The sequence below is a fragment of the Ahaetulla prasina genome, chromosome 1 (assembly GCF_028640845.1).
Source record: "Ahaetulla prasina isolate Xishuangbanna chromosome 1, ASM2864084v1, whole genome shotgun sequence".
Classification (NCBI taxonomy): domain Eukaryota; kingdom Metazoa; phylum Chordata; class Lepidosauria; order Squamata; family Colubridae; genus Ahaetulla; species Ahaetulla prasina.
In genome coordinates this window covers 123,398,878-123,511,080 of record NC_080539.1, presented here as the reverse complement: position 1 = coordinate 123,511,080, position 112,203 = coordinate 123,398,878, and the positions used below count along the sequence as shown (strand labels likewise).

Genomic DNA, 112,203 nt, shown 5'->3' with positions numbered 1-112,203 from the left:
GGCTGCAAAAATTTGCACACCCACTGTTTAGCAAGCAAAGAGGCTGGTTTTTGTTACCATCTTCTGATTGTTAGGATTTTAGTAGCTCTAAGCACTTAAGAGTTGTGTAAATATTAGAGACTAGAGACTATTAATAGAAACTGGTGTCAAGATTTTAATATAATTTACAAATTCTGTGACAACAATTTAGAGACTCTAATTATCAACTGCAAACCTTACTATTCGCCTCGTGAATTTTCCTCATTTCTTCTAATTGCTGTTTATGTCCCACCACAAGCCTGTGTAAACAAGGCATTACGAACTCTAGCTGACCAAATCATGGAAGCCAAACACCCTGATTCACTGGCCATTGTTTTGGGAGATCTAAACAAGGCAAACTTAAGGAAAGAGCTACCAAAATACTTTCAGCATGTCAATTGTCCCACCAGAAGCAAGAATACTCTAGACCATTGCTGCACAACACTAAAAGATGCTTATCGGTCTTTACCACGTGCAGCTATAGGACACTCTGATCATTGCATTATTCACCTTGTACCTGCTTACAGGCAAAGACTTAAAGCCACAAAACCAATAATTAAATCAGTGAAGACCTGGACGGAGGAATCAGAATTAAAGCTGCAGGCATCTTTTGACTGCACTGATTGGAATATTTTTAAAGATACCTCTGCAGACCTGGATGAACTCACAGATACTGTAACATCATATGTCAGCTTCTGTGAAGACCTATGTGTACCTACAAGGAACTTGCGAATATACAGTAACAACAAACCTTGGTTCACACCTAAACTTAAGCAGCTACGACATTCCAAAGAGGAGGCCTACAGAAAAGGTGATAAAATGCTGTACAATCAGGCCAGAAATGCACTAACAAGGGAGATCAGAGCAGCAAAAAGAAGCTACTCTGAAAAGCTAAAGAATCAGTTTTCAGCAAATGAACCAGCAAACATGTGGAAAACTCTTAAAAATATCACCAGCTATGGAAAACCTCCTTCCCAGGCTGAAGGTAATCAACAACTGGCAGATGACCTGAATGAGTTTTACTGCAGGTTTGAAAGGAAACTACAGCCACCTATCTCCACAACCCCCATCTCAGACACACCAACAACAGCCAAGCCTCCTACAACTGACCCCATTTCATTGGGTTCACAACCCCTAGTGATCACAGAAAAGGAAGTGCAGGACCTATTTCACAGACAAAAGCCAGGAAAAGCTCCAGGCCCAGACAAGATAACTCCTTCTTGCTTAAAAGTCTGTGCTGACCAATTGGCCCCCATCTTCACCCATATTTTCAATAAATCACTAGAGATGTGTTATGTTCCTTCTTGCTTCAAACGCTCTACCATCATCCCAGTGCCGAAGAAGCCCACCATCAAGGAACTGAATGACTACAGACCAGTTGCTCTAACATCTGTAGTCATGAAAACCTTTGAAAGGCTAGTGCTTTCCTACTTGAAAACCATCACGGATCCGCTGTTAGACCCCTTGCAATTTGCATACCGAGCAAATAGATCAACAGATGATGCTGTTAATATGGCTCTGCACTACATCCTACAACATCTTGAGTCTCCAAAGACCTATGCAAGGGTCCTTTTTGTAGACTTTAGTTCAGCATTCAATACCATCATTCCAGACATTCTTCTAACTAAGCTAAACCAGCTACAGGTACCGGAACAGACTTGTAAGTGGATCACAAGCTTCCTAACAAACAGGAAGCAGCAGGTGAAGCTAAGCAAGATCACATCAAATACCTGTACAATTAGCACAGGGCCCCCCCAAGGCTGTGTGCTCTCCCCACTTCTCTTCTCTCTGTATACCAATGACTGCATCTCCAATGATCCATCTGTTAAGCTACTGAAATTCGCAGATGACACAACAGTGATTGGTCTCATTCGAGACAATGACGAATCCGCATATAGACAAGAGGTCGAACGACTAGCCTTGTGGTACAACCAAAACAATCTGGAACTGAACACACTCAAAACCGTAGAAATGGTGGTAGACTTTAGGAGAAACCCTTCCATACTTCCACCTCTCACAATACTTGACAACACAGTATCAACAGTAGAAACCTTCAAATTTCTAGGTTCTATCATATCGCAAGATCTCAAATGGACAGCTAACATCAAAAACATCATTAAAAAAGGACAACAAAGAATGTTCTTTCTGCGCCAACTCAGTAAGCTCAAACTGCCCAAGGAGCTGCTGATTCAGTTCTACAGAGGAATTATTGAGTCTGTCATTTGCACCTCTATAACTGTCTGGTTCGGTTCTGCAACCCAACAAGAAAAACACAGACTTCAGAGGATAATTAGAACTGCAGAAAAAATAATTGCTACCAACCTGCCTTCCATTGAGGACCTGTATACTGCACAAATCAAGAAGAGGGCCGTGAAAATATTTACAGACCCCTCGCATCCTGGACATAAACTGTTTCAACTCCTACCCTCAAAACGACGCTATAGAGCACTGCACACCAGAACAACTAGACACAAGAACAGTTTTTTCCCAAAGGCCATCACTCTGCTAAACAAATAATTCCATCAACACTGTCAAACTATTTACTGAATCTGCACTATTAATCTTCTCATAGTTCCCATCACCAATCTCTTTCCATTTATGACTGTATGACTATAACTTGTTGCTGGAAATCCTTATGATTTATATTGATATATTGACCATCAATTGTGTTGTAAATGTTGTACCTTGATGAACTTATCTTTTCTTTTATGTACACTGAGAGCATATGCACCAAGACAAATTCCTTGTGTGTCCAATCACACTTGGCCAATAAAAATTCTATTCTATTCTATTCTAGATGGGGTTTTTTTTAAAGACACAGCGAGGCTTAGCTTCCAAAAAAAAAACAAAAACCGCACATCGCGTGAAAATTAAAGTTTTCCTTTAATTAATACGCTTTTTCTCCTTGAGAAACGAGCTGTATACTTGAAACTTAGAATAACTTTATTTTCACGTTAAATGTAAAATAATCGGCATACATTAAAATTAAATTTCGTTGCATACAGCTCTCAAAAGGGTCATGCCCCCCAATATACGCTACATAAATATGACAAATAAATATGATTACCTACATATATACTATATGACACAGAAACAACAGTCTTAACATCCAAATAATCTATCTGACATAATTGTTTTTGGTCTATTTGCAGTAACGTTTTAGGATGCTTTAGCATTTAAAAAAGTAAAGACATGACAGTGGAATAATTTTGTGAACAACAGAATAATCCAACTCAAATGTTTCTCATGAGCGGATATTACCAAGGCAAGTTTCAGACAGCTCCCATCCATTTTAAGGCAAGGAGTATCCATTTTCTAAAGTAAACTTTTCTAACGGTTTAGAACTGTCCAATATGTATTTGTATTTAATGAAATACATTAGTCCCACAAAACCTATGCTATAACCATCCAGAGTCTATTGCCTCTGTACTGTATCCAGTTTGTAGTCATGAAAACCTTTGAAAGGCTAGTGCTGTCCCACTTGAAAACCATCACAGATCTGCTGTTAGACCCCTTGCAATTTGCATACCGAACAAATAGATCAACAGATGATGCTGTTAATAAGGCTCCGCACTACATCCTACAACATCTTGAATCTCCAAAGATCTATGCAAGGGTCCTCTTTGTAGACTTTAGCTCAGCATTTAACACCATCATTTCAGACACTCTTCTAACTAAGCTAAACCAGCTACAGGTACCTGAACAGACTTGTAAGTGGATCACAAGCTTCCTAACAAAGAGGAAGCAGCAGGTGAAGCCAAGCAGAATCACATCATATACCTGTAAAATTAGCACAGGGCCCCCCCAAGGCTATGTGGTCTCCCTATTTCTCTCTGTATACCAATGACTGCATCTCTAACGATCCAACTGTTAAACTACTGAAGTTCGCAGATGACACAACAGTGATTGGTCTCATTTTTTTATATTATTATTATTATTATTATTATTATTATTATTATTATTATTATTATTATTATTATTATTATTATTATTATTATTATTAAATTTTTATAACGCCCTTCTCCCGAAGGACTCAGGGCGGTTCACAGCCATGTAAAAACAACGAGTAAATACAATACAAATAAAATCAATAATTAAAAAACTTATTCAATATGGCCCCAATTTAAAATACATTTAAAACGATAAAACCCATTAAAATTTAAAACTCAATAATAAAAATTCTAAAAATTCTATGCCAGTCCTGCGCGAAAGAATAGATACGTCCTCAGCTCGTGGTGGAAGGTCCGAAGGTCAGGAAGTTGTCGAAGTCCTGGGGGAAGTTCGTTCCAGAGGGTGGGAGCCCCCACAGAGAAGGCCCTTCCCCTGGGGGCCGCCAGCCAACAATGCTTGGCTGACGGCACCCTGAGGAGTCCCTCTCTGTGAGAGCACACGGGTCGGTGGGAGGCAAACGGTGGCAGTAGGCGGTCCCGTAAGTAACCCGGTCCTAAGCCATGGAGTGCTTTAAAGGTGGTAACCAGCACCTTGAAGTGCACCCGGAAGACCACAGGCAGCCAGTGCAGCTTGCGCAGGAGTGGTGTTATATGGGAGCCACGAGTGGCTCCCTCTATCACCCGCGCAGCTGCATTCTGGACCAACTGGAGCCTTCGGGTGCTCTTCAAGGGGAGCCCCATGTAGAGAACATTGCAGTAGTCTAGGCGAGAGTAACATGAGCATGAGTGACTGTGCATAAGGAATCCCGGTCAAGAAAGGGGCGCAACTGGCGGATCAGGCGTACCTGATGAAAAGCTCTCCTGGAGACGGTCGTCAAATGTTCTTCAAAAGACAACCGCCTATCCAGGAGAACGCCTAAGTTGCGCACCCTCTCCATCGGGGCCAGTGACTCGCCCCCAACAGTCAGCCGTGGTTGTAGCTGACTGTACCGGGATGCCGGCATCCACAGCCACTCCGTCTTGGAGGGGTTGAGCTTGAGCCTGTTTCTCCCCATCCAGACCCATACGGCTTCCAGACACCAGGACAGCACTTCGACAGCTTCGTTGGGGTGGCCTGGGGTGGAAAATCATTTGAGAAAATGATGAATCCGCATACGGGGTGGAGGTGGGGATTGGTGTGAACGACTAGCCTCGTGGTGCGACTGGAACAATCTGGAACTGAACACACTCAAAACCCTAGAAATGGTGGTAGACTTTAGGACGAACCCTTCCATACTTCCACCTCTCACAATACTTGACAACACAGTATCAACAGTAGAGACCTTCAAATTTCTAGGTTCTACCATATTGCAAGATCTAAAATGGACAGCTAACATCAAAAACATCATCAAAAAAGCACAAAGAATGTTCTTTCTGTGCCAACTCAGAAAGCTCAAACTGCCCAAGGAGCTGCTGATTCAGTTCTACAGAGGAATTATTGAGTCTGTCATCTGCACCTCTATAACTGTCCGGTTTGGTTCTGCAACCCAACAAGACAGACACAGACTTCAGAGGATAATTAGAACTGCAGAAAAAATAATTGCTACCAACCTGCCTTCCATTGAGGACCTGTACACTGCACAAATCAAAAAGAGGGATACCTCACATCCTGGACATAAACTGTTTCAACTCCTACCCTCAAAACGACGCAATAAAACACTGCACAACAGAACAACTAGACACAAGAACAGTTTTTCCCCGAATGCCATCACTCTGCTAAACAAATAATTCCCTCAACACTGTCAAACTATTTACTAAATCTGCACTACTATTAATCTTCTCATCGTTCCCATCACCCATCTCCTCCCACTTATGACTGTAACCTTGTTGCTTGTATCCTTACTATTTATACTGTAATTGTTTCCTGATTGCTTAATTGTAGCCTATGACTATCATTAAGTGTTGTATCATTAAGTGTTAAATTTGTACCCTATGACTATCATTAAGTGTTGTAAGTGTTGCACTTTGATGAAGGTATATGTTATGTACAATGAGAGCATATGCACCAAGACAAATTCCTTGCGTGTCAAATCACACTTGGCCAATAAAAAATTCTATTCTATTGATCACTGTATTCACTATATACTGTATATTATATACATTGTATACTGTATAGACTTCTAGACAGTATAGACTTCTAGACAACATTACCCAAGGTATACCATCATGCAGGTAGTCTATACTTCATACTTCATCAGTAATTGCATGACCTCTAGATACCATACACTAAATAAATCCATAACTAACTAGAGGGCAGGTGCTAGATTCTTGGAGGTGGGGTGACTTACTCTGAATTCCTGCACTGAACAGGTGGTTGCATTCTGTGCCAGAAATGCCAGCTTTATTATATTATGGTTGATGCTGGGGAAAGAATTCTGAATATGGTGATCTGTTGAGCTGGATCCTCTTGACAGGATATCAAGAACATTTCTGGTTGGGTACATCACATACAGACAGCAAAACATAACAACTTTGTTGAAAAGGCATACTGATAACAGCAATGTATATGAAGGCAACTTTTTGTGGCCAAGAGATAAATTTAATATGGTGACCAAGGATGTTTATGAGTGGAGCAATTATGAAAAAAAAGTGTGGGGCATGATACAACAACAGGTGGAACTAGGAATTCTGCAGAGTGTGCAGGGAGAATTTTGGTATTTTGTTTTAAAATTTAATTTTGCTTATTGCTGTGTTTTAGGAGGTCAGAGGAGGCATAATGGCAAATGAGATAACACAAAAATTCCGATCTCATGAAGTACAGATATGAATGCCCATCTGTCAAATAGCACTTAAACCCGTATCATTCCAAGGTTTTCTTAATCTCCAGGATAAACTTCATTATGATATGTGGAAGACAAACAGGAAGGACTTTGACTCAGAGTACAGTAGAGATGCAAATTTCATCAGTCTGCAAGAGCAGACTGAAGTAATCTGCAGGTAACTTCAGATGAAGCAATAATCGAGATAGTTAACATTGTAAGATATCTGATAAAAAGAAGCTATGACATAGCTGATGCAGACAGTTGATGTTATAAATCTAGAAAAGATTATGGGAAAACTAGATTTTTATTGTTTCATTATTTAAAAATATTCTGGTAAATGAGGAAATGCAGTACTTTTCCCCCTTCCTATTAATAAAAAAAAACAGACATTTCACTATTTAATGTTTTGTAAATCTTCCTTTTGAGGATTTTAAACAATTTACAGTATATTAAATATACAGTAGACATTTCATTAACTTCATCTATATGAAGAAGTTGATTTGAACAACAATAAAGCAAAACTTAACACTAAATTTCCACAAAGTGTGTATTTTATTTTACCCAATCACATAAATGTAAACATACTTTCCTAAACACCTGATATTTGATCTTGAAAAAAATGTTTATTTTCTATTTGCATCCAAAATGGAATATATTTAGAAGTCATTTTCTTATTTTGCCTCAGTTTTAAATACATATTAAAACTTTCTATACATTACATGTAAAAATAGTGATACGGTACCTTTTAATGCATATACAAAGTAAATTCAGCTTGCATTTTTCTTTGCTATTATGTAACATTTATTGTCTGCCTATATACCATCATTTCAAATATAATCCCAGAATACTAGTGTTGAAATGCCATCATTTTTGTTAACGCAGTTAAAAGCCTTTTAGTATCCTGCTTCATCTTACCCATTTATCTATGGGATTTTACCTATCAATGTACAGATAACTAATAAACTGCTTATATGTTCTTGAACCTAAGAGCACCAAAACAATTCAGTATGAATGTGTTCCTATGGTACTGTTTTAGAAACTGACAACCAATGTGTTTAAAAGTAAAAGCCAAAATCAGCTAATACTTACTTTAAAAGAAAAAAAATTAAAAAGGGAATAATTTCTAGGCTGCTACTTAGTAGTAGTTAAACTCAAATATAGCAAAAATGACAAACTGGAGCATTTATGCACGAGTGTCTCTGTGTATAAAGCAACAACTGTACATAAAATAATGTCTAAATTTGGATCAGTTACACAAACAGTAATAATCTATTAGGAATCTTGACTAGATTTTGCCTCCTTCCTTCCTATTTCCCAAGAATATACAAACCCCATTTACAAAATATCTGTTCATAAAACAGTCTTAGTCATAGTTGTCAGTATTATTGTTCTGAAAGCCCAATTAACAAATAGAACATGTTTTCATTAAAATAAGATATACATTTCCAAGATCAAACCAAAAGATGGGCCTACCTCAGCTGGCAATGGTTTTATCAATTTCTGAGATGTTTTACATCTGGTGAGACAGACTCACCAATGGGTATGCAGGCTAAAAATGTCAGGGGTTAATGTTCCACAGATATGGGAAGTAGATATTTAAGATAAATCCACTCATTTGTGTCAATGTTTAATCTCCAGAGAAAGCAAGAATATACATTCATAAATAAAACAATATACATCTTATGGCTGTGTAATATAACTCAAACAGATCGAAAAGCAAGAATTATTTTTTTTATTTATTTATTCAATGCATATAGCTATCATGTGAACATAACAAGTAGAAGGATAGAACAAGAAGGGGAAGGAAAGAAATATAGTTCTTTCTTTTAAATTAAAGAAAAACACAGTAGGATAACTCCAACCAGAAGTGGCAGTAAATGTACTGATTTTTATAATATAAATAGAGAGAAATGACAAACGTTTCTTTTAGTACCAAGGGCCATGCTCCAGTCAAAATGTAGCATATTTAAATACTGTAGATCTCAGTGAGAAAATTGAAGAATTCATTTCTTCACTTTGCTTAAAAGTTCTTATTTATGGGACTAAACTTCAGATTGTATGAAAGATCTGAAATATATTGGGGGGAAAGTAATCTTTATTTTAGGATTTTAAATTATGTGTACATGATAATCTCTGATACAAATCAATCTATTCATCTATATTATTGTCATGCATACAAAGGTACTTGCATATATCAGAACTCCTGAAATAATAAATGTAAATCCCCCCTCCCCGTTTGAGATATAAAAGATGCCCAAGGATTCACTAGACTATACACATCCCCTGGATGCCACTAGGTGATGCTGTTTCATAGAACAGGCCCACAGCATGCTCCTCTGCCAGGATGAAGAGAAATAACTTGAAAAGAAGTTGTCCTGCAATAATTTAGCATTGTACTACAAGAGGATTTTTAAGTGGTAACCAGCACTTTGAATTACATAGATGTTTATAAGGTACTAGTAAAGTGCTGCTACAGAGATGCACCAAAGTGCTTCCAGAACTACTCACTAATTACTGTATTTCAGATCAATTGCAGCTTCTGCATGGTTTTTCAAGGTTAATCTAATATATGGTACTTTGCAATACTCCTGCCAGGAGTTGACTAGGCAATGCAGATGGGTGACTTCACCTGGAGATTTCATGTAGATATTCAATAGTTGAGAACGTGTAGAGGCCTGGGAAATCCCACAGAATGGATACTTGGGGCACAATTTCTCCTTTATCTACAAGCACTAACTGGAAATGCCCCGGAAGAAAGGAGAACCACTACAACACCATGCCTCCCATTCCTAATCTGTAGAAGTAGTCCAGAGGTATATAGTGATTGATTGTATCAAAGACGGATGAGAAATCAAGGAAGGATGGATTGTACCACCTCATCCCAATCCTACCACAGGCTTTCTATAACTATAATCAATGCTATCCAGATAATCTATTTTACCCTTAGCCTTCTGTAACTACAAGCCAATCACTTTCCCCCAAACTTCCACTTTATTGGGACGAACAGTTCTAAATTCATCCCTAGCTATCCCTGTCACCTCCAAGAGACACCCACAGTTGGTACATAGTGAATCTGAGTGATTTTATCCAACAGAAACCTAGGTTAGTTTTTATGGCAGCCCTGTAGATCTTCCTCCATTCTCTACTTCTCCAAGAGGGAGTGGGTTACTCTAATGTCTATCTCCAGATGCAATCAGAGTAGAAAAATTACATTCTGCTGTTCTATAACCATGAGGTACCTGTGTTAAACCTGATTCACTTATTTTCCGTCATGGCCCTGTGGGATCTACAGAGGTCACACAAGCACAATTTTATTCAAGTCCTTGGCTGCCCTTTCATTCCAGATAGCAACAGATGAACCCAATCCAAGCTTCTTTTAAACCTGTAGAGATTATCAGGGGCCTGAGACAGACCAATCTAATGGGCCTTTCTCCCTATGCCAAGGAGTGCTTGAACGGAACTCTAAGGTAAAATATCTGACCACCACAATGAATTGATAATATCATTTTCTAATTCCAGTTCATAGCACTGTGCCCCCAAACAGGTTTACATTAGAAGGGTTTCCTTGACTGACAGGTCCCTTGGTAAGCCTTTCCCAGATATTATTAGATGGTAGTTGTGTTACATGAATAAACCTATGTGTGTCAATGTGGGTTGCTGCATTCTGCACCAGCTGAAGCTTTGTCGTGGACTTTAAGGATAATTCCATGTGGAGTGCACTGTAGTGCTCTAGCTGCAAGATGACAAGGAATGAATGAATACAATTCTTAACTGCAACAGGTCCAGATAATCTGCATCTCCAGAATTTTTTGAAACTGCCGGTCTACTAAAGGGCCGGATAGCTCAGCCTGGTAAGGCCTGTTATTAAGAACACAGAAGCCTGCAATTACTGCAGGTTCAAGCCCGGCCCAAGGCTGACTCAGCCTTCCATCCTTTATAAGGTAGGTAAAATGAGGACCCAGATTGTTGGGGGGGCAATAAATTGACTTTGTAAAAATATACAAATAGAATGAGACTATTGCCTTATACACTGTAAGCCGCCCTGAGTCTTTGGAGAAGGGCGGGGTATAAATGTAAACAAAAAAAAAAAACCTATGTTTTTTTCAATAACCTTTCTAAAAATAGAAGGTTAGATACTGGATTAAAATTGTCCACACAGCTGGATCCGGCAATGACTTTTTCAAGGCAAACAGAATCACCATCTACAGGGAAGCATTTACCTCTACTTGAATCCAGCTACATATTACCTACCGGGAGCCCCTAACTAGCTAAGAGGGGCATGTATCTAATCTACAGCAAATTGGTGATATTTCATCCCATGCTGGTAATGATCTCCCCCACGGACATCATATGGCTGTTAAATAGTAATGGGGAGAGGAACAAGCTCTGGGACACTCTATAATGAAATGGGCAAGGGCTCCATCTCTTCCCCAACCACCACTGACTGAGTCTCCAGGAAGGAGATTCTCTGAGGAACAGTGCCCTTTATTCCCAATCCTTACACCAGGTTTAGTATAACATGGTCAGTGGTGGGATTCAAATAATTTAACAACCGGTTCTCTGCCCTAATGACCAGCTGGGTGGGCGTGGCCATGGTGGGTGTGGCCAGGGGGTGTGACAGGCAACACTCTGCCTCCTGCACCCCCTTTGGAACAAAAACGGGCAGCAGGGGGAGCAGCACCACTTTTGGGCCTAGGAGGCCGCCCTGCACTTACCTGGGAGCCAAAATGGGTTGCATGGGGACTCTTGGAAGGGGCAGGGCGGGACGGAGCAAGCCAGCAATTTAACTACTGGTTTGCCCGAACCAACCTGAACTGGCTGAATCCCACCACTGAACATGGTCAATGGTACTGAAGAACATTGAGAAATTCAACAGGGAAACACATAACATTTCTCCCCTTCATACTGCTTAAAAACAAACAGAAAATAAAACAGTTTTCTATAATAGTTATCTCTGATTCATAACACTGGAACTAGAGTTGATAAATGCAGATTTTTCTATTTTAGCAGCCATAAGTTCAACAAGCCTACTGCATTAAATATACAGGAATTTGAAAGCACCTTTTTTCCCCAAATAAGTAGAGACATATTCCATAGTCCCACTAGCAGAAGTTACCTCTACTCAATTTTTACTTTTTTCATCACTTTGTAAAATAATACTTCCTGTTCAACAGAGTCCTCTACTCTCAAAATAGGTTTTGGAGGATGATTCATAGCACTTAAACTTATATACCACTTCACAGTGCTTTACAGCCCTTTCTAAGCATATTGAGTCAGCATATTGCTCCCAACAATCTGGGTCCTCATTTTGCCGACCTCGGAAGGATGGAAGGCTGAGTCAATCTTGAGCCAGTCAGGATCGAACTCCTGGCAGTGAGCAGTGAGTTAGCTTGCAGTACTGCATTCTAACCACTGCGCCACCACGGCTCAGGTGACTGTCATCAATCCTCTTCAATATGGACTCAAACCTTCTTATGTCTGTATCAACTGGCATAGTTACAAAATGTATAAATAACCAAATTCTACACCATACAGGCATATTTTACACATTAAAAGCCACACTTAATGGGAAGCTAATTGTATAGTTAATATGTAAAAATAAAACAATGTATTGATATTCACAACAAAGACCTGAGAGCTAATTCTATTTAAGTCACCTTAAATCACATACATTTGGACACCTTAATATCTATTTTTAATAGAAAAACCACTCAAATATTATTAATGTACATAATGAAAAACACAAAATATAAAATATTTTAGGAAAATGTATTTTTCTTTAAAGATATGTAGCATTTAATTCAGGAGTCCTGTTTCTACCTACTTTTACCAGTCATTCTGTAACCCAGTTAAATGATGGTTTCTGGTAACACACAATCACCCTAACCAGGTCATAAATAACCATTTATAGAATACAGTATCCCATATAATTTCTCCAGGAAATATATAGTACATCAGGAGTTTTACCCAAATATCATTGTATCATTAGCCTCTTCCCCAGAAAATAGGCTGACTTGAACCATGCCACTAAACAGTATTTAGTACATACATTATGTGTGTTTGAGCCTTAAAAATTACTTCTGTTGTTGAGAAGGTTGCTTTTTTTTTCTTTGCTTTTTTTCTTTTGGTCTTTTTCTTCTCAAATATTAAGTAGATAAGTCAACTACCCATCTTTCTATATTCCTACAATGTGATTAGTAAAGTTAAATTAACTTTTCCTTGTTGGGGTTCCTAGTTTAATATTCTTCTTGACCTATTTAACGTTATTATAAAAACCGGGCCACAATAGCATGCATTAAATAGTAAAAACATATGTACAATACACAGACTTGTGCTTCTGAGATTTCTTCTGCATGACATTGTTTTTCAATGTTCAGAGAGGGTAATCTGTTCTCTCAAACACATACATTTATTTGTCAATAAATTTCTATGGAGAATATCCGATTGTTCTGAAAAGGTATGGCTTGCTCCAGCTTCACGGTGGGTTCAGAGGTGGTTTGGGGTTCACTAAATTTGAAAGCCAGCACATCACAGGAAGATGTATGTTTAGCTTGCTTTCTGATAAAGAGTTTTCACCTGTAACATCATCAGATTTCAAGGCATATTCAAATAAAGAAAAGCATCCCGGAGTAAAATCAGACCTGCACTCCCATATTCCCTTAGAACACACAATATAGTATCCTAGTTTTGTAGAATGAACCATTTTGGTTTCCATTTGTGGAACATGTTAAATTTATACGAATTATTCCTTTCAAGAAAAATCGAGTGCCAAATATTTTACAAAAACATGCTTTTTTTCTTCACTGAGAAAAAATCAGATTGCCAGTCCTATCAAGATTGTTCCTGCAATTTACTTTTGAAAAAGCACATGATTTTAACTAGCCCATTTTGAAACATTGTTATTTCATTTCAGAATGTATTATTTCACATTACAGCGTTCAAAAAGAGTTCAAAATCAATTTCTGCTTGGATTCAGAAATGCACATATACACCCACCTCCTTGCAATCACGTATGATTTTTTTTTATTAATTTCCATTTCAATGCAGTCTTTGCCCTCAGCTCTTCATAAAAGCATATGAAGCTATGGGTTCTTTTAAAGCAGCAACTAAACAAAAACATTAGCCAGTCTACTGTATTTTTGTATGCATGAAAAAAAAAGTGGGAGGGGAACAATGCATGCATAGTCTGTTCTGTATCCAATCCATAATTTACAGAGTCTGAAACCAGGGTATGTTTTCTATTGAAGAAGAACAGATAAAGGCACAATATTTATATATACTGTAATTTTCTGTGCACTTAAGCAAGTTAAATAACACTAATTGCTTCCCTGTTTTCCATACTGAACATGGCTACAGAATTCTTTCATAGAAAAGCAAATAGGCTTGTGAATTTAATACTCTTGATTCTGGGACTGCTTGTACATAGGTGTCACTGACATAAACCCACTGTCCTACAGCTGATCCTGGAGATTCTTTTAAACCTGCAATGCAAACACACAGCCAGGATTCATTAGCTGTAATCAACAGGTAACAATCAAGCTAAGCAAACAATTAGGATTCAGAAGCAAGTATTTCACTGTTAAAACAGGGCTGTCAAACTCGGGGCCCGCAGGCCAGATGTATCACACGCTGGCCATGCCCAGTTTAGCGAAGGGGGAAAAAGTTACAATACGTCATGTGGCGCTGCCGTGATGCCCTGAGGTTGACACCCTTGTTCTAAAACATTTACAAATTTGTTTTTAGGATCTTGGCTCTGTTCTTTTGGAAGCTTTACTGAAAGTTGTGAACGTTGCTTGAGAAAGACTCTGTGAAACAAGGAAACCACTTATGGTAGTAACACCCAAATTGTGGAGTGGAACAAACAAGAGTATTTGAAAGAGACTAAAGTGGTTCTTGTAATAATGAGGGTACGCTTTATATTCTTCTTATCATTCTCTGCTCGAGCAAGGAGGCAATAGCTTCAAGGCTGAGGAAAAACTGATACAGATACACCAAATCTAGACTATAAAACAAAGTATGTTTTTCTAGTATATGGGCCTCTTGAGAGTACCGGCCACACCTGATTGCCTAAATTCATGTCAACCTCATGCAAAAATTAAAATCATATTAACTGATATGATCCATGCAATGTAAAGGAAACAGTTTTCTGCAATTATTAGCATTTGTAACAATATTTTGGGGGGAAGCTATGCAAATGAAAATATAATAAAGATTACATACATACATACATACGTACATACATACATACATACCTGTATATACAGGTAATCCTTGACTTACAACCATTCATTTAGCAACTGAAATGGCACTGAAAATAATAAGCAGACACAATCCTTGCACGTATGACCGTAGCAGCATATGCTGGGCACATAATCAAAATTCAGGCACTTGGCAACCAGCATGCATTTATGTCGGTTGCCATGTCCTGAAGTCATGTGATAACCATTTCTAACTTTCCCAGATGGCTTCTTACAAGCAAAGTCAATGTAGGAAGTCAGATTCGCTTAATGACCATACAACTCACTTAACAGATGCAACGATTCACTTAACCGGAGCAAAATAGGTTGTAAAATTGGGTGCCACTCACTTAAAAACTGCCTTACTTAGCAATGGAAATTCTGATCCCAATTGTGGTTGTAAGTTGAGGACTATCTGTATACACAACACAGAAGGTATTTTTTTTAAATCTAATCACAGAGTTTTGATACCTACCTTGAACGTTTTTAATGCTAGAGTTGTGCTCCAAATGTTTTTTGGAGGATGATCGGATTTTTACATAAGCTGCATAATGACCTCCCCGCATAGAGCCATTATGCTCTACTATTCCATAAAGCGCATAGAGGACCTTCCCACCATCAGTCACATTCTAGGAAAGGAAGAAAGTAAGGAAGTGAGGGCCACGCAGTATGGACTTTGTAATAGTTTCAATGTGAATTTTGTAGTGCTGTTGCACTGGCTAATTAATGTGGTTTGCCTTATTTCTCTTTCTCCTTTAAATGCATTGTTGATAATTAGTCCTAACTCTAACCTAGCAGGAAGAGCATAAAAGCTTTTATTGTAGAAACGAGAACGATTGTTTGACACATGTTAAATAAATGCAATTTAATTAAAAGAATTAGAATACAGCCAGTGTATTCTAATTTCAGGTAGCAAAAGGTATTTTCAGCTATTGCTAAAGCTTGGTTTAACAGAATGATCTTGTATTGTACAAGAATCTGACTGAAATGTATGACTAAAAATGTTTGACATCTGTAAGAAGAAAGTCTTGTCAATTTTCAACTGAAACATTTCATGCTTTGAATGCAACCTGTCATTATGCTTTTATTAAGTCTTACCTTGCAAAAGGCAGAACAAAATGGAGCCAAGTCCAAAACAAGTGGGAAATCTACATGTCGATTTACTTTTCGTAGGCTCATTCCAGCCTTTAAAAGAAATTGAAAGTATTTGTCAAATTTGAATTTAATGCATAAAGATTTAAAATGTTACATTTTGAAATAAATAAATCAGTAGCTACTATGAGTGATTTACAAAACAAATGATCTTTTAGAGTTACAATATACAACCTAAAATATCATACTGTCTTGTATCACTCCAGTCCAGAAAAAAATTAAACATAGAGTATTTAGGAATCAAGAGCAAAACCTGAATCTGAATGCTATATTTGAAGCATGTTATTAAGTTAGGAGTCAAGCAGTGCTGAAACAAAACTTTTTTTTTCTTTTAATAGATATATTACTTTGCAAAAGTACTGGAAAGACAACGAACTGTATATCACACACACACACTGTATATATGACTACAACTCACAATGTCCCTCTTTCTAGCCTGGTACCTTAATCTCAAAATGTGCTGAGATAAGCAACAGATACTTAGAATAAGAAAAGGGGGTTTTGCAGATTAAAAAAAAATAGTATATTAGTTGCTCAGTGAAAACAGTAAAATGCCAATGTGCAACAAAGATCACTTTGTTTTTGCAAATCTTCCACCGCTCCTAGACAACTTCTGAAAATGAACCAAACAAATATTTAATGTAGCTCTAATAAAAATACCTGTCTATTAACTTTTAGGAAGGAAAAACCCCATCTTTTTCAGTGCATTACCTGATGAAATCTTTTCAGCTGGAGGATCAGAACAGCAGGAACCAAAGAAATCAGCAGCTGCTTCCTAGCATTGGTATAGACACTTTCTGTCTTCTTATCTATAAAAAATACATCATTTATAAGGAAAATGATCTGAAAATACATGAAAAAATATAAGGCAGAGCATAGAGATAAAGACAGATGGAGAGATAGAGATGATAGAGATGGAAACAGATGTTCTAATAATATATCCTGGCCAATAGTATCACAAGCCACTGAAAGAGCCAGTAGCATTAATAAGGGCTTTCCTTGCCTATACATACATACATACATACATACATACATACATACATACATACATACATACATATATATATCCGGCCAACCAACGTGCAACTCCATGTCTAAACTCAGACTCAGAATCATCAAGCTATCTATTCTGTTTTTTAAAAAAACTTTTAACGTGTAGTACCACTATTTCCCCATCAACTTAGCTGAGTGTGTAATACTGGATACAGTCATTAAAACTGACCAAACTATACCTCCTTAAGCAACAGCCCCTCTCTTTCCTTCTATCTGCAAGAAGGAAAAAAACATTCTGATCATTGGCAGGCTAGGTTGTGGTTGTTTTTTTTTACAGGGCCCTCAAAGCCAACTTGAGAAGAGATCCAATTGGCTCCAAGAGATTCAAGAATATTCCCTTATTGTTCAGGAGATAAATTACAAAGCTCTCTCTAAAAGGATGGTACTGGATGATTCAGCAGACACCCGTGGTTCAAAGTGACATCAAAGCCAGCAATGAACCTGAGCAATCTTACCTGCAAAGAATCAATGAACAATTAACCACTAGGTCAGGGGTCTCCAACCTTGGCCACTTTAAGACTTGTGGACTTCAACTCCCAGAGTTACTCAGCCAGCAAAGCTTGTGGACTTCAACTTGTCAGCAAAGCTTGTGGACTTCAAAGCTTGTGGACTTCAACTCCCAGAATTCAACTCCACAAGTCTTAAAGTTGCCAAGGTTGGAGAGCCCTGCTCTAGGTGAATTTACAAACGGCCTTTGAAATGGATCCCTCAATTCACTTTTAAAGCAGACAGTACAGAATATGAGAGGGGTGCTGTTTTCCGAAATGCATAAATACTACTCTTGAATGAGCATATCCTTGAATCTGAAAGATTTTTTTATTACCAGCTACCTGTGGAATTTGCTTTTTTCTGGCGTTTGTGCTTCTGATCTGTACAGTGTTCACACAGCAGCTTATTATTCCCCATTAGCAGCTCCACGGAGGTAAACTGATAGAGGCAGGATTGAACCGAACATTCCTTAGAACTTGTTACGTAACTCTGAGAAAGCGTCTGGAAAGCATTTTGAGGGTTTTGCACCTCTGTTGAAAAGGCAGTGTTCTTCGACAGGCTGGAAAGAGTGTTGAGAGGCCCTTCACTCTCGATGGCTGTGCTTCCAAAGTGAAATTTTGACAAGGCACTACTAAGTGCCTCCGTACTGCTATTGCTGGATTTGCTATATTGCGCTTTAGTATTTGGAGGTAAGTGTCTGTGTCCATCTGTGCATAAATCAGGTGAGGGACAAGCTTTATTGGCCGTCATTTGCTTAGACGCGCTTTCACTTTCAGAAGCCTCGCTATCAGCATCAATGCTACTTTCAGAACGGCTGACTTCTTTCTCACTGCCTTCAGTCTGACTTCCATTTCCTGGAGAGTCCAAAAAGGCACCGCTGTCTCTTGCGCATAAAGTATTGGCTCTGTCTTCTATTTTAGAGTTTCTGATTTTTCCGGGCAGAATAAAAGGACTTGTTTCTTCTTCACCAGATTTGTTGGCAAGTCGTCTTTCATGGTTTACCTGGTTCTGCCAGTTGCCATGTCATCATCAAAGTGTTAAAGGAAAAACGAAAAAATAAACAAAAAACACATTATTCAAATCCCATAGAAGCACTGCAACACACAATCTTACTTTCTTTATACATGCATAAATATGTAGGTATATGTACAAACTGGCCTTTCTATATGGTTAGATTTTGGAGTTCAGCCTGGTAGTCTAACCAAGTCTCAAAGGTCCAGGCCCGGACCAGAGAGGATCGAAGCAAACACACAGAAAACCGAGGAGCTCAGTAACCCTGACTTTAATCCCCAACAGTAGGCCGAAGCCTTGGTACATGATGGGTATAATACACAGTTCCCTGCAAAGTCAGCGCTGGGAGCTCTCGCCTCCCAGCACACTTTATAGTCCAGGGCCACGCCCTCTGGCTGGCCTGACACACCCTCTGGTTGCCCAGTATCCGGCTGCCTGTGGCTGACATCCGGTCGCAGTGGCATGGCCTGGCTGGCGACATTCTTCAGAGCCCTGAGAATCCTGTCCGGAGGCACATGCATACCACAGGGGTGATCGAGCTGGTGAGCGGCTGGGTGGCACTGCCACTGGCAGTCCCGTCACCGTCATTTCCTCCCTGCTTTTCATGCCGGGCACCTGCCCCATTGCTGGTTCCGCTTACATAGACCCAGCCAGGAGAACAGCCTGCTGACAATGATAGTATTTAAGAAATCGTTTTTCAGCAAGGTTTCCAAATCAAATGTGAATGTTTGCCTTCAGGTACAATATTTTAAATCTATCGTTTTAAGATATCTTCAGCCTCTTCATACTTATATACAATCTTATACATATTTCAGTCACAATAATTTCTTTTATATTAAAATCTTTCAATTAATCAATGCAGTACTAAGATTTTTGAAAAAAGTGATTAAAGTACATTCAAATACTTGTGACCTAAAATTGCAAGTTAAAAATATGCAATCCATGTTTTTTAAAAAAACGATGAAATTTATGTGAAGAACATCTGAATTCATGTCCAATTGTCCATACTGACGTATTCTTACCTTATCTTTTGTTAATGAACACTTTCTAGACAATTTTGATTGCTGATTAGTCAGAGCAGATATGGAAGAACAGCTGAATCGATCAGTATCTGCTTCTTGTATTTGTTTACCTTTGCTTGTCCTTCCAAAACAAACAGGTTTTGAGGTCTAGAAAAATCAACATGGGTTACTAGCAAATCATCTAAGACATTTAATTGGAATTGACTTTCATACATACCATGAATTAAAAATCATAATAGCTGAGTTTACACAGTAGTCTAAACCAAAACCAAACCAGATTTAAAGCAATATATGACACCAGCTATCATTTCTATGCGTGACAATATATTCTTCTTTCCTCCATCCTAAATTGGCTGAGTTCTTTATATCAATTGGCACGAAGAAGACTTCTGACAATTAAAATGAAGGCTTTATGGAATAAGAACTTTCTTACCCTTTCTTCTATTATAGGAAGTGAAAGATCAATGAAGGGTTCTTTTACTGTGGAAATCTTAGAACAGAAAAAAATGAAAATGGCAAGTGAATATACATATCTCCTGGATTCCACCATACATACAAAGTTATATAGTAAATGCAGGTACATTTTTATTAGGCATTGCAATACTTCCCAAAAATGGAAAAACTGGGATTTGGAGGTGAAGAAAATAATCCCCTTTGTACAGGTAGTACAGCAATGCAGTCATTAAGTGAGATATCACATGAACACAAATGGGCTTACAGCCATACTTGCACTATAGTCATTAAGCAAATCACATCTGGATATCACATGATCACAGCTTGCAATTTTACTGCCAGCTTCTCCATTGACTCGACTTGTTGGAAGCCAGCTGTGAGCCATGCAAATCACGTGACCGTAGGATACTGCAACAGATTCTACTCTGTGTGCTGTGCTGTTTAATAGCTGTATAAAAGGAATAACTCTTTATGTATGGAAGAACAGCTTTCCTATATCTTTCTACATTAAAATGCAGTGGTGGTATCACAAAATACTATCTTTCTATCTTTCCTCTATCTTTCTACATTAAAATGCAGTGGTGGTATCATAAAATACATTATTCTATTACAACAGAGAACAGAGATTCTTTTAGAATATTGTTGAATTGTACAAGCAGGAACATAAGTAGAATTTGACTACTATATAGATGGTTTCAGGATGTTGTCCACTCAAAGCAGAGAAAAACAACAAACTTTTATATATGTCTAATAATAGTATCAAACCTCTGACAACAATGCACAAGCAATGAAGCAAGATTCATATGGAATTCCATTAATCTGCTTTAATACCAGAAAAGGGGAGCAGGAGAGAGAATCTTGGAAACTGAATAAGCAATCCTCATTGCTTGTGAGTTCAGAAATGCAGACACATTAGAAAAGATCACATAATCATACATTACGTATATTATCACCAGTGAAAGCTACAGAAACTATTAAAAGATGATTCTTTGCAGGTATCGATAAACATATTTAAATCAGTGTTATTCATACAAAATACTTGTAAAGCATACTTAATCACCCTTCAGTCGCTTAGCTATATATCCAACTAACGTCTCTTGACGTCAGTTTTTGCTATCGGTTAGAAGTATGGGGGAGAGATTATTCTCTGTTATTTCCCCTCTTTCTGCTCTGATGGATTGGCAACCCTTTAAAAAAAAGGCTGTGGAAGGCAGCGAGGCCAAAGTGCAGTTATCAGAATTGTCATTCCTTCCTTAAGACATAAACTTCAACTGGATCACAGAATCTTCCTTCAGCAGAGACACCAATTAAATAGAAGCAAACTATGAAACAAGGCCAAGTGTACTGGCTGGTAGAATCAGGCACCAAGCAACTGAGTTGTCTGTCTCTCATCTTAGAAGCTAGAATGCCAACGTCTACACCATGGGTGAAATGTAAAATTTGTTACTACCGGTTCTGTGGGTGTGGCTTGGGGAAGGTAATGTGACTGGGTGGGCATAGCCAACTTTTTTTTTTAATTTTAAAAGAATTTTTTCTACAAGCTCTTCGGCCGAAGAGCATTGTAAAAAAATGCTTTGAAAGGGTTCAGACAATCACAGCTGAGTTGCCTGATCGCCAGAACCCTTTAAAAGCTTTTTTTAAACAGCCTCTTCAGCCAAAGAGCTTGTAGAAAAAATGCTTTGAAAGCATTTTCGGCTGAGCCGCACGATCATCAAGAGGCTTTTTTTTTTTTACTTTGAAAACCATTTTTTCGGCCAAAGAAAAAATACTTTTAAAAGTAAAAAAAAACCTCCGATGATCGCATGGCTCAGCTGGGCATGGGGGGGGGGGTGAAGGGGGGCAGGGATTTTTGCTACCAGTTCTCCGAACCACCCGCCACCATCGCTACTGGATCAGGCGACCCGGTCCAAACTGGGAGCATTTCATCTCACCCCTGGTCTACACCCTGGTAGGAGGCACACTACCAGGGTGTATACTTGTTGTGTAAAGTTGCTTTTCTTCATTATTACCATAATTTTTGTTCACTTGTTTTTTTCAAGCAATGAACAAGCAAACAAAAATAGATGTAATTTCTGCATATATTTTTTTTGCCTTTTCATATTCCCGTCAAACGAAGAAGATAGGATGGAGAAGCAGGTGAATGGACAGCAGCAACAATGGTGGGGAGAATAATTAACCAGGACCATTCTGAAGACCTTACAAGTCTCATGCCAGTACCTGAGACCAGCCTATTGACTTCTGTGGTTTGCCTCCTTCCCCTGCTCAAGCTGCAAGCTACAACTTAAGTGTTGGTCTGCATGCACTAATGAATATTTCAGGAGAAACAGTGGAATGAAATTATGGAATAAATGAAATATATGGAATAAGTGGAACAACTTGCCTGCAGAAGTTGTGAATGCTCCAACACTGGAAATTTTTAAGAAGATGTTGGATAACCATTTGTCTGAAGTGGTATACGGTTTCCTGCCTGGGCAGGGGGTTGGACTAGAAGACCTCCAAGGTCCTTTCCAATTCTGTTATTATTATTAAGAAAACAATTTTTATCTTTTTTTATCACGAGGTGGCTGGATGGAGTCACTGAAGCAGTAGGCATGAGTTTAAATGGACTCGAGAGGATGGTAGAGGACAGGAAGGCCTGGAGGAACGTTGTCCATGGGGTCGCGATGGGTCGGACATGACTTCGCAACTAACAACAACAATTAGTTATTTTTCATAACCGGTATTCTTATATCTATGTTGATTATAAGAAAAGCATTTCTTTCTTCTCCAAGTAAAGCTAATACTTGACAAATTGGAGAGCTGGAAACCAAGTTAAAGTTAATGAATTGACTTCCATGATATTTAAGCAGCCAGTCCACATTGTCATGACAATATCAGAAATTAGCCTACCATTATCCAAATAATTATTCAACACCCTTCTTACCAAATTCTGTAATACTTACGTTTTCACATTCCTCACACATGATAGTGCTGGTCAATTCACCCACAAAAATCCTGTCTATGAAATTCATCTTCACACCCTCTCTTCCATATGCTGGAAAAAAGAACTTCTTTAAAAATTGTGCATCTCTATTCTAAATTTAGCAGAAATAATTCTAGGATTTTAATTCAGAAAATATACATCCAAAGTAAGTTATAGTTTGCATCCATCAGCGGGGGAAAAAATATCATACCAAAGCTGCAAATACTTGGGTGGCCACCGGATGGCACTAAGAGGAAAGAGGTCACTGGATGTTTGCATCCAGATACAATTTGATTATAAAAATGAGTTATCTATAACTACATTCAATTTTGGTTTTTATTTCTGCTAATTAGATAAAGATATATTGTTTGTACTTCAGAAGGAATGTGGTAGATATTTTATTACGTTGCGTGATGCAGCAGTAAATTCCAGTAGATTTTACTTTTTCCCCTTAATATAATTTTGAAAACTATTCAAAGAATATGGGTTTCAGTATCTTTAACTAATTATGTGAACTTTACTCATCAAAAACAAGCTGAGAAGCACAAGTATTTGCCTTGAGATGATGATATAGATGGTGTTTCATAAGCAGAAAATAATGTTCCCAACTCCTTACACAGCATGATTTTTATAAGTTCTTTTTTATAAGTTTTATAAGTTTATAAGTTTATAAGGAGCTGCTGATCCAGTTCTACAGAGGAATTATTGAGTCTGTCATTTGCACCTCTATAACTGTCTGGTTCGGTTCTGCAACCCAACAAGAAAAACACAGACTTCAGAGGATAATTAGAACTGCAGAAAAAATAATTGCTACCAACTTGCCTTCCATTGAGGACCTGTATACTGCACGAATCAAGAAGAGAGCCGTGAAAATATTTGCAGATCCCTCGCATCCTGGACATAAACTGTTTCAACTCCTACCCTCAAAACGACGCTATAGAGCACTGCACACCAGAACAACTAGACACAAGAACAGTTTTTTCCCGAAGGCCATCACTCTGCTAAACAAATAATTCCCTCAACACTGTCAGACTATTTACTGAATCTGCACTACTATTAATCGTTTCATAGTTCCCATCACCAATCTCTTTCCACTTATGACTGTATGACTATAACTTGTTGCTGGCAATCCTTATGATTTATATTGATATATTGATCATCAATTGTGTTGTAAATGTTGTACCTTGATGAACGTATCTTTTCTTTTATGTACACTGAGAGCATATGCACCAAGACAAATTCCTTGTGTGTCCAATCACACTTGGCCAATAAAATTCTATTCTATTCTATTCTATTCTATTCTATTCTATTCTATTCTAAGTTCTAAATGTGCTCAAATGCTTCCAGGTTAATATGTTCAGGGCTATAGTCTTCTCTTTGTACTCTACATATCTGAAATCTTTTTTATGCACCCATCAAGTTGCCAACTTTTCAGCTTTTCTAGATAAAAGAAAAGTAGTGCCTGACACCTCACAGTACAATCCTAGTACCTTCTCAGAAATCAGTCTCCCTGAATTCAGTGAAACATTTTCCTAGATAAGTGTGCACAGGCTGCTGCAGTCTTCAGTTTGTGTACTCTTCTTTCCTTCTCAATTATTGATCAAGTACTTCGATATGCAGCTTAAATATATTGCCTCTGTTATACAACGCTCTCCCTTCTCCCCAAGTGAAAATGCTAGAATTGTCTTTTAGACAACATTATGAAGATAGCTCATTTGCACAATAAGGAAACTCTTGTGCAAATAATACAGGGAAGTGGTGCCAAAGGAAACCATACCTTTGACTTTTCGTTTGGTTTCTTCATCTGCTGTTTTACTTGTTGGATTATTAAATGCCGTTAAGATTGCAGCTTGTATGCGCTGTAACACATATATTTAGCATTTTTATTAAAGTTTGCAGTTTTAACTTTCTTTTAAAAAAATTAAACAGCCTATTAATCAGACTAGGGAATTACTTTTCTTTCAAACACATAGGTTCATATTAATGACAGAATTTGAAATACAGTCTCAGTCTTTCACAATAAGACCTCTACTTTTGTTTCCACATTCTTTTATTTAATTAATCTTAGTTATTGTTATACTTCCTTGCCCTTAAAGTCTAGTCAAAGGAGTTGCAAAATGAATGCAACGCTATGAGATATATAACATTAAGAAGAGCTATAATAAAATACCATTCTAAAACAAATTAAATATATATTATCAGCAGTAATTCAATCAGAAAACAACGGAATAATAAACTTTTCCCTTCTTATACAAAGAATATATGTGTGTCACAAGAAAATATACATAAGATTTTATCAAGTCTTTAAATACCTTGTTGCTGCTGCTTTTCTAACATAAAGACTAGCAATTTGCACATAATTAAAATTAACTATCTTTACAATAGTCATTTTTATTTGATGTATTTTAAGATGTATTTAAGGTAGAACCAGAAAGTATCCACTTCAAAACTCATTCAGCCTAAACATGAAATTAGAAAACCAGGTTTATCCTCGTCTACCACTCACCTTAAAGCAGCAGCTGTGGAAGGAACAAGGCAATCTGGCTTGCAATTTATGGAGATTTAATCCTTTATGCCTCTGCAGTCTTCATGAAAAATACCAATCCACCCAACTCAAGCTTCCATTCAGACGCAACCCAGTTTCCCCACAAATAAGACTGCAATTGCCATCAGTCTATGGCCATTAGAAAACATCTGGAAAGACCTAAACTGGAGAAAGTTTCCCTATTTTATTATAAAGCCTACTGTTGTCTGAAAACCCATTACTTCAATAATGTTGCAATTAGTGTATTTTTATAAAACGCATCACTTCTGGAATGGTTTAAAAGAGGATTGCTGCTTCCATCAAGGATACACAAAGGAAAACAAGAAAATATTGAAATCATCAGCAGAAGGAAAAAAGACCTCCACATGAAAGAAGAAAACTAAATTCAGTTCTACGGTAGTGAGAAAAGGAGGAAGAGGTTCCTTTCTCTGCAGGATAATATATATATATATCCCTATGAATTGGCTAACAGATGGCGTTAATGTTACAAAGACAAATAAACATAATAATTTACAAAAGATCAATTGAACTAAGTATACTTGCACTGGAACTGTGTCATTCCAATCTGGAAAAAAATGAAATTATGAAAAAAATGTAATCTTGGACTCTTTTACTTGAGCATTTGTTTTTCAAAAATATTAAAATATTAATATTAATGATATTTGGAGCTAAAATAAGTCCTAATATTGGGCAGGGAAAATACTGGGCAAGAACAAAAATTACACCTAGATATTTTTGGCATTAATATATATTAATCTAACATTCAGGGCGGACATCATTAAATGATCCATACAAAAAGTTTTAACATTAAAATGTATGTTACAACCAGGCTGTGATTATTGCATAGCCCTCTGTGCTTGTAATTAAATCATACATGACTGCATTTTAAAAATAGGCCTCTATAAAGTGATTTCTCATGTACATGAATAAAATCTGTCTCTATCACCATCAGAAAAAAAAGAAAAAATATAATTGTATTTATAATCAAGAAACAGATGAAGGGATACCTGCTTATATATTACTAGTTTAATGGTACAATGATGAATATATAGTAAAATGTATTAGAATTGCTCTATCAAATGAGTGTCTACTTCACAAATACTTGCCCTAGCTATTAATTCCCAATGCCTCAAAGACTTTTTCTTAAATCCAACAATATACGGTATTAAAAAGAATCCATCCATGAAACTAATTATCTCATCTAAATGATGTCATAAACAATTTTGCATGGAAAATTTTATTGACATGACTGCATTGGTTTATATCAAAAAGATAGTCTTTTAAGGGTTTGAGTAACTCAGACATTAATAAATTAACCAGCCTTGGTGTAAAGCACTGTTGTAAGGGGTAAGGGGACTGTATGCAACTTTGCCTGAATTACTGACTTTTTGAAAATTGGTTAACTGATAAGTGTTAATTTATCTAAACTCTACATTTATAATAATTTAGGAGAAAGCAATTACAAATACAAGCCCATCAACAGGACATATCAGTAAGAGAACTGTCTCACAGCTTCAAAACACAGATTAGGTAACCACAGATCCTGCTGTGGCTCTAAAATAAGAAAATTTAATTTTACCAAAGTGCTTATTATTTCTAATGGTTGTTTATTATTGGAAAAAAGTTCTTCATTTAAAAAAAACAAATCCACAAGTTTACAAAAAATCCTTTTTTACATTACTTGTGCAGAAATATAGATAACTCAAGAAAGATGGGATAATATAGAACCGCAAAGTAAACAAAAGCTGACCCAAAGTGAATCCTTATAGGAACCACATTTAAGAGAGACACGAGAACAGAGTGCTTAGTCGTTCTAATCAGTTTTAAAGGATTCTGGTGGCAGACAGACTGCTGGAGGCTTTCTTCAATAAAAAAAAAAAGTCACCATAGTGACACTCTAACAATAGCACGATTAACAGCTGTGGTATTCCCATGACAGACAATGTTGCTCAGGTTTGTTCAGGCTGGCACAACTGTCACTGCTCACAAGATGGTCCAGATTCTCAGATCTGACATTCTCCGGTTGCCATGATCATATAAAAACCTGAAAAGTGGAAAGGGAGGTGGGGTGGGGGACGCAACAGCTTTTAGTAGCAATGCCCCTTACTGTGAAGCCTGAGGTAATAAAATCCCCTGTTTGCTATATTGCTCCTTTACAAAATATGGGCTTAATTGTTGATTTAGGCTTCCCTAAAGGGAAAAAGGAAGAAGGGAGTGTGGTATTTTGGGCTATGAAGAAAAGGGGTGATACAATCGTTTTGATTATCTCTGCTTACAGTGCTCTTTTGGGAATTAACATTTTTCCTACCATATAATTTCACAACAGGATAAAATCAAGATAGTTCTCGCCCTCTTTCCAGACTCTCACCTTCATATATGATCTTGCAAATGAAATTATCGGCCCCAAACATATTTAAAACAGTGCTCATTGTAATGAGGAAAGTATACAGAATTTGAGGCTATAGAAAGTGGAATGGGGGTATTAACTTTCTGCTCAAATTAAATATGTAATTGATGAAGCTTCAAAAGTTTATAATTAAACTATATACACAAAACATTGATAAATAAGGCCCATCTTATATTTGACAATCCAGCTATTTTAACTGATGTATGACATAATAACAGAATGGGATATACATAATTGAACTGATAAAGGTAATTTAGATCACCAGATCTAGATTATTCAAGCAGGGTTAAGGACTATCTGTGATCTTTAATGGCATAAGGGAGGCATTCTAAATAGTATTCTACAAGTTGATGAGTATCTAATATAACTGGCACAAAAGTGATATCACTTCGTCAGATTGTCAGGCATCCATTAGCATTTCTGGCCAGATTTTTTTATTACTGATTGTGGAGTTTAGATGCTAGAGTCAAAAGCAGTCCAATGTAATGTATTATCATACTCATGATAATTAAAATTACAGTATGAAATTAAAGATAATAACTACAGTACTATATCCTAAATTAAGGAGTTCAATTATATGCAGTGGGTAGGATCCAGAGTTTTATTCTACCACTGAATGAAACTCTGCTAGAATTCTTCCACCAATGGATAGAAGAGGCATTTTGATGTAGTCCTCTCTCTTTCCAGATTCCTACACTGTTCTCCCCCTCAAAATATTTGGAAGACATGTTGAGGGGACATAAGGGGTGGGGTGAATAGCAACCTACCCCCATTCAACCAGTAAAAAAATTCCAGTGGTTCAATAGCCACTAATTGAATAAGACATACTTCTGTCCATATGCAGAGGGAAAAAAATCTCTATAGAGCAGTAACCAAAGCAACACTATTTAAGGGTTTGTACGGAAAGAGAATATCATAGATCAGGAGTAGGCAATTATTTTCCCAAAGGGCCACATGAGAAACTGGGACTGTTATGGAGGCCAAACCAATAGAGCTGTGAAGGTGCATAAGATGCATATATACACATATGTAAACTAAAAAAATAAAATAAATAAAAGTCATCTTCAAAATAAAAGCCACCCATGAAGGCCACACAGGAACAGCCAAAGGGCCGGATGTGGCCTGAGCTCTATCACAGATCATATACTGTAATATTCAGACAGCTTAGATCCAATGTATTATTTCAAATAAAAAGCAAAATAAATTCTCAGTTGGACTGCAGAACTAGATTAAAGATTTTTTTTTTCTGGTTGAAATTATTAATGCTTCTGTTTTAGAAGTTGCTGCTTTAAAGTCTCGAGTTTAAAAGATGAGATGGGAGGAGGACTGGGAAAATAGTGCAGAAAGGTACTCTGAAATTTTGCTAACAAGTTAGCGAAGCTGCTGTAGTCCTGCCTTATGAATTCCTATATTGAATAAATATTTTAAAATGTGATTGACAAATAGATACACTGCACAGGGACATTCATTCAGGAAATCAATCGGGCTGCTTATAATTCTTTTATAAGTATACTTTTGTTAGGACACTGAAGTTGGGGACATAATAGTTTGGAAATTACCTGCCATCAGTAAATGTTTTTATTATATTATTATAATATGTATTATATTATAATGTAAAAACAGCAATATAAAACAGAAGAACTTCTTTGAGTGAATCCCTGAACACAGTAAAATATAAGAGCAAATTTAGGTTTGATTTGCAAAACAAATTCATACAGCAATCAGACAGTACCCAATTAATAAGCTCCATTTAAAATTAATAAATGGATGAATTGACTATTATGCCAAAAGCTACATCATTAGTGCTTCACTGAAGACCTGCAATATATCTTGAAGATGTAGACCAAAGCAAATCATTTTCTTAATATATAGCATAAAGTTGTTTTTTAAAAAAAGAAAAGAAAAAGAAAGAAATAATTTCAGTCAAACTGGCTCTCTTTGCAAAAATAAACATGTCACCTTTGTTTCTTCTATTCTCATTGCATCCAACAAGTAGTGGAGTACCTCCTGGCTGTCCTGTTGTTGAAATCCTTTAAACCGAGGGGCCCTGCAGAGGGAAAAATGGACAGTCTCTGGAGAAGGAGTTATAAGGCTTAAAAGTAGAGGTTTAACATGTACATGTAAACATATGCTCAAGAACAATGATGCTGTGATGGGCCGAGGAAAAAAACAACATTCAGAAAGAGGGTGAGAAACACAGATCAAAGGATGAGAGAGATGGACAAAACATGGAAAGTACCTTTAGTTTCCAAAAAGACTGTAATGTGAAATCTGGCTGAAAGATGACCGGCCTTACCTACATTATCTTGGGATAATGTGTGACAAAAATGGCAGATTATTCTCTTCCCAGTTGGACCACCATGGATGTAAGCAACATAGAATAAGGTGTTCTACCAGCATAGAGAAGACCAGGTTCTAATCAATTCACAACCATGGAAAGTTACTTTGGCCCAGTCGCTCCCTTGTAGCCCAGTTTACCTCAGGGTTGTCATACCATAATTACGTATCAGGTTATAAACCAAAAGCATTTGCGATGTGATTGTGGTAATTTTTGAAGAATCTCCTCCCCTTACATGGGTGGCCCACCAGCTACCTGTTAAGCCCCATGCTTCAGGGCATAAACCACAAAGCAAAACCACTCAACTGTGAAGCTTTAATACAGGTAGTTCTCCACTTACAACAGTTCACTTAGTGACCATTCGAAGTTACAACAGCACTGAAAAAAGTGATTTGTGACTATTTTTTCACACTTACAACCATTTCAGCATCCCCATGATCATGTGATTTACATTCAGATGCTTGACAACTGACTCACATTTATGATGGTTGCAATGTCCCGGGGTCATGGGATCCCTTTTTGCAACCTTCTGATAAGCAAAGTCAATGAGGAAACCAGATTCACTGAGCAACATAAATTTTGGGCTCAATTGTGACGCTAAATTGAGGACTACCTGTACAAGAATTAGGGGTAAGGTACAGAATGGAACTTGCAATAATGGAAATGGAAATTGTAATAGGAACTTCCAGCTTTCTTTTACTAAGGATTTCATCAAGGCGGAGTCTCTGCATGTTCTGAATCTTATCTTCTGGGCTTTCAAGCTGCCATCTATTAACAAATTTCTTTCCCATTTATTATCTTGATTTAAGTTCCCATCCTCCTCAAAATTTCTCACATTGCCCAAACAACTTGCCAAAAAGTTACAGAGTATTTTAACATATATTGTAAGGTGATAAGTTCTAATAAAACTACTACCATGCTATGAATGTGTGGTTTTTATTTTCATTTTGTTCTTGTGAATCAACAGAATCGCTCTGATTTTTTAAGACAGGCATTGACTCAAATTATCATCAACCATTCTGATGACTGGGAAGCAGTGCATCAAAGAGCCCAACTGTTTAATTTAGAGACAGCTTTTTATAAGTTTTATAACTATTGGGAGATTAATATGGAAGAGTATTCAGCATACACTGTTTTAAGCTAAGCTGCTAGCCCAATCATTGCATTTCTATAAACAAAACTGCAAGATGAAAATATGATACTTATCATTTCACCTAGGCACATGTGATAAAGCATGCTTCAAGGTGATCAGGCAAGAAAGTTGAGATTTTTTTTTAGATCTATGAAGGTATATATGGGGGAGGTGCTAGTAAAGCTTTTTAGCTTAGCTGCGAAACTGAAAAGATCAATCACATTTTAATATGACAATAACACCATCCTAAATGCAACACAGTTTTTTAAACTCTCCCTGAAAAACTGGGCTGCTTTCTTATTGGAAGAATGGGTTTTGCTATTTATTTAATCAATTTTTATAACCATCCAACTCACAAACTGTGACTCTGGAAGACTAAGGAACTCTCTGGATCCATATACAGTTTTTTTAGATACAACTAATCTAACACCCTTATTCCAGGCAATGACACCCCAAATTTCCTGTGAAACCCCAAGATCACACAAAGGGGGGGGGGAATTACAGGTAAAAGAAAAATAGAAAAAGAAAAAGGATAAAAAGGAGTTTCTGATCTTCTTTACAGCACTTGTAAGAATAATTATAATTTTACCTCTTACTCTACGGTTACAAAATAATTGTCTGTTTTCTAGAAGCTATTCTGTGTAATCACCAAAACCATAAATCAGAAACTTGTTTTTTTTCTGTTCCGTTCAAAATGTCTATAAGGGGGCACTTTAACAAATCTCATTCCCTGTGGTGAGGAGCAGGTACAGGGAACTCAAAATGATCTGATAAAGGATTAATAGCAGCGTTGACTTCAGATCACACTGCTACTTCCCCAAATAAAAACCTGATCTAATTCTAGGTCAGGTCTAGGTCTGGTGTACGGTAGCAATTCATTCCCCTGCCTTGCACCTAAAGAGAGCAGGATTAAGTTCTCCAAAACTGCAAGCAGCCAAGTAGGAAAATGTCACGCAGCACAAAGGCTGGTGCAGTAGCCGCACTCCCATCTAATCAGCAGGGTCTCATGTCTGCTTATGTGGGGAAACATTGCAAAAGCCACCAGAAACTCAAGAATGACAACAGCCATTCTACCACCCTTGTCCTTGGGTCCAGGGGTTACACACCCAACTGGGCACATTTCCAAGAGGTTTTCCCCCCCATACTAAGCCAAGTCTTAGCAAGGTATGTCAGGTCAGCTCTAGACCTCCAAGGCCCCTTCCAACTCTGTTCAGGGGTGGGCTACAGGAATTCGGGAGAACCTCTAGCTAAGATTCTGTGCAGTTCGCAGAACCCCCAAATCCCACTCCTGGCTGGCCCCGCCTGCCCTGCCCCTTCCAGGAGTCCCCACGTGGCCTGTTTTGGATGCAAGTAAGTGCAGGGCGCATGGGGAGGCTCGGGGAGGGTGAAAAACTAAAAGCTCATACTGGATCTTGGGGTCTGAGTCCAGGAGCCCGGAACAGGAAACCGATACATACACATCAACACCACTTTCTCTATGAGTGACCCATCCCTGCCTCCCACCATTTCTCCTCTTGCCCATCACCAGCAAATTTCCAAGTTGCCCTTTCTTTGCACTGACTAGTGGAGCATGGCATATGCACATAACTGTTGTCTGTCCTTTTCTATATTTGGTGTAGGCTACAACTGACAGAACAGAGCTTACGGTGCTTTCTAAAAAAACTAGACTATGAGAAGAAAGAAAGATATTGCTAGCTTAGTGGACTTTCCAATAAAATTTCAGGGAGGCCAATTTTTATTTGCTGCCTAAGGAAAGATGTTCTGAACAGTAGTTTTAATGTATGTCAGCAACTTGTCCTATATGCAATAATTGCATTTGTCATTTGCCCTGAGAGGACCCTTTCAATGAAGACCTTAGGTAGCTTCACATATTAATAACTATAAGAGAGAAAATAATATATACAAAAGAATCTGGAGAAGAAAATGGGGCAGTTTCCAAGCATGGCTTAAAAACTTCAGAAATCAAAGGAGGTCGTATGCTGCAGAAGAAATAGCTCTCACATTTCCTCAAGTTTTGTAAAAGTTCTAGTGCATCCTTGACAATCACTAGAGACATTGCTTTTAGGAACGGTTGAGGCCAGGAGTATTAACTTGCAGTCTCAGTGTAAATTTCATGTAGCCTTTGGCCTGATTTTCAAAAATATTTTGCAAGCCCTTTGTTCAGCAGCTTTTGTCCTATGAAAAACAATTCTAAAAACAACTGAGCAAACAGGGAAAGAAAGAAAGAAAGAAAGAAAGAAAGAAAGAAAGAAAGAAAGAAAGAAAGAAAGAAAGAAAGAAAGAAAGAAAGAAAGAAAGAAAGAAGAGAGGGGAAAGTGACTCTCCCTCTCACTGGCTTCAGTTTTCTGTATCTGTATTCTGCTCCAATAAATTTCATTATGTGCCATCAAGTCATTTTCAACTCACAATAAATACATACAGTAATTAGGTTTTCTGCACAACAATCTATTTCTAACCTGGTCTTAATAAATAAATAAATAAATTTCATTATGTGCCATCAAGTCATTTTCAACTCACAATAAATACATACAGTAATTAGGTTTTCTGCACAACAATCTATTTCTAACCTGGTCTTTCAGGTCTTCCAACATCACCACTCTAAGTCCATCTATCTTGCTACAGGCCATCCTTTTCTTTTCTTTTCTTTTTTTCCTCTTCTGTCTTTCCCAGTATTAAAGCCTGAGAGCCATATCTTCCAACAATGTATCCAAAGTAGGATTTTGAGCCTGGTCATTTATACCTCAAGTAAGAACCCTGATTTGTTCAATGATCCATTTGTTTATTTTCTTGGCTGTCTACAATATTCTCAGGACTCTTGATGGACGATGATTTGTCAATGTAGATGGTGTACAAGTGGTGCTCCAGTTGTTTTGGGATTGCACTCTCAAAGTGCCTATTAAGTTTAATTTTCCTTTCTTTTGCCATCATCATTAGTGTAATAGGCCTATCATCATAGACAAGCCACAGTGGTGCAGTGGTTAGAGTGCAGTAGTGCAGGCTACTTCTGCTGATCACCGGCTGCCAGCAGTTTGGCAGATCAAATCTCACCAGGATCAAGGCTGACTCAGCCTTCCATCCGTCTAAGGTTGGTAAAATGAAGACCCTGATTGTTGGAGGCAATAGGCTGACTCTGTAAACCGCTTAGAGAGGGCTGGAAAGCACTATGAAGCGGTATATAAGTCTTATTGCTAGTGCTAGTGCTATCATTTTACTTCTACTTGAAGTCTTTGTATTTCATGATCTTTCTCCAGTTCTTTCCCTCCTATTATGCTGTCTCCTGTACTGCAACATCTACTATCCAGACTTTGTCTTTATTATCAACAATTGTTAAGTCTGGAGTGTTACATGGAAGATATGTTATTGTACATTATTATTATCATAATCTCCAGTACAATTTAAATAAGTTTTAGGTAAAATGAAATGGATTTTTAAAAAACCTTAAGAGAAAACTAAAATAAGATAGGAAACATGCGGAGCCGGAGAACAGAAGCTGTAGTCCATGTTGATATTCATGGATTTGACAACTATAAGATGTGCATTCCTCTCCCCTTGAAAATATGCTTCCAGCAAAATCTCTGGCAAAAATGGAGGACTCTGGAATGGTTGATTGAACTGACCACTCCCAGACGACTTGACATATGGAAGCCAGTGCCAACATGCTACAACCTGTTGTATGGCGTTAGAGAATAAATGACTGAACAGGTTGAATTGCTGTTAATGGCCATAAGCAGTGAAGGATGGTTAGGATAGCTATGCCACACTTATTCATGTTTATCATCTTAATACTCAACTTCATGAAAAATACAATTATCTGAATATGATCATTCTATTATATATTGATAAAAAAATGTCTACTCGTTTTAAATCAAGTAGATTATTAGATAAGCTGTCTGTTGCATAGTAATGCCATGATTCAATTTGCTTTTTAAATATGCAGTATGTGCTGTGTAAACATGAACTATAAATAAAATTAAATGCAAAAATTCATTTCTACTTCTTCCACTACAAAGATTAAGATCTACATTTTTTAGTATGGCTAAGAGATAAACAAATTACAAATTCAGTATAAAGTGATATTGTAGGACATTGAAAAGAATGAGAAGTCTTTATTAAACTATAGATTATTTCTCGTTACTGAAAAAAATCCTGTTTAATCTTTTGATTTTATAGTAACACATCATCTACTGTAGCTTAAAATCTACAGTTGTAACTCAGGTCCAAATTTCAATTATTAAAAAAAAAAGAATCCTACTAATTACTTAGTCAGAGGCTGAATTGATTAATCTATCATTAATAGACAGTCTATTCCATGGTACATATATAGTTCCAATGGAATATTGAAAAGCCTGGCCTATGTGCTTTAGAACATACCTGCTTGAAAAATAATTTTGTTATTTTCAGAAAAACTGCTTTTAGGAGTTTTTTATTTAACTCTGCACAATCCAGAAAACATAATTTGAAAATAACTGCATTTGAGTTTTTCTCATATGCAGAACCTGATCTTAGCTATTTCAGCAGTTCTAGTTTAGCAATTGATCTTAATAAGATCATTTTGTTTGCCAGTGGAAGGATATCAAAGGAGGTCCAAAGTGGATCTTGATTGGCAGGGAATTACAGATCAAAAAATAATTATCAAGGTTGCTAAACATGCTTTTGATAATGATGGAACTGAGGTAGCAATAGCACTTAGATTTAAATATTGCTCCATAGTGCTTTACAGCACTCTGTGAGCAAATTACAAGGTCAGTATATTGTTCCCAACAATCTAGGTCCTCATTTAACCGACCTCAGAAGGATGGAAGGCTGAATCTCTCTAAGCCTTATCTCATAAGGGATGAATGTCTCTTGGGCAGAAACATGGGTTTCAAATCATTTGGTGGAGTCTTTCCTAATTAGTTGCTTCTAAATGTGAGTACTTCAACTCACAGAATTCCTAGCAATGGTCATGGTTGGGAAAATCTTGGGAGCTGAAATTCACATATCTGGATGGCGCTACAACTGATGATACAGTATTGAGAATATAGTGTAGACCTAAGTTTTTATCCTCCCTCTCTAATGATCTAGAACACGGGTGTCAAACTCATGGCGTCACGTTGACATCAGGGGACGATTTTCACGGAGCTGGGATGGGCATGGTCTGTGCATGACGCATCCACCCCTCGGGCCACCAGTTTGATACCCCTGATCTAGAAAGAATAATATTGGAAAAGTTCTACTTGTTCTATTCTCTTTTTTGGAACTACTATATTGTCAATTCTCAGTTCCAGGTTCATGAAGAAAGAAGTCAGAGATCCAGGACTTGAAAGATTCACTACCAATGGATCCTTTGGGTTAAAAATAAATAACATATTTTAATACCAGAATAATCATTAAATAATCACCTAATGATTATTCATTTTCTAAGGAAACTCTTACTTAGCAATATTAAAGCAGTAAAATTATAACAATGATGAAAAGTAACCCATTCGATTTCTGTGAACATTTCACATAATTTAGAAATCTATACAATCAGGAGTATGATCACTATAGTACCCAACTTCAGAATTTCTGTCAGCCGCAACAAGTAAAAGAATACTTTATTTAGAAGTATATAAATGTTTGATGAGCCGCTAAGTCTCTAGATAAGTCAAAAGTCTGCATCCCTAATATTCAGAATAGTGGAAACAAACAGAAGGGAGCCTGTAGTTATGCACACAATCTGTCTTCGCAAAATGTCTGACAGCTGCAACACTAACAAAATTAACAGTGGATGAATTAGTACCAGACACTAAACAGTTGCTATGGAAAAAGAAATTATCAATTTCTTGCTTTTTGTTTAAAACTTATTGTTGGTTATTAATATCTAGAAAGAGGTACTCATACCAAAAATGCAAATGCTTGCTGTTTTATTTTTAAACAGCACAATGCATTTCTGCTGATTGAACTATCGTAAGACATATTAAATAAATCACTTTAAATTTATATAGGTAGATACTTTCCACATGAAAGTTACTACTGACACAAGGATTATCCTTACTTCTGGCATAGCTGGTTGAACAAAATTTTAGGAGAAAGAGGACCTTTCCCAGCATCTTTCATGCTATGAAGGAACAGGAGCATGGCTGAAGTCAGAGATCCAGGATTTGAAAGATTCACCACCAATGGATCCTTTGGATTAAAAATAAATAACATATTTTAATACAAATAGTAACCCCCAGCATGTATGTTTAAACAAACATTTCATGCAATTCAATATTATATGAAAATACTTCTATTCAGATAGTAGGAGTTCAGCTAGCTCTCCTCCAGCCTGCCCCTCCCGGCATGTTTTCCAGATCTATTCTAAAGGGTCCCGCAAACCTGAAATGGAAGAAGAATCTTCTCCAGAACTTTTGATTAAACTTATGATTTCAACTTTAAAACAGACTGATTTTTTGTTGTTGTAATTGGGCAACGATTTTGACAGAGGGAACATTAGGGCGAAGCAAAATTTAACTCATAATATACAATATACGATATACTTCAACTCCCAGAGTTGAAGTCCACAAGTCTTAAAATTGCTAAAGTTGGAGACCCCTCATTTAGTGCAACCAGGTAAGTCAGAATAAGAGGTGCCATCCTCTGTTTAAAAAAGACTTTCTATCTGCAGAACAGATGGTGATGTACTACAGTCTTGCTTGGAGAAAAGGAAGGAAGGAAATTATTTTTGTCATCCACATTTCTCCTGAATCCTTTGGTGCCACACCTTTCCAGATGGTCCCCCAAACCCACAATCCAAAGGGGAGAAATGGGAAAACCCATCTTTCCTCAGCTACAATACTCCTTGAGCATAATTCTGCTGATTCAAACTCTAGTGCCAACTACAAAATGATATGGCTCAATGTGCACTAGAAAAATGATTATATTAAGAGCAGTGATGGAATTCAATTTTTTTTACTACCGGTTCTGTAGGCGTGGCTTGGTGGGCATGGTGTGGCTTGGTGGACGTGGTTTGGTGGACATGGCAGGGGGCGGATACTGCAAAATCTCCATTCCATCCCCACTCCTGGGGGAAGGATATTGCAAAATCTCCATTCCCACTCCACTCTGGGACTAGCCAGAGGTGGTATTTGCTGGTTCTCCAGACTACTCAAAATTTCCGCTACTGATTCTCCAGAACCTGTCAGAACCTGCTGAATAGCACCCCTGCTTAAGAGTGCTCCTTATCGTTCTTAGTGTCCACACAATGTAATGCTCGGAGATTGATTCAAGAGAATGCTTACCAGTTGAGATGCTGGGCTTTGAGCTATTTTTAGCTTTGTCCCCTTTTCTTTCATTTCGCACATTAGCTCACTTAACATGTGTGTCTGTGCCAAGTTCTAAAACCAAATAGGAAAAAAAAGCTATAGATAATGAGTGACTGGACTAATAAAGTTATTTTTTTTTAAATTGAGTTACTTCAAGCTACAGACTGTATACAGGTAGTTCTCAACTTAACAATAATTCGTTAAATGATCTTTCAAAGTTACAATGGCACCGAAAAAAGTTATGACCATTTTTCACACGTTTTACTATCATTGCAGCATCCCCAGGGTCACGTAATCAAAATTCAGACACTTGTCAACGGACTCATTTTTATGACAGTTGCTGTGACCCAGAGTCATGGGATGTGATGTGACCACCTGACAAGCAAAGTCAATGGGGAAACCAGATTCACTTAATAACTGTGTCACTAATTTCACAGCTGCAGCGATTCACTTAACAACCGCGGTAGGAAAAGTGATAAAATGGGAAAAAATTCACTTAATAAATGTCTCAATAGCAACAAAAATGTGGGGCTCAATTGTGGTCTTAAATTGAGGACTAAGTTGGTCTTAAGTTGAGGACTACTGGTAAATGGTCTTCCATGGCAGTTGCTTGGCTGGATTATGGTACTTGTAAATATTGAACAAGACTTTTGATACTTTAATTAATATGTAACTGCCTTTATCTCGTACTAAATATCTTTTCAAAGGCAAGAAAATGACAATTAACGCAAAGTCTCTGGTCTCTGCTTGAAAATTTTCTTCTTGGATTAGTTTATACTAGGCATTTCTATAAATACATTTAAATATTAGACATTTCTTGAAAACGAAAGAGCAATATTAGATGTAAACTAGATATCCAGTTATACAATTTTGCACAACTTGTGCTGAAAAGAGAATGAACTATCCATATAACATATCATAGTTTGATCTGCTTATTGTCATAGTCACTCTTACTTCTTTTTTGTGTGATAGTTATAGATTTCTGAGCAGTTTTACCTGCATAACAGCATTAAAGAAGCACGTGTTTCCTAAGTTATTAATGCCTTTAACAGGAACAGATGCCCAGCTGGAACTGAGGCCTTTTCCTCTTAATATGTCATTTGCTTCATTGTTTTCTTCATGTAACCATATAATTTTTGACGATGAACCTTTAACGAGAAAAGATAAGAATCAAATCTTGTACACAAGTTTCTACATGCTGACCTTTTAAAAAAACCTAAAATATCAAAAGCAACATAAACATCCAGTTTGGATTAATACTACATTCTTAAGAGATTCATTCAAAGAGTTTAGAAACAACTACTAACTAAAGTCAATCAGTTCTCAGTTTCTGATTGGCAACTCTTCCTATGTTGGGAAGACACTGCAGTTGCTATTTATTCTGTATAAATTATGTTTATGCTCACCTGTAATATAGAAATGATATGCATAACCAAATCGACTCAAAAATCAAGAGAATGGCATATAGTTTTTCTTTAACAGCAAAGATTAGATCCACTTTCATAAATAAGTTGTAAAATGGGATGGATCAACAAGAACACAAGACTTTTTGGGTTAATACTAGTACCTTGAATAGTCTTTGGCCCTCTGGTTTCAAAACTAAGATATAGAAAGTGCTAGAGTGCGCAAAGTTAATTTGAACCACACATTTTCCAATTTCCTGTGCTATTCTAGATTTCAGGATTCCTCAGGATAAGCAAGTTTTAAGCCTGCAGCTCTTGAAAAAATGAAAAATCTGCCACAGAATGAGGTACAGAATAGTCTGTACTTTTAATTGAGTCTATTACATCATGTTCTTTATACCCAGTTTTTAAGGCACATAAAAGAATTAGTATCTAACACCTTGCCTCCAAATATAACTTGTGATCAAAAAATATTTCCTGGAAATTTCATCTAATTTTGCATATTAAAAAAAGACTAAAAATCCCAAGTCCAGTTTGCAATTTCTTTAATTCTACAAGGACTTTTTTGGGTTGGTTTAAGAAATTAATACAATCTTCAGAAAATAGTTTTACTTTCTAAGATATTCTAAAATATTCTGGATTGCTTTCAGACCAAGGTAAATGTTCTTAATCTCCACTGGAATTTATAAGAAGAATTAATAAATAACTGAAACATTATTGCTTTCAATGGAACTACATTCAAATAATTAGCTGGGATCCAACTTCTAAATATTTCTTAACAAACCAAGAGATTCAGATTCCTGTTTTTCAACTATTACACAATATAATAGGAGATACGTATAGTAAACCAAATAGCTTTACATGAAATTTGTACCATTCTGAGTATATTCCAGGTTCTAAACAATTATTTTATGAAAACAGCATGTCAGCATTAACTGGAAATGAGAATTATGAAGCAGAAGCTTAAGCACCCTAGTTGAAATCATTAAGTCAAACTTACTCCAAGATAAGTAACACTGCAGCTTCACATTTTTAAATCACATTTAGTAAATCAGCAACAAATAATTACTTTAAGCAATTGGCTAGATATCGTATTGTCCATGTGACACAATTCTGTGACTCCTTAATCTAGATCAGGGGTGTCAAACTCAAGGCCAGGGGCCGGATCCAGCCCACGGGGTGCTTACATCTGGCCCACGGGGCCACCCTTGAAACAGTGAAGGACTGGCCTGCAGTGCCTCTGCAGCGAAAACAGAGCTCGGGAGGGCTGCACACAGCCCTCCCGAGCTCCATTTTCACTGGCAGAGGGTTGAAGAATGCCATCACAGCCAAAAACAGAGCTCGGGAGTCTGTTTTTTCTGGCAGAGTGCTCAGGCCACCACAGAAACCCCCGACCCCGACACAAATGACACTGAGCTGGCCACACTTACCCTGGCCACTTCTCCCCCCCTCCCAAGGTCAAACACAACCTTGATGTGTTCATTGACCCTCAATGAAATCGAGTTTGTCATCCCTGATCTAGATACTTGCTACCATCAGTGAAATTAGAAACAAGTAATACAGAGGTAATGAGTAATATAGAGGTAATGAGAAATCCTGAAATATGCTATTCAGCCTAGACTTCAACTTGCAACTTTCATATTGTCTCATGGATCCTGAACTAAATATGAAAATTACTGTCATATATAATATTTCAAGTACTTTCCAGCAATTCATGCTGATGGTAACTAGTAATGGGCTTAATGGATGTCAGATTCCTTTTCTGACACCTACACAGAATAAGCAGCAGATATTTTTCTCTTTGCGCCCTAATAGAAAAACATCTATCATTGCCTAGGATTGAACTCTCAACCTTCCAAGTGCAAGGCGTGCATCTTCACCTCTAGGCCACCATCCCTGTGACTCATAGGTAAATGCTGCCAAAGGTAGGGCTACATTCTCCCCCTATTTCAAAATTATCTTTATACAATAGCAGTGCATTCCTTGTGGACTGGTCCCTAAAGAAATAGTCAGCAATAAGATCAACAAACTAAAATATGTATTTCACTGTGCATAATTTAGGTCTGCAACATGCCTCAGAACAAGGAGAAAAACTAAAATAATATTATTTTATTTTATTTTTTTTAATTTTAATTTTAATTTTATTTTTATACCGCCCTTCTCCCAAAGGACTCAGGGCGGTGTACAGCCATATAAAAAATCCACAATATACACATTAAAACAAGATTAAAACAAAACATATTACAAGGTGGCCGGAATATAAAAGCAATTTAACAAACCTTAAAATATAAATTACCCCAATTAAAATTTAATAAAACTTTTAGGCCAGTCCCGCTTGAATAAATAGGTGCATTTTCAGCTCACGGCGAAAAGTCCGAAGATCAGGCACTTGACGTAAACCAGGGGGAAGTTCGTTCCAGAGCATAGGAGCTCCAACAGAGAAGGCCCTGCCCCTGGGGGCCGCCAGCCGACATTGTTTGGCGGACGGCACCCTGAGAAGGCCCTCTCTGTGTGAGCGTACGGGTCGGTGGGAGGCATGAGGTAACAGCAGGCAGTCCCGTAAGTACCCGGGCCCTAAGCCATGGAGCGCTTTAAAGGTGGTAACCAAAATCTTAAAGCGCACCCGAAAGACCACAGGAAGCCAGTGCAGACTGCGCAGGAGTGGTGTTACATGGGAGCAATGAGTGGCTCCACTATTACCCGCAGCCGCATTCTGGACTAGCTGCAGCCTCCGGGTGCACTTCAAGGGCAGCCCCATGTAGAGAGCATTGCAATAATCCAAACGGGAAGTGACAAGAGCATGACTGACCGTGCATAAGGCATCCCGGTCAAGGAAGGGGCGCAACTGGTGAACCAAGCATACTTGGTAAAAGGCCCTCTTGGAGGCGGCCGCCAAATGATCGTCAAACGACAGCCGCCCATCCAAGGGGACACCCAAGTTGCGCACCCTTTCCATTGGGGCCAATAACTCGCCCCCTACAGTCAGCCGTGGCTGCAGCTGAATGTACCGGGGTGCCGGCATCCACAGCCACTCCGTCTTGGAGGGATTGAGATTGAGTCTGTTTCTCCCCATCCAGACCCGTACGGCTTCCAGACACCGGGACAGTACTTCGACAGCTTCGTTGGGGTGGTCCGGGGTGGAAAAGTACAGCTGCGTGTCATCAGCATACAGATGATAACTCACCCCGAAACCACTGATGACCTCACCCAGCGGCTTCATATAGATGTTGAACAGGAGGGGCGAGAGAATCGACCCCTGAGGCACCCCACAAGTAAGGCGCCTCGCGGTCGACTCTGCCCCCGTCAACACCGTCTGCGACCAGTCGGAGAGATAGAAGGAGAACCACCGATAAACGGTGCCTCCCACTCCTAAGCTCTCCAACCGGTGCAACAAGATACCATGGTCGATGGTATCGAAAGCCGCTGAGAGATCTAATAGGACCAGGGCAGAGGAACAACCCCTATCCCTGGCCCTCCAGAGGTCATCCACCAACGCGACCAAAGCTGTCTCCGTACTATGTCCGGACCGGAAGCCGGACTGGAACGGGTCTAGATAGACGGCTTCATCCAGGTACTGGGGAAGCTGCCATGCAACCACTCTCTCTACAACCTTCGCCACAAAGCGAAGGTTGGAGACTGGATGATAATTTCCCAAAATAGCTGGGTCCAGGGAAGGCTTCTTGAGGAGGGGTCTCACCACCGCCTCTTTCAAGGCAGCGGGGAAAACCCCTTCCAACAATGAAGCATTTATAATTCCCCGGAGCCAGCCTCGTGTCACTTCCTGAGTAGCCAGCACCAGCCAGGAAGGACACGGGTCCAGTAAACATGTGGTTGCATGTAACCTCCCCAGCAACCTGTCCACGTCCTCGAGAGCCACAGACTCAAACTCATCCCAAACAACCTCAACAAGACGTGCATCCGTCATCCCACTTGGATCATCGCAATTTTGGTCTAAGCTATCCCGAAGCTGAAAGATTTTATCGTATAGATTACCGTTAAACTCCTCAGCACGTCCCTGTAAGGGGTCATCCCGCCCCTCCTGATGAAGAAGGGAGCGAGTCACCCGAAACAGGGCGGCCGGGCGGTTATCTGCCGATGCAATGAGAGTGGAAACGTAAGAACGTTTTGCCTCCCTCATTGCCACTAGGTAGGTCTTAGTAAAAGATCTCACTAGTGTCCGATCAGCCTTGGAACGGCTAGACCTCCAGGTACTCTTTAGGCGTCTCCTCCGGCGTTTCATCTCCCTCAGCTCCTCAGAGAACCAAGGAGCCAATTGAGATCTACGCCGGGTCAGAAGCCGCAAAGGCACGACACGGTCCAAAGCCCCAGCCGCGGCCCGTTCCCAGGCCGCAACTAGTTCTTCAGTCGTCCCGTGGGCAAGATCCTCAGGGAACGGCCCACGCTCCGTCCGGAACCTTTCAGGGTCCATCAGGCGCCTGGGACGGAACCAACGCATTGGCTCCGTCTCCCTGCAGTGGTGAGCGGCGGTCCGAAAGTCCAGGCGAAGGAGAAAATGATCTGACCATGACACCGGTTCCGTCACTAAATCTCCTAATTCCAGATCATTAATCCACTGTCCAGAGATAAAAATCAGATCTAGTGTGCCTCCCCCCGTGTGTGTAGGGCCATCAGTTACTTGAATCAGGTCCATGGCCGTCATGGAAGCCTGGAACTCCTGAGCTACCGTTGATGACAAGCCGGCCAATGGCAAGTTGAAATCCCTCATGACCAAAAGTCTGGGAGTCTCAACTGCCACCCCGGCAAACACCTCCAGCAGCTCAGGTAGGGCAAGGAGCCAGGTACGCGATCAATATCCCTGAAAGTTCCCAGGTGCCTCCTGCAAATGTGCTTCAGGATGATGATGGACAAAAAAAAGAGCAAGGGCCGTGATGGCACAGTGGTTAGAATGCAGTACTGCAGGCTAATTCTGCTGACTGCCAGCTGCCAGCAATTTGGCAGTTCGAATCTCACCAGGCTCAAGGTTGACTCAGCCTTCTATCCTTCCGAGGTCAGTAAAATCCAGATTGTTGGGGGCAATATGCTGACTTTGTAAACCATTTAGAGAGGGCTGTAAAGCACTATGAAATGGTATATAAATCTAAGTGCTATTGCTATATTTGGCATCATGCAAGAAGGAAGATTTGAAAAGTAATTCCTATTGTAAAACTTTAAATCCACTTGCAAAGTTTTGGATTAAATACTTTAGAATTCTCAAAGCAAGAAAGATAGAACGGACACTTTGAAAATTAGTGATTACATTGGATTTCTTTCCTTTCCTCATTCATTTTATAGTCTTTTAACAATCCTTTATGATATGGATAATATGAAAGGTAGTATCAGTTTAAGACTTTTGTGGCTAATTTAAACTTTTGCTTTGCTGCACCAAGTCTGACATCTATCTATTATGTCAATATGACTCACATCTTTAAAAAACCCCACAAGAAACGGATATTTTCATTTAAAGCACATATAATATATTTGGATTTTTAACAGAAGCCTAAATTATATGCTTAATTTGTATATTGGTACACCACAGTTGTTGCATTTATCCATCGGCATTCAACAACATCTGGGAAAACATCTTAAAGTAAACAATGCTCAGTATGCCATCTGGACCAAACTGCAGGCAAAAATTAAAACAGAAGCATATGGAAAAACAGATTTTAACTCCCCTTCAGCACTGCAAGATGACAAATGTCAGATCTGGATCTGTCCACGCTTCACTGTGCGATGCTTTGCAGCACCACCTGGCTCTCCTTGCACAGCCACCAAATATGGGCAACCCTGCCACAGCGGACCATATCCGCAGGGCAAACTTAATAAAAGCATTTCATTTCATGGTTAAATGACAGCTTCACACAAGTAGCGAGGCTCTGTCTACTGAATCTCCAATCCTGAATCATCCAGGAGAAAAATAAAACACACCGACCCCCTGAAACTGCCTCCCCACAAAACCACAAAGAGCAAACAAACCATATTACAAGACCCGATATAATTATAAATGTAAGAAACCATAATTATACAATCTTAAAAGTACATTATTTTAATAAAATCCCGTCTTTCCATATCCGAATCCCAATCGCTGTATTAGTGAGATGGGCAGCATAGAATTTTAATGAATAAAATGAAACTTTCAATCTGTTAGCTCAAGCTTAATCCCAAACATACTTTCCCGGGAGAAGGTGCATTGAAAATAGTATGCCCTATTTCTTAATGAAATTAGTTCAGGTACATGGAAATCAACTAAGCATTTGGTAGTAAGTCCTACTAAAGTCTATGACTTGTACTAAATGTGTGTTTTGTATAGTCATGGGTTGTTGAATAAACCTCAGTTGGCTGGTTTCATATCTACTGAGCCATAAACCATTGTTTACAAACCACAACAGTCAGAATCACAGTATGTTGATCTAAAACCAAAAATATGTATGATTTGAAACAATGCAAAAGCCAAAAATACTTTCAAATAAATGTTCATAAAATCACACGCTCCAATCGCTTACACTGAAAAAAGGATAATGGTATGCTACTTCAAAACAAGCCTAACAGCATTAATTGGAGTTTCCTCAGTCTAAAATGAAATTGCAGATCTACAACATTCAACTTCTCACCTATCTTTTTTCTATTCTCCTGTTATTGTGAGTTTAGCAAGTATTTAACCAAACATTTATCCTTCAAGCCTGCACTAATCCATTTTAACTAACAACAATGTCTCTGACTATTCTTTTACATCTTATTGAAACAGACATTTAAGTAGACACACAGATGGCACAAAAGTTTAAAAAAAAGCAATTGTTCACTATGTTTATTTAATCATTGTATATTTTCCATCTTTCAACATTAAAAAGTCAGTATTTTTTATCCACTGAATATTTCAATTGCAAAACTATATCAATCTTGTCTGTTATAAAATTCACATCTTGCAGCATTAAAGTGCATTTAAAAGTAATAATCTATATGCAAAACCAATTAACAATGATAATAATGAACCACATTAATGAATCAGTATTAACTTGAAATCATCATAAAATAATAAAAAGGAGGAAGGGGGAAAAAAAGAGCTGTAAGATTGAATCCACTGGTGGCAGTGAATGAAATAATTCCCATCCAAGCAAGATCATAACCTTTTCTAGGACAAAAATGAAAATCACTGTAAATATCCTTATATAAGGTAGTCCTCAACGTATGTCCACAATTGGGCCCAAAATTTCTGTTGTTAAGTAAGAAATTTGTTAAGTAAGTTTGCCTCATTTTACAATTTTACATTTTTCTTGTCACATTTGTGAAGTGAATCACGACAGTTGTTAAATTAGTAACACGGTTGTTAGTGAATCTGGCCTCCCTATTGACTGCTTGTCAGAAGGTCCCAGAAAGGGATCACATGACCCTAGGACACCACAACCATCATAAACGTGAACCAGCTGCCAAGAATCCGAATGTAAATCACATGAGTAGGGTATACAACTGCAACGGTCAAAAGTGTGAAAAATGGTCATAAGTCACTTTTTTCAGTGCCATTGTAACTTCAAACAGTCACTAAATGAAGTTGAGGTCTACCAGTACAACTCCCTGTACATTTAAATAAATGAACCAGTGGCTGCTTGTGAAAATCAAAATGGGCACCCTTAAAATGGCTCTCAATGGCTTAGAGATCTAGGAAAGATTTCAGTGGTCATAGCTAGGCTAGTTTAACAAAACCACACAAATATTAACCTGATGCTCTGTTTTTAGAGACAGTTAATGAACATAATCCCTGCAGAGTTCTTCACATATTGCCTCTTATAAAGAAAAATAATAAATTGGGTTTATCCTTCAATTTCCTGGGCACTATATGCAACTTCACGAGGCACATAGGTTTATTATGGGTTATAAAACTAGCTTATACAATGGGGAGTTTTCCTGAGCTTCTATTCTTATAGCCATGAATGTATCCATAAAACTGCTTCAGATAATTCCTCAACACTGTGAAGTAGACCTGTGGGATGAGCAGAAAGTGTGAAAGAAAGTGTGTAACAATTTGCTGGCAGAAATTGGGATAAAATATCATGGAGCAATTAATCCTAAAAGTTAACAGTATGTTTTAACCCAGAATATTTTAATACATTCTAAAATACTGTCTGTAAAATCTTCTGAGGGTCTCTTCTGGTACTTCAAGTAAGAACCTTTACTGGAATTATTAATCTTTAATTTTAATCTCATTGTAAGAAAAAATTAACAGATGAGCTGACATTGTCTTCCTTTGAGCATTTAATTACCACAAAACAACACATCCCTGCCAATTTTTTTTCATGATTCCTAACAAATGACAATAACTTCTGGGATGTAATAGTTCATTTTTTATTTTGCTTTTTAATTTTGTAAAATATTTTAATTTAAAATATAGAAAAATTAGGCAAAGCAATTATATAATTCTTCAGGGCCTGATAAAATACATTGCAAAATATTCCAACATTTCAAAATATTGTTAACCAAACCAGCATTTCTTTTAATTAACAGATTCATCGATAATTATACAAAGACCTTAATAATTATGGGTATCAGGGATATAGTACAACATCTTTTTTCCTTGTTTTTTTTTTAAAGAAAACATAGAATCTGGCCAAAAAGCAATTATTGAATTAGAAATAAAATAATAAAATAAAATAAAATACAGCCTTTGTAGCAATCCATTGGTACTGAAAATTAAAATAAAGGGATTCTGTAAATCTCAGAGCAACTAGAAATTATTTTTGAATGTTAATTAACTTTTTTCCCCCTATTCCCATTAACTGAAAGATGCACTGGGGGCATAACTGAGGGGTGGGGGAGGACTGTTTGTTTCCAGGGATCAAACAAACCTGCATTTCTAATCTTCTTTCCCAGGCAACAGACAGTCAAAACTGTAACAGCACAGCATGGTTCCTATGTACTACATGTGCACTAGGTTCATGTGAAACTCACAAGTGTGCCATCATGACAATATTGCACCTGCTTTCTTGGCAAATGCTGTATAATGGGCCAGTTCCTTTTTTGCAAAAAAAAAACCTAGCCTCTGCTGGGTGGTTACTCTTTTCAAAACACTTGCTTTATTCTTCCACACTGTGGCTAACCTGACGTTAACCGAACAGATGATTTTCAGAAAAAAGAAAAGGGAGAAGACATAAAAAGAGACAATGCAGACTTTCTGGGCAGATCCAATGGGAAGTCCACATACTGCCAGCATTTTGCCACTCTCAATTACTTAATTTAATTTCCTGGTCAGTCATGGAGCAATAATGTCATTTGCCCATTTTTGCAAGCAAGCTGAGTTGGAGTGGGGGGTGGGGAAGCAGAGATCAGGGTGCCGTGCTTGCTCTTGGCAACCACAAATATTTTGCTTCTGGTTTATTTCTCAAAATATATTTCTTAGAAAATCCGTGCTGCTTTTTTCATAATCCATCTGCCTTTTCTTCAAACTGATTAGTCTAAAGCTAAACAAGCAAGCTAAACTCTGTTAATTTAGTATGTCTCATTATTGATAGCCCTATAGTACTTGAGAAAGAATCATAATCTTAATTCTTTTCTAGCAAATGCGTGTTTTTATGAAGCAAGCATTGTTTATTTCTTCACTTATTTTAAGAAACCGCCTGTACATGGTTCACTAAAATATCTTTTTCATCTAAAGAAAAACAGCTACTGGCAGCTTGCATGTTCCACTGGATATAAAATAAAAGAACAAATCATATGCAATTAAAAATCGCCATAAAAGCAGTGTTTGAATTGCTGGTCATGCTCAGTGCTCTTTTTGTTCTCTATTTGGATTATGCTCGAATAATGCTATATTTAACTTCTTTATTATATGCAATAAAGAAGCTTCTTTTTAAAAAAATCAATGTGACCAATAATTTCAACAGAAAAAAGAAAGGTTCCATTTAAATGTATATTTAACCAAAAAAAAAAAAAAGGCACATAGAGAGACAGTCAATTGTACTTTAATATTATTTTTAAAAAGATCAGCTGGGCACTTTTAAAACTATCAAATTTTTTAAAAGCATAAAAACTTCTGATATTATGCACAGATAGGGAGAATTTGCTTTCCTACACTTACTCATGAAACATCTCTAAAACAATACATAAAATAGAACAAATAGTTACTTATGTATGTTATGAAATAAATTTATATCCTGTCTTTTTTGCATTATGTATTTAAAGAGGCTTTAGACGAAGAAAAGAGGCATTCCTATTAGAAAGAGATGAATCATGCACTAATTTATTTTGGTATTATTGTGTAATATGCATATAACTGATCAACAAACATGATGCCTAGTAAAGTCAATTCTATTAGATTCAATGTGACTTACTTCAAGCAGACATGTAGAACATTCCATGGAAATGCTACAATCTTATGGATATTTATTAAAAAGTAAGATCTACTAAAGTTGTTGGAATTTCTTTCTAATGAGACAAGCATAAGATTGTGCTTTAAGTTTTCTAGTCTACCAGGATTTCTTATTAGTATCTGGGTTTAAACATTTTTGTTGTTGTTAGTCGCGAAGTCATGTCCAACCCATCATGACCCCCACAAACCAGGTTCCATCTAGTCAACCCAAATATGAAACCAGCATCCATTCATCTGGCCTTAGATATTTTTTACTGAATTCAATATTTTATGAAAAGTTTTCCAACGAATTGCCAAATGGATTTTCTATTATATTCATATTGTCACTTATCCAACCCTAGAGCATTTTATCAGAACTACAATCCTTGATTCCTCAAGTATAGAGTACATAAAACATTATGTACAAAAATAAAATATTAAGATAGATATTATTTTCCAGATGGTTTGGAGCTAAGCGGTGTCCCCCAAGGCAGCGTTCTAGGACCAACACTCTTCATATTATACATTAAAGACCTCTGTGACCATATTATAAGTAATTGTGTTCTCTTCGCCGATGATGTTAAACTATTTAACACTATCAACAATATGGTTACCCTTCAGAAAAACCTTGACTTTGTGTCGGAATGGTCAAAAATTTGGCAACTCAAAATCTCAACCAGCAAATGCTCTGTCTTACACATTGGAAAAAAGAATCAGAACACTAAATACAAGCTTGATGGTCATTACCTTGTAGATGACCCTTACCCCATCAAAGACCTTGGAGTTTTCATATCAAACGATCTAAGTGCCAAAGCTCACTGCAACTACATCGCCAAAAAGGCTTTAAGAGTTGTAAACTTAATCTTGCATAGCTTCTTCTCCAGAAAGATTACACTACTAACCAGAGCATACAAAACATTTGCTAGATCAATTCTTAAATACAGCTCGCCTATCTGGAACCCACACCTCATTTCGGACATTAATACAATTAAGCGTGTCCAGAAATATTTTACAACAAGAGTTCTCCACTCCTCTGATCACAACAAAATACCTTATGCCACCAGACTTGAAATCCTGGGTTTAGAAAACTTAGAACTCCGTCACCTTTGGCATGACCTGAGTATAACTCATAAAATCATCTGCTACAATGTCTTTCCTGTCGAAGACTACTTTAGCTTCAATCGCAACAATACACGAGCACACAATAGATTTAAACTTAATGTGAACCGCTCCAATCTTGATTGTAGAAAATATGACTTCAATAACAGAGTTGTTAATGCTTAGAATACACTACCTGACTCTGTGGTCTCTTCCCAAAATCCCCAAAGCTTTAATAAAAGATTATCTACTATTGACCTCACTCCATTCCTAAGAAGTCTATAAGGGGCGTGCACAAGAGCACCAGCGTGCCTACCGTTCCTGTCCTAATGTTCCCTTTGATTGTATCCAATTCGTATGGTTATTTCATGCTTATACTTATAGATACTGTTGTGTTTGACAAATAAATAAAATAAATAATTATACTTCTCATTCCTGCATAACACTGCATGGCAGAATCAGTACTGATATATCTAAACCTCTGCAAAATACATGTTCACTTTTTATTTAGCACAGCAGTTGCATTCTAGAAAGCACATTTAATTCATTTTCTGCCATGAAGTAATTTCATATTTCAGGAAATCATAACCTGGGATTTTTTTCCCTTTGCCTCTTTCATTTTCCATCAAGATGTCCCTTTTTGAACTCCTTCCTCCTCTCTTTTACAAAAAGTAGTTTAGCAAAAAATACTCCTCTGATTTGGACTACCACCATATTCATTTATTCATTCATTGGTTCGTTCGTTCGTTCGTTCATTTGTTTATTCGTTTGTTGTGATGTTGCCAGTCTTCTAGTACAGTCCTCCAGTTGATTGAGGAAGCGTGTTGAAACTGAACTTTAAGAAGTTGTCACTCTGGCTTAGCGGACAGATATCCTGGCCACAGTCCCACCCAGAATTCTACTGTCTATCTTTGCGTATTCTAGTGCTTTGGAATTCCAAATGCCCTGTTAATTCTCAAGTTTTCCACCTCCAAAGTAAGAAGGAGGGAAAATATAAATCCTATCCAAATTCAATACATAAATACTAATCCCATCTTGGATAAAAACTGCAAATTAATTTCAGTGCAAAAAAATATTAAGTGGTATTTGTTGTATTTAAAGCCTTACTCAATGTAATTTCAGACTATTTGAAAGAACGCCTTCTTCTATATGAAGATCCATGCTTATGAATACATCCAAGAAGTATGTCTACAGTTGTCCCAATCTCTATAGTTTCTTTGGCAGCAACTCAGGATCAAACCTTTTCTGTTGCCTCTCTAGCTCTTTTGAATAAACATTTTATTAGGCAAGTCCTTTAAACCATATTTTAGAACATTTAATTGCTGATTTCAAATATTAATTCCACTTGTTTTACTTATTTTAATTTTAACTGTATTTAATCTCTCTTATTAAAATTATTTTAGTATATTTTAAACCAATGAGAATTTTTTGCTAATCAGACAGAATATCAAGTTCAACAAACAAATAAAACAGAGTGGAAATACATATTCTTATTTACAACATAAATAGGAGAAAACATGAACTAAGGATTGAATCATACAGAGAATATTTATATAGGATCTGATCATGACTTTTTAAAATCCCATAAATTCAAGTTGCTACTAAAAGTAGAATTAAATCTGGTCCAATCCAACATGTACCCTTATAATATTGCTCTCTACTGCTAAATTCTATCATTATAAAGCATTATAAGGTATCCCTCAAAACTCATATATCTGGGAAACATTGAAGACTAGAAATTTTGTTTTAGAAGTTAACCACTGTATCATTAGCAAGGGGTGAGTGGTCAAACTATTTTTGAAAGGAGACCTTTGCTTACTAGCCAAAAGATAACTCAAGCATGTATTTAAACTTTGCTTATCATGCTGTAACATCATGCAGAGGTGTGTAGGAATTTAGCACCCACCCCCCTCCTAGAAGAATGAAATATTTTAGAAAATATTTAAAAGGCAGAATATATTTCCCTGGATGAGAAATGGAGAAACGTGTTTTAAAGACAAAGCAGCTTCCTGACTCCCCCCCCCCACACCTTTGTCAATGGGTCAGAGACAGAAACTCACTCCCCCCACCTTTGTCAATGGGTCAGAAGTAGAAACTCATTCTCCCCACCTTTGTCAATGGACCACCATTTGCAACACAATAGGACTCATCTAGCAACAGAAACTCACCACATGGCAAGGCTCAAGCAAGCTTGAGAGACAACCTACAATGTTAGCTAAGACCCCTAGATCACCTGGGAGTTTGACAACCAATCAGGATACTCTTCCTGTGCCCCAGAAAGTTCAAAGCTCAGAAGAAGCATAAAGCCAGGGAGCGCACAGGATCTCATCCCTTTTCTGTTCAGGATCTCAAGCCATGTGATCCTGGCCACCATTAAACCATCTTTCCAAGCAGCCTCCATGTTTCCAGTGTCTTTGTCCCCACTTGGAACTGAACCCAGATGGATATTTCTTCCAACAGGTGTTTTTTTTATTCTACTTCATCCTTCTGATGTATTTAATAACATACGTAACATCATACTAACATAAAATGTCTCAAGGTAACTTACTTGATTCATTTCTAGTAACATGCCTTTGGAGGAAGTCAACGATCTGTGTCAAAGCCTTTTTGTTACAGTGTGTTGAGAGTTCCTCATTACATTCATAACACCTGAAATAAAGCATTTAAATGCAGTAACAATAACTCTCAAAGACATTCTTATGACACTAGCCATATGCAGACCTTCTAAAATCTAGAGTGCTCATGAGTGCTAGGTCACAACTCCACTTATATAATTCAGATGTTGCCCTAGAGGAGTCTGAAACTTAGAGCTAAACAAATACCGTAGTTCCTATTTTGCTCACTTTCATTAAAGACTAAAAAAGGTAGCAGTTTCATCTTAAATGCATTGCTTATTATGCCATTCACTGATAAGAATATATTGAGTAGTTCAGAAGAAACCATAAGAGACCAGAAAGACAATGGAAGGTATTTATTTATTTCCAACTCTCTATAGCTCTATTTCCAACTCTCTATAGCTCTATTTCCAACTCTCTATACCTCTATTTCCAACTCTCTATAGCTATAATATGTAACTGGCTTTTGCATCTTGCAACGATCTCATAGTACAAATCTAGAGATCAGGAGAACATGGATAGGGGGGAATACATCAAAAAAGTATGTAATAATATAATAATCAAAAATGGATTGGCTGTTACTATTAAAGGCAATATAACAGATTTCAAAAAGTACTTACTACTATTGAAATAAATACATTTTAACAAGCTATTAAACAACCCATAACCTGTTATGTCCTTGTTTTGAAAGGCATTTCTTTATCTAAACAGAGAAACGGAGTTGCCAAGGTCAAAAAAGCAGTGGGAACAGGAACAACTTCCAATTTCCTGCCAGTCTGACCATGGCTGATTATCTCTGGCAGCCAATTACATAACTAGTCTATCCAGTCTCCAGAAGACTATGGCAAGACTGATTTACTAAACCTCTAGGCCCGTGATGGCGAACCTATGGCACATGTGCCACAGGTGGCACATGTAGCCATATCAATAGGCATGCGAGCTCAGCTCTGGACTGATTTTCAGGCCTTCTGGGCCTACCAGAAGTAGGGAAACCTGCTGTTTCCTGCCTCCAGAGGTCCTCGGAGGGGGGGCTGTTTTTCTCTCTTACCTGGCTCCAGAGCCTTTCTAGGAATCTGGGGGAGGGGAACAGCCTTCTCACCCCCCCCCCCCGAGATCCTCCATAGGTCAAAAATGGCCCGTTTGCCAACTTCTGTTCCCACCTTTTTGCCATCGCGTGCAAGGAGCGGGGGGGGCACATGTGCATGCGTGGAGCGGGGCGCATAGAATTATGGGTGTGGGCATGCACACGTGTGATCTGCCCCCGCCCTTCCCTCCTGGCACGTGATGGCAAAAATGTTAGCCATCACTGCTCTAGGCAGTGGTGCAGCTGCACTTTAGCACTGAAGTGACCACAAATTTGCCAAAGTTCAATCCCATAGGAGTCAAGGGTTCCAGATTTTGGATGCATTCTATAAGTTAGCCACTTTAATGTATCTTTGTTCAAAAAACGATTGTCTTATGATGCACTGTTTCACTGAGTTAAAAGTTACAGACATAAGTGTTTTAGTAGTATATAAATTAGTTTGAGTTACTAAAAAAAACATGAATAAGAAACAAACATTTGGTCTAGCCAACTTGAAGAATGACTAAATAAAATAATATAAATTCTAGTACAGTCTCATATAGAATTATCCAAATGATGCTGATTTGTATCTTTAATCATTCGTAACTAAAATTCTTGTAATAACAACTTGTACAAACTATGAGGTATACACACACACCGCACACTTAAGGCTACTTAACAACTAAAATAAAGTTATTTCATTTCATGAATATGCTCACCTATATACACCTAAATGTATAACTGCATATCTTTACTTTTACATGTACAAAACGTTCTCTCTCAAAATGTGAATTAACTTACCATATGATCCATGTGCTAAGATTGATTACAATACAATGAGAATCCACCTGTGCAGTCTGGAAATGCTTTAGAGAATGCTGGCCTTCTGAATTTTGACCACAGCCCTAAAGACCATTGATAAAATCTTAAGATATAGTTATATTTTACAATGAAAGCAATTGTGTTTTACTCTACATCAAGCTATGGACCCATCAGGTTTTTTTGTTTTTTTTAAAGGACATCAACATACTTCAACAAGCAAAGCTTGTTTGAATATGGAAATTGTGGAAACTATTATACTGTCTCCCTCATACTCAACCATTTCCATAACAAATGACCAGCATCATAGAGAAGTAATTGTTCAGGATAAAATGACTCTTCTGACCCACCCAAGAAATATAATAGCAGCTACATTTTTTCCTGATTATGATGCAAAATTGTAACTATAATAGCATTTTCTCAAAACAGTGAGATCCAAAATGTCTATGATATAAGAAGCTGCTGCATATTCCTAAGTAAAAACTAAAGTGTTACATTCAGCTCCCATAATAGATAAAATTCCACAGGTTTAGTCCCAATTCCTGCCTTTTGCAACTTCAGCAGAACTCTACAAAAGCAATGAGATGCTCTATGACCCAGATAACAAACATTTATTTACAGTATTTATCAAATTTAAGAGACCGCACATCTCTCACACAGGAATTCATATAGGATAAGGACTGCAGACCAAAAGCCTATCTAATCCAGCATTCTGTATCATGCTAAAGACAACCAGATAATTTTGTGAAGCTCAAGAGCATGAACTGAAGAATAATATCCCTCCCTTACTACTGATATTTAAGTATTTTGTCTTTGTTTCTGGAGGAAATGCATGACTATCTGAATTTTCTGTCTAGTCCCCTTTAAGACCCACATGAGTGAATCACACTAAGATATGTTTATTTTACGGAAAACTATTATAAAATAAAGTCAACATAAAATCAGAATTGATACTAAAAATTAAAATAATAAATACTTCATGAAATTATCAACAATAAAATCCTGATCCAAAATGTGCCTTTAAAGCCTGCTAAAATTCCCACAAAGATCTCTGTTCTCTCACTTCAATAGAGAGCATGTGCCATATCTGGTGGCAATGAATTCCATTGTTTAACAATGCTTTGTGCATTTTTAAAAAATGTGTGTTTTTTAGTAGTTCAGAAACTGCTTGTAATTAGGCATTAGGCACCCATTCCATAGGTGACCCTGGGTTCTAACAATGTGAAAGAATGAACACTATATGTGTGTGTGTGTGTGTGTGTGTGTGTGTGTGTTATTTGGGTTTTCTCCCGCGTAAAATTGAAAGTGTCTTGGCGACGTTTCGATGAAGTCTCATTCGTCATCTTCAGGCTTCAGCTTTGTGCTTCTGGAAGCAATGTGTGATTGCAGCTGTTTCTTCCTTTTTAACTGCTGGTGGGGGTTTGAACTGATTGGTGGGAGCTTGGCTGTGCTCTGATTGGATGGGGGTTTTTTTGTGCTCTGATTGGCTGGGGGTGTGTCCTGTTTGGGTGGGGGCTTGGTTGTGCTCAGATTAGTCTGAGTTGCAGGGGGATTTGAGCTGGTGAGCTGCATTGCTGTTGTTTTGCTTCGTGGTTGTGCTACATCTTCATAGTGGGTGTCAGTCTGCTGCATGTATGGATTGGAGGGGTTTGAAATGGCTAATGTTGCAGCTGCGATCTGGCTTCTGGTCCTTGGTCATGCTTTATGATCAGTGTGGGTTTGGGTCTGCTTTCTGGGTGGATGTGTGGTGGTGACATCCTGTGTGGACCTCATGAGTGTGCGTCTGGTGTCATTCCTCGTGTTAGGGACTCGTTTGTCAATAAGGGCGGGTTTCCAAATGGCTGGTAGGCGGGAGGTATCATCTTGTTTGTTCATGCTGTGTGAGCGTTTTTCTATCTCGATGGCTTCTCTGATTATTCTGTTGTTAAAGTGTTCAGTTTTGGCGATAGTTCTGGTCTTTTTAAAGTCAATATCGTGTCCTGTGGCTTTAAGGTGTTGGACCAGGGAAGACGTTGGTTCCTCTTTTTTGACTGAGTTCTTGTGTTCTTCAATGCACTTTGCATTGGGGTTCTTTGCACTTTGCATTGGGGGGTTCTTTTGGATTAGTTTGGTAATCTTATTTCTCTGGAATCCATTGGATGTTAGTACATTAGTGAGAGTGTGTAGTTCGGTTTTTAGGTGTTGTTCGTCAGCTAAGTGTTTTGTTCTGGAGATGAGTGTCTTGGCTACGGAGTTGATCTGTGCTGGGTGGTGGTGTGAGAGTGCGTGCAGATAGCGGTTTGTGTGTGTTTTCTTCTGGTAGATGGTGTGTCCTAGGGAGCCATTGGGTTTCCTGTAGACTAAGACATCTAGGAAGGGAAGTTGGTTGTTAACTTCTGTTTCCATGGTGAACTGTATTTTGGGGTGTAGGCTATTGAGGTGTGTGAGGAAGTTGTCAAGTTTTTCTTTCCCATGTGGCCAGATTATGAAGGTGTCGTCTACGTATCTGAGCCAGAGTTTGGGTTTGTGATCAGATTTTTCTAGAGCTTGGGTTTCAAAGTGTTCCATGTAGAGGTTGGCAATGACAGGTGAGAGGGGTGATCCCATGGGTGCTCCTTCTATTTGTTTGTATTTTTGTCCGTTATAGATGAAGTATGTGTTGGATAGGCAGTGGTTGGTCAGATCTAGGATGTGCTTGGGGGGGTTATATTTGTTTTGGATAGCTGTCAAGGCTTCTTTGATTGGCACTTGGGTGAAGAGGGATATGACATCAAAGCTCACGAGTAGGTCGCTGGGCTGTAAGTTTTGTTTCTTTATGATCTCTATGAACTGGAATGAGTTTTTTACATGTGAGGCAATGGATTCTGCATTGGGCTGTAGTTGTTTGGCGAGAAATTTGGCTAGGTTTTGTAGAGGTGAGCCTATGGAGCTGACTATGGGTCTGAGTGGGGTTCCTTCTTTGTGTATCTTGGGGAGACCATAGAGTTTAGGGCATCTGGATGATTTCTCTCTGGGAATGATTCTTTGTTGGATTTCTTCGCTGATGGAGGAGGCTTTTATTTTGGATCTAGTGGTTTTTTCTAGGTAGGTGGTGGGGTCTGTTTTTAGGGGCTTGTATGCAGGGTCTTGGAGTAGGTTGGTTAATTTGGTTTGGTAGTCAGATGTGTTCATAACCACCGTGGCATTGCCCTTGTCTGCTGATAGGATTATTATGCTGATGTCTTTTTTCAGGTTAAATAGTGCTGTTTGTTCCTCTTTGGGTAAGTTGCTTTTGGGTGGCTTGCTGCTGCAGAGGATGTTGGTGATTTCGAGTCTGATTTTGTTAGCATCATCGGGGTTGATTTACGCATCATCGGGGTTGATTTACGCGGGAGAAAACCCGAATAACCAAAGACCTACATACAACACCCGCGAAAACCTCAGAAAACAAACATACATACATACATACATACATACATACATACATACATACATATATATATATATATATATATATATATATATATATTCACACTAGGCATGAGTGTTTTAAAATCTCTGTTCTGTCTCTCCTTAACATGCTTTTGCAAAGCTCACAATTCCTAAATTCTGTATTTGTTCCGTAGGAATGATGTATACGCTATTACCAGTACTTTATAATTTTAATTACCTGAATGCCACATCGGAGACAGAGCCATATATCAGAAGGCATTACTGGTTCACCATTATATATTCTCCTTTCCTTTAAGCACTCTGAGCATATTGACCAAACATTTTGAGCCACTGCTCGCTTCACATGATGGACATCAACTGCCTGGCCCACATGTTGGCATGTTAACCCTACATTGAAGATTAAAAAAAGATTCAAATGATTAAGACATGTATGATTGCTGGAGGAAATATTTAATAAGAATATATTTTTTATAACTGCAACATAAGAAACTACATTATTATGGTTTAAGATTTAAGAACATAAGATTTAAGATTCCTCACAAAATTCAATATCTGTCCCACATAAAGCATCATTAATAATAATAATATAGTTTGAAGTGTAACTCTTCGATAGGCTAATAAATTTTCTGCTACCTTTCTCTCAGAAGTGTAATTCTACTTCTGGTTGTTGTTATTTTAAATTTCTTAATGGCTTCATTTTTATTCTGTCACTTCTTTCTCTTTCTAAAAAGGTAAAGGTTCCCCTCGCACATATGTACTAGTCGTTCATGACTCTAGGGGATGGTGCTCATCTCTGTTTCAAAGCCGAAGAACCAGCGTGAAGACGTCTCCGTGGTCATGTGGCCGGTATGACTCAACGCTAAAGGCGCACGTAACACTGTTACCTTCCCAGCAAAGGTGGTCCCTATTTTTCTACTTGCATTTTTTACATGCTTTCGAACTGCTAGGTTGGCAGAAGCTGGGACAAGTAACGGAAGCTCACCCCGTTACGCGGCACTAGGGATTCAAACCGCTGAACTACCGACCTTTCGATCAACAAGCTCAGTGTCTTAGCCACTGAGCCAACGCATCCCATTTTCTCTTTCTAGCTTTCCCCGAATACAGCTTTTTCACCTGCAATATCATCTGAGGAATCTTCATCCTGATGTTGATTTGCCTTTCTTTGTCTCTTATTTTTATCATGGGTAACCTTTGATGGATCTTTTACCCTCATCAGTTATTTGCTAGGGGGAAAAAAGATGGTGGGGGGAGAATAGAGCAAAAATGTGAGATATGCTTTGGTAAAAGGGAAACGCTTTGGTTACCATAAACATACAAAGCAACGTAAACTATAAACATGCAAAACAATATAAAGAGCCCAATTTCAGCACAAATACCAACCCGGATTATTTAGCAAAATCTTCTCTTTGACTTGCCATAGCAATTTCAAATATTTCTTATAAGCTACACCAAGAACAGACAGTAAAATATAATAACAGTGATTCCAACCAGAAATAGTTGGAATGAAATCAAAATAGAATCATTCTAACCTAGGCTCAAGTACATTTGAAAACATAATCCAATGACTCTTATTTAATATCTATTATTTTGTGTGTGTGTGTGCCTTGAAGTCAGTGTTAATTCCTGGTGACTGTCTTGATTAGTACCTGCAGTTTTCTTGGCAAGATTTTTCTACAGTGATTTGCCATTGCCTAGGGCTGAGAGAGAGATACTGGCCCAAGATCATCCAACTGGCTTTATGCCTAAGGCAGGACTAGAAATCATGGTCTCCCAGTATAACTATTACATCAAACTGGCTCTTTTAATACCCTACATTGAAAAGGAAATAAATGCAAGCAGAATGTACAGCAGAATGAAAACTCCTGAAATTCAACTCAACTCATTTTATTTCATATTTCTCACAAAGAGTTCAAGGTGATATATTGTTTTTGCCCCTTATTTTATCTTAGCAACAACCCTCCAAAGTAGACAGGTCTTAAAATAATTATAGGTGTTAACTTTTGCATAAGACTGAGAAAAGAAATTTGAATTTCCATAGAAGGAAATTCTATGGAAAATGAGTTTTTCCTATATACAAAGAACAATATCAATAAACCCTGAGAATATCTAGGTTCAAACAGAAGTCAGAAAAAAATACTGGGTTCCTGAACAAATTTCATTTCAAGAATTATATAAATAAAAAATCAATCAATGCATACCAGATGAACATTATATGCCTAAAAAGGTTGTATGGATCCTTCCTGAAATTTCCATAGTAAGGAAATATGAAGTCTATAAAATGCCTTTTCCTTCTGGAGGAAAAGAAAGAGGCTCCTATCATTATAACAACTATCTGGTTACCAGCCCACACATCTCCAGTTTCAACTCTAGTATGCTTTTACAGATTCCAATTTACCAGAAAGATTTATTTCTTATAGGTTGTATATGAGAAGAAAAAAGCAAGAGAGAATGAGCATCATAGTGTAATGATTAAAGAGTTGGACTGGGAGCAGGGCACTTGAAACCAGTTAGGCGATCTTGATCTCAGTCCTAATCTCAGGAGCATGCATTGAAGGCTTCATGATGTTGTGAACCAGGCAAGCACGGTGCAAATAAGTGGACCCTGTAACTAAGCAGCAGAGGTGGAAGGGAAGGATGAATTGAAGGGTAGGTATATGAGAGGAAAAGAATATGCAATTGCTAATATCATGGCCAGTAATAGCAAAACATCTAACTTCTAATGCTAAACAGGACTGGATCTGATTAGAACTTGGATGAGAAATCACTAAGAAATATTGGAGGTGTCAGCTTGTTTGCAAAGCCAAAGAAATAATCTCTAAGAAGGCAGCAGCCAAAAACCACCTCTGTAGTATTGCCAAAAAAATTGCACAGGTAGTGTCTACAAAATCACTGGAAAACAGGCTTGTCTTGAAAGAGACGTTAATATTTTAACATACATACTCCTTGACCTTTTCCCCTACTAACTGATATATAGAAATCTTACTTAGTAATGACTTAAACTCAGTGTGATACCCAATGTGCTTCCTATATAAATCTTTAGTACACAAAAAGATGGTAACAAAGCCACTATCAAAATTATTCAGTATGCATCACAATGGAGTAAAAAGATTATCCTAGGATCCCTATCCATCTTCATTGCTATGCTGACTCTAATGATTATATTAAAAATATTTATAATAAAACTGTCATCTGTGGTGACAAATGCAATTTACAGTCATTGTAGCACAAGGTTAGATTGCAGGTGATAAAAAGCCTGGCAAGCAAAGTTGCTTCCTCCCTTGGCTAGGAATGAAATGTTTATAAAGTACTGGGTTTATGAAGCTGCATGCAGAAATGTTCCATATTTATGGCATTAGATATGTCCAGAGCTAGATCAATGCCGATCCAATTACAGAGAGGACTGTTGCTATCATAACTAGCAAATAGACAATGTCATCAATCAGCAGATCAGAAATTTCATCACAATGACAGCTCTGAAATCCTTTCAAGCATGCAAGCACTAAATGCTTCCTGGAGCAATAAAAGAACCAGAACTACAGACCAGTAATGACAGCAGCACTCCTCTCATTTGTAACTGTCATGCAAAATTCTTCATAACCCATAACCCTGATAGTCTAAACTAGAGGCATGCTCCACTTATAAATGGCATCTTGGAGGAAGTTTTAAAAAGGTAGCCTCTTCCATCACTGAAACTATCTTGTAAAGTTCTACAGAGATTTCACTCATTACTCAGATGCTAGATATGCAACTAACTTCTTTAAATTTATGTGCATGTTAAAAGAGAGGAACAGTAGAAACAACATTGGTGAAGAATTCCTAGAGAGATCAACAAGGTGTCAACCCTGAAGCGAACCAGGCTGAGGCCATCTTTGAGGCTTCATGGTTGCCAGAAGGCAGAGGTGCTAGCAGGTTGCACATGCCTAATCCATTCGGATACCCAGAAGATGCAAAAGACAGAGAAATGAGATTCAGGACAAACAGGAACCGATCCCTGAACCCTCTTCTACAGCCTCCAAAACTTCACTGCTAAACTCATGACAAACTGCTGAGAAACGAAGGCAAAATATTCAATCCCTTTCAACAAACAAATATTAACGAAGAATGTCTTTTCTAATCTTAACATATCAAAAATGAAAACCACTCCTCCACACTCATTTAACCGAATACTATTCTCTACCATTAACCATGAAGAATTAGGATTCAATGGGCATGTTGCAACAGGGACTGATTCAAGCGTCCTTTTCATCCTTCACATCAGCAACTATCAAGAGCTGATGTAGAGCAAATGAATAGCATTTAGATTTGTGAAGTGGTATATAAGTCTAAGTACTATTGCTATGATAAAATTATCCAGGACAGATCCTATTCTAGAAGTGTTTCCTGTATCAATTAAGTCTTCCCTGAGTGATGTAGAATTTTTTTTCTTATGTTCCAATACTTACTGGTTGCTTTTTCACCTTCACTTTTCAAGTTCCCTTAGGGTAGATTCCAAGATTCTAAAAAGTAATCAATTGTTTTCCAGAAAGTGTAATAGGTCACCATTCACAAACTCCAGAAGTATCCCTTGAATGTGACTGGAAAAGGTTAACAATTATCTTTCAAATTTCTCAAGTAAAATCACATCTACCACCCATCTCCACTGTCAATGAAAAATATGCCAGCTGGCAAACTGGTTGTTGGAACATACAGGGTGGAATGGGAAAAAGCTTGCAAACATATTCACCCAGTATCCCAGATACTTTTTTATGTTGAGACACAAATATGGATCTGATTCACCCATGTTAAAATCAATTTATCTAAATAAATAATATGAATAAACAAATCCATCCATGCCTCCCAGCCAGGATGTAGTACTCAAGCAAATCAACAGACTTTCCTCCCACTTCATTTTGCCACATACACACCTTCCTAAGTCTATCAGCAGACTTTATTTATGATTGATATGCACACACATGGTTTATACAAGAACACCAAACTTCTGGAAGATAGACACACACACACACACACAAATCCAGTGGTGGGATTCTGCCGGTTCTAGGCAGTTCGGCCGAACCGTTTGTTAAATTGCCAGTTCGCCCCGCCCCTTGCCCCTCCCCACCATTACTTACTGGTGTCGGGTAGGCAGGGAGGTGCATGGATCAGGTGGGCAGCAGCCACAAGCTGCAAGCCGCCACAAGCTGCTGCCCACCCGATCCATGCCTCTTGCTAGTCAGCCGATTCAAGCTCCTCGCTGGCCACGTGGCTAGAGGCTAGAGAGACGCTTGGATGCAGGCAGGCTTTGGTTGGTGGCCGCGTGGCGCTTGGATTGGGTGGGCAGCGAGGTGCATGGATCAGGTGGGCAGCAGCTTGTGGCAGCTTGCGGCTTGTGGCTGCTGCCCACCCAATCCATGCACCTCACTGCCTATCCGATCGCTGACAGAAGCCTGCCTGCATCCAGCGTCTCTCTAGCCAGCGACAGCGCCTCACTGGCCACGTGGCCAGTGAGGAGCTTGAATCGGCTGACTAGCAAGAGGCTTGGATGCAGGCAGGCTTCAGTTGGTGGCCGTGTGGCGCTTGGATTGGGTGGGCAGCGAGGTGCATGGATTGGGTAGGCAGCAGCTTGTGGCCGCTGCCCACCCGATCCATGCACCTCGCTGCCCACCCGATCCAAGCGCCATGCAGCCGCCGACGAAGCCTGCCTGCATCCAAGCATAAAGCGCAGCCAGTGAGGAGCTTGGATCGGGTGGGCAGCGAAGCGTGTGTCAATCGCCTTGGCCTGTTGCCCACCCAGCAGGACTGGCCTGCGGCCGCCTCCCACCCATGCAGCGCCAGCCTACCCTACCCCATCTGGAGAAAGAGTGATGGAGAGAAAGAGGGGGGCAGAAAATGATAAAGGAGAGAAAGAGAGATAAAAGATAGGAGGAGAAAGATGGAGAGAAAGAGAAGGAGGGAGAAAGAGAGATTAAGGAGAGAAGATGAAGGAGAGAAAGAGATGAAGGATAGAAGGGGGAGAAAGATGAAGAAGAGAAAAGGGAGAAAGAGGGAGAGAAAGGGAAGGAGGGAGAAAGAGAGATTAAGGAGAGAAAGATGGAGAGAAAGGGAAGGGGAGAAAGAGAGATTAAGGAGAGAAAGATGGAGAGAAAGATGAAGGAAAGAAAGAGATGAAGGATAGAAGGGGGAGAAAGATGAAGAAGAGAAAGGGGGGAGAAAGAGAAGGAGGGAGAAAGAGAGATTAAGGAGAAAAAGATTGAGAGAAAGAGGAGGAAAAGGATGAAGGAGAGAAAGAGGGAGGGAGAAAGAGATTAAGGAGAGAAAGAGAGAAAGGGGGAGAAAAAGAGGGAGAGAAAGAGGGAGGGAGAATGGATTTGTTCTGGTAATTGGTTTAACAAGCATGGCACTGAAAAAGTGACATGACCGTTTTTCACACTTACGAACATTGCAGCAAACTGTCATTAGGGCAAAGAAGCTATGTTACATGACCACCTGGCCACACCCACCCGGTCACATGAAGCACCGCAGTTGTGACATGAGTGACATGGTTATTAAAAATGCTGCAACAGGCATAAATGATGACCGGTCATAAGTGTGAGGACTGGTCAAAAGTGTGAGAACCTGTCAGAAATCACTTTTTTCAGTCCTCTGGGTAGTCCGTATGTTCATAGGGACTACCGAGAGGGCTGAAAAAAGTGATTTCTGATAGGTTCTCACACTTTTGAACAGACCTCGCATTTATGATCATCTTCACATTTATGCCTGTTGCAGCATTCTTAACCGTGTCACTCATTTCACAATTGCTTCTCTTCACTACGGTTACAAGATAGGGTGCAAAACGTAAAATGTGAGGACAGTCGTAAGTGTGAGGACCGGTCAAAAGGGCAAGGACAGGTCAAAAATAACTTTTTCAGCCCTCTGAGTAGTCCCTTGCACATAGGGACTACCCAGAGGGCTGAAAAAAGTGATTTCTGACAGGTTCTCGCACTTTTGACCAGTCCTCACACTTATGACCGGTCATCATTTATGCCTGTTTGCAGCATTTTGTGCATAGGGACTACTCAGAGGGCTGAAAAAGTTATTTTTGACCTGTCCTCACACTTTTGCCCGGTCCTCACACCTACGACTTCTCACACCTACGACACACCTACGACTTTCGGACCGCTATCCACCACTGCAGGGAGACGGAGCCAATGCGTTGGTTCCGTCCCAGGCGCCTGATGGACCCGGAGAGGTTCCTGACGGAGCTTGGGCCGTTTCCTGAGGACCTGGCCCACGGCACGGCTGAAGAGCTAGTTGCGGCCTGGGAACGGGCCGCGACTGGAGCTTTGGACCGTGTCGTGCCCTTGCGGCCTCTGACCCGGCGTAGGCCTCGCCCGGCCCCTTGGTTCTCCGAGGGGCTGAGAGAGATGAAACGCCGGAGAAGACGCCTAGAGAGCGTCTGGAGGTCCAGCCGCTCAGAAGCTGACCGAACACTAGTTAGATCCTATTCTAGGACCTACCTAGTGGCAATGAGGGAGGAGAGGCGTTCCTATGCTTCCACCCTCATTGCGTCGGCAGATAACCGCCCGGCCGCCCTGTTTCGGGTGACCCGCTCCCTCCTTCATCAGGAGGTGCGGGATGACCCGTTGCAGGGCCGTGCCGAGGAGTTTAGTGGTTATCTATACGACAAAATCGTTCAGCTCCAGGACGGCTTGGACCGAAATTGGGATGATCCAGGTGGGAGGGCGGAGTCGCGTCTTGTGGAGGTTATTTGGGATGAGTTTGACCCTGTGACTCTCGAGGACGTGGACAGGTTGCTGGGGAGGCTGCATACTACGACATGTTTACTGGACCCGTGCCCTTCCTGGCTGGTGCTGGCCTCCCGGGAAGTGACATGAGGCTGGCTCCAGGGGATTACCAACGCTTCTTTGTTGGAGGGAGTTTTCCCTGCTGCCTTGAAGGAGGCAGTGGTGAGACCCCTCCTCAAGAAGCCTTCCCTGGACCCAGCTATTTTAGGTAATTACCGTCCGGTCTCCAACCTTCGCTTCACTGTGAAGGTTGTAGAGAGTGCTGTGGCACGGCAGCTACCCCAGTACCTGGATGAAGCCGTCTATCTAGACCCGTTCCAGTCCGGTTTCCGACCCGGATACAGCACGGAGACAGCTTTGGTCGCATTGGTGGATGATCTCTGGAGGGCCAGAGACAGGGGTTATTCCTCTGCTCTGGTCCTATTAGATCTCTCAGCGGCTTTCGATACCATCGACCATGGTATCCTGCTGCACCGGTTGGAGGGATTGGGAGTGGGAGGCACCGTTTATCGGTGGTTCTCCTCCTATCTCTCCGACCGGTCGCAGACGGTGTTGACAGGGGGGCAGAGGTCGACCGCGAGACACCTCACTTGTGGGGTGCCGCAGGGGTCGATTCTCTCACCCCTCCTGTTCAACATCTATATGAAGCCGTTGGGTGAGATCATCAGTGGCTTTGGGGTGAGATATCAACTGTACGCTGATGATACTCAGCTGTACTTTTCCACCCCGGGCCACCCCAACGAAGCTGTCGAAGTGCTGTCCCGGTGTTTGGAGGCCGTACGGGTCTGGATGGGGAGGAACAGGCTCAAGCTCAATCGCTCCAAGACGGAGTGGCTGTGGATGCCGGCACCCGATACAGTCAGCTGCAGCCGCAGCTGACTGTTGAGCAGTTATTGGCCCCAAAGGAGGAGTGCGCAGCTTGGGTGTTCTCCTGGATGCACGGCTGTCGTTTGAAGATCATTTGGCGGCCGTCTCCAGGAGAGCCTTCCACCAGGTTCGCCTGGTGCGCCAGTTGCGCCCCTTCCTTGATCGGGATGCCCTATGCACAGTCACTCACGCTCTGGTTACCTCCCGCCTGGATTATTGCAATGCTCTCTACATGGGGCTCCCCTTGAGATGCACTCGGAGGCTTCAGTTGGTCCAGAATGCAGCTGCGCGGGTGATAGAGGGAGTCACGCGTAGCTCACATGTGACACCTCTCCTGCGCAGACTGCACTGGCTTCCTGTTGCCTTTCGGGTGCGTTTCAAGGTCTTGGTAACCACCTTTAAAGCGCTCCATGGCTTGGGACCTGGGTACTTACGGGACCGCCTTCTGTTACCTCATGCCTCCCACCGACCCATACGCTCCCACAGAGAGGGCCTTCTCAGGGTGCCGTCCGCCAGACAATGTCGGCTGGCGGCCCCCAGGGGAAGATCCTTCTCTGTGGGGGCCCCCACTCTTTGGAACGAACTCCCCCCTGGTTTACGTCAAATTTCTGACCTTCGGACTTTTCGCCGCGAACTGAAAACATATTTGTTTGTTCGTGCGGGGCTTTCTTAAATTGTTTAATTTTAAATTTTAAATTTTCTCTCTAGTTTTAATTGGGGTTTTTAGATTCATAATTCTTAATTATTTCGGCCATACTGTATAATAAGTTTTTTAATTGTATTTTAACTGTATATTGTTCTTTTTTATCCTGGCTGTACACCGCCCTGAGTCCTTCGGGAGAAGGGCGGTTTATAAATCCAATAAATAAATACGACTGTCCTCACATTTTACATTTTGCGCCCTATCTTGTAACCGTGGTGAAGAGAAGCAGTTGTGAAATGAATGACATGGTTGCTAAAAATGCTGCAATGGGCATTAATGTGAGGATGGTCATAAATGCAAGGACCGGTCAAAAGTGCAAGGACTGGTCAAAAGTGCGAGGACTGGTCAGAAATGACTTTTTTTAACCCTCTGAGTAGTTTCTATGCCCATAGCCATGGCCACCCAGTCACATGACCAGCCAGCCACGCCTACCTGGTCACATGACCAGCCAGCCACACCCCAAAATAAGCCACGCCCACAGAACCGGTTGTTAAAAAATTTGAATCCCACCACTGCACAAATCCCATGAATGTCACTCTTTGAGATGGGTTTTGTGAATCCATATGTATAGGGGTGTAGGTGTATGTGTAACTGCAACATTTTGCATAGATTTTGGCACTTTGGCATGGGTGCATGTTCAAATTACATGTACACCTTCTTCCCTATACGTATGGATTCTACATTCGCTAAATCTCAATGGGATCATATTAACTAGATGCTGTCATTAGTGTCATGATCCTGACTAACAAACCCAAGCAAATCAGAATTCAGAGGCTAATGTCTTCCTCTAAGAATTTCTTTATTGGGTACATCATATTGGCACAATCAAACAGATAACCAAGCCTAATGTTTCCCATGGTTTCAGTATAATTAAAATAGGAAATAATTCCCTCTCCAAAAGTTACAAGTCATGTTGGACAATTAAGTTAATTGGCAGGCACTCCTCCCCGTCTCTATCCACTACCTGTAGAGAAGACCTTGGTTCCCACAAGAAGGATTTGTGTTTTGTCTAGCAACACAATTCATCCTCCTCCCCTCCCCTTTCTGTGTGGCAACTGAGGAATAGAAAAATGGCTTCTGCCAGGTTCGATGCTATATCAAACACTGCACAGATACCATCACTGTGGATAAACGTATTAGGATCTATCCCAATCAGAAGCCCTGGATGACCAAGGAAGTCCAGCGCCTCTTGCATGACAGGACCAAGGCTTTTAGATCCGGTGATGGGGCAAGAGACAGAGTTACCAGAGCTATTCAGATGACGGTGGGAGCAAACCAGTTTGCTGTCACTTCAACATCTCCGCTACCGACTCTCCCAAACCAGGAAGAACCAGTAGCAACCCACCACTGTTTTGGATTATGGATTTCCTGTCTGGCTTCTCTCAGAGGGTCAAATTAGGTAATCATATCTCTTCAGCCCTTATTCTTAACACTGGTACACCACAGGGTTACAAGTTGAGTCCCTTACGCTATATTCTTTATGCGTGTGACTGCATTCCCACTCTAGTAATACTAGTAATACTATTACTAAATTTGCAGATGATACAACAGTGGTAGGACTCATCTCTGGGGGGGATGAGTCTGCCTATCAAGATGAGATGGACTAGTTGCTTTTGTGGTGTGGAGACAATAACTTGGTCCTTAATACCAAGACCAAGGTGCTTATAGTGTACTATAGAAGGAATAGATCAGACATCCATCCAGCCCTTGCTTATCAATGGAGACCGAGTGGAGCAGGTGGCCAGTTTTAAGTTTCTGGGTGTTGGGGGCGTGGCCATGACCGTGGTGGGGTAAGGACCTTTCCTTCACTTCACAGGGCTTAATAATGAAGATTTATGAGGATTAATGCTGTTTGGAATGCACCGTTATGGATGAAAGTTAATAAATCATGAAGTGGAAGTGTTAATAGCCCAGCAGACTGAATTTAAAACTGGTAGGTCATCTGAAACTGCTTGAATTAAGGAGTTTTTACTGCGTGGGATGACCGAACTGGCAAACACGATGAGTTTGGAATAAACTGCTGTCTTTTGCTTTCCTTATTATAATTATCGTGTTCTGTGTTAAATGCTGAGGCTAAGGAGGCTAAGGAGGGAATATCAAAGACTGAATTTGCTAATGAGAAGAATTTTAATTGAAGAGATCGATCTTTTGTGCTGGACTGACTGGCTGAAGAAGAAGATTTTATTAGGTGGATAATTTCTTTTTTATTATTATTATTTTTCTTTTGAGAGGAAATTAATAGCTTGTTTATATTACAGAAAACAAAAAAAGGACTTTGTTTTGAAGTTCAAGCTGGTTTGTTTTTTTTTCTTCTCTGCCGACGTGGAGAAAAAATGGCGCTGATTAAGCTGTGAGGTAATTGTGTTTCTTTGTGGAGTGAATATGACTCATAAGTTACTGATAAGCTACTAACGAGTGCAAATAAGCCGTTTCGCTTCAATTAAAAGATTGTCGTCCCTTGATCTTCATTAAGACCCTCTGTAAAATTGGTTTGACTGCTGTCCTTTGATTTTCACTAAGACTCTTTGAAAAATTGGAATCCTAGTTTGAGAAATTTTTTGGTTTTTTTTTTTAAAATGACTCAACAACTTTCAGAAACGCAGCAAATTGCTGCAGCTTTAAATAAAATTGGGGAAAAAATAGCAGGACTATCAGAGCGTATAGATAATTTGACATTTAAACTGACATCCGAAATGCAAAATCTGAAGGAAGAGATGAATGATAACTTTGCTAAACAAAAAGAGGAAATGATAATGATTAAAGATGAAATGGAGCAGCTGCATGTGCATGAGGCAAAAGTAGATCGGCAAATTGGCAAAATATTTTATAAAAATGAGCAGCAAGATAAGAGAATTTGTCTTTTGGAAGAAGAGATGAGGAAATATAATTTTGTTATCAGAGGAATCTCGGAAGAAAGGGAGGATAAATTGAAACAGCGGGTTTTGAAATGGATTAATGATTTGGATACGCAAATTACGTTCACAATAGCAGACCTGGCAAGTGTTTTTAGAATTGGATATAGAAGGCAAAATGGTTCTAACAGGAATGTGCTTGTCAGGTTCGCAAATCTTGGTGATAAGTTGGAAGTTATGGCCAAGTTAAGAGAGTTGGGAGATGCTTTGAAGTTTGAAGGGAAGACTATTCAAGTCTTCCCGGATATATCAAGAGAAGAAAGGGCATGGAGATTTTTTAAAACCAATTACAAAAGTTTTGAGAGATAATGGAATTAAATACAATTGAGGCCACCACAACAATTGAAATTTTTTATAAAGGAAGGATGCGTACAATCACCCCAGATATAGATGCATTATTATATTTACGGAGCTTGGACTGATTGAGATGGAGGATTTAATGGAGATAAAAGATCAAATGCTTCAGATGGGTGGAACATACGTGGAGACATCAATCTCAGAAGAAGAAAAAGGGGCTATTGGAGGCAAGACTCTAAAGGGTTAAAGAGGAAAGAAATATCACCTGTGTTGGTTGAACAGAAGAAGAGTCGTGAGGATACAGTAGGAGAAGAAGCAGATAAGAGTCTTGGAAAATATGAAGCTGAATGCGGTCATCGCTATCTTTTTTTTGAGTGATGAATTTAAATAGACAGCCGAAAGAAGTGGCCGGGCATTGGCACGTCCCTCTCCCCATTCTCTTTATAGAGGCGAAACCGATGAGGATGTGGGGAAGAAGATTGTTTGTACTTTATTGTTTGTTTTGTTTTGTTTTTTCTGTTTTCTTATTGTTGTTTATATGGTAGTTTAATGTCGGGTGGTGGGGGCACAGAAAGGAAGATGCGGGATAGGATTAAAAATTTATATTTTAAATGGGAGTTATAAAAATAATGTCATGGAATGTGAAGGGTACAGGAATCAGATTAAAAGAAGAAGATTGGAGCTTAAGATTAAAAGGGATTTACCAGACATTTTATTTTTACAAGAAACCCATCAGAAATCTGAAGATTCAAATAGAATGTATATAAAAGGTATGCAAATATATGAAAAAGCATTTGGAACTTCAAAAGCTAGAGGAGTTGCAACACTGATATCAGATAGGGTGTACTTTGAAAACATAAGGTAATTTTGGATGAAGATGGAAGATATGTAATAATTGTTGGAAATCTTAATGAGGAAAAAGTGACACTTGTTAATTTATATTTACGAATGAAAACAAAGAGAATTTCTTGAAAAATAACAAAATTTTGGAGAATGAAAGTGTAGGAAAGTAATTGTGGCTGGGGATTTTAATTTAATCAGAGATAAAATAGACAGTACTAATCCCACCGCTGTGGAGGAGCAAATAAAATGGGGATTTTAAATATGTGGATGCTTGAACGGCGTGGTTGATGTGGAGAGAGGTTAAAGGAATTGAGAGAGTATACACTTTTTCTCTAAGATATATAATACATATTCTAGAATTGATTATATTTTTCTTTCTAAAGATTTGTTGAATAATGTGGATAAGGTAGATGTGGGAATTTTAAAGATTCTGATCATGCAGAAGTTATGGTGGACTTAGATTTTAATTTTGAGAAAAAGAAGCTATTGGAGATATGAGAAATTGTATAAAATGAAAAGGATAAAAATGGATACTTAAAAATTGGAGGAAAGTTGGAGATTAAATGATAACGGGAGGTTAAATTTGAAATTGTTTGGGATGCGATGAAAGCGGTGTTTAGAGGAGAGTATTAAATTATCAAGTAGGAAATATAAAAATTATAAAATTAAAATGGAAAGAGATAAAAATCAGATTAAAGAATTGGAAAATCAATTTTGCTTACTAAAGAAAAAAATTCTTCAGGAGCTTAATATGTTAAGAAATAAAATGATAGAAGAAGATACAGAGTTAGTAAAAGAAATTTGAGATTTTAAATAGGAATTTTTGAATTTAGTAATAGAAATTCTAAATTATTGGCAAAGATGGCGAAAGATAAAAGAGAGAAGAGAGAAATTGGAGTTTTGATAGATGATAGAGGTATAAGATGTTATAAAAAATTAGAGAAATGTGAAGTGGTTAGAAACTTTTTTCAGAATCTATATTCAAAGAAACCAATTAATCGGGGAAAATTGCAAAGCTATTTAGAAAAGTATGTGGTGAAAATTGATCAAACATATAAGGAATTGATGGAAGAAGATATAACACAAGATGAGATTAATGGAATAATACAAAAATTAAAATTAGGGAAAGCTCCAGGTGAGGATGGATTACCTGTTGAGTTTTATAAAGAATTTAAAGAATTAATAATACCAAGACTGCAAAAATTATTCAATGGAATATTACATGGTGGGGAAGTACCTTCGTCATGGAATAGAATGGTGATATCCCTAATTCCTAAACCAGATAAAGATTTAGAAAGGATTGAGTCCTATCGGCCCATTTCTTTAATTAATCAGGATGCAAAGATATTTACTGCTATTATAAGCAATAGATTAAATAGATTTATAGATAGATATATAAGTTATAATCAAGTAGGTTTTGTGAAGGGTAGATACATGAGTGATATTGTTAGAAGAGTATTAAATATTATAGATGTAGCTGAATATAATGGTGATAACAGGTGGCCAGTTTTAAGTTTCTGGGTGTTATCACAAAAGAGGACCTGACCTGGGGCATTCATATTGCAGCACTAGTAAAAAGGGCCCAGCAGAAATTATACTACCTGAGACTTCTCAGGAAACAACAACTGAATGAAAAATTGCTAATGAACTTCCACCGCTACACTATAGAATGTATCTTAACTTACTGCATCTGTGTATAGTTTGCCAATTGCACAGTGGCAGATAGGACAGTACTCCAGAGGGTTAATGTCATTGCCTGAGGATCATTGGTTGCCCTCTCTCCCCTTTGGAAGAGCTTTATAGCTCCCACTGCCTTAAGAAAGTTCAAAACATTCTTAAAGATCCATCTCATCCTGGGCACCCTTTTTTTGAACTTTTACCATCTGGCAGATGGTACAGGATAATAAAAAAAGGACAAATAGGCTGAAAAACAACTTCTATCCCAGGGAAGTAACTATATTGAATTCTACTGTATAGTGCAATACTAATGTAATATCGGGTTTTCAATTCAATTATATAGATTGTGAAGGATGTGTACGTGTAATTTATTTTATTTTTATTTTTATAGTTATAATGTACACTGAAGATGGCATTTAATTTTGTTGTACGAGGTGCGATGAGAATAAACTAAACTAAACTAAATGATTCAATGTTGACAATTATAGAGAAACCATTTAATTCAGAATTAGAATAAACATTAACAGATTAACTACCACTTAATATAATCACAACTATATATTCAAGTACAGAATTAATAAGGGCAAAACCTTGCATGCTGGCTATCGATGTCAGAAGAGCCACAGTGTCTAGAAATAATCAGTTCAGTTATGTGTTGCTACAGCTTGACAGGGAATGCACTGTTTGACAAGAAAGTAGGATGTCAACATAATGAACATTCTGCTTCCCAGGGAGTTTGTGATTGCCAAGGGTATAATATTGTTATCTGAGTTCGGGGAATTTTTCTCTATACAACAAGCTGTCCTACTTTGTTCTTTGTGACACACATCACTCTCAATCCTCAATGATGATATATTGCTCTACTTTGGACATTACCAGCTAACCCCAAGAGGCAGAGGGTATGCTGCTACAGAACTTAAGGGGAAACATAACTACAGAATACCAGCTTTGAATTAGTTCCTAAAGAAATATGACAAAATGTTTACAAGTCAATCACATTATAAAGAAATGTCTCAAGTCTATAAAACACAAGCCATTGTGTTCAGTGGTGGGTTTCAATTTTTTTTACTACAGGTTCTGTGGGTGTGGCTTGGTGGGCGTGGAAGAGGAAGGATACTGTAAAATCTCCATTCCCACCCCACCCCAGGGGAAGGTTAATGCAAAATCCCCATTTCCTCCTGATCAGCTGGGACTTGGGAGGCAGAGAATAGATGGGGGCAGGGCCAATCAGAATTTTTACTACAGGTTCTCCAAACTACTCAAAATTTCTGCTACAGGTTCTCCAGAACTGGTCAGAACTTGCTGAAACCCACCTCTGATTGTGTAGCAATCTTGCCTCTATTTTGCTACCAGAGAGGTCTTTAAAAGATGTCAGTATCTGGCACCCAGATTTTGAAGTATTAAATTTGAATCACTGCAGATCTGTCACACTGCACATAATTAACTTGTAATGAAGTGTCATTTTACTTCAAGGGAAGTGGGTGCCACATTGTAGCAGTTTATCTCTAGAATATCCAATATGTTCCCATCAAAAATAGAGAGCTCTTTTGCAGTTTATCAGGCTTTCTCGTTCCTCCCTCATCTTATATTTTTAACTTTGGAAGAATGCTATATAGTGATCCATCATCCTGTAGCATAAGAAATATGAGGGAATGAAGCATGTATTTTGCCTATGAACTGAGTGTTTCTTTGCTTCTTAGTCCCAGGTACAGTATCTAATCTAATTTGGTATGGAATGTTCTGTAAATATTTTGCTAAGTTTTCTTCCAAATGGAAACTGGTTTTATGGTGATGTGCTTGGATTTGGGGGGAGGGTAGTTGAGGGTAAAGCATGCTTTATATGAAATGACAAGACAGTTTTATCACACAGAAATGTTCCCCAAACTAATGTTTAGCTATATACACTACACTTTTTATTGGAACACAAAGCCATCCATGAATTACAGGAAAAAACCTCTCATTTAATAATTAACTACAAGAATTACAGCTGAAATGCTGGATAAACAGATACTCTTAAAACCAATGACTCAAAAAAATGGAAAATGCTAACAAGCACATTCTGGAGCTACTTGTCCTGATATGTTTTGAGTTCTTTTTTATATACATCCTCTTTTAACTTTTTATCAGTTGGCAGCTTATCCAATAAATACAGATAGTTCTCGATTTATGACCATAACTGAGACCAAGGCAGTTATCAAGTGAATCACACCCAATTTATATATGTGCGTGTGTGTGTGTGTGTGTGTGTGTGTGTGTAGGTCTTTGGTTGTTCGGGTTTTCTCCCACGTAAAATTGGAAGTGTCTTGGCGATGTTTCAACGAAATCCCATTCGTCATCTTCAGGCTGGGTGTTTACAGAAGATGAAGATGACGAATGGGATTTCGTCGAAACGTCACCAAGACACTTCCAATTTTACGCGGGAGAAAACCAAATAACCAAAAATCTACATACAAACACCTGCGAAAACCTCAGAAAACAGATATATATACATATACATATACATATACATATACATATACATACATACATACATACATACATACCTACATATATATATATATATATGTCTTTAGTTATTCGGGTTTTCTCCCGCGTAAAATTGGAAGTGTCTTGGCGACGTTTTGACGAAGTCTCATTCGTCATCTTCAGGCTTCAGCTTCGTGCTTCTGGGAGCATATTGCTCCCAGAAGCACGAAGCTGAAGCCTGAAGATGACGAATGAGACTTCGTTGAAACGTCGCCAAGACACTTCCAATTTTACGCGGGAGAAAACCCGAATAACCAAAGACCTACATACAAACACCCGCGAAAACCTCAGAAAACATATATATATATATATGTAGGTCTTTGGTTTTGCAATATATATATTGCAATGGTTAAGTGAATCAGTGGAACTGTTAAGTGAACTATGTGGTCATTAAGCCAATCTGACTGCCTCCATTGATTTTGCTTGTCAGAAGCCAGCTGGGAAGGTTGCAAATGGTGATCACATAACCCCAGAGAGCTACAACTGCCATAAATATGCCTGTTGACAAGCCCCCGAATTTTGGGGATATGATGATGGGGATGCTGTGACAGACATGTGAGGAACAGTAAGTCATTTTGTTCAATGCCACGATAACTTCAAACAGCCACTAAACAAATAGTTGTAAGTTGAGAACTACCTAGAAGAGAATAATAATTTTCACCACCTAACTTTACCTACGTGTCTATGGAGATTCTCAATCATCTGGATCATGTTTGTCCTAAAGGTGCTTTTTCAGGAGTCAACTAGACTTTCTGGTTTTTCTTTGAAAATGTTTCGCTTCTCATCCAAGAAGCTTCTTCAGCTCTGGCTGGATGGTGGGGAATGGAAGGATTTATACTCCTAGGAAGGCCTGCCTTGTATAAGGGGTATAAATCCTTCCATTCCCCACCATCCAGCCAGAGCTATAGAAGCTTCTTGGATGAGAAGTGAAACGACTTCAAAGAAAAACCAGAAAGCCCAGTTGCCTCCTGAAAAAGCATCTTTGGGACAACTTTACTTACCGCATAGCAGCAGTAGGCCACATCATCAGGCAAGTCAGCTTACTAAATCTGTAATAGCTCTCTAAATCAAAGATATTCTTATCGGTGTTTCTCTGGAAGGCGGTTTTTCCGCTACTTGCAGCAGCCATTGGCGGGTGCATCAAAATGTATTGTGGGTGTCTGGCAGGTTTAGGAGAGTAAGAGTTAGAGAATATTTTGAAGGCACTGCTTAGCGGATAAACAGCCAATGGGCACAGCATGCATTTCCTTCCCAAAGACTATGACACAGATCTCTCCCAGTAGATTGTTCATGTAATCAAAGGCTATGATACAGATCTCTCCCAATAGATTGTTCATATAATTCATATACTCCCTAAAGAAAGGGACAAACAGAATAAAAGTTTGCGCACTTTGGCTCCATCTCAAATTTCCTAAGAAAACCCTTAGGAATACAGTCAGTGGTGGGATTCACGTAATTTAACAACCGGGTTCTCTGCCTGAATGATTTCTTCCAACAACCAGTTTGCCAAACTGCTCAAAAAGTTAACAACCGATTCTCCTGAAGTGGCGCGAACTGGCTGAATCTCACCACTGAATATAGTGGCTGGAATAAGATACGGAGCCAGCATGCAGTTGTCAAGGGGGAACATTAGGTTGCCAAGGCCTTATGTTGCCTAAGTAAACGGTGTGGGGAGGCAGAGGAAACCTCGTGGTTTCCAAATTTTTAGAGGCCGCACCACAATACAAGCTGCACATCATTGCTTGAGAGGTTAATCCCACTACGAAGTGAGACACACAGAAAACACCGTTTCGCCCACCGAGGCTTTCTTCCTCCCTCCCCCAAACCCTTACAACCCAGGCCCTTCAACACGAATCTCACAAGCCCTTTACAAAACCTCGACCAAAAGGGGGAGGGGCTACGGCCGGCCTCAAGGGCTGAGCAAGCTCCCAGCTCCGGGGCTTTTTCAAGGCAGCAGCAGCAGCAGACCTCGATAGAGCCAAGGACGGTCGAGAGAGTCTAGCCAGCGTCACGGGGGAGGGCCACCGACCTCTCACCCAGAAACCAAAGGAAGAAGGAAACCTCGTCTCGGGGGCGATTCAGTCATTCGGAAACCCATCTCCGCCCCCAGCTTGGAAGGCGGAGGAGCGGAAGACCCGGGCGACGTGCTCGGGTAGTAGCTGCTACAACTACTACTACTTGAGGTCAGAAAAGGCGGCTAGTAGGAAGGCCCGCCAGAAGCCAATATTCCCCCTTCCCGAAAAGTCGAGCCAGCCTGCCGAGTCCCCTGCCCGCAGCGACGGACCCTGACCGGCAGGCGAGATTCCAGGGGATTCCCTGGCTCGGCCGCCGCCCACCCCCCACCCCAAACCTCTTATTCTCCTCTCCTAACTTACCGCGCTGAGCTTCTGCTTCCCCCAGAGAGGCAGCCGGCTAAAATGACACCGAAAGAGGAGGAGCAGGAAGCGGACCTGCTGCCAGCAGGATATCTTCCCTTGCCGCCCGGCAGGGTGATGTCCCGTCTTGTTCTGTCCTGTCCCGTCCCGTCCCCGTTTCGCATACCCAGAGCTTGCGGTCCGGCTGGAGCTCGCTGCTTTGACTGAAAAGGTGCTTAAAAGACCTACCAGGCGCGTAAGGGTCAGGAGGAGGTTATATTTGCCGTTCAATTCCCAAGGATCCGAGCGAGGACTCTGCTGCTGGCTCGAGCAGAAATCTGATCTCCGGGCGCAATGCGTCGCCCCAACTTTCATGCCCAAGTGGGCTTCCAAAAGAGAAGAGAAAAGGCGCCTTTGATCTGCGTCTGGCATGGAAGCCACCTCCACGTTTTGCAGATGGGAAAGGGGGAAAAAACACACCCCCGGACTGCTTTTATTTTAATGCAGAAGTTTGATTTTGTTTCATAACTTTCCACGGCCCTGCCTCCTCCTCCACCCCCTTCGGCAGTTCCCAAGAGAAATGTAGGAAGCTGATCTGCAGGTCATGCTGCCTATCTGGCTCAGCCCCCCCCCCCCCAGAGCAGAGAGTGTGACAGGTGAAAATAGGGGAGACCAACTTTTCTTCTCTTTTTATCTCCCCTTTTTCTTCTCCATCCAGCTTGTAAAGAGGGAAAGAACCCTTGTGATATCTGCCAGGATCCCTCTTCAAGCGTTAACAAAACTAGAGTTTAGAAATGCATTGAATTTAAGAGCTTATCCTGGATTAAATTTGCATGCCTGTCTAATTTATCGTGTCATTTGATAACAGTGGCCAATCAGATGCTCCTAAAAGTCCAAAGTTTGTGATTGGCATTCAGGTCCTGCCTCTGACCCTGGAAGAACCCTCATCATGACTAGGTGCCATTGATAATCATATCTTAAATGAATAGTTTTCCATTTTGAAACTGCTATAGAAAAAGAATACCATATGGCCAAGCTGACAGCCAGCAACCAGAGAACCAGTTTGTATGCCAGCTTAAATTGATCATGCTTTCCATTTAGAAATATAGGTTGACTTTGCTTTATTTAAAGCAAAAGTTAAAAAATAAAATCAGGATTATGTTTCTTTTCAATGCGCTTCTTGTTTGTACAGATTCACCAATTTAGACTCTACTTTAGATACTTTATTTCTGTAAACAATTTTGTTAAAATCAGGTTGCAAATGTTTCAATGTAACAATATTTCTATAAATCACAGTAAGTCACAGTATTGCAATGGCTCAAACATCAAATCTCATGGAATCGTAGCACCAAATGGGTTTTCCTGACGGCAAAGAAATAATTACCTAAAACATATAATTTTAATGTCCATGGAAAAATCATGCACATATGAAAGCAATATGGACACACTAGAATCTGGCAGATGCAAGAAGTCCCTTGATGGATCAGGCTAATCGTCTTTTAAACAATCTCTTTGATTTCAGTGGGCACTTATGGTGCATTCTAGTAGCTACTTGACTTATTCCATTCAAAAGCTAATTGTAATGACTTGGCCACAAAAACAATTTCTTAATAAGAAATTCAGGCAAAATGTCCCAGAATAACAATATGTTCACTTGCAAAATGGGTAAATGTCATCACTGTCATATTTCGGTACTATATCTGGTTCCCAGTGAAAACATATTCTTTTGGAGCAAGAACAATGGCAAATTCCAACATAAAATTCTTAATTATCTACATTTGCTTTAAATATGATGCATTCTATTTAATTCACTAGTGCTCAGAAAGTTATGAAATGCTTTACTGTTACTAAATAGCTATCACATGACATGACTAGTTTTAAACAGTAATATGTCTTGCATATAGAAATCTAAAGTTAACATACGCCATCCAGGTAGTTGTACAAATATTTTCATAATATGAGTATCTATCTATCCATCCATCCACACAGGGAGGGAGGGAAGGTGGGTGCAACAGTGCTGTTTAAAAATGATGGTCAAGATCACTTGATAAAGAAACTGCAGAGCAATATGAATTAATTCCCACTTTATTATGAAAATTGATCTTTCGCAGGGGTGTCAAACTTGTGTCATCACGTCACATGATGTGACGTATTGTAACTTTTTCCCCCCTTTGCTAAACGGGTTGGGCATGGCCAGAGCATGACACATCTGGCCCACGGGTTATGAATTTGACATCCCTGTGCTAGATCAATGCAGTTTGAAATATTTTTATAGAAGAAACCTTGTTAATGCTATTGCACCAAAGGTCGGTCTGGAATCTCACTGGTAGTAGTATATATATATATATATTTCATTAAGCTTTATAAATATATTAGTAGGTTAAGATTCTGTTAATACCTCTTGACTGGTTTAAGGAATATTTCAATATTTGGATGCCCATATATATATATATATGGGCACCCAAATATTGAAATATTCCTTAAACCAGTCAAGAGGTACTAACAGAATCTTAACCTACTAATATATTTATAAAGCTTAATGAAATTTGAAATCTTTGACTAGTTAAGATTTATTAAACAGTGTTTTGAATACAGATTGTATGCATGTGGATGATATTTCCCTAGGTATAGCAGGAATAGACACTTTGTAGTATCCAAACCTTTCCATAAAAGTTTATGATCACAGTTCAGTATATAAAAGAAAACTCTAGATAATAGTGTAATAATAATACTAAAGATAATACTATTGATATTTTTGGAGCTTTATTTAGGTCAGCTAGTATTCTCCATAAGACAATATGTCAAATTACATGGAATGCTTTCTTAAATATACTTAGCAAAAAACAAAGGATCTTTACTAATTCCTGGTGGGGGGTTACATTGCAAGATGTCTGGAATCACACAAATAAAAATAAAAAAAGCCACATTACGGAGTCTTGTGAAGTCAGCCTTTAGTATTGGATTGTTTTTCAAGTCATATTCATTTTTGGGTTAAAGTAGCTTATCAGATTTTGGCACATGGCTTGAGTTTTCATGTCCTTGTTTCCATTTCTTGGTCACCTGAACTGTTGCAACCAGATTTGGTAGCTATCATACAAACTAAACTACAGTATATATCATGTTTAACAAACCATGCTCCAAATGGCATTCGGGTTAGTTTCTTTTTTTTATGAAACTGTTCAGAGGACCCTTCATCTTTCTGAAACAGGATTACTGTTATTTATCCTGCAACAACCACGCTGGCTTTTTGGATGAGCAATCGGGCTCCAGTCAGAGGAATAATTTTACTCCTGCAAGTAAAAGTACACCTGGCTTTTCAATTAGCATTTCTTGTTCAAGCTGAGATGCGCTTGAGGAGACAGGCGAACCGGCTGGCCTACTATATTCGGGAAGCCCAGCCAAATTGGGCGGTGGCCTTCTGAGCTAGGCAAGAGAGTTCCGCAGCGGTAGAAAGCATGGAAGGATGTTTCAGACGGCTGGGTCAATTCACTTTTGGTTTTATTAAGCAGCCGGCTGCAAGTAGGCTAAGCGGCTGCGGTGGACGGAAGATAAGTCAGCTGACATGGAGCCACCGTGAGAGCGTCCTGCATAGATTTCAATCGGCGGCTGGCATCGGTCGCCTTTGCCCTTCAGGCTGTAAGTGCTCCGGCGGGCTTGGGAGAATCGGAGCGTAAGAGGGGGCTCCCTTGTTTCCTGGATTGCTAAATTCAGTGCTAAGTAATGGGGAAATGCTTTAACTTGAGTGTACCCGGTTCCTGGGGGGGGGGGAGAGCTTTTAAAGAATCCGATTGCTTTAGTATAGCAACTTCATCCGTGGAAAGTGGACAGAACGAGGATTCGGACTGATGCCCCGTGTAGCTTCCACTGGCGTGTCCAGTGGAGTCCAATTCAAATTCCAGTTTTACGGTAGTGGGTTTGGCAGTTTCTCTGCTGTTTTTCAGCCTGACTTCCCCATTTGTAAAATTTCTTCACTGTATCTTTTTCTGACTAGCTTATGGTAGAAGATATTTTGAGTATTACATCAAAACTGTAGTAATACACAGAAACAAGTACTATAGCCTAATGTTCACATTATGCTAAGTAAGCCATGAATTGTATAATACACAGGTTAATGTATTTAGCTCCTTAAATGGTATAAGTCTAAGAAAGCGGTCATAAAAGTTGGTATTGTTTTATAAAAAAAAGTTAAAAGACTTTTCTAAGAGAGTTGGAATGATTTCCTCTGGTTTATGACTTCACTACCATGGTTTACAATACACAAAGATTAAGCCAAAATCAAACCAGATTGATTAAAATAGCAAAGGAATCATATTCAATGATTCCTATGCTATTCCTATGTGGTTTGATACTTTAGTTTCATGGGTTAAGCCAACACGGCTTTTGTATTGTTAAAACAACCTAAGTTACTGCCTTTGAGCAGAGTAAAGGAATAATATATGAAATTCATATGATCTGGAAAACTGCTCTGGGGTAAATATACAGACACTGTGTCTGGACTCTGCTTGTCCATTTAAATGCTTGGTCAATGCATTGATTACCTAGCTGGTGTTGTTGCCCAGCAGCACTTAGAAGCAAATCACTGCTTTGATGATGTCAGAATCTGTAGTACTATTGTTAACTTTTTTCTTTACTTATTTTACAGATCCAAAAAACAGGAGACAAATTGTTTGCCACTTTTGCACAGCTGATGATCATAGTGTCTCCTGTCAACAGCTCAAAGATTTGTTGGAATCAAAGGCCATCCAGCTTATTGATGTTAGAGAAAAATTGGAAATTGCAGAGCATGGAAAAATTCCTGGCTCAATCAATATTCCATGTAAGTTGCTGTTGGGTGATTTAGTGCAAGGAAAAAAACAAGTCCATCTCATTGTATACAAGGGCGGGGGGAAACATGGAATTATCTTACATATATTCTGTACTTGGATTTGTGCAGCAGGCCAACTCTCATCATCCAGAGAAATCAAAGAGGTACAACAAAAGGGGCAACAAAACATACATTACCACACAGGTCCTGTCACTTGTATATACCTATGTAGTGACTCAAGTTTATGCTTAGCGGGAAAAAGGCACTAAAGCCAATGGGTTATCATAAAAAAGACCAATTAAATCAATGGAGATTGTTTATTTTTTACAGTGGGAGAACTTATGGAAGCTTTACAGATGGACCCAGTATATTTTAAAGAGAAATACAACCAAGATATGCCTTCTAAATCAGATCACATAGTGTTTTCCTGTTATATTGGAGTGAGAAGCAAACAGGCTTTAGCTGTTGCAAAATCATTGGGTTTCAGCAGGTAAGCGTAAAGCATTCAGGAAATGTATTAAATGTTAGGTGTAGTTCTATTGCAAATGAGTTGTTTCTAGTTTAATTTAAAAATATAATGGACTTAAAAGGAGAAATATAAATCAGGGGAAAGTGTTTGTTCTAACATTTTGCTCTTAAAATGCAGTGGATAGGATTGATCCAATAAATAGCAATTGATAGTTTCTGAATAACACAGTTCACAATTCAGTGTTTAAAACTTGTGGCAAGACGCACATTTGCATCACTTTTATTTTCTAATATAGGCATCCCCTTTTCCAGTTCAGTTCACTGTATTTTAAGGGCTATCAATCTATTTTTAAACCAAAATACACTGCTTCTAGATGATTCTTACCCCACAATTCAAAGACGGTGTCATTATTCAGCCTTTTACTTAGCCGATTAAAAAAAAAAAAGAACAAACTTGGAAGTACTGTGAGAAAATGTTTGTAACCCTGTGAAATTCAGTGTTTGGATTAAAGTATTCTAAGCCAGAGTCTGTTTAAAAATCCTAACATAATCAAAATCAAGTAGAGTGGCCAAGTACTAAGAATGTCTCATTTAAGAACAACTAAAGAAACATTTTATTCTACTTCCTTATATTTGCTGTTATTCAAAATTACTTTATTATGTGGCTGATTTCCAAAAGTAACTAGTGTGATTCAATCTCTTTCACTACTTTACCTCTACTAAACATTGTTTACTCTTTGAGGAAGATATTTTGCATGGGGTTTTCTTGTTCCTTTACTTGGTAGAAAATAAAATTACTATGCCAGAATATTTCTCCTACATCTCTGGTCAGCATACTCTTAAGAGGATAATATTCCTGAAAGTGGTTGTGCCGTAAGAAATGTTACAGATTTCTTATGTGCTTTCAGAGTTCAGCATTTTCCTGGTGGCTTCAGCGAATGGCAGGAGTGTGACTCTTCAAAGAAGAAATGATATCTAGAATACACAAACTGTAGGTATTCTGAAAATGCAGAGAGGGTGATAGCTAATTCTATTTAATAAAGTGCATCAAGGTATAAAAGGCATCTAGGCATATTAAGATATGGTTATTTTGCCAACAAAGAAAAAACACTGAGATACGCTTCAATTGTTTAGCCCGGATAACATTACGGAAACTTTTGTTTAAATTTTAAAAATAGATTTAAGAAACTTACAACTGATCATTGCAATACATTTAGTATTAAATAATATTTAAGTAAAATAAAGTGGAATTAAGTTAGCCATTTATTAATCAAAATTTATATAGCTGCCCATAACATGAGAAATTATGTTTATCTCTGGATATGAAACAAAAATATACTATAAAAATGTTAAGCCCAAAGCTTGGGAAATGGCAATAAAATGTTTAGCCAGCTTATATATAGAACCTGTACTTTTTTTAACTTCATATTCAGGAATTAAGCCTCAGTCCTGCTTATTGTTCTTGACTTTGAATTATCTCTAGATATTAAATATTTGCAGAAATAATATCAAGAAATACATTTTTGTATATGCAGAGGAAACGGACTAGAGACATGTATCTGTGGTAAGATTTCTATATGCAACTTTTAAATTAGGGACACAATCTATTTCTGCATAAACAACTTCTGTAAAATTGCTGAGAGATTGCATAACATGAAAACAATGAATTTCCAGTACAGTGCGCTATGTGCTGAATGGTATGAGGACCATTATAACCCCACTTTAAAATAATGAAACTGATAAAATTTTATTAACTCATTTGAATATGGAAAATAGCTCTTCAACTTTCGGTGTATGTTTCTCTTCTCATAGTCAGAGAGAAAAAAGGCAAACACGTTACTTGCAACTTGTGATAAGGCACTCCAGATAATTTTTTAATTTTTTTAAATTTTTAAAAATGTATGATACACCCATGTGTTCTGATGCAGTACTTGTAAGAATTATTGCTTATGGTTCTGAAATAAAATAGTCAATGTTGTTAATTTCCACTGTTTTATTCCTATGCAGCTAGTCCATATTACAAATAAAGTTGAAATCCTCAAGTTAACAAAGTAATTTCCAAAACACAACAGATGTGGTGTCTCAACCAATTCTATTTAGCAAATGTGTGGGACAGTATGACCAGCATCAACAAAATTGGCAAAACTAAAAAGGGAACATGAAAAAGCTAAAATTTTTAAAAAATCCTCACAATTGTTTTTTTAAGTCAGTATCCAAACACTCTGTAAAAAAATAACTTCCAACACTTAAGTGCAGAGAGCCCAAGCGTTTGCATACAAAAACACTTTGGTTACCCTTAATTCTGTGACATATCAAGTAGAGGCAGGCACTGCTGCTTTTAGATCAAGTTTTAGAACAAGCACCATTTGACAATACTCTTTCAACCAATGTTCCTTTGTTTGTATCATGGCAGAATAATGCTCTCTTGGGTGAAAGGCATCTTAAAGCAGCCTTTCCCAACTGGCACCTTCACTATGTGTTGTACTTTGTAATCTCCCTAATCCTCCACTAACATGGCCATGTTAGCTGGCCTGAAGGCAACAGTAATCTAATACAGCTAGAAGGCATCATGTTGGGGAGAGCTACTTTAACCTGAAAGACAGGCTACTTTTAACTCATTTTAGGGTCCCAAACAAATAGTCCATGAAGATTTCAGGGCTCGGGACTAAGTAGGGAAATCTGAGTAAAGAACACGCATATGGCCCTTGAGGGAACATCCTGTCTTTGAATGATTCTTGTGTTAATTTGTACAGTAATTTATTATATTTTATCATGGAATCATAGTCTCAAATGCTTCTGCTTTCTCAAGAGACAAGTCATTCCTAGTAACAGGGAAAGCAGAAGGCAAACTTCTAGCACACAACATATTCACCATTATAACCTCAAATAGGTTAGATTTACTTGATTGGATTGCAAAATATGTCAAGGACTTAATAGCACATTCTTTCCTAAAACAGCCACAGTTTTCATTATATATATTGCACTTTGGGAGTATCCTGGATTTCCTCTAGCAAACTACAGGTATTGTAGAATATCTCCTTAAACTTCGGATGAGGAATGCAACATTGTATACATTTTAAGGATTTTTTTTCTCTCTTCCCTAAGGCATTTACTACAGCAGTGTATTCTTAAAACATCCATTGGCAAATATATACCTAGAAAATTAGGATCTCAAATCCAGCTTCTCAAGTCATCTCTTGTATTCCGTAGTTAAACAAGTATAGTTGCAAGAAAGATCAATTCACAGTTATCCATCTTTGTGTTAATACAGTTTAACTCACCACTATTTCTTTCAAATAACAAAATTTACTATAGTCTGTCCATACTGAATTACATCATTATTTATATCCAAAGTTTTTGATTTCTGTTGTATCACAATTGAAATGGGTGTGTGTTTAAGAAAAAGCTTTTGTACACTTGATAGAAACATTGTTTTCTATCTGAAAAGACATTATTGAAACCTTCTGTCCATGACTTCCACATATGAAAAGATCCCAATGTGTCTTAATCCAAAGTGGTCCACAATTCATTTCTTTGGAATGTCTAAGACTGGCTGTAGCTAGAATTCTGACTTCCATTTGGACCCTGGTCACTTTCACTGTTTGAAACAAAGCAGGAAAGTATTACATTATATATTTATTATTAAAATAATTATCGTATTTTTCGGAGTATAAGACACACTCCCCCTCCCCCAAAAGAGGGTGAAAATTTGGGTGCGTCTTATACACCGAATGTAGCCTGACCCACCCACTGGCCCCCACCCTTTGGCCTCTGCCTCCCAGCAATTTACCTCCTTGCAGCAAACAGCAAACAGCCCGTTTCAGCTTCAGCACAGCCTGATTAGCACAAGCAGTTGGTTGGATCAGCCCTCCTGACCCTCAGCTGTTTCACGCTGCAGGGATTGCCATTGCCTATTGCCACGTAGGCCTCCGCTGCTTGCTGCAAGGAGGAAAATTGCTGGCAGGCAGATATTTTTTCTTGTGCTAATAAGGCTTTTCTGAAACTGAAACGTTTGCTGCTTGCTGCAAAGAGGCAAATTGCTGGGAGGCAGAGACAGATTTTTTTTTCTTGTTTTCCCAAAAAAGGTAGGTGTGTCTTATATTCCAGAGCAACTTATACTCTGAAAAATACAGTACATTTGATTTTAAGATTAAGATAACCTTTACTGTCATTTTTTTTTACTGTGAGCACACTGGCATACATTAAAAATTAATTTTTGTTGCCTGCTCTCAAAGTATATATCTACCCATACACTTTATTAATAGTATATTCGGACAGCATGAAACCTCCTTTTCAGACGGTAACAAGGAAAACAAGTGATGAAGAAGATGTGTAGCATCCTTTGATGATTAATATGCAAGCAGATTTCAACCTTGCCAATGAAACTTCATCCTAATTTTCCCAAGTTGTAATGGCACAGGACGTAGTTTACAACATACAGTATTACTTGCTTTGGTATTTACCATACTTTTTGGAGTATAAGACACACCTTTTTCCCTCCTAAAAGAGGCTGAAAATTTGAGTGTGTCTTATATTCTAAATGTAGCTTTTTTGAAGCTTTTTTCCGGCCCTAACAAGGCGCCAGCGAGTGAAGCGATCTCCGTGTTTTGCCTGCTTTTCTCATTGCTTCTCTCTCTGAAGATCAGTTGTCTTTAGAAGCTGTTTTTTATCCCCAAGCAGGGGATGTGCTGAAGCTGACCAGACTAAGAACACTAGCCAGATGAATGCCTGGTAGGCAGATTTTTTTTCCTATTTTCCTCCCCAAAAATTAAGCTGCGTCTTATTCTCTGGTGTGTCTTATACTCCGAAAAATACAGTAATATAATTTAATTTAAATAGGTAATTAATTTAAATCAAGGTAGTATATATTTTTATTTTGATATTCAGGATTGCGTAACATTTTGTTGTAATACCACATAAAGAAGGGTGAAATGACCTTCAAGATCATATTTGGGGTGACATCTATCCTCATTTGGTCTGGCTGCTACTGTTAATTCAGCAATATCAATAACTGACTGTCTGACAGGGCTTTGTATGCTTCAAAAATGATTTGGAAGTATGCTATAGATCAGGGGTCTCCAAATTTAAGATTAAAAAGCATGGCTTGCTGGGGAATTCTGGGAGATGAAGTTCACAAGACTTAAATTTGGCAGGTTTGGGAGCCCTGCTATATAGCTTCTGATATTCAGTATACAAGACTATTTTTAAAAACTTACACCTAAATAAGCCATTGCTTTATAGAGTTGACTCATTAAAATGAATTTGACTGCTAAAGTAGCCTCATTTTAAACTGATTCTCATTAACATGATTCCCTGGAAAATGCTGGCTACTTATGTTCACTATGGAGAAGTACTGCCTTAACTCAAAGGCAAACTACTCTACTTTTGCCCAGGAAAAAAAATACTTTGGCCTTCCAGGGTTGCAGAGTATTTTGGTGGTGGGGAGAGAGTGCGGTGTTAAGAGGAATGGGTACAATCAGTCTAGTCTAGTCCAGGGTCTCCAACCTTGGCAGCTTTAAGACTCGTGGACTTCAACTCCCAGAATTCTGTTGTCTTAAAGTTGTCAAGGTGGAAGACACCTGGTCTAGTCAACACTTAGCCCATTTATTGTTATCTATACTCTGCAGTAAAATGCAAAAGCAAATAATGATGTAGGAAAATAATTTATATCAAATTTCAAAGGAACAACCATAGGGACTACGAGGACTAAAAATGCAGCTGCCTTCTTTACCTGAGTCAAATGAGGAGCAGTCAAATTGCATGTGACTCTCAAATTTACCAACAACCGTCTATGGAGGTTGAATAGTGAAGGATTGCTTTTATGTGAATGAGGCATGGCAGGCATCCAAGTTGTTCCTGTATTGGATTGTTTTCATAAGAAAATTTAAGTGTCCAATTTCACTTACAGTAATCATAACTTAAATTCTCTTTATGGCTGTTTCTTATGATTGAAAAATAATTTCAGAATTAATTAATCCCTATTAGTTCACTAAACAAAGAGGGTAGGCCTGGAATGAATAAATGGCTCAGCTACATGCTAAGATGCATTTCTTGTTTTACAGTTGATCATCTATTCAAATCAACATATTTTGAAAACTTACCTATTTGGAGGCGGTTTGGGTTTAGGCATCTTGCTTAGAATTGTAGCCATTTCTTTCCTTTCATCAAAGTTTTTCCATTGTTCATACAATTTTAAAATGACCCTGATTATTTCTAAAATCTAAAAAAAAAGATGAAAAATAGTTTTTTGCAGATCTATGGTGATTGCAATAAGTATGTACTTCAACATAAGAAAGAAAGATTTGAAAATATTCTGGGATCAGGGAGTTATCATGAAAACATTTTGCAGGCCACTATTATTTTTATCCTTTGAAGAAAAAGAAGTGCAAACTATCCTCAAAACACTTCATACTTTAGTGCCCTGGTTTCTAAATCTTAAAAATCATTTTAGACAGTTTTTTTTAAATTTTGAATTTTAAATTGAATTACATAGCATTTTTTTGTGGGCTAATGTAAACCCATGATCTGACTCGCCCATTCTTAAAACGATTATTTAGAGGTTGGGTGCAATGGCTCAGCAGTTAAAAACGCTGAGCTTATCTGCTGGAAAGCTGACAGTCTGAGTTTGAGATCCGAGTGCCAAGCAACGGGGTGAGCTCCCATTCCTTGCCCCAGTTCCTGTTCACCTAGCAGTTTGAAAATGTGAGTAGATAAATAGGCACCCCTTTGGTGGGAAGGTAACAGCATTCCAAAGATTTACTGTATAAACATGTTGGCCACATGACCACAAAACAGGTCTTTGGACAACCCTGGCTCCCTTGGCCAAGACACTGAATGAACATTGTGCTCTAGAATTGGACATGACTGCACAGGGAATACCCTTTTTACTGCCATTTAGTCTCAACAAATGGCAGCACTGAGCTCAGAGCATTGTCTGGACTGATTAATATTCAGATGGGAGACTACCAGTAAATGCCAGATCTTGGAATAAAGCACTGATAGTGGCTTTTGTATTATTGACCAACTATATAATTGCACCCATTCAATCATACATCAAACTCAATCAAAAGCGTCTGTGCCCAACACAGAATATGCAATCAATAAAATATTTTGTAATTACTATGCAGTATCTTGTTGGTATTGATATAGAAATATTACATTGAACAGTTTTATCTTTTTAAATTCTTTATGTTTTTCAATTTTTCACCAAGGGATGCTGGGCCAATAAGAAGCTTTCATCTTAACCATTTTGTTCAATAGCATAATAATGTACCAATTCGGACAAGCTACTTTCAGTAAATCTGTAATTATTATTTTTTTTAGAAAAGTTTTTTTTCAAAACAAACAAGTATACAAACAAACAATACATTTTTTTCCTGAACAAAGTATTGGCCAAGTCAAAATTTGTATCTCTTTTAGTTTTAGTAAATCTGTAATTATTAAATAAAATATATCTACCTTCTCCATATCAACAGAGAGTTCAGCAAACCACTGTCTAGCATCCTTTTGCTGGACAACACAAGCCACATGTAGGCAAGCTTTAAAGAAAGCATATGGTTGAAAGGTAAAATTAAGACACAAAATTTGTGGTACAAGTACTATTACATTATTAAATGAAAAACACAGTCAGAACATGTTCTGTGTGCTACTGTCTCCCTCTCCAAACTGGATTTTCAATTATACTAATATAATTATTAATATAATTATTAATGCTCACTTAGGATGTACAGTTGAAGAATAGTTTCCCGGTTTACCATTACTTTATTGTATGTCTGGACAAAGTTCAGTTATAAACTGAAAAATGAAATAGTTGAGGCTTTCTTTAATAACATCAGAATTTCTATGAAAATGGCCATGGATGCAACTCTATCTTGAACCATTCCATTCAAATAGTGATACGGTACACAATGTGTTACATACCTAGAGCTATCATGAAAGGAGGGTACAGCAGACAAAGATCAGTTCTGTATGTGTCATTCACTATCCTCCTGCACAGACAAAAGCAACAGATCAGCAAGTTGTCATTCATGACTCCATCGTCATGAAAACAATATGAAACCGTGACATGAGCTTACTTTTCCTTTAAATACAGTATCTGATGTAACAGGTATAATCTGAGCAGGAGGACGTATTTCAATATATTTAATTTCTATGTGTTTTCTATATAGAGCATTGGCATACTTTCCCTCAAATAACAGAACTCTGCAGAGAGATATTAGGTGCAGTCATGCAGTAAGGCAAGCTTCACCATGAGCTTTTCAGTTATAAGGTGTTCAGACTATAAGAATGGATAGTAGAAGATCTGCTGGATTATCTTCATTCATAAAAAAAATGATATTTCGGCCAAACCCCCCACCGCCACCCCTTTTAAATCAATAAATTAAACAACTTTATGGTTTCATGTATTTTCCAAAGTGGATTGAGCAGATTCCCTAAGCAACAATTTTATTCAGGTCAATAATTTTCATAGGTTTTCTATTTAGGCTAAAGGACTTTTAAATAGTCTTTTTTCATTACCAAGCAAGAGGCAGCAGCATGTCTTCTTGGCCCATATCTTGTACATATTGAAGTAGAGGTCTATAGGGATGATAGACTATCAAACAGCAGTCCTAGGGAGATTGCATTTAAGAAGAATGTTAAAAGCATCATCATTCACAATACTCAACATGTTAGGTACTTCTCTGATGCTTATTGTGCCATCTATTATAAAGACAGTAGTTGGCTTCACAGAAATAATTCCTCTCTAGACTGACTGGCAGCTTACCAAATTCTATCTCCCTCTGAGACACAAATGCTGACGTATTTTCAGCACACAGAAACCCTATTTGCCAACAACACCCTCACTGGAAATAAATACTGGCACAGTACTTATACTGTATAAGTACTGTATACGTAGATTGTTACAGAATAACAATATACGAAGAAGCTTTGTGGGGATTCTATTAATATATAAAGAGAATCTGAGTGGAGAAAAACAGTATCAGCCTTTAGTGGTTTCACTTATTTTGTAAATATAAAGTTTCACTTGAGTAACATTAACAGAATAAGAGCTGGAACGAACTTCTAGTCCAACTGCTTGCTCAAGCAGCAAACCCTATACCATTTCAGACAAATGATTGTCCAATCTCTCCTTAAACACCTCCAGTTTTGGAGCACCCATATATAACTTCTGGAAGAAAGTTATTCCACTGATTAATTCTTCTGTCAGGAAATTTCTCCTTATTCTAGGTTGCTTCTCTGATTAGTTTCCATCCATTATTTCTTCTCCTGCCTTTAAGTGCTTTGGAGAATAGATTGATGCCCCTCTTTTTTCTGGTAGCCCCTTAGATATTTAGACACTGCTGTTATGTCACCCATAATCCTCCTTTTCATTATACTAGCCATACCTAGTTCCAGCAGCTGTTTTTCATATGTTTTAGCTTCTAATCCCCTAATCATCTTTGTTGCTTTTCTCTGCACTCTTTCTAGAATCTCAACACCTTTTTCATATTGTGGCAACCAAATCTGGATGAAATATTCCAAATATAGTTTAATCAAAGCATTATAAAGGGGTACTAACACTTCATGTGATCTTGACTCTATCCTTCTGTTAATGCAGCCTTGGACTGCCTTGGTTTTTTTTGCAGCTGTAGTACACTGCTGGCTCATATTTAAGTGATCGTCCGCTAGGACTCCAAAATCCCTCTCAGGATGGAGTATCCTTTGTAAGAGCTTTCCTATTTAAAATGAAAGGCAGGACACTTTCTCATAAACAAATCTGTATGCTTATAAGCCCTCAAGCCAACTATTTCAGTTGATACACTGGACACTTTTTTCTCATGCAAGCTTAGAACTATAAACTACTACTCTTCTCAAAAAACTGGCATCAGTTCTTTTTAACTTCATGTATGGGGTTTACATAAAAAATAGGAAATAGTACACAACTTTCTCGATCTATAGCTCTTCATCCTTTCTCCAAGATTATTCTCCTAGACCTAGCCCATTACATCTCAATCCTTCTTTCCTCCCAGTACAGACACATGTAGAAAGTAACAACGTTTTAGGAGATGATAGACTATTCCAGATATGATTAACATACAATTATGCAGAGGAATTCTGTTTGTACTATTTGTGTTACAACAGCAATAGAGACCGGGATTGCCACCACAAAGTGATGCAGTTGGTAAACTGCAACATCACATGATTACCTTGTTTAGTGATGACAATCCCAGGCAGTCCCAGTTGCCATTGTAACCCCAAAATTCCCCAATTATTTATAGGAAGAGGCAGGAATTCCAGGTAAGAAGCATGGGAGTACCAAGGGTGGATGGGAAGAAAACATAGTAGGACCTGGAAGGGCCAGTGCAGTCCATATATGAATTGCGGGAGCCAGGGAAGGCCTGTCCAGGCCATGCACAATTTGCAGGAGGCTGGGGGAGGCTCCACATGGGTAGGGGTGTGCTGAGGATGGGAAAAAAAGCGGGAATGACTTACCAAGGCAACTTGCAATTTTTCCTGCTGGCTTCCTCATAAACTTTGCTTGGGGTAGCCAGCAGGGAAGGTCGCAAATGGTGATCACATGGCCCCAACTCTCTGTGATGTTACAATGACACGCAAGATATCTAAGTGCCTGGATCACAATAATGTGATGGGGGGGGGAATGTGCTGTGGTCGCCAGAACTTCAAGGAACCCGTCATATATCCATATTTTCAGTGCCACCATAAATTTGAGCAGTCATTGAATAAATGGATATAATTCAAGGACTACCTGTACAAGAGATCAAACAGAATGTACAAAGTAAATGAACTTACCATTAACTCTAACAGATAAAATTCACATTCTAATATCTGTATAGAACAAAAAATGTATGAATTACATGGACAAAACTTAAATAACGTGCATCATAGATTATCCTGTTCTACGATCAGCTGGATCTAAACTATTAAAATTCTAAACTTGGAAAACCATGGGAACGAAAACATACAGCCTATTTTTGTCAGAAGCAATAACATTTGATATTTCCATTTCAGTAAAGGAAACTCCTTTTTGAAAATACATTTTTACTCCAGCAAATAAATCTGTTGATCTTTTACAGAGGTCAACAGATTTATCATATATTTTTTCTTTTTTGTAATCAAATTCATTCATTCAGTTTCTATAGCCACCAATTCAAATTTAAGATTATAAAACCATTTTTTTAAAAAACATTAAAACAATAAAAACATCAGCAAAATAAAAAATACAAACAGCAGCCATGAAGTTTAATCAACTATTAGTAAAGCCAAGTAATGGGGCACTTAATACATTCTGAGCCCCAAGCCTGAGTACATAGCAAGTTTTTCAACTTTTGCAAAAACCTAACAGGATTGGGGCCATTCTAATCTCTGAGGGGAGAATATTCCACAACAGATAAAGTCCGTCTTTTTCTTCCCGCCAGTCAACACTTATTGGCTGACGGGATCTGCAGCTTGTCTGTTGGATCAGACTGAATGGGTAGAAACTCTTGAAAAAAGACAGTCCCTCAGATAACCCAGCTGCAAGCCATGTAGGGCTTTAAAGGTGACAACCAGCACCTTGGATTGCACCCGTAAACACACCAGCAGTCACTGCAGCTCACGGAATAGTGGTGTTATATATGCCATGCAGCCGGCACCATTTATTGCCATTCAGCCGCATTTTGCACCAGTTTAAGTGTCCAAATGTTCTTCAAGGGCAGCCCCACGTAGAGCATGTTAGTGGATAGTAATCTAGTTTAGGTTTTCCTCTTCTCCAAGGCTCACTCCTAGAGTCTCTCAGCCAGAGCTGATGACACAAAGCCCCCCTTTTTTTACTTCAATTTTCTACTTGTTTAAACAATTTAAAACAGCTGGGAGTATAAACTTCCTGTCACTGTCTGGAAATAATGCTTTGATATATTCTCAGCATTCCCATTCTTCCACATATAGTAAAAGTGTAAAAATCTTTTCAAAATCATTTGCAGAGAAAGGGAAGTGCTAGGGCAAGGAATGTTTTCTTAAGAGTATACTTACATGGTTCATCCTATAAGGAAATTCTTTTGGAAAGGCATACGAAAACCTAGTTTTCACTGCAACGAAGAAAAAGTCAATAATGCTTTTTAAAATAAAAGAATTAAAATGAATTTAGCATACTGACTTCTCTCTCTACACCTTAATTTAATTAAAATACTAGATGCTGAATGCAAGGATTTAAGTTTGAAAGCACAAGGGAACAAGAATTAACCATTAAGCATACATATTATTATTTTTTGTTTACATTTATATCCCGCCCTTCTCCGAAGACTCAGGGCGGCTTTTTTATATCAGATAGCAACATTTTATAGAAATTTACAATACAAAATAGAGACAAAGCAAATATTTCTGTTTCAATATTTTGTAATATATATTAGAATCAGTTTACACAATGTTTATCAGTTTCTTCAAGTTTCAAATATAATCAAATGGAAAAGAAGCATTCATTAGCTGACCAAATCATGGAGGCTGAAGCCAAATACCCCTATTAACTGGCCATTATTTTGGGAGATCTAAACAAGGCAAACTTAAGGAAAGAGCTACCAAAATACTTTCAGCATGTCAATTGTCCCACTAGAGGCAAGAATACTTTAGACCATTGCTACACAACACTAAAAGATGCTTATCGGTCTTTACCATGAGCAGCTGTAGGACACTCTGATCATTGCATGATTCACCTTGTACCTGCTTACAGGCAAAGACTTAAAACCACAAAACCAACAATTAAATCAGTGAAGACCTGGACTGAGGAGGCAAAATTAAAGCTACAGGCCTGCTTTGACTGCACTGATTGGAATATTTTTGAAGATGCCTCTGCAGACCTGGATGAACTCACAGATACTGTAACATCGTATGTCACCTTCTGTGAAGACCTATGTGTACCGACAAGGAACTTGTGAATATACAGTAACAATAAACTTTGTTTCACACCTAAACTTAAGCAGCTACATCATTCCAAAGAGGAAGCCTACAGAAAAGATGATAAAATGCTGTACAATCAGGCCAGAAATGTACTAACAAGGGAGATCAGAGCAGCAAAAAGAAGCTACTTTGAAAAGCTAAAGAATCAGTTCTCAACAAATGAACCAGCAAACATGTGGAAAACTCTTAAAAATATCACCGGCTACGGCAAAACTCCTTCCCAAGCTGAAGGAAATCAACAATTGGCAGATGACCTGAATGAGTTTTACTGCAGGTTTGAAAGGAAACTACAGCCACCTATCTCCACAACCCCCATCTCAGACACACCAACAACAGCCAAGCCTCCTACAACTGACCCCATCCCATTGGGTTCACAACCCCTAGTGATCACAGAAAAAGAAGTGCAGGACCTATTTCACAGACAAAAGCCAGGAAAAGCTCCAGGCCCAGACAAGATAACTCCTTCTTGCTTAAAAGTCTGTGCTGACCAATTGGCCCCCATCTTCACCCATATTTTCAATAAATCACTAGAGATGTGCTATGTTCCTTCTTGCTTCAAACGCTCTACCATCATCCCAGTGCCGAAGAAGCCCACCATCAAGGAACTGAATGACTACAGACTAGTTGCTTTAACATCTGTAGTCATGAAAACCTTTGAAAGGCTAGTGTTTTCCTATTTGAAAACCATCACGGATCTGCTGTTAGACCCCTTGCAATTTGCATACCGAGCAAATAGATCAACAGATGATGCTGTTAATATGGCTCTGCACTACATCCTACAATATCTTGTGTCTCCAAAGACCTATGCAAGGGTCCTCTTTGTAGACTTTAGTTCAGCATTCAATACCATCATTCCAGACACTTTTCTAACTAAGCTAAACCAGCTACAGGTACCGGAACAGACTTGTAAGTGGATCACAAGCTTCCTAACAAACAGGAAGCAGCAGGTGAAGCTAAGCAAGATCACATCAGATACCTGTACAATTAGCACAGGGGCCCCCCAAGGCTGTGTGCTCTCCCCACTTCTCTCTGTATACCAATGACTGCATCTCAAACGATCCATCTGTTAAACTACTGAAGTTCGCAGATGACACTACAGTGATCAGTCTCATCTGAGACAATGATGAATCTGCATACAGACCAGAGGTCGAACGACTAGCCTCATGGTGCGACCGAAACAATCTGGAACTGAACACACTCAAAACTGTAGAAATGGTAGTAGACTTTAGGAGAAACCCTTCCATATTTCCACCTCTCACAATACTAGACAACACAGTATCAACAGGATACTGTGTTCAAATTTACTGTGTTCAAATTTCTAGGCTCTACCATATCGCAAGATCTAAAATGGGCAGCTAACATCAAAAACATCATCAAAAAAGTACAGCAAAGAATGTTCTTTCTGTGCCAACTCAGTAAGCTCAAACTGCCCAAGGAGCTGCTGATCCAGTTCTACAGAGGAATTATTGAGTCTGTCATTTGCACCTCTATAACTGTCTGGTTTGGTTCTGCAACCCAACAAGACAGACACAGACTTCAGAGGATAATTAGAACTGCAGAAAAAATAATTGCTACCAACCTGCCTTCCATTGAGGACCTGTATACTGCACGAATCAAGAAGGCAGCTGTGAAAATATTTACAGATCCCTCACATCCCTCACAGATCCTCTACAGATCCCTTACATCCTGGACATAAACTGTTTCAACTCCTACCCTCAAAACGACGCTGTAGAGCACTGCACACCAGAACAACTAGACACAAGAACAGTTTTTTCCCGAAGGCCATCACTCTGCTAAACAAATAATTCCCTCAACACTGTCAAACTATTTACTAAATCTGCACTACCATTAATCTTCTCATCGTTCCCATCACCCATCTCCTTCCACTTATGACTGTAACTTTGTTGCTGGTAATCCTTATGATTTATATTGATTTGATTGTTTCCTGATTGCTTATTTGTACCCTATGATTATCATTAAGTGTTGTATCATTAAGTGTTAAATTTGTACCCTATGACCATCATTAACTGTTGTAAGTGTTGTACCTTGTTGAAGGTATCTTTTCTTTTATGTACACTGAGAGCATATGCACCAAGACAAATTCCTTGTGTGTCCAATCACACTTGGCCAATAAAAAAAAAATTCAATTCAATTCAATTCAATTCAATTCAATTCAATTCAATTCTATTCTATTCTATTCTATTCTATTCTATTCTATTCTATTCTATTCTATTTGTTTAGAAAAATTAAATACTTTTTAACAAACTTTTTCTTCTATTCAATCATGCCTAGTTCTTGGCAATTGCTTGGGCAAATCCCTGCAGTTTTTTTGGCAAGATTTTTCAGAAATTGTTTGCCACTGCCTCATAAACTTACGGGGTCCTGGTTTTTAGCCTGATGCCTTTAGCCACTACTCCAAATGGTTCTCACCAATACAATACTACCCAATAGTATTGTATTGTATTGTATTGTATTGTATTGTATCACATTTTATCATATTGTATTGTGCAATACAATAAGACAGAGCTAAAAACTTTTTTAGTTTTTCATGTACACACATACATGTGCCATTCCATGTATCTGAATACGATAATTATAAGCAATATTTGATTTTAAAATTCCTTTGAAAGATGACAGCTTTACAAAAAATTCCACTTACATACAGAAGTAGCAGCAGATATCAATCTTGTATTTGAAACCACACCAAATTCCTAGAACATCAAAAATAAAATAATGGTGGAACGTACACAATTCCAGAAGCACTTGCTAACAAAATGTCAAACTTTGGTTACTATGTGAGATTAGAGGGGGGTGCTGTTGATCTGTGAGGGGAAAAAGAAAGCAAGGGCACATTTTATTCTAATTGGCAGCCTTGTAGAGTCATCCAAGCCTCACTACGCCCAATTCCACAATACCCCAAGTAAGCTGATGTAAAGCTTCTCTGCCTTTCTGCCAATCTTTCTTGTTTACTAAAAATCACAGTATTTTGCAGATTAAGGATTATATTACAATAACCAAATTTTTGTCTATGTGAAAAGAAAGCTATTTTCTTTCTTTTCATCAGTTTCCATTGGCTGCTATACTATTGGCAGAAAGCCACTTTGATGTTAATACCCCATAGCCAAAAGGCAGGAAAACAGCCTGCAAAGCAAGCACCGAAAGCCCAACCGATCAAGTCAGAAAAGATCAACGGGCTGACATGACCAACAAAATTTTATTTATTTATTTGTTGAATTTATATTGTCGCCTATTCACCCATGGCGACTCAAAGCAGCTTACAGAATATAAGACCACATTATAAACAATAAAAATAAACAATAAAAAACTAACAAAAACAATCAAATAAATTAAAATAGTACAATATAACAAAATCACACACCCCACGTCCTACCCCAGTGACAGCAGATCACACAAGCCATTTAATGAGCTCCATCCCGCTTTGCGTTCCCCAGGTCCGTTGCAGAACCAGGTCTTCAGTGCCTTCCAGAAGAGTATTAGAGTGGGGGTCGTTCTAATCTCTGGAGGAACGATCTTCCAGAGAGAAGGAGCCACCACAGAGAAGGACCTTCTTCTGGGTCCCAACAGGTGTATCTCCCTCAGAGTTGGAACCTGCAACATTCCCTGCCTCCCTGCTCTGATGGGTCAGGTAGATGTGACCCGCAAGAGACGGTCCCTCAGATAACCTGGTCCCAAACCATGAAGGGCTTTAAAGGTGACAACCAGCACCTTGAATTGCACCCAGAAGCAAATCGGCAATGAATGCAGCTCCCGCAGGAGAAGGGATACAAGTGCACACTGCGGTCTGCACAAAACAATATGGGCTGCTGCATTTTGCACCAACTGGAGCTACCAGATGCTCTTAAGGGCAGCCCCATGTAGGGTGCATTGCAATAGTCAAGACGGGAAGTGACTAGGGCATGAGTGATTCTGAGTAGAGACTATTGGTCCAGAAAAAGCAGTAACTAGCAGACAACCCATAGTTGTGCAAAGGCCCTCCTGGCCACAACAGCCATCTGCTCTTTGAGCAGGAGTCGTGAGTCCAGGAAAACCCTTAGATTACACATAGGGTCTATTTGGCGTAGTGACACCCCATCCAAGACCAAAGGTGGCAATTCTCCCTGAGCCAATGAACCCCAAACCCAGAGCCACCAGTCTTGCAAGGGTTGTATGCTATAGAGGCTGGAACAGGGGAAGGCCTAACAGAAAAATCCTATCAGAAAAAGGATATTAAATGTGCTAATTACAGCCACTCCTCATTTAGCAACTACCCTGGTTGGTAACCATTTACAAATACGATGGTAATAAACAGTAATAAAAATTCATTTCCAACCAGTGCATGGATTGGCCACGAAATTTCATGCCCCTGACAACAAAAGCTTTCAGTGTGAATTAAGGTCAGAGAGCTAAGATTGTTATCTTCCAGTTAGAATTTTAAGGGACATGCTGTACTGTGAAGAAAAATATTTCAGGAAGTGATAACTTGTTTAAGCAATCTCCACCCTGTGAGGGAGGGAAAAATAGGGAGGGGAAAAAAGAAACGTTATCTTTGCAGACACACTCTGCAATGTGTCTGTGTGTGTGAGAGAGAGTTACATGTTCACTTAGTGACCATTACACTTTGTCCAACAACAAAACTGCTGGAAAGGATTGCAGTTGCTAAATTTGGTAATGTGCTTATTAAGACCAAGAGAAGAAAAACTAATTTATTCATTCATCATGTCAATTCATTGTACTACTAATGAATTACTAATTGGCTACTAATTGGCTTTCTATTTATTTCAAAAGAAAATGGAAAAATAAAAGTCAGCAAATCACCTGCTAAAATGCCTACTTACCTCTACTTTGGATGCCAAAAATACACATGTGGGAGCCATTAGCACTGGATCAATACTTTTTAGGGAATACCTAAAAGTTATAATACATAATTTTAAACAGAAGAAAAGGGAAAATTACTAATCATACCACTTTTAAAAAGAGACCTTATAATCACAAAAAAGTTTTATATAGGAAAAATGAGACTGTATTGAGTTCAGGATCTTTACCTGGCGTAGAACCTCTTAAAATAGACAGTAGCAGTGGCAATAACTTGTTGTCTTAGCTTCAAATGTTCACCTAATGCCTGAATAACTTAAAATAAAAAACATTAAATGAGTTAAATCTTCATAGTTCCGCTTTGTATTCTGCAACAATTAATGAAACTGAATCCCACAGAATTGCAAATCTTTTTTGTAACATTTTACATTATGCTCCTATACTTTTTTTGGTACTGAAAGCCCATTCATAGGATCCCCCAAAGATGAAATATATATTTTATTTTATAGGTGAATATTGCAAACTGAGACTGTGATACAATAGATAATCCCATAAAGCAGTGAAACTGTAGTTAGAAAAACTAACATTAAATCACTGCTTGATATTTCTGATGCAAAGAAAAATTCAGAGGAGATTGCATTAAATTTGATTCCTAATATATATATGTATATATAATAAGCTATGAAACTGAACAATGCCAGCATTTTTCTATGATTGGCTACTAAGCTGAGTTTGTTTAAATTCAGGCAGATGATATTTCCAGCCCTTGTAGGTAATTCTGATGCATTATTCAACTTCTCCAAAAATGACAAAACAGATGCAAGCCATATTGAGGTGTAATCTATATGTGGGGGAAAAACAATTTAGTCTATTATCTGCAACTTCATGCAATTCTCAACTCGCTCTTATCCAGAAAGTTAGGAACTTCATTCTGTGTGAAATGCAAAGCCTTCTGTTATCAGTTGTCATATACAGCATCTAAATACTTTGCAAAAGAGATATTGGTCCAGTGACTTAAGCTGCCAGTATCAACACAGTTATGGAGTTGGCAAAGGCAGCAGGTGCTTGAAGTATGACATATTTCATTTATGGAAAGGGAATAGGGTGCCGGGGGAAGGTAGATCAGAAAAAAAACTGTCAGCTGCTCCACACAAGCTCTATCTGCCAGTTGGCTAGAAAGCCACCATGGTGTCAGCTGTACAGGTAGCTCATTTGGCTTTCCAAGCAAAGGATATGTTCCAAGCATGTTGGAAGCATCCATCCAAAATACCAAGCAGAGGTAGAAGCACAGAATGACAAAACAAAACATAAGATGGTTACTTGATATTTTTCCAGAATCCCTCCATCCATTCATAATTTGAACATGGCAATGTTTTATCATATTCCTGCCATATCCAAGATAATTTACACATCAATGCTCATTTTAAAGGTTGACAGCCAAGCAAGTCCTTTGTACACAAGGTGGTTAGCTAAATAATTTTTTTAAACTGGGATAAGTCTGAAATGATCAGTGGAGGCAGGAATTTTATTTAAAGTACAGGATATTCAGAAATCCAATAGAATGCTTGAGCAGCAGAATTCTAATGGCATTGTCCATATATCAGTATTCTTTCATTGCTTACATTTTTAATAATTTCCAAGATTCTACAAATATGAATCGTTTTAAATACAAAATAACTTTTTCTTAATTTTAAGAAAGTAACTATTAATTTCCCCCATCTCACCTTGCCAGCTCCAACACAGAGGATACTGATTCTGACTGTAACAAGTAACTTTGACTATTCAGACACATTATGAAAAGTCCAATTGTGAATATATATGCATATTCTAAAATATTACTGCCATACTCCCTGTAAGGAAATAAGGTGTACGCATAGTTTGTACATGCATTGCTTGATGAATGCAAGATTTTTCAGTAGCTCTATATTAAGAAGACAGATTTGCAACTTCTTTGAGCTTTAATTATGCACTTAACAAATCCTTTATTAGCAATTTTTTTAAATTTTAGTAGTTTGATTTATAAATATGAAAGTTGTACTTCAGCTGTTAGAATGAGCCAAAATATATTCTAACGTTTTAGTGATTTTAAATATTTAAGCATGATTTCCTTTCTTATAAAACAAATTAAAGCCAAACCTTCCATGCACATGAATCTTATATTTACATAGAATAAAGTTTCAGTGACACCCAAGTACTGTATTAAAATGAAGGCTTAAATTGTATTTATCAATCTTTTCTACTTTTGGCTCTGACTGGAAAGTAATGACATCCTTGAGTTTCAAAACAAAATAACTACTGAAATTAGTCATCATTTTAGAAATTTATTTTGCTTTTCCAAAAACCTCCTCAATTGCCATTTTGGTTTCCCATCATTTTGAGAAAGAATACCAAAATCTTAGAATAAAAATTAGGCTAAGACCATTTCAAGCGAATTAAAACTTTCTCCACAACAAAAAAGGAGGAAAGGTCTATATATGAATGGAATCACATATGGTTTAGAATCGTAATGTTCCAAAAGGAAAATATATCTGTAACTTTAGAAAAAAATGTTGATCAATGTTATATTTAAACCAAGTAAGAATCTAATGGGAGCATGTTCAAGGGCCTGGCAAAGTGCGCTTCTTCTAAAAATCAATGTTAAATCATTGTATTTTGAAAAATAAGGACAATCTCACTCATCCATCCCCTCTCTCTCATACATACACACACATACAGAATGTATCAATGATTCATTGACATCATTTTACCATTGGTAAAAAATATCTGTAGTTTCCAATATTCTTCTTCTGTTAAAAATTTTAAGTCTTTCTGGCGTTCCTTCAGCAGATCTTGTTTATCCAAAATCCATTGTAAGCTACAGAGAAAGAGAGACCACTTTTAGATATTTGTAACAGATAGGATCTATTGTAAAAACAGAAAAAAAGAAAACACTTTTTATCCTTTATTATATGGCCTGATGTCAAAGATACATATTCTCCTGAATATTCAGTCAAAAGTATTCAGAATTAATTTTTTTCTTCCATGCTGCTTATATTTCCCCAATGTTTACTGCCACCAGAATTTGAGAACTCCATAACAGGCCAGCAACAAAATTCTGACAAATAAGAAATTACCATCAGACTTTGGCAATCATTTCAAACTAAAAACATTTTATATGAGACCTATAATCCAAAGATTATAATCAATCTCTTGCCAACAGTGAATTTGTTCTAATAATTTTGCCCTTTTCTAATGATTTTTATAGAATAGAATAGAATAGAATTTTTATTGGCCAAGTGTGATTGGACACACAAGGAATTTGTCTTGGTGCATATGCTCTCAGTGTACGTAAAAGAAAAGATACGTTCATCAAGGTATAACATTTACAACACAATTGATGGTCAATATATCAATATAAATCATAAGGATTGCCAGCAACAAGTTATAGTCATACAGTCATAAATGGAAAGAGATTGGTGATGGGAACTGTGAGAAGATTAATAGTAGTGCAGATTCAGTAAATAGTTTGACAGTGTTGATGGAATTATTTGTTTAGCAGAGTGATGGCCTTCGGGAAAAAACTGTTCTTGTGTCTAGTTGTTCTGGTGTGCAGTGCTCTATAGCGTCGTTTTGAGGGTAGGAGTTGAAACAGTTTATGTCCAGTTTATTATATTTAAATATACTATGTGAAAACTAGAGTGATGTAATAGATGTCCAAATAGAGTTCAGGTCTACCCCCTCAAACACAGGATGACTTTGAACTACTTACATACATGCACACACTCATTCACTCACAACAGTCCAGGATAGTTGTTGCGGAGATAAAATGAAACGAGAACTTTACATAAATTATCTTGACCTCTTGAAGTAAAGGCAATATATAAGACTAAAAAATAACAATAATTATTTTAAGTTGCCTCAGGAATTATAGATAGTTCTAAATGTTCTAATTTATTTTGTTTATATTTCATATTTCTTGACGACCCATCTCCACAGACAAATCACATACAGATGTTGTATAAACCCTACTCTCTATCTCTAACTCTTTATAATAACTCTGTAGTACTATGATTTCAAGTTATATGGCTGTATATTTTTAGGTATTATTCATCCTAGGTACATTTGTCTTCCTAGTACAGAAAAGTCTGGTTTCTGATTAAAAAGCTAACATTTAAAACACATATTTAAGTTATATTTAGATAGAAGAATTATAGATGTGTTCCATGAATCTTGGTTTCTTTAAAAATAGTGGTTGCAAATTATACACAAGTTATTATACACAAATTATACACAAATACCACTGAAGATTTCCCATGATAGGATTCCAAATTGTTACTCAGAAATAATATTGCATCAAAAATATTTGAACTATAATCCTGTTATTCAATGTGATTATTGTATGCCATTCATGACATTCTTCACTTTCATAGTACAATATTACAATTTAATCATTTTAACATAATGTGCTATGTATCTGAATTAGAACAATATTCATTTCTGTTAAAGTATTTAAATAAGGGTAAACTATTTTTGGAAAGAAGCATACACATCAGTGGTGGGTTGCCCCCGGTTCAGACTGGTTCTATAGAACCGGTAGTAAAACCAGCAGGAGGCTCGGCCCACTGACCCAAATGTCATCAAAAGTGATCTGCGCATGTGCAGAAGCGTGGGCATGTTTCGAACCGGTAGTAGTAAAGGTAAGTAGAACCCACCCCTGATACACATGCCAATACTTTTCCTCATGATAAACCCAGTGTTATCAGAATACTTGTTTTTCATTTTATCTGCTTCCATAGGAGTTTAACAAGTAAATCTTTGTTTTGTACAAAAGTTATAATAAGAACAAAAAAAAGTTACAGATATGCTCAAGCTGGGAAAAAAAAATCCTCAGTTTTTCTTTATACACACACGGTCACAGACGTCCAGGGTTTTTTTTTGTTAGAATTGATAAAAAAGATAAAAGTTGTCTTGTTAGAAATAACCCATGTTCTAAACAATATGTGTGTGTGTGTGTATACACACACACATGTATGTATATGTGTGTATATATACACACTCACACACATATGTTTATGTACATAAGCTACATGCATATGTATGTATGTACGCACTATGTTTAGAACACAGTTTAGAACATTGTTGTTATTTACAACAGAAGATAGATAGATAGATAGGTAGGTAGGTAGATAGATAAATAGATACAGACAGACATTTAAAAAATTGAAAGCTCAATCTGCACAGGCATCTCTCTCCCAGGCATACAGCAACATCCAACTGCACTGAAACCCGTCCCGCCCTCTGCACTGAGAAAACACCTTCCTACTGAGAAAACACTGATAAAGTCTCTTACACTCCCCGCAACTGCCCGGCCCCGCGCGCCTGCATTCCGCACCATCTTTTCCTTCCTTCCCTCCCTTCTCCCCAGAACCTTCAGACTGCAAGGACAACTCACTAATGCGAACTCTGCCAGAAATTCCCTGCCATGGAGAGGGGTCACGGTGGGAATGCTTTTCCTTTCCTGCTTGCCGGTAGCCAGGGCAAACCCTTCTTTTCTTCCTCCCCCTCTTCTTCTTCTTCTTCTTTCCTCTACCCCCACCTTCCAGGAACAGGAACAGGAACAGCTTTAGCAGCAGGAAGGAGTCTGCAAAAACAGCAGCACCCATACGAGCGGCGACCTCACTCCCTGTTCTGTGCTCTTCCTCTCTTCGTCCGGCGGCTCGCCGCTTGCTAGCCGCTCGGTTCCGCGGCAGACAAGTTCCGCTTGCGGAAATGATAAATTAGCCCACTGGGCCCTTTTTACTTATCAGTGAAATTGAACGTAACGTGCGCTATCGCTTTATCATATGTCTTTATTCTAAATGATGGCAGTTGCCTTATAAACACATACTCACTGAATACGAGAATTCATTTCATTTTCTCTCAATATCAAATATCCAAAAATGTGATTACTACATTAAATCTAATCCAAAAATGGAAGGTTTGCTCCAAAAAAAAAAAATCAACCTCCCTCAAGTCAAACTGATGATTACATGAATATATTAGTCTTACTGGGTTGTTGTTGTTTTTTATAGCTATGCAGAATTGTTTCACCTTTGCCACCTACTCGTTTTTTAACTTCTCTATCTTTCAACCTTGGTTTTTCCTCACTCTCAGATCTAAGTTTTAACCTCATCTGAATTGTTTAAAGTTAGCCAAGGGCACTCAGTATGTTACCTGCTGAGATTTTCATTATTTTCAAAAACCCAAACCTTTCCATTACCTTTATTTCATTCACAAATGTTTTGTATTATCATTTTATAAATGTTTAATTGTGTCACCAATCCCTGCTACTATTCTGGATTTTTTTAAAATATCACTGTAATTTACCAACCAGAAAAAAACAGAGATGCAATCCATAGGTGGTACAACTGAAGTTCCAGATAGTTTTGTGTCTATTTCTTCAGGAATAGCAATAGCAATAGCACTTATATATCACTTTACAGTGCTTTACAGACCTCTCTAGTTCTTAAAGAGATGGGAGAACCAGACCATCTTACTTGTCTCTTGAGAAACCTATATGCGGATCAAATAGCAACAGTGAGAACTGGACACGGAACCACTGATTGGTTCAAAATTGAGAAAGCAGTTCGGCAAGGCTGTATACTGCCACCCTGCCTATTTAACTTATATGAAGAGCACATTGTGAGAAAGGCAGAGCTAGATGAATCACAAACTGGAATTAAGAATGCCAGGAGAAATATCAGCAACCTCAGATATGCAGATGATACCACTCTAATGGCAGAAAGTGAAGACAAACTAAAGAGCCTCTTGATGTGGGTGAAGGAGAGTGTAAAAGTTGACTTGAAACTCAACATTAAGAAAACTAAGATCATGGCATCTGGCCCTCTCAATTCCTGACAAATATATGGAGAAGAAATGGAGGTAGTGACAGATTTTATTTTCCTGGGTTCCAAAATCAGATGGAGACCACAGCCAAGAAATTAAAAGACACTTGCTCCTGGGGAGGAAGGCTATAGCAAATCTAGACAGCATACTAAAAAGCAGAGACATCACCCGCCAACAAAAGTGCATATAGTCAAGGCTATCATTCCCAGTTGCAATGATGGCTGTGAAAGTTGGACCATAAGTGTAATGTATTACTGTAAGTTTTGGCGGGAGTTTTAGGCGGGAAATATCTCGTTTCTGATTGGATGCAGCCTCAGGCTGAAGTGTATATAAGGAGAGGTTTTGCTCCAGAGTTTTGCTGGGTCACACTATATTAAAGAGCTGTTGTCACTAACCTGGTCTCCTGCCTCGTCAATACCCAAACTTAACATTGGCGACGAGGATGGGATCTTGAGGCAGAGCACCAGAACAGAGCTAAACTCACTACGAGAATCAAACCCAGCAAGGTGACGGCGAATGCAGCGATGACCGGCTACACGCCACCCACTCCGTTTGACCCTGCCCAGGAGACATGGGGAATATATATGACCCGTTTCGAAAGTTTCCTGGAGGCAAACGAGCTACAGGAGTCTCCGACAACCGCAAACGGGCTTACTTCATAAGCCACTGTGGGTCAGCAGTCATCGCCGTCGCAGAAGCCCTAGCGGAGCCAACACCGCTACACTCCGTGTCGTGGCAGACCCTTCAGACCCTCCTGAAGAATCACTACGCACCAGCCCGTCCAAATACGTTCGTGATGCGAGTTTGGGGCGCAGGCAACAAGAAGGCGAGTCTATCAGCGACTACATGGCAGCCCTGAGACAAGCCTCCAAGCATTGCAGTACCGCGATCTGGACGAAGAGCTGCTGGAACAACTTATACGGGGGTCAGAGACATCCGTTTGAGGAGACGGTTGCTAGCCAAGAGCAACCTGACATTGGCAAACGCTCTGGACGAAGCCAGAGCCCATGAGATGTCCAACCATGCAGCAGACACCTTACAAAGCGACTCACGCCGATGGCGGGCGCAAAGCGAGCACAGTCCACCACGAAGAAACCTATCGTGAGTCAACCAGCGAAGAGGAGGAAGAAGTCCACTACACGGAAAATCGACAAGGGAAGACCGGAGGAATGCGGAAGTTGCGGGGCGACATCAGCGCCAAAGATGTAAGTTCAGGGCGCCATTTGCGGCGGTGTGAAAGGAAGGGCACCTGGCTCAAGTCTGCCGAGCACCCCAACCTTCCCGAAAATTCAAATCGGCCAATCAGAGCGGCTCTGAGTCAGAGATGCAAACCCCACATTCCGAAATTTCAAACCAGCCAATCAGAGCGCGAGATCGGCGAGGCGACCGCGATTGGCCAGGAAAGAAAGAGCGAAGTCAAACCGAATGACTGTTACCATAGACCACGCAGCTACCCGCATCAAGAAAAGATCTTCACAAACCCGACAATTGAAGGCGTACCGTGCCGACTGGAAGTAGACACAGGATCAGCTATCACAATCATGTCCTGGGACACTTTTGTGAAAGCCTTGCCGCACATCGCAAAGCGCAAGCTACAGAAACAACGGCCCGGGTGCAGGATTACCAGGGCAACCGCATCCCTGTTCGAGGGACAACGACCGTCGAGGTCAAGTACGGGACATACGAAAAGACCCTGCCCATCACGTTAGTCGAGGAACCTTGCCAAGCTTGCTGGGGCTAGACTGGTTCCGGGCGTTGGGAATGGGGTGACTGGCGCCCACCGAGCGGATGCAACCTGCAAACGCCCTAATGGAGGAATTCGCAGACGATTCGAGGACCGTTTAGGCAAGTACAAGGGACCCCTATCTCCTTCAATTTAGACCCCAAATAGCTCCCATTAGGTTAAAGGCAAGGAGGGTTCCTTTGCACTCAAACCTAAAATCGACAAAGAGTTAGATAAATTAGTCAGCCAGGGATACTAGTGCCAGTTGACCATGCCAAATGGGAGACGCCAATCGTCACCCTATAAAACCAGACGGGTCCATAAGAATTTGCGCTGATTACAAGGCTACCTTGAACAAAGCATTGCAAAGAGCGCCTACCCAGTTCCAGTAGTGCAACACTTATTGCACTCACTAGGCACGGACAAGTTTTCGCCAAATTAGACTTGGCACAAGCGTACCAACAGCTACCCGTAGATGCTAGCACAGCTGAGGCCCAGACCATTGTAACGCACCGGGTGCCTTTAAGTGCACCCGGTTACAGTTCGGGTGAGTGTGGCCCGGGCTATTCAAAATTTGATGGAGCGGCTCCTACAAGGGTTACCGGAGTCGTACCCTATTTCGATGATGTGTTGGTATCAGGGAAGATTTAAGAGAACTGGGGAAGCGATTAAGGAAAGTTTTGGCCATTTTAGGTCGGCAGGATTAAAAGTCAAAGCAAGCAAGTGTCAGATAGGGGTCGAATCTGTTGAATTTTGGGCTATAGAATAGACAAAAAGGATTCACCCACTGAGAGCAAAGTCAAGGCGATAAAGAGAGCCCCAGCACCCAAAAACAAGACAGAACTCCAGGCTTTCCTGGGTCTGGTAAACTTTACGCCGTGTTTTTAAAAGACAAGGCAACCGTTGCTGAACCGCTGCATAAATTGCTTGGAAAAACACTGCTTGGTCGTGGGGAAGTCAGAGAATAGGGCATTTGAGGCAGTAAAAGTTTGCTATCAAGCGATAGCCTGTTAATACAATACAACAACAGACTGCCGTTAGTATTGGTTTGTGATCGTCCCCTATGGAGTAGGAGCGTACTTAGCCACAGACTCCCAAACGGCACTGAAGCCCCTATAGCGTTCTATTCACGAACGATGTCCCGGC

The 112,203-nt window shown here is 38.7% G+C and overlaps 3 protein-coding genes across 7 annotated transcripts; 1 reads left to right on the top strand and 2 right to left on the bottom strand.

The window, feature by feature from the left end:
- Window positions 1–8,432: 8,432 nt before the first annotated feature.
- USP45 (ubiquitin specific peptidase 45) lies at window positions 8,433–79,607 on the bottom strand. 5 transcript variants are annotated; one of them, XR_009154112.1, is made up of 19 exons: window positions 79,478–79,600; window positions 60,631–60,740; window positions 59,735–59,904; window positions 56,089–56,192; window positions 54,158–54,258; window positions 39,772–39,923; window positions 38,752–38,847; window positions 37,527–37,657; window positions 30,000–30,087; window positions 24,866–24,947; window positions 23,069–23,160; window positions 20,107–20,163; window positions 19,674–19,820; window positions 17,982–18,648; window positions 16,810–16,907; window positions 16,045–16,131; window positions 15,422–15,575; window positions 10,802–14,190; window positions 8,433–10,535 (listed from the first exon to the last, which is right to left on the bottom strand). XR_009154112.1 is itself a non-coding variant. In XM_058174831.1 (18 exons), the coding sequence occupies exons 2-18, from the start codon at window positions 60,728–60,730 to the stop codon at window positions 14,060–14,062; spliced, it is 2,457 nt and encodes an 818-aa protein (XP_058030814.1). In that variant the 5' UTR covers window positions 60,731–60,740; window positions 79,478–79,600; the 3' UTR covers window positions 8,433–14,059. The 5 variants fall into 5 exon arrangements, 3 of the variants coding, with proteins under 3 accessions (XP_058030814.1, XP_058030824.1, XP_058030845.1); XM_058174831.1 differs by having other exon boundaries at window positions 8,433–14,190; XM_058174841.1 differs by lacking the exon at window positions 79,478–79,600 and adding an exon at window positions 78,104–78,402 and having other exon boundaries at window positions 8,433–14,190.
- A 3,270-nt stretch (window positions 79,608–82,877) lies between these two features.
- On the top strand, window positions 82,878–86,710 carry TSTD3 (thiosulfate sulfurtransferase like domain containing 3). The gene is made up of 5 exons (XM_058174818.1): window positions 82,878–83,092; window positions 84,099–84,272; window positions 84,591–84,750; window positions 85,637–85,719; window positions 86,212–86,710. Exons 1-4 carry the CDS (start codon window positions 82,912–82,914, stop codon window positions 85,698–85,700), a joined length of 579 nt encoding a protein of 192 aa, XP_058030801.1. The 5' UTR covers window positions 82,878–82,911; the 3' UTR covers window positions 85,701–85,719; window positions 86,212–86,710.
- On the bottom strand, window positions 86,704–108,106 carry CCNC (cyclin C). The gene is made up of 12 exons (XM_058174804.1): window positions 107,902–108,106; window positions 105,218–105,324; window positions 102,701–102,785; window positions 102,494–102,563; window positions 100,318–100,369; window positions 96,738–96,793; window positions 95,520–95,555; window positions 93,246–93,337; window positions 92,649–92,716; window positions 92,187–92,266; window positions 90,830–90,948; window positions 86,704–88,326 (listed from the first exon to the last, which is right to left on the bottom strand). Exons 1-12 carry the CDS (start codon window positions 107,931–107,933, stop codon window positions 88,272–88,274), a joined length of 852 nt encoding a protein of 283 aa, XP_058030787.1. The 5' UTR covers window positions 107,934–108,106; the 3' UTR covers window positions 86,704–88,271.
- Window positions 108,107–112,203: the final 4,097 nt, after the last annotated feature.

Bases quoted from the DNA above. Each gene is read 5' to 3' on its own strand.
- USP45 (XM_058174831.1), bottom strand. From the start codon at position 60,730: ATGAGGGTAAAAGATCCATCAAAGGTTACCCATGATAAAAATAAGAGA. The intron at 37,658-38,751 runs GTAAGCATTCTC...TTTAATCCAAAG, and splicing joins AAAGCCCAGCATCTCAACTG to GATCCATTGGTGGTGAATCT. The intron at 30,088-37,526 runs GTAAGGATAATC...TTCCCTCTGCAG, and splicing joins TTCAACCAGCTATGCCAGAA to GGCCCCTCGGTTTAAAGGAT.
- TSTD3 (XM_058174818.1), top strand. From the start codon at position 82,912: ATGGAAGGATGTTTCAGACGGCTGGGTCAATTCACTTTTGGTTTTATT. The intron at 84,273-84,590 runs GTAAGTTGCTGT...TATTTTTTACAG, and splicing joins TGGCTCAATCAATATTCCAT to TGGGAGAACTTATGGAAGCT. The intron at 84,751-85,636 runs GTAAGCGTAAAG...ATGTGCTTTCAG, and splicing joins AAATCATTGGGTTTCAGCAG to AGTTCAGCATTTTCCTGGTG.
- CCNC (XM_058174804.1), bottom strand. From the start codon at position 107,933: ATGGCAGGGAATTTCTGGCAGAGTTCGCATTA. The intron at 92,267-92,648 runs GTATGTAACACA...CTTTCTTTAAAG, and splicing joins TCCTTTCATGATAGCTCTAG to CTTGCCTACATGTGGCTTGT. The intron at 88,327-90,829 runs GTAAGTTTTCAA...TGTTTCAAACAG, and splicing joins CCCAAACCGCCTCCAAATAG to TGAAAGTGACCAGGGTCCAA.